Raw genomic sequence first — 136,646 nt, forward strand, 5'->3', positions numbered from 1 at the left:
GGTCTTTTCATATAAGGTCGTAGGTCTTCTCATATAAAACTTCTACGTCTTCTCTCTTTAATGGAATACTATGAGATATTATTATAGAAGACCTTCAAGTTTTCTCATTGGTGACTTGAAGGGCTTCCCTTAGAAGACCTGAAGGCCTTCTTATAGAAGACTTTTTCAAGATCTTCTCGTAGAAGACTTGAAGCTCTCCTGTAGTGACATTAAGGTTTTCTTATAGAAGACTTTAAAGTCTTTACGTAGAAGACTTTAAGGTCATCTCATAGAAGACTTTAAGGTCTTCTCATAGAAGACTTGAATGACCTCTCACATATGACATTAAGGTCTTCTCATAGTAGGCTTTAAGGACTTCTCACAGAAGATTTTAAAATCTTCTCAAAGAAGACTAAGGTCTTCTAATATATGACTTTAAGGTCTTCTAATAGATGACTTTAAGGTCTTCTCAAAGAAAACTCTAAAGGACTTCTCATAGAAACTTTATTTAGGGTCATATCATTGAAGACTTTAAGGTCTTCCATTGAAGACTTTAAGGTCTTCTCATAGAAGCCTTCAAGCCTATTAACACTAAAGGAGTGAAAGAATATCAATATCTTACACTTATTTATTTTTCCCACTTTAAAAAAATGTTCAAACTTTTCAAATTTTTCTTTCTTTCACTTTACAGGAGGACCGCAAGGAAGGTATGACCGCCTTCGTTGAAAAACGCCCAGCCAAATTCAACAACAACTAAATTTACATTTAATCGCCTTAAAAAAACTAAATATTGCTGAGCAAATTTAAGAATCAAAGTCCAACAACAATTTACCAGTAATGCATTTATATCTATTTTTGATATTGAAAACTAAGTTTTCACATTTTTTTGTAACTGTGTTAATTCTTAAAAAAGATCACGAAAATATATACACTGAAGCCATATAAAATAAGAAAAAAGGGTATTTTAAATTTCTTTTACAACTAAAAACAAATCTTATGATAAGTATTTATCACATTTATCTTATCGTACAATAGGTGTACATAAACTTAGATAAACTGTCATTGGTGATAATTTTAAACATGTGCAAATAAGTTATGGAAGGAGCCGGACGAATGAATGAAGAATTATATTAGGTTAGGTTCAAGAAGGTGCGACATATTAGTCACTTCAAACGGAGAAAAGGGAAAGAAGAGTTTGGTAAAAATTATCCAAACGACCAGTCCTAACTGGATTTTAGGGCAAATGCCTTAGCGTTTGTGGGGGAGTTACCAAAAAGAATGAACCCAATTGAACAAAAATTAAATAAATATTTTCTAGACATATCAAATTTGCAATTTACAGTATTAGATTGGTCTAGCTTACATTTTTACAACAGAAAAGATTCCACGTACCACTATGTTATACCAAACACAAGTTATCGGCGACGTAGCGTAGCGTGTTTTTTTTTTTTTTTTTTTGATTTGAATTAATGAGGAAAAAATATCAGAACAAGTTGTACACAAAATTTATAGTTGAACTATTTTTTGATAATAGAGAAGAAAATATACAGCCCTATTCTGAACGCATGGGAGTTGGGAATTTTTTCCCATTCCCACATTTTCGTATTCTGAATAAAATTTTGTGGGAGTTTTTTCCCCATTTCCCATCTCCCCTCATTCTGAATGAAGTTCGAATTGGGAATTTGTTCCCATGGGAAAAAAGTATACATTCTCTATCTTGAATTGTGGGAGAATTTTGTGTCTTTTTGTGGGAAAAATCTCCCCAGCAAACAGTGTGGGAATTTGAAAAAAAAAAAATCAAGAAATTTCATATTTTTATGTAATTTCATATTTTAAGACATCTACACGACAAAATTATTACAAATATTTATAATCGTTTGCTTAATAAAAGCATACAAAATGTACTGTAAAATATCGATGCTTTACTTTCTCAACCTCGTATCTTAGAAAAATGTGATTTTGATATTTTCATATCAAACGATTGCTATTTTTTCGTTTTATTAGTGCAACAACTTATTTTCTCAATATGTTGTCGCTATTCTGTGAAAATGGATCAAATATATTCTCGTATCTCATTCACTCCTATTTTCGTAACTACATCAAACTCTTATCTTAATTCCCAGGCGAAACGGCAGAAGCAAGGATACTGAAATTTTGAGTGAGGATTTCTATCGATGATTAGGTGTGTGATAAGACTCGCTTTTTCAAATGCGTACAAGAAATTAAAAAGGTAAAAACAAGTACTTCAAATTGTACAATTTGATTGACTGACTGGTAATCAACACCGAGGAGAGAGCGGCTGAATCTAGAATCTTGAAATTTTGGGTGAGGGTACCTATTAATACGTAGGTGTGTGATAAGACTGTGTACTAAAATTGGAATATTTGAACACTGATAGAGAGCAGGATAGTTGTATAAAAGGGTTTTTGCAAATTCGAACAATAAGACTAGTAGTAAAATTAATATTAAAATATTTTGTAAATAATAACAGTATTATTACACAAAACAATTAATCATATTCTGACACTGCTGCGTAATAGAAGACTAAAAAAGAAGAGATACATGTCTCGGCGTTTGTCGCTATTACATGCATTTTTGTTGTTATGAGGCCCAAACATTTGAGGCCTTGGTATCAAGAGGAATATTTTTTAGGCTCATAGCTTTAAACCAATTAAGAATTTCGATTTACTCTTAAAGGCAAACGTGTAGCTTTTGCCATAAAGAACAAAAATGGTTAACATATAAAATACCTGAAACGTCATTTTGAAGGACAAAATCCCTACTTACTTCTTCTTTTTATTTGGGACGGGGAGGGTGTTTGTCTATAGCTATCAAACTGTTAAAAATTCAATTAAACAACTAACTAAAATGTGCCTAAAATATCAATAAATTTCTTCTACATCTTTGACTCAGAGAGAAAAATGATCGCTTTTGACATCTAGGACCCTAATCCTTGAAAGCCCATAACAGCAAAGTTTATGTGACAGAGACAACGCTGCAGTGTCCGAATATGGTTAATTTGTTCGTGTTGCGTGGTGTTACTATTTAGAAAATACGTTGAAATTAGTCAACATATACTCATTTTTGTTCGCCACTGTATGTGTATGCACAAAACTAAATAGTACTTCCATGTACATACTAACGTATGAATCTAAAGTGCGGTTAACGGAGTAGTTTTTGTTCTCAATTATGAATTCAACAAACTAGTATCTTATTCATCAAGTAACAAAAATTGAAATTATTGTTAATGCAGCAAACTCGTATCTTAATAATTGCGTTTCGTGCTTAAACGGAAAAAGATTAATGGGTCTATCTTCTATTGCCACTAAACTTGAGTTGCGTTGTCAGTTGTCTGCGCGACTGAGACGAAATGTTGTACCATTAATGTCAACTCAACTGGGTGGTCGATAAACATGTTATCGATCAGTGTTTTTTCAAACTTGTGACCTCTATTCGAAAAAAAAAAACATTTTAAAAATAATTGCGCTTTGGATAACTCTTTTGTGTATTCTGGACAATATTTTAATATTTTGGCTGAGTTTTGGAAAACGACCCAAGATTGGAATATAACCATTGAATCTTCGGATCGTCAAGTTTTATTTGCTGTCCCAAAAAATGATAAGTTCGGTGGAATTATTTTTTGATGATGAAGAAAATGTACAGGACATTGCATCTATTAGAAGATATTAGAAGAAATGTGAGGAACAAGTCGAATCCATTGGAATTGCCATCTGCACTGTAAGCTGATGATCATGTGGAAAGATCTGTATAATCAGTAAATTATTTCAGGTTTAAGGCCGTATTTTCGATTGCCAAAGGATGCCGTAGTTTACGTTGTGGAAACGTTAAAGGATGACTTCAAAGTAAGTTACAGATCAACAGCAATACCCCCACTTTTAAAAGTGTGCGCAGCGTTGCGATTCTTGGAGGACGGAAGTTTCCAAAAGTCCCATGGCAATGATTTCAACAATTGCATGGCTCAATCTACATTGTCGAGAGTATTGAAAGAAGTTGTCCACTTGATAGAGGAGAAATTGTGCCAAAATTGGATCGTTTCGAAGTTGACAGAGGAGGAAAAAAGGCAAAATAAAAACCATTTTTATTCAAAAACGAAATTCCCTGGTGTAATTGACTATATAGATGAAGGATGTTCGTCATTTGTACTTAAACTGAACCTACTGTATTTGTCACCAAATTCATTTGCAAAAGATTTGCTGCTGTCCGCTCCAAAGGTGATAAATTCACTTATTGTGATGGACCATCACCAGTGTCGTTGAAGTTTATTTTATTTTGAGGCATTTTCTTTTTCAACTTTGCTTTAAATTGAATCCAGACTCTGTCACTCTTCAGGTGTTCGTGTTGGAGGTTCATGGCTGTTTAAACTGTCCGAAATGGACCTCCACGCTTCATCCGCTGTGGCTTTGGTTTCACCAAAACTCCCGAACTCCTCGGGCTAAGTTTGTATTTTTACTCAGTTTATCAATTAATATTTCAACTGCTGCTTTGTCGTTATTTTCACCATATTGATACACAAAATTAATTAATGGTGCAAAGAATCAATAATTGTTAACAAAATGTTTATTTTTCCTTCTATTTTACTTCTTGTTTCTTCGAAAATGTTCACTGCAACTGAAAACTGGTGGTTGCTGAAAAACAGCCGCTTCGTCAACTGAGATTCGCAACTTCAGTTGAGAGTTGTCATACGTGGATCAATTTTGACAACTGGCAACGCCACTCAACGATAATTGTTATCGATGATCGACCCCTAATATATTATTACTACTAATATGCATAGATGCCCTCAATTCCCTAATAATTGCGTTTTACACTATTACCCGAACACCGATATATCAAGAGATAAATCGTTTTTTGTCTCTCCTGAAAAGTTGTATTTTTTAAGATACGAGGTTGAGAAAGTAAGTTATCGATATGTCATTAGACGACTTCGGATTTGGCATATTCTTATATGATACAAAAACCTGCAAGAATCTAACATGTTTTACACCGATAAAAAATTGTCCTTTATGTTATCGAACAAAACAAAAAAAAAAAAAAAAAAAAAAAAAAAAGTAGTAAACATTAGTAGATTTTTGTAGTTCTGGAACAGACCATATGTATTGAAATACGAGAAAAAGAGTCATGGTTGATTCTATTAACGCAGCACAGCAAGTAAAAACAAATCAATTTCAAAATTTTTGGCAATAATTATTAAAATATATTGGAAAATAACCATAATATATACAATCTTTACAACTTTTATTCATTTTCGTAAAATAACCTTCGGGTTTTTTAAATCAGACGACTAACGTTCTATTGAAAACGTGTTAGTCTCCTCAACGACAACGATCACACAAACGTACATACATATATGCTAAATTTTTGCAATGCTATTCCATTTTCCGAAATGCCTTATCTTGAATAGGATCGTTATTTTTGAACGTAGAAGCTTGAAATTTTGCAAGGGCATGTGTTTTAGTTTTAGATTCAATCACAAACGTATTTTATTATTATTATTATTTTTTTTTTTTTGAGATACGTCTTCGGATATTTATGGTGACGATATGTAATAACAAGCAAAAATATGTAATAATCGAGAAAAATATCCGAACTTATCTTTTTGAATTTTTTTAAAAATATGCAAAATACGAGTTCTAGCGATCATTAGGAATAAGTAAAACTAGCGATATACTCGTTAAACCCCTAACTAAAATTACTCGGTATCAACATACAATTTTTAAATTCGTTACAAACTTAAAAAGTTCCTATTACTTTTTACATAAAAATTATGTTTGCCTACTAATTAAAAAATGCTTACACCAATTCGCACAATCTGAAGAAAATGTGCTTATTAGAACAACACACATCGTTGACTCCATTCACTTAAAAAATCCATAAATCAATGCACGGTTGTTGAATTAAGTAAGTTGTGCTTTTGCTAATCTAATTCAAAAACCGCGAATTCAATGCAAATAGGCATTTTGTATTACAAAACAAAATTACAGCCCCCTAAAAGTATGCTATCATTATTTGGTGTAACTAATTTCGAATTTCGAAAATTCAATTCCCATGATTTGATGTTCCCACGTAGTTGAGAATATGGAAAACGTGGGAATGGGAAATTTCGCTCCCATGGGAAACAGTTCCCATGGGAATGTTCAGAATAGGGCTGATTATTGTTCGGCGTCGTGATGGTGGAACACAAAGAATATCTGAAACTCATCGTTCGTATGACGCTCTTCAGTATCTTATGCTAGGTTTACATTTACGAAATCCAGTCGATTTGAACTGTCAATTCCATTGCTTAAACGTCAAATGAAATCTAATGGATTGCATATGAGATTTCATTTGACGTATGCACAAAGGAATTGACAGTTGAAATCGTGTGGATTTCGTAAATGTAAACATAGTACTATATTATTTCCATACGGCGAGGATTGATACAATTTTCAACTCAGGCAAACAAATCATGAAACTGGTAAGTCATTTCAAAGACATAAAGTAATAAAGACCTGACAAAATGCATGCAACAAAAAAATGTTTACGAAACTATGTATAGAAACATTACCCTTAACAGGTTGCAGTTAATTCAAAATCGCAACCAAGGAGGAACATTTCATGTAATGGTATCAGAAACGAAACTTATGAATTCAAGGATCTATTCAAGAATAATTCCATGTCAATTGGATCGGTAAATTCGGTTAAATACGTAAAAATGTATAAAGAGAAAAATGTTATATCACCATATCGTAACATAACATTATGTTAAATTCAAAAGCCATTCACTGAAGAATGATAGCAAAAGAAATGTCTTATCTTGTTGTATTTATGTCTTTGGTCATTTTGAAATTAATGTTATATTTAAAAAAATACTAAAGGGGTGAGTACATAAGCTGCCTTGCCTGCTTACCTTGCTTGCTTCTGATAAAAGAATAAAAAAGAAAAGGGCAACCCAGTTCGAAATTTGCTCGGCCTTCTTTATTCTTTTATTTTTATTATGTCAGAAATGAAGCAGGAAAGCAAGGCAATCAGGCAAGGCAGCTTATGTACGCAGGCCTTAACTACCTTTCATTTTTACAGGTCTATTAACAAACAAAAAAGTTCCATTGATTTTTATGCTTACAGGATAATGATTAGAGAAAATAGCGACAATCATTTGTTAAGGTGTAGAGAGTTATTTCATCAATTCATTGTTGATATGTATGCTAAAATCGAAATGGAACGCCTGCAATACATTAGATATCACCAAGCCAAGTTGAGAGTAGACGAATACATACATCTTCGCGATGCCATCAATAATGATATCGACAGAAATCCAAATGATCTCGGGCAGCCTATAATTTTACCGTCATCATACACTGGAAGTCCTAGAAATATGCATGAGTCATTAATAGACTTCATAATTAAATTAAAAGTCTTTGGCGAAATCCGATGTTGGATGTATACCGTGGAATGGCAAAAACGTGTCCATATTTTGATTTGTTTGACACATAAAATTAATGCAAACCTCATCGATGATAACATATGTGCGGAAATTCCTGATCGTGGTTTAGATCCTGAACTCCATTCCCTCGTGGTTAAACACATGATTCATGGTCCGCGTGGAACCTACAATCCTCAATCCCAATGCATGGTTGATGGAAAATGCACAAAAGAAATATCCACGACAGTTATTTGGGGATACAATAACGGGAATTGATGGATATCTTCTATACGGCAGAAGATCCACTACTAATGGTGGCCAATCAATTTCAATAAAAGTTCGGAACATCGAAATTCCAGTTGACAACAGATGGGTCGCGCCATATTGTCCTCTACTTTCGAAAACGTTTAAAGCACACATAAATGTAGAGTTCTGTAATTCGGTACAATCTATAAAATATATTTGGAAATATGTCACCAAGGGATCAGTAGTGCGATTCTCTAACACATTTTTGAAGTTACCGACAAAAATCGTTAAAACTAAAATGCTTTTGATTTCGGTAATTAACGATATTATTCGGCAAGTTAACGACCATTAAAAAGTAGTCGAAAAGTTCTACCGATAGCAACAGTGTTGTCAACTTTTATTTGAACGTTTCATTCATAATTTTGCGTTTTAAAGTTACCGATTTTTGTCGTTAACTCAAAAAATGAGTTTGAGAATCCCACTACAGATGTGGCTGTGTTTTCGGTAGAAAATCCTAGAGACGAAATTACTCAGTATCAGTTGGCACGGTATATAAGTAGCAATGAAACAGTGTGGCGAATCTTTGGTTTCCCCATACACGAAAGACATCCAACAGTTGTGCATTTATCAGTTCACCGCGAAAACGGCCAGCGTATATATTTTACCGAAGCTAATGCACGACAGAGGGCAAACAACCCTCCAGCTACAACATTGACTGCTTTCTTCGATCTCTGTCGGGAGGATGTTTTTGCTAGAACACTTCTATATGCGGAAGTGCCCACATACTACACATGGAATGCAACAGAAAAAAATTCCAACGTCGAAAACAAGGAAAACGCGTTGGGGGATATCCAAATTTATTTTCCACTAACGCACTTGGCAGGATTTATGCAGTTCATCCTTCGAACGCGGAATGTTTTTCTTCGTCTACTTCTTATTAATGTTCGAGGGCCAATATCATTTCAACATCTTCGTACTGTTAATGGAATTGTATGCCAAAATTACCGTGAAGCATGTGAAAAATTGAAATTGCTTGAAAATGATTTACACTGGGAAACAACATTGTCAGAAGCTTCAACAACTGCGAATTCATCTCAAATAAGGGCTCTATTTGCAATATTGACAACATGCTTCCCAGCAAACCCAACTAACCTTTGGAATAAATTCAAATACTACATGACTGAGGATATCTTACACCGAGTACGCGAAGAAGAAGACAACCCAGAAAGGGACATATCAGATGTTATGTATAATGAAGCTATGGTCTTATTAGAAAATAAGTGTTTAGACATCAGCAACAAGACACTGCAACAAGTAGGAATGCCATGTGCTGTAAGATCCGACAACAACGCTCATAATCGAGATGTTCATAATGAAAAAACTACAACCGGAATGATTTGCGAGAGTATGTATCTACAAATGCAACCCTTTTAAATACTGAACAGCTACTTGTATGCAACACAATAACAACCGCCATAAACAACGATTCTGGAGGATTCCTTTTCTTGGACGCTCTAGGAGGTACTGGAAAAACGTTTTTGATCTCACTAATTTTGGCACAAATCAGGTCAAAAGGCAATATTGCGGCAGCTACAGCTTCAACAGGTATAGTAGCTACATTATTAGAAGGTAGAAAGACCGCGCATTCGGCTCTTAAGTTGCCACTGAACATTCATTTGAATGCAGGGCACACATGCAACATAAAGAAAATTATAATTTGGGACGAATGTACGATGGCACATAAAAATTCTCTAGAAGCTTTAGATCGGACGTTGAGAGATTTGAGAAGCAATTCACGTTTATTTGGCGGAGCGCTCTTATTATTAGCTGGAGATTTTAGACAAACACTTGCAGTTTTCCACGTTCAACTCCAGCAGATGAAATAAATGCATGCCTTAAGTCATCAGTTCTTTTGCGCGTACAACTTCAAAATGACATATCGGCACCATGGTAGAACAAGAAAAGGTAGCAGTAATACCCAGCTGACTGAACTGGGTTGTAGTGTTAGTGTCAAATTTCATATGACATTTTATACATTTATTTCTATTTCGATGTACATTAGGGACATATATTTTTTGAGAAAAAAAAATATATCATTCGGAAAAAACCATTTCCCAGAAAGACTTCTTCATATCAATGATATGTAACCTCCTCCAAGCTCGAACGATAAGCCGCGCAGTAAATCACCGCTTGTAGAGGCGATACAACGTTTGTTAATATGTGAGGTATTTTGTTAAAATTTAAAAAATTAAGCCCTAATAAACAAGTGCTTCTTTGATTTCTAAAACAAAACATTGAAACAGCTTCTCCTTTTCTATGAATTTCCAGCGACCCCAAACTTTTCTGCAAGAATTCTACTTTCTGCGAGAATTTATGCATTTAGTGGAATGATGTGGAACCATAAAAATTGAAAATGTAACGAATTTTCATTCATGTTTTCCAAAATATTCAACCAAATGTGAAAAATTATAAGTTTTTTAAATTCCAATAATTTATAGACATTTCCTTGTTTAGTTTACAAATACAACTGGCAGTAACGTTACAAACAAAAACAAATTCCTTTGTGGTTGTTGTTCGAGTTGTATTTGTTGTAGTATTAACTTTACCTTATATTTGTTCTACCATGTATCGGCACCAATATTTTCAAATGATTTATTCGAATTGGGAAACGGAAAACTACGTTGTGATCCTACAACAAATCCGATATCTTTTCCACCAGGGTTTTGTACAGTTACGGAAGCATGCAATGACTTAATCAAACGTGTATTTCCAAATAATAACTCCAACATTAAAAACCATAAGTGTCTGTAAGAACGTGCCTTACTGACAGCAAAATATTGTGATGTGAATTCAATTAACAAAATCATGTTAAATATGGTAGATGGAAATTGTCCAGTGTATTCATCAATCGATACAGTTGTGCGAGATGAAGATTGCGTAAATTATGGTAAGCAAAACGATAAAAAAGAACATTGGAATTATATTGGATGCCTCCTGCAGATCAATTCGGCATGAAGACAAATATCGATCATCATCAAGTAATCTCAAAACACTCAGCTAGTCCCGGTCCATACTAGAGTGATTTCATTGAAAAAATTGTATGAAATTATGCGTCTCTAGATCGACTTCCATAGTAAAGTAAAATCATAAAATTGCTGTAGTGCGGAATTCGATTTAAGAACGCCCAATTTCATGAAATTTTTTAGTGAAATTCACGTTAGTGTGGACCGGGACTTACGTCTGAACTCGCGAAACTCTTCGATCCTCTTGGTCTACTGGCTCCGGTTGTTGTGAAAGCAAAGATATTTATTCAGCAGCTGTGGCAGCTTACATTAGATTGGGATGAGCTATATAATAATAATTGTTCCACAAACATCCCATAAGGGACAATGGAGACTTCTCTCATTGGGATTGGGATGAGCTATTGTGCTACTTGGAAGATATTTCGAAGTGAATTGGAAGGTCTCAACAACTTCAAAATACCACGACATGTATTTTGTGGGGAAATTCCGACAAAAACACAATTGCATGTGTTTGCCGATGCATCTGAAAGAGCTTTTGGCGCAGCTGTATACAACCGATCTCTTACAAAGGATGACGCGTAGCTGTGCGTCTGATCTGTGCTAAATTTAGGGTGGCTCCTTTGAAACAACAAACATTGCCTCGACTGGAACTATGTGCCGCAGTAGTAGCAGCTTAGCTAGCTAACAGAGTAAATATCGATTTAAGGCTTCAAGAACATCCTATGTTTCTATAGACCGATTCTGAAATTGTACCGGCCTGGATAAAGTCACAGTCAACTTTATATAAATCTTTTGTGGCTAATAGTACGTTTATATAAATATATCCAGATTTAACAAACCCACTGGTTTCAAATGTCAATTCCTTTGCTTATACGTCAAATAAATCTTCATTAAGAAGTCTGCAAAAGTCTATAATATAAACATGGTCTAATGGGGTATCAATTATCCAAACATTAACAGAACAATGGAAACACATACCATCAAAAGAAAATCCTGCCGACATTCTTTCCCAAGGACTTCAACCAGCAGACCTGTCTAAATGTCGATTATGGTTCCATGGACCAGTTTTTCTTCATGGAAAATAGGAACTCTGGCCGGCTAAACTCTCTTCTCAAAATGATATATCCAATAACATGGAGTTAAAGGGAGCAGCTACTACAGCAATAGTAACTGCTGACATCCATTTCATATATGGAATCGAACATAGAAATTCCTTCAGGAAATTGCAAAGAATTGTCGAATACGTGCTTAGATTTACAAGAAACTCACGAATACAAAGAACAGACCGGCCTGAGAACATGGCACTTAATTCCAAAGAGTTAGATCAATCTCTTCGCTTAATTACTTAATGTTCACGGAAGAACATATTAATTTTCTAATAAAGATAGTGAATGTCTTGGTGAGGGTTGCGTGTTTAGATTATAGATCATTTTGTTAAGTAGGGATCTAGTTTAAATACAGTCCACTTGAAAAGAGTAAGCATGTGGCAAACAGACCTCCTTATCGTGGGAGGTCGTTAGAAGAAAGGAGATAGGAATTTCCATTGCCACATGTGGTATGTCTGAAATAGATTGATTGAGGCAATCTATGAGCAGTCTAATAATCATGTGGTTGCTTGCTAACATGTATGCGCATGTAAGATAAGAGTATTTTACGACCTCTCCATAAGATTGTATGGCTGATGCGTTCGTACACATAAGTGCACTCTCCATTTCTCTTTTCTACACATTAGCTAAGTAGGTTAAATAATATTTTACTATTTAGTTCTTAAGAATAATTTTACTTTTAATAAACAGTGCATATAACGCATTCAAAAAGAAAGACCTGTGTTTCTATCCTAACATCGGATCCCTGTTTACATTGGTCCTTCGAGCCGGATCATTGGCCGACACCAAAGATCTGGAAAGCTGACAATTTGCTTCACAGTGAGGAAATTGGGTCAGCAAGTGGCAATAGGTGAAGTCTTAATATCCAAGGGGGGATATTGTCCGTAGAGGAAGGGACATTTACCATGCTGCGGCAAAACGAGAAGACGGCAAAAAATAAGGAAGAAGTGGAGAGGCTTCATGGTCTCCTCATCTGGGCTATTGAATAGATCAATGAAACCCAGTCTGAAGACTACCACGAAAAGATTTGTTAGTACGTCGAGACTCATCAGGCTGCAGCATCGAACCTGGCAGTTCAAAACAAAATGGTAAAGGAGAAAATGCTCCAACTGTTTACCAAGACGGATGAGCTGGTGAGACAGGTTGTAAAAGATATGGTCGGAAGGATGAAATTTCCCATAATACCCCTGTCATTGGAGGAAGAAGAACCAGGTGATATGGAAGTTTGAGCGTAAAACGACGAAATCGAGAGCCATGAATAGGATTCTTGAAATGGATCTGAAAAAAGCTGAAGAGGCTAAAGTAAGCCTTGAAGCCAGACTGAGCGCTCAGTGTGAGGTTATTCGAGACCTACACACTAAAGATGAAGAGGCCAAAAAGGAAGTCCACGGCCTAAAAATGCAAGTAGATGAGCTTGCATCAGAAATGGATGAAGAGCGAAAGGAACCCAAGGCAGCTGTGGCGACCATGAAGAAAATGGAAGCTAAGATTATGGCCATGGAGGAAGCCATGAAATCGTACAAAGACGAAACGGAATACGCAGTGAAGCTTGTCAAGACTCTTAATGAGCAAGCCAAGAATGCTTTGCGTGAGGCTGAGGAATCTAAGGAAGCTAAGGAAGAATTAATAGCGGCAAACCTGGAGGCAGAACGCGTAGTCAAGGCTTCGAGAGCAGAAAGGCTGAATTTAAAAGAAGAGTTGGATGCCTCTGAGAGAGCACGTAGTAGAGCTGAAACGGAGCGCGATGAGTTGGTAGCAAAGTGTGTGGCCAATGAGGATGCAGCGATTGACGGTCAATAAATAAATCCGCAAGACGAAAATGGACTACTGTTGAGTGAATAGCAGAAAAATGGTGTACTGAAGGTGCGGAAACCTCGAGAAGTATGGAATCAGGGCACACTGCTGTCATGATAGCCAAGGCAACTAAAGGGACAAAGAAGCATGACTGTCTTAAAAGCCGCAGGAAGACTATGCTAAAGGCTAGAGAAATGAAGCTGCCAAAGAACGAGTTACGGGCTCCTAGAATTAAGGTGCAGCTAAATGAAAATGGTTTAGCCTGGAAGATAAAGCCAGCAGACAAAGGTGGAACGTACAAGAGAGACTGGATGGAAAGATGGAGAAGCATCCTGGGTGTTGTTACTTAGATTGCTGCTACAATAACATTGATTTTTTATATTTCTGTATTTAGAATTTTAGTTGATATTTCTAATTTTGATATTATAAAATAATTTTGATTATATTTCATAAGCATTTTTGGGCCCCCAAGATGTTCACGGAAGAACATATTAATTTTCTAATAAAGATAGTGAATGTCTTGGTGAGGGTTGCGTGTGTAGATTAGAGATCATTTTGTTAAGTAGGGATCTAGTTTAAATACAGTCCACTTGAAAAGGGTAAGCATTATCGTGTATTTTACGACCTCTCCATAAGATTGTATGGCAGATGAGTTCGTACACATAAGTGCGCTCTCCATTTCTCTTTTCTACACACTAGATAAGTGGGGTTAAATAATATTTTACTATATAGTTCTTCAGAATAATTTTACTTTTAATAAACAGTGCATATAACGCATTCAAAACGGAAAGACCTGTGTTTATATCATAACATCGGATCCCTGTTTACACACGCTATACAATCTTCCGAATTCGCAGCTGAAATACAGAATTGAGAGCTGAAAAGCAGCCAATCATACTTCTAGGTATCCTTCGCGGCGGAGGGAGATTGGAACATTCCATGCTACTACCAGATGCAAAACATCCGATGATATTGCCATATAACGATCCTTTGGTGAAATTGCTATTCACGATGACTCATGAAGAGAACAAACACTGTAGGCCTCAAGCACTGTTAAACACAATAAGGCAGCGATTTTGGCCAATCAAAGGCAAAATAACAGCAAGATCAACTGTTCAAAAATGCGTATGATGCACTAGAGCTACTAGAGCCACAACTATATCAGCAAATAATGGGTAATCTGCCAGCAACAAGGATAGTTCCTGCTCGACCGTTCATAAACTTTGGAGTAGGCTATTGTGGACCATTTTGGGTACATTACAAGGTGAGGGGCAAAAGACCAACTAAGGCATATGTAGCTGTGTTCTGCTGCTTTGCAACAAAAGCAGTTCATTTAGAACTAGTATACGACTTATCCACTGAAGCATTCATTGGTGCCCTAAAGCGGTTTATTGCTCGTCGTGGACACTGCCAGAATATATATTGTGACAATGCGACAAACTTTGTCGGAGCTAAAAATAGTTTAGCGGAATTATCTGAAAGCATATATGCTACTAAGGCAAAAGAAGTATAATGTCAGCTTCCAGTGCTAAGGGCAATTTGATTCTATCCCACTAAGAGCTCCTCATTTCGATGGATTGTGCCATGGAAGCGCCTAATGCTTTTTTTACATTTACGAAATCCACTCGATTTCAACTGTCATTTCCATTGATTAAAAGTCAAACGAAATCCAATGGATTTCAGATTAGTTTTCATTTGACGTATACGCAAAGGAATTGACAGATGAAATCGAGTGGATTTCGTAATGTAAACCAAGCATAATTTCAAATACTTGGGATTATTATCTGTATTTTCCGCCTAAATTGTTCGAATTTGACCCGGTCGAAGTTAACGTTTTTTTACTTGGTTTTATTTAAATTTCTTTTCAAATCTAACGTCTTTCTTTATAACGAGTGTAAATAATGCCATTAGACCTTTTCCTTTTGTTACCTTTTCCCAAATCTCTTTTTAGGGGTAGTTTTTCTTTTAAAGCTTTTCTTCTTATTTATGATTGCTTTACATAAAAGCTCTCTTGCCTCCCACATCCGATGTAAGCTAAAGAAAAAATTGAACAAAAATTCAATTCAGTTCGATTTGGTATTTGTTACGAAAACAAAGGCGCGCTTTGTAAACGAAAAGAAATTTCAGTTATTCTGCAAAAATTTAGAGAGAAAAAATATTTATGAATTAAAATAAAGAGAAGATTATAACATAAAGAGAGTAATTAAAAAAATTGTGATTTAAATATATATAAAAAATAATAATAAAATAAATACAAATAATACGTATACGCCACCCTGGCCAGACACAGTTACTTGTGAGATTTATGTGTTGAAACTCGCTTACAACCCTCTCTTGATTCTTTTAAGAAAAAAAAATCTAAAAAACGACTATCAAAAGGGGAGTCTCGTGTGTAGTATACACACAACCGCAACCCATACATGTCAAAGTCATCAACAATACTCGATACCGTGTTCGTTTCTCTTTAGCAGCAGCTTCTAAGAAGACCACACAAAAGTCATTAGACAGTCAGTATACGAGGTTTCCAGAGCAAGAGATATAAAGCAACGAGTAAAGGATACAAAGGAAGGAAGATATTCTCTCTGCCTCCTGTTCCTTTTCGGGTCCTTAAATATTAAAAAAATAATAATCCAACAAGAAAAGAAATCTAAGAAAACTAGACGCAAAACGTTACTTGTTTTGAAAAAAGAGTGAAAAAAAGAAACTACGGGACTTTTTATTGTTTTATCCTTTTTGTGTGTGTGTATGTGTGCACGTGAAAAAACATAAAAACGTCTAAATTTGAAGGCAATTATTTACACTAGAACCTGAAAGGAAACAAATTACATAAAGTGTAGAGAATCAAAGAAAAAAGAAACGGAATTGAAAAAAAAACATAAAAACGGTTTAAAAAGGGAATTTAGACCCAAAGGAGCGCTAAGTTATTGCTCCTCGCGTTTAAATAATATTCTTTTAAGGAAAATTCGTGTTCCGTTTTTTTGTTGCTGTAACCAAAAATGGATATGCTAAATCAAATATTGAATATGAACGCTGGCGGAGCCTATGGTGGTGGCAAGGCGGGTGGCGCCTTCGACCCACTCTCATTTGCCATGAAACCTCAAGTTGTGATACGAGCCTTGTGTTGGGTAAGCATTAAGGCCTGCGTACATAAGCTGCCTTGCCTGCTTACCTTGCTTACTTCTGATAAAAGAATAAAAAAGAAAAGGGCAACCCAGTTCGAAATTTCCTCGGCCTTCTTTATTCTTTTATTTTTATTATGTCAAAAATGAAGCAGGAAAGCAAGGCAATCAGGCAGAGCAGCTTATGTACGCAGGCCTTTAGAACCAAAAAATTAAACATGAATGATGATTTGAAAATAAAAAAAAAATTGTAATTAATGGAAGACAAACAAATAATGGAATCTAATACCCAAATTTATTGTCAACAAAAACTGTATTTCATTTGGTGCAGAGTATCTACAGATATCCTTGTTTTAAGTAACTAGTAATGGAATTTATGATTTTTTTTTCAAAACCACCCCCAAAAACCCTTCAAATTCCTTTAGTTTTATGTTGACGTTCTTTTGTCACTGTTTTGTTATGGCCATGTTTTCGTTTTTTTTCTCCTAGTATATACTCTAAGGACATGGCTATATACTACACAGCATGTATGTACATACATACATATGTACAAAAAAACTAATATATAAACAGCAACAACAACTAGAACAGCGATGTATGTAGGGTACATACATTATGCAAATTTGTTTTATTGATTTTGGCGTTGTTTTTTGTTTTTGTGTTTCTCTTCAATTTCATTAGATTAGATACAAGGTTTGCATTAACAAGGAACTCGTGAAGGAAGGTATCCTTCAGAAATTATTTAACAATTCCTTTTTTATTTGACAGCTCTTTGAAAGCTCACAAATATACACCCGCACACACTCACATGTCTTGTCATTTTATGAAATCATAATCCTGCAATTTATTTTCTTTTATCCCCTGGGATAACAAATCTCCCCCCTTCACCAAATCCACACTTACTCATTTAAGTGCTGACTGACATACCCTCAAATTATAGACTAGCAAACAAACGAATAAACACAAATCGCCTCTAGCAACCACTCAAAGAAGTCCTTAAGAAGTCGTAACGTTAAAAGTTGAGCACTTGCTTTAAACAAGAAGAAGATGTAAAAAAATAACATTTTCATCCAACAAGGACTTCCATCATATCAAAGACATTCTCAATGGTGTTTTATAACACATTATGTTGTTGTTGTTGCTGCAATTTGTGTTCTATTACAAAATATAAACATATCTCACAAGTTATTCCAATGGGAACGCAAACATTTATATAAACATTGTTTTTGTAGTAAATGTTCTCAGGGAATTGTCGTGAGGATATTTGGGACACTAATATCAAAGGATATGTGGCGTGTGTGTAATGTGTTCTCCCAAAGGTTTTAAATTTAATTTCTAATAAACACACTTATTTTCAAATTAAATCTCATTTTGAAAGAGCGGGATTTGGGGGTAAACACCTACATAACATCAAACAAAAAAGTTAGGATAGGTAAAAAAGTAATAATATAAAATAATAAAATAAAAGTCCGCTTTCTTTCAGAAAGCGTCAATACAGGCCAGCCAGCAATAATCTATAGAAGCAGAGGGAGAGAGCATCCTTTCTTTTAGAAAGGGTCCATAGAAGCAGCCTTTATTTCCGAAAGTGTCTATATAGGAGCATCCTTTAATAAATATAGGGGCTATAGAAACGCTCTTTAATAAATATAGGGGCTATAGAAGCACCCTTTAATAAATATAGGGGCTATAGACGCACCCTTTAATAAATATAGGGGCTATAGAAGCACCCATTAATAAATATAGCGGCTATAGAAGCACCCTTTAATAAATATAGGGGCTATAGAAGCACCCTTTAATAAATATAGGGACTATAGAAGCAACCTTTAATAAATATAGGGGCTATAGAAGCACACTTTAATAATTATAGGGGCTATAGAAGCACCCTTTAATAAATATAGGGGCTATAGACGCACCCTTTAATAAATATAGGGGCTATAGAAGCACCCTTTAATAAATATAGGGGCTATAGAAGCACCCTTTAATAAATATAGGGTCTATAGAAGCAACCTTTAATAAATATAGGGGCTATAGAAGCACCCTTTCGTAAATACAGAGGCTACAGAAGTACTCTTTGTTTCAGAAAGAGTCTATACAAGCACCCTTTGTTTCAGAAAGGGTCTATAGAAGCACCCTTTGTTTCAGAATAAGTCTATAGAAGCACCCTTTGTTCCAGAATAAGTCTATAGAAGCACCCTTTGTTTCAGAAAGGGTCTATGGAAGCACCATCTGTTACAGAATGGGTCTATAGAAGCACCATCTGTTACAGAATGGGTCTATAGAAGCACCCTTTGTTTCAGAAAGGGTCTATGGAAGCACCCTCTGTTACAGAATGGGTCTATAGAAGCACCCTTTGTTACAGAAAGGGTCTATAGAAGCACCCTTTGTTTCAGAAAGGGTCTCAAGAAGCACCATTTGTTTCAGAAAGGGTATATAGAAGCACCCTTTTTTCAGAAAGGGTCTATAGAAGCGCCCTTTGTCTCTGAAAGGGTCTATAGAAGCTCCCTTTATTTTAGAAAGGGTCTGTAGAAGCACCCCTTGTTTCGCAAAGGGTCTTTAGGAGCACCCTTTCGTTCCGAAATGGTATATAGGATCACACTTGCTTTCAGAAACGTTTTTTGGAACACCTTTTTCTTAAAAAAGGGTCTTTAGGAGCACCGTTTGCTTAAAAAGGGCCCATAGGAGCTCTCTTTATTTTAGAAAGGACCTATATGAGCACCCTTTCTTTAAGAAAGGCTACGGAAGCACCTTTCTTAATGATGGGGGCTAAGGAAGCACATTTCTTAAAGGAGACAGCGGAAGCACCTTTCTTCAAGAAGGGGCTACGGAAGCTCCCTTTCTACGGCTACGGAAGCAGGAAGAAGGAAATATAGGAGCACCCTTTTGTTAAAAAAGGGACTATAGTAGCACCCTTTTGTTGAAAAAGGGACTATAGTAGCACCCTTTCTTAAGGAAGGGGCTATGGTAGCACCCTTTTGTTGAAAAAGGGACTATAGTAGCACCCTTTTGTTGAAAAAGGGACTATAGTAGCACCCTTTCTTAAGGAAGGGGCTATGGTAGCACCCTTTTGTTGAAAAAGGGACTATAGTAGCACCCTTTCTTAAGGAAGGGGCTATAGAAGCACCCTTTCTTAAAGAAGGGGCTATAGAAACACTCTTTCTTAAAGTAGAGGGCTAAGACGCACCCTTTCTGAAGAAAGGGTCTACGGGAGCACCGTTTCCTTCAGGAAGGATCTAAAGAAGCACCGATTCCAAAGAAGCATCCTTTCTTTCAGAAAGGGTATAAAGAAACACACTTTCTTTCATAATGGGTCTGAAGAGGGTGTTTCTTTTTCAGAAAATATCCATAGAAGCAATCTCTCTTTCACAAATGGTCTATAGAAACCCCTTACTTTCATAAAAGGTTCATAGCAGCAGCCTTTCTTACAGAAAGGTTCAATAGAAGCACCCTTTTTTGGGAAAGGGTCCATAGAAGCAGTCTTTCTTTCAGAAAGGGTCCATAGATGCAGCCTTTCTTTCAGAAAGAGTCCAGAGAAGCAACCTTTCTTTCAGAAAGGGGCTATAGAAGCACCCTATCTTTCATAAAGTGTCTTTGGAAGTACCCTTTCTTTCACAAAGTGTCTTTAGAAGCATCCTTTCTTGTTCTGTTTCAATACTCGACTGATATGTGGGGATGCGGCGTGTAATGTTGTTGTGGTACTGTGCATGTTGCGAAATCCGTGCTGATGTTGGGCAACTGAGAAACAGCTTCTCATCACGGAGAGGAGTAGTGTCTCCAATAGCTCATTTAGACACAAATCTCATTGCATTTAGATATACATTTTGGAGGATTTAAATGGCAGTCAGCTGATTTTTGTTCATAGCAGAATTACCAAGGTAGATGCATCAGCCAATCTGATCGAATTTGAAACGTCAAAAGAATTTTTTGTAAATTGAATTCGTCTCAAAAAAATACGACAAATTACAAATTTATTGTTTAATACTGAAAATGTTAGCACATTATGCTACTAATGCTAACAACTTTGTGCATCAAAACAAATTTATTTTTTCCGCCTTGTTTACAAATTTTTACATTTTAATTTATTTTTAGTGTAGCAATTCACCAATGCATCTACCTTGTTTCTTGTGCCAGCTTGCAACTGTTTGTATTTTCTAGCAACATGTTGCAAAAAACAGAGTTGTATACGAGGATTTATGCCAGATTTAAAACAAATCCACTCAATACGAGGATTTATTTTTGTATGGGAAATCTGGTAGATTTTGGCTGGATTTAGCAAATAAAACCTGATAATGTGCTAAATCCGGCTGATGAAGTCATATCTAAATGGGCTATAAAAACTTCGCTGTTAACGACAGGAGAGAAATCGGCCTATACTATTCGTGTCTGCTTGTCTGGCTTCCCAGCCTTCTGTCACAGTATGAGTGGCTAACTATAAATTGATGACAGACACTTTTCAAACTTTCGACTCCGGTTTATCCAATCGCTTAAGCATTACCATTAAGATTCCGTGTGGGCCAAACGCTTGCTATCTCCTTGACTGAGATGGCTCTTATAAGGCGTAGCGCACTCCTCTTGGACCTATCACTCTCGCGGTACTCTATAAATCACACACGCACCCCTTCGGAACTGTTACTGTCACTACACCATTTTCAGATGTAATTCAAAACATTTTAGTTGTAATTCGTAAACTTTCATTTTCTAATTCGAGAATTCCATTTGTTATTCGAATTATTCCATTTCTTATTCGAGGTATACTATTTGTAATTCGTATTTGTAATGCTGATTATTCCATTTGTAATGCGAATTATTTTATTTGTAATTCGAATTATTCCATTTGTAATTCGAATCATTTTATTTGCAATACGAAACAAAAAAAATTACAAAATACTTTTTGGATTGATTTTATATTTGGCTTTTTCGAATTACAAATAAAATGATTCGAATTACAAATGGAATAATTCGAATTATAAATGGAAAAATTCAAATAACAAATGATATAATTCGAATTACAAATAGAATAATTTGAATAACAAATTGAATATTTCGAATGTCAAATGGAATAATTTGAATTACAAGTGGAATAATTCGAATTACAAATGGAATTCTCGAATTACAATTAAAGTCATTCGAATTACATCTGAAAAAGGTGTAGCAAGGCTGTTGTCTTCAACAGTAAAGGCCTGGGTACATAAGCTGCCTCGCCTGCTTACCTTGCTTACTTCTGATAAAACAATAAAAAAGAAAAGAGCAACCCAGTTCGAAATTTGCTCGGCCTTCTTTATTCTTTTATTTTTATTATGTCGGAAATGAACCAGGAAAGCAAGGCAACCAGGCGAGATAGCTTATGTACTCAGGCCTTTAGTTCCCTATTTCCGTCGTCTCTGTTAGGAAATTTGATCTGATTTCGGGTATTCGACCAGCAGGTACGTAGCGAGCAGCTGCAGCTGTTATGATGTTCTGGAAAATTCTTTGTCTACCCGAAGATCTGAGAGAATGGGCCAGCTGTCAAAAGCGACTAATTCTGGTGGTAGGTTAACAGATAAAGAGTTCCATCATCCCCGCTCTCTCCCAAAAACTCAATTAACTTTATCCAGAATAGGTAGAATAGGTGTGTTCGTTTACTCAATAATTTGTACAAGTCCAGTAACTTCTTGTAAACGGCTAAGGAATTTTGCATTCAACTGAAGAGTAAACGAACAACATCCAAATTTTGAGTAAACGAACATATGCCTTTCTCTTCTACCACAGGCTACCAGACAAATTTCTGCAGGTAAAAAATATGTTTTTATGTTTCTTGTTAACATTGCTACCAGATCTACCATTGTTCCGTTCCTTTACTTTTCTGGTAAAAATGTTCATGAGAGAACAATTATGAGCAATTTTGACACTTTTCTCTTTTACCACTTTTACCATTAAAAGGTAAAGGAACAAACCTATAATGTGTAATCCTGCGTTTACACATGACAGGACAGTTGAGTACATGTATTGATTGTCAAAAACCCAAAACTTGCCTGTGTGACATAGGCGTCCAGACAACTGCAAATGCAGTTGTAAAATTATGAATGAAAATCATCGATTTCTTTTTATTTTCCGATCACATATTTTGTTCTTGTTCACGTTATTTTGTTTTCAACACATTTCAATTTCATTTCTCAATTCTTTTTTACAAAAATGTAAAAAATTTTTTAACCCGACTGTCTGTTAAAAAATGATAGACAGCTGGGAGACAGCCGACACATGTATGTATGTGTTAGTAATTCAGAGTTGTATTTGCAGACAGTCTGTCTTGTGTAAACACCTAGTAAGGAACATGGCAAGAAGCTCTAATGCAAACGGCCTTGTTTGCCATGTTTACATTAGGTGTAACCTCCTTTATGAGGATTTCATTGGCGTATACTGAATGGACTTGTCAATTGAAACCCACTGTATAAACTAAATACCGTTATGCTGTGTTTACATTTACGAAATCCACTCGATTTCATCTGTCAATTCTTTTGTGTATACGTCAATGGAAAACTCATCTGAAATCGATTGAATTTCATTTGACGTTTGAGCAATGGAATTGACAGTTGAAATCGAGTGGATTTCGTAAATGTGAACATAGTATAATAGTCTAAATGTGGTGTTATGTACCGTGGCCTTTACTAACATTTTGCCAAATATAAACTACAAGAGAGTCTCTTGAATGAAACAACTATTCGATGCATTTACTCCTAGTTGAACATACATACATACGTACGTACACACACCCCAGTCACACCCACACCCATCCATGAGCTCACAAAACAAACAAAATGCATAGATTTCTGTTATAGTTGCAATTTCTATTTTTCTATTTATTCTTGGTAATTGTGTTTGTTTAACACATAAAAATAATAAACAAAAAAAAGCAATGGAGAAGGAAACAAAAACAAAACAAACAAGGCAAGAAGCATTATACCAACGAACATTGACAACAGCAACAATGCAAACAGGTGCGAAATAAACTTGAAGGTCATCGATGAACTTGCTCTGCTAATGAAAAATTTATGATATGACCCATTTTAGAATAAAACGTCGTGTTAGTTGGTGGGAGAGATGTTGTCGGGCACGATATTTCACAAATATGTTGAGGTTATACATAAAATAAATATGTAGTTATGTCCTTTCAATAAAAAGTATGTGGGACAAAGTTGTAAAATAAATTTCAAGGTTGGGACTTTTTATGGATCACACTCACACATACGTGTAAAGATTTATGGCTTTTACATGCTCTTTCGTTTTTTATTTTATTTTGAGGTTAGACAAGGGGCAAAGTTATTAGAAAGTTGTTATACCGTTAAGTAGAACACATGTAGTTTCTTAGTTTGGTAAGTACTGGCACCAACTAAAAGTTGCTTTAAAGGTCAACAATGCGTATAAGTTATAATTAAAATTTATTACACATACTCGTATTTGGAAGAGGGGGAATGTGTGAACAAAATAATTGCTTAAATTATTAAATATTGAAACTAATAATAAAAAATGGAATAAAAGAAAAGGCATGAAGAAGGTAGAAATAATTATAAAGTCTGCAGTTTCGAACCCATTCTGCCGTCATACTTTCATACTTTATTTGACGTATGTATAAGCAATGGAATTGACATTTGAAACCCAGTGGGTTTACTAAATCTGCTTAAATGCAAACGGGATATAAAACGGCGTTTGCACTAAAGCTTTTTGTCGGGTTAACCTTCTATATGAGGATTTTTTGACGTTTACGCTATGGAATTGACATTTGAAACCCAAACCTACTGGGTTAATCCGGTTAAGTGCAAACGGGGTATTATGTCCTAATTGTATCATTTGGTCTCAACAAATCAACAAAGTTGTCTATTTCATTTGTTCTGGACTTCGAATACAGAAATCACACCACCACCTCACACCCCAAAACGTCACATTTATTGCCAACCACTTGGCCAACTCATTTCTAATTACAACAACAGAAACTGAATGTGCGAATGAAAGAAATGCAAAAAATTCACACAATGCCATTGTTCCCACATAACTTTTATTTGTGGTTATTGTCCGTTTTGTTGTTGTTGTTGTTGCTGCTGTCTGCCAAAGGAAATTTAATATGAATCCATGAATGGTTTCAGATGAGACATGAGTGTTTAAGATGACGTACTACAAATGTCATTTGTTCTACACATTTTCATTTCCCTTTTCTCCCTATTACTTTACATCTTACCATTGTTTTTGATTCTTACCTTTTTTTGTAAAATAAATGGACTTTCCCATTGTTATTGACAGATTCCAAAAGCATTTTTGTTCTCAACCACCTTCCTTTTTTACACTGTAAAGTGAAAAATTACAATAACAAAAAGACATTTGACCATGGCCGACCATTGTAGTCATGGACATGACTAGTAGTAAATCGTGATTATTTAGCTAATAGTATGGGTTTGAAGAAAGAAGAATATAAAAAAAAAACAAAACAACCTTCCAATGCCACTGAGCATTGAAGGCAAAAGAAATCTGAAATTACGACATTTTGCGATTTATGGACATGACATTTGTGACACAGTGGAATGGAAGTGTTAAAAAACGTCTTTGGGCATTCTCATAGTCCCGGTCCACACTAGAGCGATTTGAATGCAATAATATCATAAAATTAGGCGTTCTTAGATCGAGTTCCCCACTACAGCAATTGAAACAAATTACTTTAGTATGGAACTCGATCTATGAAAGCATAATTTCTTGAAATTTCTTCAACGAAACCACTCTAGTGTGGACCGGGACATATGTACATAGAAGAAAACGTCTACGATTATTTATCGAATGGAAAGATGGTTGGATTAAATGGATGCAGGTTTTTTTACTTATTCTTGCATAGATCTCGATATACGACTCGGTCCAAACTAGAATGACTTTAATGAAATAATTTCATGAAATTATGCGTTCTTATGTTTGGTTTACATTCGGCGTCTTTTCGTGATTTCGAAGGCATTTCGTGATTTCGCGCGGAATCAAGCAAAAATTATCATGATTTCGCATACAAAAATGAAATCATCTCATTTCGTGATTTCAGCGAAATCAACATCGAAATCACAGTACACATGATATACAACCCTGTTTGTGACTGAAAAAGTACCAAAAGTTGCAACACTTTTCACTTATCACAATAAACAAGGTAGATTGTTAATTGCTGCAACAAAAAATTTTAGAATCAACATTTTTAAACAAAATAAAAAATATTGGATTACTTTGTTACAATGCTGTTTTTCATTGCGTTCTCGTACTTTTTTAATGGTAATGTTAGAAAAAAGAGCGAAATGTCTAAAATTGCTTCCCCATACAAATTTCTTAAAAAATAAGGGAACGAAAAAATGACCGAAATTGCAAAAACTGCAGCAAATCAACGTATTAGCTATCGTATTTAGATGATAATGAACATATTGCTAGTTTCTACTATGCCAAAATTGTATGGCAGAAAACAGGAGAATAGGGTGTTATTCGGCGCTATTTTTGTTTAAAGAGAAGTGTAAGTCTTGCTAGACTTCGGAGTACGGGAACGGGTTCTATACACAATTAATACGATAATTTTCGAAATAAAGTTGTAAAGTTCTATATTGTCGTATATTTTTGATGACTAATTCAATTTGCAACAACTTGTTTTGAAAATTCATGTTCGATCAGCTGCGCGTATGCATCTACCTTTATCATTGTGATATGTATGAAATCAACAAAAAAATAAGTGTAAACACCGGGATGTATTTCAGGATTTCGTGAAATCCAGTGGATTTTAGAGCGCAAGTGTAAACTTGGCATTAGTCTCGGTCCACACTAGCGTGATTTCATTGATAAATTTTCATGAAATTTGGCGTTCTTAGGTTGTCATTTCTATACAATATACATATGTCAAATAAATCGAAATAATATACTTTATCATCATATAAGTGAGTAGTCTAAACCAAGTTTATGGGTTTATTTACACTAATGTATATATGTATAAAGGGACAGCACATGTGTAATGCGTGGTTTACATTTACGAAATCCACTCGATTTCAAGTGTCAAATCCATAAGTTAAACGTCAAATGAAATCCAATGGATTTCAGATGAGATTTCATTTGACGTTTGAGCTATGGAATTGACAGTTGAAATCGAGTGGATTTCGCAAATGTAAATTTAGCATAAAATTACTTATTGTGTGAACAACCCCTAAGTAATAGCCTGTTTACATTCAAAGCGTTCCTTAACCCCAAAAAAATGTTAAACTGGAAGCATTTTTTAAGATAGTGATAGAGGAGAGATAGCAGAAATGCCTTTCTTTTCTACCACAGACTACCCGACAAATTTCTTCAGGTAAAAAATGGTAGAACTGATTTTTCGACATTTGTTTGACGATTATTTGGCAGCTATTATAATTTTTTCCGAGTTGACCTTCATTATGAGAATTTATTTGAGGTATACACAATGGAATTGACATTTCAAACCCAGTTGTTTTATTAAAACCGGTTACATGTAAACGTACTATAATAGTCTGTTTATTGTTTATGTTTATTTCCCAGGTTAACGTTTTTCATGATGATTTGTTTGAAGTATACACAATGGAATTGACATTTGAAAGCAATGCCAGGTTTACATTTACGAAATCCACTCGATTTCAACTGTCTTTTTATTCCATTGCATAAACGTCAAATAAAACCCGGCAGAAAGACCGGGTTCATTAAAGCCGGTTATATGTTACTTACGTACTTAGCTGGCCCATTACAGAACATTTGTTCCATAGAGCGAACTAAGAAAAGATCTCCAATTCTCTCTGTTTAGTGCTTCTCTTTCTGAAATACCGCGCCTTGTCATCTCTTCATCCACTTGTTTGCGCCATCTATTCTTTGGCCTGCGAATTCTGCGTGCACCGCCATGTGGCTCAAATTTATACGCCTTTTTAGGGGGTTCATCATCGCTCATTCTTATTATATGGCCTAGCCAACGCAATCGCTGCATCTCGTTACGTTTAACTATACTGATGTCGCTGTATAGCATAGCGATACGCACTGAATTGCAATAATCGGTTTTTCGATTATTCGATTTTCGTGATAAACTTAAAACTCGATTTTCGGTTAGTCGATTATTTGAGAGTGTTCTAAAAGTCGACTTTCGATTAATCGTTAACCGCCGAAAACCGATTATAATCGAATATAATCGAGCATTTTCATTGATGCGATCCGTGATGGTTATATGTATAAAAAAAGTACCGTCAATTATACGGTTTTAGCACACCCAATAGTCAACTTCGACTAATAGTCGACCACGATTAATAGCCGACTACGAATAATAATAGATTACGACTAATGATTGACTACGAATAATAGTTGACTCCGTCTTCCGAAAGTCGACTAAGAATAATCGATTATTCGGTTTTCGCACAGTCAATAGTCGACTACGACTTTTGGAAATTTTACGGTTAATAATCGATTAATCGATTAACCGAAATCGATTTTACGTATCCCTAGTATAGCAGATACAGCTCGTGGTTCATGCGTCGTCGATATTGACCGTCAACGCAGATTGGTCCGTAGATCTTTCGAAGAATTTTTCTCTCAAACACGCCAAGCACTGTTTTATCTGATTACGCAATTACCCAGGCTTCGGAACCATACATCCGCATGGGTAATATCAGTGTTTTGTAAAGCGTTATTTTTGTTTGACGAGTTGTGGCTTTGTTTTTAAAGTGCTTACTTAAGCCAAAGTAGCATCTGTTGGCCAATACAATTCTTCTTTTTATTTCACAACTGATGACGTTTGTTGTGTTTGCGGCGGTGCCGAGGTATACGAACTCTTTTACTACCTCAAAATTATAAGAATCAACTTCAACAGTTGGTCACAATGGACGCATTGCGCGTCGACACCATCAACTTGGTCTTCTCGCCGTTTACCGCCAGACCAACTTTAGCAGATTCTCCTTCGACCTTCATAAAGGTATCGGTTACTTCTTTTACTGATCGTGCCATGATGTCTATATCATCAGCATATGCAAGTAACATGTGGCTATTGGTGTAGATTGTGCCACTTCTTTTGATGTTTGCCTCTCGTATAACATTTTCTAGCAGGATGTTGAAAAGATCACACGAAAGGCTGTCTCCTTGCCTGAAACCTCTTTTGGTACAAAACTCTTCGGAGAGGTTCTTTCCTATTTTAACTGAAGATCTTGTGTCAGTTAGAGTGATTTAACAAAGCCGAATGAGCTTTGCGGGGATACCAAATTCAGACATGGCTTGGAATACTTTTGAACGCAGCGGGCTGTCGAAGGCTGCTTTATAATCGACAAAAAGGTGGTAGGTGTCGATCTGCATCTCTTGGGTCTTCTCCAGGATTTGCCGCAGCGTAAATATCTGGTCAGTGGTGGACTTGCCAGGTCTAAAGCCGCATTGGTATGGTCCAATTATTTCGTTGACCATGGGCTTTAGTCGTTCGCACAATACCCCTGACACTATCTTGTAGGCGATAGGGAGAAGACTTATGCCCCTATAGTTGGAGCATAAAGTCTTATCTCCTTACTTATGGACGGGACACAGGATGCTCAGGTTCCAATCGTCGGGTACTCGTTCTTCCTGCCAGATGGTGCTAACTAGTTGATGAATACACCTTATCAGCGTGTCGCCTCCGGTTTTAAACAGCTCGGCTGGTAGGCCATCAGCTCCTGCTGCCTTATTATTCTTCAGCCGGTTTATTGCTGTTTTTACCTCATCTTGGCCGGGTGGTATACATTCAATACCATCTTCTGGGATTAGATTTGTGGTATCTTCGTCGACTTCGCAACTATTGGATACCAACAGTTTGGAAAAATGCTCTTTCCATATCCTTAGCACACTATCTGTATCAGTTACCATATTACCTTGCTGGTCTCTACAGGAGGATGTGCCAGTTCCAAAGCCATCAGTTTGATGTCTCACTCTTTGGTAGAATTTTCGGACTTCATTCTGGCTCCTGTACATCTCGATTTTTTCACACTCCCGCCATTCCATTTCTCTTCTGGGATTGGATCTGTGGTATCTTCGTCGACTTCGCTACTATTGGATACCAACAGTTTGGAAACATCAGTTTGATGTTTCACTCATTGGTAGAAATTTCGGACTTCATTCTGTCTCCTGTACATCTCGATTTGTTCACACTCCCGCTTTTCCATCCCTCTCTTTTTCCTGCGGAAAAGACGTTTCTCCTCCTCCTTTTCTCCCGATACCTCCCTCGTGCGCTACGCGTTGCTACTGATTGTAAAGTAGCCCTATATGCCGCATTTTTCTCTTCGGTAGCAGCACGACACTCCTGATCATACAATGGATTCCTTGGTATAGGTCTCTGGTATCCAAGTATGGATTTTGCGGCTGTTTGCATGGAGTGGGCAATACTTTGCCATTACGCTGATATCTTATAGGGTTGAGAAGTGCTTTGATTAAGCAATTGGGCTAGTTGAGTGGAATATGCTGTGGCTATCTGTTGTGATTGCAGCTTACCGATGTCTAACTTTCGTGTTGTGTCTGTTCGCACTTTGTTTGCTACGTTTAATCTGGTACGTACCCTTGCTGCAACAAGGTAGTGGTCCGAGTCTATGTTTGCACCTCGGAACGATCGTACATCCAACACGTTTGATGGGACTGCAAACTACCATGTTTCTTGCAGCTGCAAAGTCTATCAGCCTCATACCATTGTCAGATGTTTCACTGTGGAGACTGAATTTCCCAACTGTTGTGCCAAAGATATTCTCCTTTCCAATTTTGGCATTAAAATCGCCTAGTATAATTTTAATGTCATGGGCAGGGCAACGGTCATAAAGTTCTTCTAAGCGCTCGTAAAATATATCTTTGGTCTGTTTGTCCTTGTCTTCAGTGGGAGCATGAGCGCAAATAAAGCTGATGTTGAAGAATTTAACTTTTATTCGAATTGTAGCAAGTCTTTCATTCACTGGGGTGAAGCTGGAGACCAGATTTTTTAACCTCTGACCAACTACAAATCCGCAACCAAACTCATGCTTTGTGTCATGGCAGCTATAATACAGTGCGTCACCTTTAGGCCTTTCCCGTTCCATCGTATTTCCTGTATGGCAGTAATGTCGGCCTTGTCCTTCAAGTACATCTACCAATGCGTAAACTGCACCTTGTCTATAAAGAGTGCGAACATTCCAGGTGCAGATCATCCTTATTCTTAAAACGTTTGCGGGGTTCGTTAACTTTAGAGGGGCTGTTTTTTCTAGGGGAGAGTTACTAACCCTACGCCCAAACCCAAGTTTTTAACGTTCTTATGGGTGAACGTGCCGCACATGTTAGCTCACTACCTTTAAGACGGCCATCAGACCATCTGCTTTTTCACATGTATGTTGCCACTTTGGGTATACTTACGGTGACCAACCGTACTCTATTATAGAGTACAGTACTCTATTTTAGGTGTCCGTCCTCTATTTTTTTAACGTACTCTATTTGTACTCTATTTTCATTGGACGTGCTCTATGTCCTCTTTTTTGTTTTTCCGAAAATGTATGTTACACCGCGAAATAATCGTTGTATGCATTCCTTAAAAATTCATATATGTATATAGACGTCCATTAACAATTGTAGTCAAACTCCAGGCCTCAATTATGGACCGATCGTCACTAAATTTTATATGGAGGTCGGATTCCTACCAGAATAGGAACGATTATTTTTTGGTAGGAATAGTGACATATTTAGGTGGAGAAGTGGAACAAAAAAAAATTATCCGATATTGTAAAGGCAGTGTAGGTCGCAATGATGATTTGATTTACACAAAATTTTAAGTAAGATTTTGGTTTATGACAAAGAAAAAGCTTGCAAATTAACACGATGATCACATAATATTTAGCGGCCGAAATAGACCAAAACTTTTGTACGAATATTGGTGAAATTTTTAGTATAATGATTACATCTTAATTCCTGGAGATATGTTCCACCACTGTAAGTTATATTTAGAAGAGGAACTCTTGGCCTTTTCATTGATGTCAATTGTGATAATGTACGTGGTCAGATAACATAATTACAGTTTTAATTGTGTGTCGTGTAACCGTGATCACAGTCTTATTTAATAGTATAAGATCAATAAAAGTCTTCTTTATATTCCAACAATCCAAAATAGAATGAATATTTTATTTTTATTTTTTCAAATGTCATATTATATTTCTAAGGCTTCTATACCAATATATTTTATATTCCCCATGTACGTTAATGCAGTGCTTACAGCTCGGCCACGCTCCCTTGCACACGTCCTCGTGGGCATCTCCAATTCCAGTTTTAATTTGACAGACATCTGCACAGGTTTTCTAAAGCAGCCTAGATTCTTTCCTTTTTAAAATATTGATATAAATATTGATGATGTTATATTCACTTGCAAATCAAGCCCAGTGAATATTTTATTTTTGACTTATTATTCATTACTAACATCGGTATCGCTTTAATATTTTTATTCCCTGTAATTCTACCTTTTAACAAAATGATTATACAAGTCTGTGTCCTCCCATATTATTCGTTTCAACTTAATTAAGGGATATTATAAATGTTCGTAAAATGCATTAATAAAGTTACATAACCTCATTCATAACAACTACTTGCACTGGCAAAAATTACCTGCAAAGATAAACTTATGAATAAATCAAGGACAATAAATTTTGACGATTATTACATTCTCCAACAGAATTCTGAACGTATGTCCCTCCTCTTTTACCATCTGCCGAAAATGACAATGCGTACAGCAATCCCCCTTAAATGACCTAATATACTTGTATTACTAATTAAAGCATTGAACTGAACAGTTGTACATATTTTCTGATTCAGAATTATCCTCCCTGGTTCTTTGCTATATGTAGATAGTATCATCTACAGCATAACTTTTACCAATGTATTAAAATCTTTCCCCTAGTCATAAAAAATACCCTTCTCCCGCAAGTAAAAAATTTAAGATGTGTATTTTTTTAACACATAAACCGGCCATTAACTGGTAACTAATCTCCCTCGAAATCCAATTAAATACATTTATTCTGATATCTTCAACATCCGTCGTGATTTGGTAGGTATTCAGTTGCGCAACTGGACAAGTGAAAATATTTGGCCTTTTCATCTAACAATCCCATTTCCCCATCTATCAATCCCATTTCCTCATCTTCCCTTTCAAATCTCTGAAATCTATGCCATTCTGTATTCGGCATTCCTCTTTTAACTAAAAGATAATGACTGGAATACCAGGATAATGAATCTTGAACAAGGCAGATTTCCAAAACACTCCTTACCATTTCACGAAGAACTTATCTTTCCTTCCAAGACAGTTGACTGCACTCAAAACAGTGAAAACCATTTTCCCAAAAGCTAACATGGACTCCCATTCAAACTTATAATTGATTTTTCAGCATTGCCAGAACAATGATATGTGTACTTTAATCTTCGGATGGTTAATACTTGGTATTCCCATAAATACTTCTTTTTGACTCAGGAAAACATATATAAATGCAATTCTATTAGGAAAGTAATCATGATCTAACCAAAAATAATACCATTCACCTGCGCAACTGGACCAGTGAATGTCGCTGCAACCATTTAATATATCAATTTCATTTCAGCATCTCGCCATTGAAAGTAGTTGTCATTCTCTAAAATTTGGTAATATTCACTTGCGCAACTGGACCAGTGAACATCTTTGCCCTTTTTATCTATCAATTTCATCTTCCCATCTCGGCATTGGAATATCTTTCCTTTTCAGATCTCTGAAATCTATGCCATTCTGTATTCGCAATCCTTCTTTTAACTAAAAGATTATGACTGGAATACGAGGATGATGAGTCTTGAATAAGGCAATCCTTCATAAACTATTTTACCATTCTGAGAACAACCTATCCTCCGTCTAAAACATTTGACATAGCTTGTACAACTCTGGTACTTCATTTATGATCCCCAACTGTGGGATATCATTAGCAAAAAATATTTAGCTACGGGTATTAATTAGATTATCGTGTCCAAAGCAGAAGATATTTGTGTACTCGAAATCAATTCAGACGAATATAAATAAATAAAAAACCCATCTTTTCAGCAATAAGCCACTAAATGTAGCAATGAATATCATGACTGTGGGCATTTTATTAACATCTTGAATATTATCAACACAATAAATGTAATTTATACCAATAGCCTTGTTCGTTTGATTGTTTACAAAGGCTTCTAACTTCGACAACATGTGAATAAAGAACACTCACGAATATTTTGACTATGCAGTCAAAACTTCACCTGATTCAAAAGGGAGTTTATACAAGTAATAGCAGGTGCATCTGACCCACCACATATTACTCACAACACAAGAACCAACGTATGGAAGATAAAGTCACAACTTTACGATCTTATACCAAGAGTCAAATTTCTAGACCTTAAGTTTCCAACAACATTCAATTTGTATGACATATATACATACCTAATGCATTTGAATATTCTTGGGTCAGAGATACCCATCACAAATATATGACAAATACCTTTGCGGTACCTCTATTGTGTCCTGGAACTTATTCTTGAGTTTGTAAGATTCAAAATCCTTTTCTCACGTATTTGAAATGTTTAACCAATTTCATCATCATATTGATTCAATTCATCTTGATTTGATACATTGAGTTGATCCAGTCTGTGTTCAGCATGATTTGAGCTTACAGATGTGAGGCTTCTCACAATATTGATTTTCCGGAAAGCTATTGATCACAGCAATTCCAAAGTTTACTAAAATTCACGACATTCAATTCTTTCAACTAATCAATTTAATCCCAAATTTTCCGTTTTTGTTAGCTGATCCACATCAGGGTTACAAATAGAAAGGGATTCCACAAATTTAAATATATTTGCTTCTATTTATTTATAATCTCTTCTTTTATTGTATTGGTTTTTGTGGATCCCACCGCTGCTTTATAAGATCAATAAAAGTCTTCTTTATATTCCAACAATCCAAAATAGAATGAATATTTTATTTTTATTTTTTCAAATGTCATATTATATTTCTAAGGCTTCTATACCAATATATTTTATATTCCCCATGTACGTTAATGCAGTGCTTACAATAGTGACAAATTTTTGCACGATGTAAGAGGTTTGGACAAGGAAAATGCCAATAATTTTGAAAAATGATTGGTTTGGATTTTGATTGATGATTTGGCGGGTGAAATTGACCATCATTGACCACTGTGGGAAAAATATCCAAATTTGATTTTGACCCAAATTTTAAATTTTGGGGGAATATTCCGACAAATTACTAACACGAAACTTGAAAACCAACTCTTGACCTTCATTTGATGCAAATTATATCATAAATAAATGGAGAACCCTAGGCAGAAATTAAACAAAATATTGTCTTGGCTTAAACAATATCACTGGTTTTTCCGTTGATTTTAAAACTTTGGAAGGTAAGTTTTTATTAACAAAGGCATTTTAGTTAGTTGAATATTTTGTTAAAGTATTACAAAATACCCGTCCTCCTTTTTAGCCTTTAACTTTTCATCAATCAGTATATGTACTCTATTTTCATCCGGAAACATTGGTCACCGTAGGTATACTAATATACAGCTGATGTCATACATGTGAAAAAGCAGATGGTCTGATGGCGGCCTAAACGGGTGTTAAAGGCAGTTCCCCAGGTGACACCACGGGGAGGTCTGTGCCCACTTGAGATGAAAGACGGACCAATATAAATCCTAGGCTTTGCCATGTTAAAGCCGGTCAGGACCGTTCCTTGGTATCTTCCATCCCCTACGTCACCCGCCGGTTATATGTAAACATACTATTACTATGCGTTTACACATGACAGGACAGTTGATTTCATGTATTGATTGTCAAAATCCCAAAAACATGCCTGTGTGACGTAGGCGTCCAGACAACTGCAAAAACAGTTGTAAAATTAAATGAAAATCATCGATTTCTTTTTGTCTCCGTTCATTATTTAGTTTTTGTTCATGTTTTTTTATTTTCATTATTTATCTCACACATCTTTACAAAAAAAGTCAAAAAATGGTTACCCCTATTATCTGTGAAAAAATGAAAACTGACAGCTGGGAGACAGCCGTCAAATGTATGTATGTGTTAATAAATCAGGGTTGTATTTTAAGGCAAATTGCTTTGTGTAAACGAGTAGTAATGCATTACAATGACATCTCTCGACAAAATTTTCCATTAAAATTCAAATGCATGACCTTCTTTTAAATTAACGCAGTAAACCCATATAATACAGAATTACTGCAGAGCCTACGTGCCTTAGAATAAATGAGTGTTGAGCTAACAACGCAGTCAAGCCTTAATAGAAACATATGTACATACACAAGTCATCTGTTACTATTCCTCCAATGCATCATGTATTTATCATACGATAGCAAAATAATATGTATTTACTTTGCATTGTTAAATAATTTGAATGTAAAAAAATTCTCTTTAGCATCCTTTTTCCTGTTTTTCATGCCTCATGAAGTTTTTTTTTTTTTGTTTAATGATTTATTTTTATTTTTGTTTGATGATTTTAGGCAAACAATCCAAATTGCCATCATCAAATAAAGCTTGTTTTAACAGTTGTTACTTTGTGTACATTTGTCTGATGCAATACAAAAGCTTTTTTGTGCATTGTCCTTTTTCCATACACTTCCGTTGGTTGTGTGCGTGTTTGTTTAAAGCAATATGCAACTCGACCAGTCAGTCAGCCCTTCCACATACATATGTACATAGTATGCATGTACATTACTCACACCCCACTATTATTCACTCTCCTTTTCATTTTTTCTCTTAATGGTATTTCGGAAAAAAGTTTTTCTTTTTTTAACAATAATTCCAACAATTATTTTACACATGTTTGAGTAAGTAGCGGAGGCTGCAGAAACATAAATGGAAACTACATTAACAACAAACAACTAGAACTCGTCCCAAAGTTTTGCCCTAGTTTTTTCTCTATGGGTTTTATTTTGGGTTGACATTTGTCAAAATGATGACAAATGTTGAAAGAAGGGAGATTTCAAGAGCTTTTCCCATTCAAATGTTAGTTGGAATTGTTTTTATGAGGATTTTGTGTCATGTAAATGTGGACGATAGATGCGAATGTGAATTTTATACCAAAGTGTTTCGGCTTCAAACTTCAAGGAAACACATGGAACATTTTTGGTCTGTTCCAGTACTGCAAGAATCTACTAATTTTTACTATTTTTTTCGATAACATAAAGGAAAAAATGTTATCGTAGTAAAAAGTAGTAGCTTCTTGCAGGTTCTGAAACAGAGCATTTATTAGTGGTAAAATATATTAAAACATGCATATATTAAACCTAATTTAAAATTGCATATAAAACCTGAATTTGGGGGCAAATACGTTATTTAGTTGAAAGATATTCAATGGAATTGACAATTTAAATGGCACATGTTTTATAAAACGTGTTAGAAGTAAATTAGGATTTAAAGAAATCAAGTTGATCCATTATCGTGATAATAAACACTAGTGTAAAAGGTGTCTAAAACTCTCTTTAAAACCCAATTTACACTGTCATTTAAGTAAATGCTTTAAACCATTTTTACATTTATGAATTCCAGTGGATTTCAATTGTCAATTGCATTATATACAGTGGATTTAATTTGACGTATGCACGATAGGGTTATACCCTTTTTGCAAGTTTTAAAAATATCAAAAATACCACCGCATAGCCGTGTAGCATGAAAACCGAGCATGAAATTCCGTGTCATTTTTTTATATCGCGAAAAAAGTTTCCGCACCAAATGCATTGAAGTTCAGTATTGCATTATTTATTGTTATATTAGCTCATTTAGACTAGCCATAAACCCTCAACTGGATTTAATAAATCCAGTACAAATCTCATTGCATTTAGATAACCATTTGGAGGATTTAAATGGCAGTCAGCTGATTTTTGTTCATAGCACAATTAATAATAAGGTAGATGCATCAGCCTGATCGAATTTGAAACGTCAAAAGAAGTTGTTGTAAATTGAATTCGTCTCAAAACATATACGGCAAATTACAAATTTGTTGTTTAATATTGAAAATGTTAGCACATTATGCTACCAATGCTATAATGAACAAATAAAGAATTATTTTATCGTTTAGATCTCGTAAATGTTAGTCTTGGTTTGTTAAAATCAACTTTTTATATCAAAACAAATTTAAGTTTTTCGCCTTGTTTACATATGTTGACATTTTAAATTATTTTTGTTGTAGCAATTCACCGATGCCTCTACCTTGTTTCTTTTGCCAGCTTGCAACCTTTTGAATTGCCTAGCAACATGTTGCAAAAAATAGAGTTGCATACGAGGATTTATGCCAGATTTAAAACAAATCCACTTATTATGTGTGTTCGTTTACTCAAAATTTGTACAAATTGTTACTGGATGTTGTTCGTTTACTCTACAGTACAATGCAAAAGACCTTAGCAGATTACAAGAAGTTACTGAACTTGTACAAATTTGTACAAATTGTTGAGTAAACGAACACACCTAATACCACCTAATACGAGGATTTATTCCTTATGCAAAATTTTAGCTCATTTAGACTAGCCATAAATCCTCGACTGGATTTAATAAATCCAGTACAAATCTCATTGCATTTAGATATACATTTTGGAGGATTTAGGGTTAACAAAAATCAGCTGACTGCCATTTAAATCCTCCAAATTTATTAAATCCAGTTGAGGATTTACAAATGACAGTATTGGCAAGACAATAGCAAAAATACAAACCTTTTTCACAAATACATTTATAAATTTTTAAATATGTATAGAGACAATTATGAATGGGTTGGTGAAAATGGTTTCTAACCATGGTACAATAATATGCCATTTAGATATGACTTCATTAGCAGGATTTAGAACATTATCAGGTTTTATTTACTAAATCCAGCCAAAATCTACCAGATTTCCCATACACAAATAAATCCTCGTATTGAGTGGATTTGTTTTAAATCTGGCATAAATCCTCGTATACAACTCTGTTTTTTGCAACATGTTGCTAGAAAATACAAAAAGTTGCAAGCTGGCACAAGAAACAAGGTAGATGCATCGGTGAATTGCTACACTAAAAATAATTTAAAATGTAAAAATTTGTAAACAAGGCAGAAAAATTAAATTTGTTTTGATGTACAAAGTTGATTTTAATCAACCAAGACTAATATTTACGATGTCCAAACGATAAAATAATTCGTTTATTTATTTTAGATGGGCAAACTGCGATAAAATAATTCTTTATTTGCTCTTTAGTCAGCATTAGTAGCATAATGTGCTAACATTTTCAGTATTTAACAATAAATTTGTAATTTGACGTATGTTTTTTGAGACGAATTCAATTTACAAAAAATTCTTTTGACGTTTCAAATTCGATCAGATGGACTGATGCATCTACCTTGGTAATTGTGCTATGAACAAAAATCAGCTGACTGCCATTTAAATCCTCCAAAATGTATATCTAAATGCAATGAGATTTGTACTGGATTTATTAAATCCAGTCGAGGATTTATGACTAGTCTAAATGAGCTATAAGGAAGGTATAAGGCTATGAAAATGTGAAATCAAAACTTTTAAGTCTTTACCTAATTAACTGCGTGTTGCGTGTGCGTTTAAAAATACAAAAACAAAATACATGTATTTCAAATTGAAAACAACAACAAATACATGTATTTTGTTTTTGTTTTTTTGAACGCACACGCAACACGCAGTTAATTAGGTAAAGGCTATATAAAGGAAAAAAGTGTCAAATGAAAAAAATTATAAAGGAAATATTTTTCATTTCAAATTTTCATAGAACAAGAATCCAGCCCCAGATTCGAAAAAACTATGGAAAATCTACCCTACACCTATGCCCGCCTCCTTTCAAAATTGTCTATAGTGACAAACGTCAAGTTTTGTTTTTGTTTTTGTTAATGTTTGTTTTGTTTCATATTTTATTAAATTTTTAAAATTAATGAAATGTGCTAAACATTAATGGTACGATATATTCAGTTTTTGAAATTGCATTTAAAATTTCATAAAGATTTATTTACAGGACAAGACAGTAACTTTTATGCGGATCGACTAGAAATGTCCTTGCTACAGATCGTAACTGTTGGCTAATACGAAGATAAGAAAAAGTATCTATAAAGTCAGCAGAAGTCCTCGTTTTATTAAGTGAAAGATTGGATTCTGTTAATTATCAATCTGTAAATTTGAGTCCTTGTAAGAATACAGAACATTAGCAAGAAAAATGTCAGGAAAAACAGCTTTCATATTTCCACAACCTACATATGCGCACATGTTATGTATGTATATTTACCACAGAAACTCCGGAAGTGACAAGGAGACTTCTCTCACATCTTTTTTTATCGACGAGTCTTAATGGCTGTCTAGTGACCCCACTTCGCTGAAATACTCGGAAATGTAGCCTACAGGCGTGCTTAACATTTTGCGGCGGCAAGGACTACTTAAATCCTCAAAATACGCCAGAGAATGGAGGAAGTGAAATTCTTCTTATTGGAGGTTAAGATCACATTGTAATAATAAATCCGAACAAAAATATATTGGGAATATAGGGAAAGATTCACATTTTTTCTTTATTTTATATTCAATAAGAAGTTACATTGTTAAATAGAAGTTAATACCGTGACATAACTTTGTTTACTTCGGAGACCAGCGGAGACTTGCCCATATCAATCAATTTCCCCCTGAATGTACGTAATGTTTCCGTTACATCTTCATGTTCCATAGTATCTGCAATGTTCAATCTGATTATTACTGTATTTCGCTTTATTGTGTGTCCTTTGGTCTGTTCCTTTACTTCTGAAAATGGTAAAACCGGCAAAAGTGGTAAAAGTTGTAAAGTTCTCCCATATGAATTGTATTGTGCCTGAAGTAAAGGAACGCTTTTCGAGTAAAAAGTGGTAAAACTTGAAGATTCTTGAACGTAAAGGAACAGAGCTCTTGTAAACACTGGACTTCACATTTGGAGTAGAGTTGTGTAGTTCGCGAACGAACTAGTTCAATTGAACGATTCACATAAAAGAACGACTGAACTAGATCACTCGAAGTCGTTCTTTATAGTTCAGTAGTTCAGTAAAATAACGAAAAAAATTTCAGCTGTTTCAACCACTTCATACAAAACGCTGATCTAGTTCAATGTGTCATCATTATATTGAACTTGGATTTGTGTTAATTAAATCAGTGAAGCATCCTCCGAATGTTGTATCTCTTCAAACCTTCAAATGGGTTATATGTAGTTTGAATTTCTTTTTGAATGTACCAGTAGACCCAAAAGCTGCCAATGTTTGCTTCGCAAACTTGCAAATATCAAATGTGTACAATCTGAAAAACAAAATTGTTCATTTATAAATTAAAACAAGCGAGCCAAGGCTATAGTCGGGTCGACTATGAGGTACCCTACACCTCTACCCCTGTGCATAAGCTTTTGACTGGCAAAATTAAAAATATTAAAATTGGGATAGCTTAGCGCCTTTTGCTCTGAATGTCTTAATTAAAACAGGTCAATTTTGTTGAAACGCATTTAAGTGCATCATCAGTACAACTCAAATAAAACATGGAAAAGTGGGATGTGTGCCAACCATCAAAAGGGTTCCTTCTCTGTGAGACCCCCATTAACCCCCAAAATTTCGTGAGGATCCGATAAAAATTTCGGGATGGGATGCATTACCGACTATTGCGATATCTTTGTTGTTTGACCACTTATGACAACCTACTTCACATCGTTGTAAATGTGATATTTTCTACTTTTCTTGCCAAGTTTTGCTTTCGATGTCCCTCTTACTTCTTCTTCTTTATTTGCATATCCGTTGTTCGGATGTTAAGCGATCATACATTTTGTTACATTCTTATTGGAAATATTTATTTTATGTGGAAAGCGATAGTTGTCTGTTTTTAGCTGCTGTAAGAAGACTGAGTTCATCACGATATTCGGTCCAGTCTTGAATATTTTTTAGCCAGGACAGTTCTCTTCGACCTCTACAACGTCCCTCTTACAGAATAGAGATATTCACTTTGAAATAAAACGTTGGCATTTTCTCCAAATAAGTTTGTTTTACAAGTTTTTAATGTTTACAATATCCACACACAGAATACAAATGAATGATTGGTATTCTGCGACCTACTGAACGAATGTTCGAACAAGAAGACAGCTGATATGCAGAGCTGAATGACGAACTGAACTACTGAACTAAAAGAACGACCTAGTTCAATCAAAAGACCTGAACTAAAACGATCGATCAGCTAAACGAACTAGATAGCACAACCCTAATTTGGAGCCATTGAATTTAAATTTAATATCACATCCAGCAGACCACCCAGAGCTACAGTTGTAGTCCCCAGGAATTAAAAAAAGTATCCTTTTGATACGTCGCATCTTCTCATTGTTATTGTTTATGTGTTTATTACGACTACAATCCTTTTTTTCAATTAATATTCAGTTATGTGTATATGTATTTTTTGGAATTTGTCAAAATTGGAATATTCAAAACAAAATGACGTTAACACAAGTTGGTCACCAAAAGCAAAAAATTATAATCAGCTGTGAGCTCTGCCATACCTTTCTTATTATACCATGTTTGCAACTTTGCTATTGTCTTGCCAATACTATCTGTGTGTAAACCCCTAGTTAAGGCGGCCATCAGACCATCTGCTTTTTCACATGTATGTTGTCACTTTGGGTACACTAATATAAGCTGTGTCTGGTTACCCTAAAATTTGTAACAATTTGTACCAATTGCTGCTGGAAGTCGTCTTTTAACACAAAAAATCAGCAAAAGAGAGCGATTCGAGAGAGACATTTTGACAGTTCTCTCACTGAGAGCTTCCAAATTTTTGCTGGACAAATTTCTTCTAGCAAGCTCTTCTTCTTCCTGAAAACAATCAGCCGTTTTTAGTTTTTTGTTGATTTATGTTTGTGAACATTAAAAACAATTTTATTGTGGAAATAACATAGTCCAATTGTATTGTTTTATGGAGAACAAATTTGTAAAGTGGAAAAATACTTTTTTGTTTCATTTTCTTTTTTATTTTTAATAAAATACAACGTGTTTACTTCCTTTGTTGGCGGACAAATTGTTCTGTTTTGGCAAGTCAGCTGATTGCTTGCTGGTTTTTGCTGGGAAGGTGTCTGTTTACTTTTTACAATTTTCTAGCAAAAGAGAATAAAAACCCCTTACTCTCTGAGAAAGTTCTTGCTGGGAAAGTAACCAGACAGACTTATACAGAACAACTGATGTCATACATGTGAAAAAGCAGATGGTCTGATGGCGACCTAAATGAGCTATTACATGTAATAAGTGCATTCTTCAATATCGAAGTGTGGCAAATCGAACAAATAACCCTGCGTTTACACATAACAGGACAGTTAACTTCATGTATTGATTGTCAAAATCCCAAAACTTGCCTGACATAGGCATCCCGACAACTGCAAAAGCAGTTGTAAAATTATGAATGAAAACCAGCCGACACATGTATATGTTAGTAAATGAGAGTTGCATTTGAAGACAAACTATCTGGTGTAAACGCTAAGTTAACCAGCGATGATGTTTGAACGGAAACTGTTGTCATTTTAAAACTATGCATTTTAAAAGATAAGTTAAAACCACATCTTACTTATTTTTTCATAGAAATGTTCATGAGAGATGACTTTTCATATAGAGATTGCTATTTTAGAAGAGTTTTTCGGAGATTACATTTCTTCCAGAAAAGTCTATTGGAGATGGCTTTCCTTCTAGTTCATTGGAAATTACTTTTCTTATAGAAAAGTAGATTGGACCTGTTTTTTTCTAAAGAAAAGTTAGAAAAGTAATACCCCGTTTGTACTTAACCGGATTAAATAAACCCACTGTCAATTCCATAGTGCAAACGGCAAAGTGCTGTCATGTTTGAATTTTTCTTGTTTCTTATACCAGAAATGACGCAAAACTTTTCTCAAACGTTGAATATGTTTCCATCTTAAGGGGCCAAACACATTCGTTCCGTTGATTGTCGTTTTACGCGTCGCAAATAACAACCACATGAAAAAGTGTAAGTGATGCCAAGTGTTTTCTTGAAGTTTTCATGAGGTCGTTGTTACGCGACACTCAACGGAGCCATTGTGCTGAGGCCTTTATTCATTCGGAGATGACTTTTCCTGTAGAAAAGTTCATCTGAGATAACTTTTCCTACAGATAAGTTGATGGGATATAACGTTTCCTATAGAGAAGTTCATCGGAGATGACACTTCCTAATTTTTCAAAAAAAAAAATCTTGCCATATGAACTTTTCTAAAATATTTTTTTATTTAAAATATATGTATATTCTAAAATAAACAATCATGGGAACAATAAGAAAAGTCCTTATAAAAGAATTAACGTGGATGACTTTTCTTACAGAAAGATCACACGAGATAATTTTTCTAAATAAAAAATAATAATTTTGTTTTTTTTTTTTCAAAATAGTCTGGCTTAGTCCCATTGTTTGTTGTTTTAATATTTTAAAAAACTAATTTATTAGTGGAAGACTAGTTTCGATCCTCGCCACAGGATCTCATCAGTTGCTTTGTTTTAAAATATTAAAACAACAACAATGGGATTAAGCCAGACTATTTTGAAAAAAATGTATCAGCTATCCCAATAAAAAAGCCACCAATGTTCTAAAAAAATATTTTACCTCTTTCTCTCTTCCATTTCAGCTCTTCTCAACTGTCGTCTTTGGTTGTATAACATCGGAAGGTTATCGCGAAGAAGATGGCAAAGAGGTGTGTCTGTTCAACAAAGATAATATGGCTTGTAAATATGGCAATACGGTGGGCGTGTTTGGATTTATTGCTTCAATTGCATTTATTGTTGGTGAATATCTGTTCGAACGTATGTCATCGGTGAAAAGTCGAAAACGTTTCGTTATGGCTGATATGGGTTTCTCAGGTGAGCAAAACCGCTACCAATGATATTACAGACAGATTTATATAATCAATTTACAATTACAGCATTTTGGGCATTCATGTATTTTGTTGCCTTTATTTATTTGTGGTCACAATGGAGTTCAGCTGAAGTGCCACCTGGCGGTATTGGTGCGGGTAACATGCAGGCGGCTATTGTATTTTCATTATTCTCCGTATTTACATGGGTAAGTAGAAGAAGGAAAAATCTATGATACATATTTAATGCTTGGTTTACATTTACGAAATCCACTCGATTTCAACTGTCAAATCCATAGGTTAAACGTCAAATGAAATCCAGATGAGATTTCATTTGACGTTTGAGCTATGGAATTGACAGTTGAAATCGAGTGGATTTCGTAAATGTAAACTTAGCATAAGGGAGAGAAACATAAGTAACGTGATATTTTTGCGTAAGTTCAAGAATAAAAAAATGAATTACTAGATGGTCCTTTTCTTTTAGTCTTTTACCAGAAATAGATAAAGCAAGAAAGCCAGCCACTTAAGGCCTGCGTACATAAGCTGCCTCGCCTGCTTACCTTGCTTGCTTCTGATAAAAGAATAAAAAAGAAAAGGGCAACCCAGTCCGAAATTTTCTCGGCTTTCTTTATTCTTTTATTTTTATTATGTCAGAAATGAAGTAGGAAAGCAAGCCATCCAGGCGAGGCAGCTTATGTACGCAGGCCTTTATAGACCAAGACCTTTATGCTAGGTTTACATTTACGAAATTCACACGATTTAACGGTCAATTCCATTGCTTATTAGGCGGCCATCAGACCATCTGCTTTTTCACATGTATGTTGTCACTTTGGGTATACTAATTAATATACAGAACAGCTGATGTCATACATGTGAAAAAGCAGATGGTCTGATGGCGGCCCTAAACAGAACATGTATGACTTACAGCAAATTCACATTACATTAGCTGTGTTCCTTTACTTACCTGATGTTGCCATTTTTACCATTTGTTACCATTTTTAACCTGCAAAGCGTTCCTTAACCCCAAAATGTGGTAAAACTGGCAGCAATTTTTATGAGAGTGAGAGAGGAGAGAGCACATATGCCTTTCTCTTCTACCACTGGCTACCAGACAAATTTCTGCAGGTAAAAATTGTAGAACTGATTTTTCGCCGATTATTTCACAATGAAGAAAAAATGAACGAAAAACAGAAGAACAACTCTGACAAAACAAATTTAAAAACTGTGAAAAAAAGAAGAAATTTGATTTTTATGTTTCTTTTTGACATTGCTACCAGATCTACCATTTTTCTGTTCCTTTAGTTTTCTGAAAAAATGTTCATGAGAGAGCAAGTTTGAGCAATTTTAACACTTTTCTCTTTTACCACTTTTAAAAAAGTAAAGGAACAAAGCTATTATTTGATGTATATGGAACTAGATTCAATGAACTTAATTAAACCAGTACAATGTAAACGTACTATTAGTCTTATTTTGATGTGTGGCCAGGCAGCAAAAGTATTGTTAGCATGTAAAGCTACTACTATGTTTACATTTACGAAATCCACTCGATTTCAACTGTCAATTCGTTTGCGTATACGTCAAACGTTTTACATGGCTGAAATTCTCAGGAAATATCGCCAACATTACTGAGGGGTATTTTGCCATCGTTGAAATTTTTGATGCTGCCTGGCTTGGGAAATAAGAACTCCAAACGGTGTATCAGAACGCCAATAATAGGTAAAGATTTAGTGCAAGTTTCAGCGTGCCGCATAAGATTTAATTTTAAAAATGGAAACTTCAAATCGTAAATGGAAACTTGTTTCAATGTAAACATGGCTTGACCGATCATTTTATATAGGTATACTATGTTAACATTTACGAAATCCTCTCTATTTCAACTGTCATCCTTTGCTCAAACGTCAAATAAAATCCAATCGATTTCCACTGTCAATTCATTTGCGAATACGTCCATGTATGACATCAGCTGGTCTGTATAATAGTATACCCAAAGTGACAACCATGGCACAATAATACCTGTATTAAAAACAGCTGATCTTCATACCAGTTGTCAAAATGCATTATTGTGAATAAAATCACATACAAAATGTAAACAAGCAATTCACAGCAATATATTAGCTCTGTTCCTTTACGTACCTGAGGTTACCATTTTTAACCTGCAAAGCGTTCCTTTACTTCAACAAGCATACAATTTATATGAGACCAGTTCACCACTTTTACCATTTTTTGCCACTGTTACCATTTTTTAAAGTAAAGGAACAGACCAATTATTGTAAGCAAATCTGACGTTTTGCATGATTTGATGTAACACCTTCTTATTCCACCATTGTGGCCCCGGCACATACGGTACGTTGTGCGTTGCGTCACGCGTTAAAAACAATATCCACATGAAAAAAATGTAAGTGATGCCAAGTTTGTTCTTGAAGTTTTCATGTGGTTGTTGTAACGCGACGCACAACGTACCGTATGTGCCGGGGCCATTGCGGCAACATACATACATGCAAAAAAGCATTTGGTGTGACTTAGCCATAAGAGCGCATAATTTCTTGGAATTGAAAATAAAATATTTAATTGCGTGTTTTATAAAACATAACCCTATTTTTCTTCTTTTAAATATTTTTCAGGCACTATGTGCTTTCTTAGCCTACAAACGTTTCCTAATTGGTGCTGGTGATGAATTTACATCGGCCTTTGAAAATGATCCCGCCAATGTGGTGCATCAGCAGGCCTACACAAGTTATTCCATGGACAATGATAATGACCAATATAGTGCTTCACCATTTTCAGGCCAGCAAACGGGTAAGTAATGGTAACCCAACCAAGAATTTTCAATTGCAAACTAAATTATTTATCTTTTATAGGAGGCATGGAACAACAAAATATGGAATACCAGCAACCCACCTATTAGATATCAAATTCCAAACAAAATAGACAACATTAAATAATTTAACTTAAATTATAACAATACGTTTAGACTAGCGATTATTGTGGTGATAATGGCTCTCCTTCTAGTCTTGTTTGACAGGTATTTTCATACATATTACGGCAAATAAAACGAGATGAGGGCATTATGATATAAAGGTTATAGTCTAAATGTACCTTAAAGAGATTCTTGTTTTTTGTAGACGATTAAATAACAACAAAACCTAGTAATAATGCCCAACAAGTAATAATTCATGATATACACTGAGAAAAATATGTAACTAAATAGAATTTAAATATCTAAAGAAAAACGAACAAATTGGCTACCAACAACAAATATCAAGCGAAAAAAAATTCACAAAAAATCACAACAACAACTAAACTCTGTAAACTTGAACAATACAAAAATACACCGAATAATAAATGTTAAAATTTGTAAGAAAACAAAGAAGATTAAATGAATAAAACAAGATAGAGGAAAAAAGAGAAGAACAAAACGTGAACACAATAAAACTGTAATAAACAATACATATTATATAAATAATATTAAATAATTATTATATATATATACATTTGCATAAAATAACTTATATAGATTATATATACACTGAAAGAAACAAAAAATTAAAAAAAAAAAACTAACTTAAAACTAAGTTTTGGAAAAACCACACGCCCAGAAATAAGTAAATAAAACAGCAAACAAATGGTTTATGGCCCCGGCACATAAGGTACGTTGTGAGTCGCGTCATGCTTCAAAAACAACAACCACATGAGAAATGTGTAAGTGATGCCAAGTTTGTTCTTGAAGTCTTCATGTGGTTATTGTAGCGCAACGCTCAACGGACCGTATGTGCCGGGGCCATTAATGTTTTTCTTACATTATGTGTGTTCGTTTACTCAAAATTTGTACGAATTGTTACTGGATGCTGTTCGTTTACTCTTAAGTACAATACAAAAACCTTAGTTGTTTGCAGGTAGTTACTGGACTTGTACAAATTAGTCCTGGGCCACACTCGAGTAATTTCACTGACATTTTGACATGAAATTATGCGTCTCTAGATCGAGTTCCATAGTAGAGTAAAATCATGAAATTGCTGTAGTGGGGAATTCGACCTAAGGACACCTAATTTCATGAAATTTTTTAATGAAATTCACTCTAGTGTGGACCGGGACTTATTGAGTAAACGAACATACCTATTAAAAGAAGAAACTACACTAAAATGCTTCAGCTTTAGATTGAAAACAAGAAGAAACAAGCAACAATAACCAAAATTTTGTATTTTAATATAAACAAATATTATATAGTATGTATTATTAATTATGAGGAGAAAAATATCCATATACATTTGAATCCAGGGAATTTTAACTGTCAATTCCATTGCGTATAAGTGAAATCCAAATACACAATGGAATTACCAGTTAAAATCTACTGAATTTTTGGTAATGTAAACTTATGGGCACTTTACACGATATGTTTTTTTTACATATGGGTTGTCACTTTTTATGTACAATATGTATATGCAAAGTGACAACACATATGTAAAATAACATATCGTGTAAAGTACCTATTACTTAAACATTCATTTATTAAACCAAATTAAGAGTTGGGTCTCATGGTCGTGTTTGTTGGAATTTTGAAATTGAACTTACAAACATTTTGCAAAATCCCAGTGAAAACTGTCAAAATTATTATTATTTCAGCTCAATTCCGTTGCGTACAACCGTGGTAGATTAATTACGGGGTTTACATATTTGGTTGTTGTTGACATTATGCAATAACAAACTCCTGCTGCAACGGTATATCTTAAAATTAAAACAAGTTCAAACGATTTTATTCACGCGGCGAAATTAAATTGTTAATTTTTTAATTGTAACACTTGCGAAAGAACGATTCGTCAAATATTGATATTAATCGAAATTGGTTCCAAAAGTAGGGGAAAGTAAAAATTACAATTTTTGTAAAAATTCTAGCTGAAATGTATCTGCAAATTGGATGCCAGCAATCACGATGATAGAGCAGTCAAAATTGTCAAGTAGAAAATAAATTGCTTCAAAAGAAGTAATAGTACGTTTAGACTTATAAATCCACTCGATTTCAAATGTCAATTCCATAGTATATACGTCAAATAAATCGTAGTTCTAAATCCACTGGATTTTATTTGACGTTTATTGTATGGGATTGACAGTTTAAATCATAGTAGAATTTCATAGTCTAACAGACGTTAAAGTTTCAATGTGTTGGCAAGTCAGAGTTTTTACAATTTGTTTTGTGTAAATATAACGTTTAAGATAATAGGGATCCATAGGCTCACATTTGATAATCTTTTATACCAATTATTTGCAGAAAAATGTTTGGTGAAATGAATTTAACAATTTGTTTTTGGTTTTTATAAAACTTTCTAAAGACAATTTTGGAAAAAATCATAACTACATAAATAATTTTTGTTACATGATTGTATTTGTATGTAAATGGCTTTGAATAGTTATTTGTTAAATGGATATTTGTATATTGTAGGCAACAAAAATAAAAGCAAACCAATCCCTATACTACAAAAAAAAAACAAATATAAAAGTAAAACACTAAAAAAACTTAATAACTCAGGTTATAATAAATGAAATTGTAGAATTGATTTAAACAACAACAAAAAAATACTTTATTTCGTTATCTCGAATTGTTTAATATAATTTTAAGAATTTTATATAATTTCAAGAATTTCTGTAACTGTTTTAACTTTCAAGCAAATAGGCAAAAAAACTTATAAAAACAGCAGTTAAAACTTGGTTTAGACCATGGTACAATAATTTGGAAGGTAGGTCAGGTTCGAAAAAGTTGTGAAAAACAAGGCCTGGGTGTATTTGCTTATTCTGTCAGAATTACCATAACTGAATATGTAACAGGTTGTACTGTTTATTTGATATTTTGGATCACTAACTAAAAACGCGAAAAATGAATGGGAGACTAAGTTTTCTTTACAGAGTCCGCTTCTGCATATGTTCAAAAGTTTGTTTCATCACAATGTTGTAATAAATACAAATAATAAATGTTGTAATAATAATTTTCATTTCGACTGAATTATAATATGTATAAAATATTTTGTCATATTTTTCAAAACCATACACATTCATACACAATTTGTTTATACTGATTTGAAAGAATAAGCAAACCAATAGAAAAAAATTGTAATCAGCTGTTTGCTATGCCCTACCTTGTAATAATTATACCATGGTTTAGACTATGCACTTATACATACGATGATTAAGTGCATTATCTCGATTTATTTGCCATATATTGTATGAAATTGACAACTTAAATCGAGTTGATTTGCTAAGCCAAGCATAGTCTAAACGGGGTATTATGTTTACTTTGTACTCCATTAGGCCACGTTTACACATAATACTTTATTATAAATGCTCTATGTTCACATTTGATAGATATTTCAGGAAATTATATGAAATCGATATTGAATTTGTGATACATATGTATGTATTTGTTATATCGACATAATATTAAACTAATGCTTGGTTTACATTACGAAATCCACTCGATTTCAACTGTCAATTCCTTTGCGTATACGTCAAATGAAAACCCATCTGAAATCCATTGGACTTCTGCATGGTTTACATTTACGAAATCCACTCGATTTCAACTGTCAATTCCATAGGTTAAACGTCAAATGAAACCCAGATGTGATTTCATTTGACGTTTGAGCTATGGAATTGACATTTGAAATCGAGTGGATTTCGTAAATGTAAACATAGCATTCGTTTGACGTTTAATCAATGGAATTGACAGTTAAAATCGAGTGGATTTCGTAAATGTAAACCAATCATAAGGTGTTGATTTTTCCGTTCATCAGAAGTAAAATTCAGACACTGGCAATTTGAGAAACATCATATATTTGGTTCACATTCAACGGAATTGTCAACTCAAATTATAACCCGTTTGCACTTAACCGGGTTTAATAAGTCCATTGGGTTTCAAATGTCGATTCCATAGGGCAAACGTCAAATAAATCCTCATAAAGAAGTTTAACCCGACAAAAAGCTCTAATTCAAACACTGTTTTAAACATTTTAAACATATGTAAGCATGACTTCATCCCTATTTTGAAGCATATTGTTTTCTAAACAAACTTCGATTTAGAAGGGGCGGGTAATGGACTTTCTCCATAAGAGCTCGGGTATTATTTATGTTTTGAGTACGGGAACGTTTTCTCTGCAAAAATTCGAAAAACTGACAAAAAATAGCATATTATTGAATGTTCTGAAACAAAAGGTCTATACGATAACCCATGGTTTAATAAGAAAGGTTAGCTAAAGCTCTGTGTCAATTTAATTTTTTTCTTTCGAGTGTTCCTAAAACTTCAAAACAATGTACCCATTTTGTGTATGTGTGTGTTCTGTTTGAATAATATGCCAACAATTTTAAAAACAATCGAATTAAATGATTTTTAAAATTGTTTTTAGAACATTTGTATGGAAGAAATCCGTCAGCTTTGCATTGAAACAATCATTTTATCATATCCGCAACTCGATTATGTGGGGAAACCACGACACTTCATTCACTTTTCGCGTTTTTTATAAAATGCTCAAAAAAGGTATTGTAAACAAACCCACATGGTAGAATAAAGTAAAGGTAGGCCACAGCTAACAGGTGATAACAATTTTTTTCTTTTTATGGCCTAATCTGTCAAAAGCAGGGTTGACATTTTGTACTGTTTTTGACATTATGCAATCATAAAGGTAGATGTATCGCTCAATTGTTCCAACAAAAAACTTCTGCTGTAATACTATTGGCCTGTTCCCGTACTTTATGAAGTGGTAAAAGTCGTAAAAGTTGTAATAGTCGTAAACGATTTTCATATAAACTTTGTGTACGATAACGAAAAATGTGTAAAAGTGGTAAAAATTGTAAAAACTTTTTAGTTCTGGAACAGAGCTTATATCTTAAAATTGAAAACAAGGACAAAAAATGTGTATTCGCGTGCCATAGTAAAATTGTTAATTTTTTGTTAGCAAAACTTACGAATGAACAATTTATCAAATATTGACATTAATTTAAATTTGTTCCAAAAGTACGGGAATGTAAAAACTACAGTTTTTGTAAAAATTCTGCTGACATTTATCTGCAAATCGGATACCAGCAATCACGATGTCAGATTGGCCAAACTTGTCAAGTAGAAAATAAGTGAATGACATTTTTTCACTGTCATAAGTTTGGGAAGAACTTTTGCTATTTTTGGAACACTTTTCCAACAAGAATATTCTGGAGACTAGCTAAAGAAATGTTTTTACACTATATGGCACTTTTAACATATAAAAAGTGAAGCTCTAAGTTCCATATGTTTTTAATGCGGGATGGCTATGCAGGTACATCTACCATTATTATTGTACCATGCCATTTGACGTTTTAAGCCATGGCTGCAGGCTGGCATTTCTCAGTGATTTTCATACCTGGCCTACCTCCACTTCATTGTAGAGCTGGCAAAAAATCGATAGCACTATCGATAATATCGATTATTATTTAAAAATTCAATATCGATAGATAGTTTTGCCTATCGATATTATCGGAATAAAAACCCCTAACCTGAAATCCATTGAAATAAATAGAAATTTCGCTGCTTTTCAAGAAAATCATTGACATTTCCGCCATTTTCATCTCCAAATTAATGGCGATGACAACTTAACGTTAATATCGATAGCAATCGATATTTTAAAACATTATATCGAAAATATCTAATGTTGGGAATATCGATGGTTTGTCAGCTCTACTTCATTGTACCATGCAAACCCACTTGTTGCTTTTGTATTTACTAATTTTGAAGTTTTAGGAATTCAGGAAAAACAAGGGTTCTATAGATTGTTTCCATTTAAACCTACCTCTTTACTTATACCATGCGATAACCCATAAATTTGTACTGAATGCTGTTCGATAACAAAATTGTCCAGTAAAAGAGAGCGAGTTGAGAGAGATTTTTTGACAGTTCTGTGACTGAGAACTTGCAAATTTTTGCTGAGAAAATTTGTCCCATTAAATCTGTGAGTTTGGTCAGCTGACGTTTAATCAGCTGTTCAATGTAAACAAATTGAAATGTTAAAATTTTTGACCAAGAAAATTTCATGTTTTCAGATTCTAAAGCATAGTACACACGGTTCAACAAAACTGACAGTCATCGAGGTCTATTTCGTTAATATCAAAGTCTAGCTGAATAATTACTTTCCTAATCACTAAAATATACCTTAAATGTGGTATTTCAATCATTTTTAGCTAAAGCTTTGTGGATAGGATTACTGTTTAATAAACTGCAATTTAAAAATTTTATATAAAAAAAAAAATAGTAGCTTCTTGCAGGTTCTGGAACAGACCAGTTATATCAAAAGAAACAACAACAATTTTCATATATTTTCGGAAACAGCTGACTTTCTTGCAAGTTCTTGCAAAATGTTGTTCGATAACTTCCTGCAATTTTTTTTTGCTTGAGAGAGAAAAATTCACTGAGAGAAGTTGCTGGAACTTGCTGAGTAATTATTGCTGGAAAGTTATCGTAAAACAGTTATCGTAATCCGACTACGATTAGTGGAGCTTCTAACTCAATAAATCGACAAATCAAAAATCGATCTATTACCCCGGTTACACTATTGAAGGTTAACCCACTGGGTTTAATAGATCCAGTGGGTTAATCTTTGCTGGTTACACTTAGCTTTTCGAGGATATAAACTGCCAGCTGATGTTTGTTTACGTATACATACAAAATAAGTAATAAAGTCGTGTTTTACACTTTTACAATTTCTCGTGTGAGATATCGTCACTCTTTGTTCATATTGGTATATTTTACACACAGGGATACATTTTTGTATCATGGTATCAAGCGTACTTGTTGTTAAAAAAGTGTCCAATGTAAAAAAATAAATAATTTTATGATTTTCAAGTAACTTTGGATTTATTAACTCCATAAAATCTCATGCGACCAATCGTAAACGTGTAAAACACGACAAACTCTGTTACAAAAACAGTTGCAACTTTTGGTACTTTTTGAGTAGAGTTGGATTTTTTTGCACAAATGCCGAATACAACACTGTATTTTTGGTGGATTTGTGCCGGATTTAAAATAAACCCAGTCGTAAGAGGATTTAATTTTTGTATGGCAAATCTGGTGAAATTTGACCAGATTAAGCAATAAATCCTCATAAAGTGGGTTAACCCGGCAAAAAACTGTAGTGTAACCGCACTATATGTCCCCCTAATACAAAAGTTAACCACAAATTTGGATGTAAATGCGAGATAAACCTAGTACTTTGTTTACATTTGCGAAATCCACTCGATTTCAACTGTCAATTCCATTGGTTAAACGTCAAATGAAATCCAATGAATTTCAGATAAGATTTCATTTGACGTTTGAGCAATGGAATTGACACTTGAAATCGAGTGGATTTCGTAAACGTAAAACTAGCATAGGACAAAAAATATACGTATACGTACATGAATCAATTATTTTCAAATTGTTACGGGATTGGACATGCTGTTTTTATAAGTCACTTTAAACGCATTTTACACTTGCACTTAAAACAGGTGTTTCTCGCAGTTTACGTCATTTATTTGAAAGATATTGTGGATGGAATTGACATCTTAACTGATGCGTGTTTTATAAAACATATTAAATGTAAAATGCGCTTTAAGCTCAATAGTTTAAAAATTTATTTTAATTCTTTAATCTTCTGTTTGTTAAAACAAAGCAAACAAAAAATTTGAATTAACCGGCATTTTGAACAAGGCTTTAAATAAAATCACATATAGGAATTTATTATAAATATATATTTAAATTAATTAAATACATAAACAAGTAGTATTATTTAATGATTTTATAAAAAAACAATAATTTAAATCAAAATTTATAGAAGTGAACATTTATGAATTGTTCCCGTACTTTATAAAGTGGTAAAAGTCGTAAAAGTTGTAAAAGTCGTAAACGATTTTCATATAAATTTTATGTACGGGAACGCAAAATGTGTAAATGTGGTAAAAATTGTAAAAACTTTTTAGTTCTGGAACAGAGCTTTTTGTAAAAACTTTTTAGTTCTGGAACAGAGCTTTATACATGTGCTTACTATCATGATAACGGCTCTATTTTGTATAATTTGACAATTGTTTTCTTATAGTACGTTTACATTGTACTCGGTTTTACTGTCAATAAAACCTTATTAAACAGGTAACCGTGGCAAAAAGCTTTAATGTAAACATGCTATTAAATTTTTATGTCAAATAAATCCAAATATATTATGTTATCACGCTAATAAGAGCTGGTTTAAACGTACACCAATACTGCGTTTACATTTACGAAATCCACTCGATTTCAGCTGTCAGTTCCATAGCTTAAACGTCAAATCTAATGGATTTCAGATGAGTTTTCATTTGATGTATACGCAAAGGAATTGACAGTGGATATCGAATGGATTTTGTAAATGTAAACGCACTATAACACGAATAACAAAAACACTACACCATCCATATCCATGATCCCCATCTACATAAATAAAATAATGAGAAAAAACAAATTAAAATATATTTAGTTCCACATACATATATCAATTTTTTATTTCTAAACATAACAACAATTGCCAAACAATAACATGTTCATAAGTTTATCTATAAAAAAATTCAAAAAAAAAGAAAATCCTGCAAATACAAACAAACAAAAAATCAAATTGTTGCTAAATCACTGTTACATACATTTATAAATGTATTTCACTTAAAAAAACTAATTATAAATATGATCATTAAATATATTTATATATAGACAAGTAACTATAAATACATTAACTCAAAAAACCACACACACATACATATATTATAAATATTTATATATCTGTCTATTTAAGTAGTAAATGTGCGCGTTTTTTAGAGAAAATAAAATACACAAAAAACAATAATAATAAAATATATATGAAGAAAACAAAATTAAATTCAATAACTAAAAATGTAATGTTATTCATAAAAAATACAAATTCAAGTGGAAAAACCCCCAAATGAACGAAGAACCAAAACAAAAAAGCATACCTACAAATAAAATAAGAACAAGTAAAACTTTTAAGAAAAAAACAAAATGCATAATAGAGGACAAATACATACATACATATGTTTGGTTGATTGATTAATTTAAAACAAAATGATAAATAAATAAAATGAAAATACATTAAAACAAACAAATAAAAAAATATACAAATTGTAGTTTTATTTTTATAATAGTGTTACGGAATTAGGTTTAACTAATCCCCGTGTAGACGTTGTTTTATTACCCGATACGATTTGTACCAAATAAAAAGGGGTTCCTTTTAGATTACGTTTCTACAATGCTTTATTTACGTTACTTCAATTCAATAGCTTCTGGTTGCTGATTCCTCTAGAAAATCTGGCAATATCTAGAAACCAACCCTGCAACAAACACACAGACGCACACACACATAGCGGTTAGAGGGCGACAAACACAAGAGCTGTGTTCCTTTACTTAAGCTAAGGTCACATTAGGCAAATATTTGCTCTAGCGACCGGCAGTGTGCGCTTACTGAGAGCAAATTAGCGTAAATAATGCATTGAAATTTATTCTCAATTGCTCTCAGTAAACACACACTCCCTGTCGCTGGAGCAAATATTTGCCTAGTGTGACCATAGCATTACCTGAGGTTACCATTTTTACCATTTGTTACCAATTTCTAACCTGCGTCAAAGACATAAATACTACTAAGACTAGACCATGGCATGTTGCATGCAACAAAAAAATGTTTACGAAACTTTGTATAGAAACATTACATTTAACAGGTTGCAGTTAATTCAAAATCGCAACCAAGGAGGAACATTTCATGTAATGGTATCAGAAACGAAATTTATGAATTCAAGGATCTATTCAAGAATAATTCTATGTCAATTGGATCGGTAAATTCGGTTAAATACGTAAAAATGTATAAAAGAAAAAAATGTTATATCACCATATCGTGATATAACATTATGTTAAATTCAAAAGCCATTCACTGAAGAATGATAGCAAAAAATGTCTTATCTTGTTGTATTTATGTCTTTGCCTGCGTTCCTTAACCCCAAAAAGTGGCAAAACTGGAAGCAATTTTTAAGAGAGTAAGAGTGGAGAGAGAGCGAAAATGGCTTTCTCTTCTACCACAGGCTACCAGCAAAATTTCTGCAGGTAAAAAATGGCAAAACTGATTTTTCGACTTTTGTTTGACGATTATTTCACAATAAAAAATAATGGACGAAAAACAGAAGAAAAAGTCGAACGCTGACAAAACTAAATTAAAAACTGTGAAATAAAAGACGAGAGAGCAATTTTGACACTTTTCTCTTTTACCACCCTTACCATTAAAAAAGTAAAGGAACAAAGCTATGAATTATATGCTATCTGATATCCCGTTTGCACTTAACCGGATTTTCTAATGTCAATTCCATAGCGCAAATGTCAAATAAATCCTCATAAAGAAGGGTTATGCTATGTTTACATTTACGAAATCCACTCGATTTCATCTGTCAAATCCATAGGTCAAACGTTAAATGAAATCCAATGGATTTCAGATGAGATTTCATTTGATGTTTGAGCTATGGAATTGACAGATGAAATCGAGTGGATGTTTACATTTACGAAATCCACTCGATTTCAACTGTCAATTCCATTGCTAAAATGTCAAATGAAATCCAATCGATTTCAGATGAGTTTTCATTTGACGTATACACAAAGGAATTGACAGATGAAATCGTGTGGATTTTGTAAATGTAAACATAGTATTAGCATAACCCGGCTAAAAGTTCTAATACAACGCCGTTTGAAGTAAGGGAACGCCTTTCGACTAATGCTTGGATTACATTTACGAAATCCACTCGATTTCACCTGTCAATTCTATTGGTTAAACGTCAAATGAAACTCAATGGATTTCGGATGAGTTTTCATTTGACGTATACGCAAAGGAATTGACAATTGAAATCGAGTGGATTTCGTAAATGTAAACAAAGCATACAAATTGGTATAATTTGAAGATCCTTGCACGTTAAGGAACAAAGCTTATATTTATTACAAAATAAGCCTCTTCGCTACGTGAATACCTTTTATAAGAATACCTAGGCCCTAAAGCTGCTATGCTATTCGCGAAATGCCTCTAATTATTTGAAAGAAACGCGAAAATTGCTTATTGTTTTCCTCTTTTAGGCTTGGTTTACATTTACGAAATCCACTCGATTTGATCTGTCAATTCCTTTGCGTATACGTCAAATGAAAACTCATCCGAAATCCATTGCATTTCATTTGAATTTTAATCAATGGAATTGACAGTTGAAATCGAGTGGATTTCGTAAATGTAAACCTAGCATTATATTCATAATCATGGAAATTTGACAAAAGACAATTAATTTTCAACAGCATTGCCATATTGAAATTGCTAAATTCGGTATAAATTCAATTTGATTTTGTGCATTAAAAGTAAGACTGCAGTCTGTCTAGGCTATTAAAAGAAATCAAACACATTTACTTTATATAAAAATTGTATATTTTAAGTCCCAATTTACATTGGGCGAGTTTACTTGCGGCAATTGTCAGTTTGATGAAGAGAGAGGTGAGGCATATGGTAACCCTTTGCCTCTCAGCCCCCTCTCTCACCTACAAACTGACAATTGCCGCAAGTAAACTCGCCTAATGTAAATTGGGACTAAACTTTATTTGGATGAAAAATATTTATGTTTACCACTCTTGGTGTGCATTTGAGTATATCTAAAACAATTTTAAAAAAATTAACTAATACTAATAACATAAAGCGTTCTAAAAAGTATTAAAAGTAATCCATATTACAACAACCAGCTGATTAGTGTTTGTTATGATAACAAATCTCAGTACACAGCTGATTTCTTGTAAAAAATTCCTGCAATCAGCTGATACTTGTTTACAATTTACAAAATGGGGAAACTGCATTCATTGGCAATACCACAAAAACTATTCTCATTACGTGGCAGCCTTATGAAACCATTTTCTCCCCAATTGGCGGAATAGGAATTCTTGACAATCCAATAATCACGACCATTCTCCGTGCCATAACCAACAACAACAACAGAATGATTCAGTTCTCCTTGATTACACTGATCATCATCATAAATACCACCATTGTATTGTTCAAACGAAAGCACATCGGCATTTATGGAGCACGCCAAGGGTCCCAAAGTGGCAATGACTTCTTTCATTTTTCCCTCATCTCCTGGTTTGATGCGGGCATAATCGCGAATATAGACACCCTTATCATAGGTTTCATTGCGACCACATTGGGCATTTTCCATTTGTGTATAGGGATATTTACTGGCCACAGAGACACCATGATCGCGTATATACTCAAAGGCATATTCCTGGAAACCACCATCACAGCCCATGGTACCATAATCTTCGGCACAATCTACTAGATTCTGAGTGGACAGGGGTACTAGGAGGCCGGTGCGGCGATATAGATGACCCTCCAAGGCACCAATTGTTGCAAAAGACCAGCAGGATCCACAATCAAAACCCTGGAAATCTGGTGGAGTAACACCACCCAATTCACGCCAATCGAAGTGATCAGGTAAGCCATCATCTTTTGTTTTTGCTGTTACAAAATTTGTGTGTTGTGAAGTGATGTTTCTGGAAAAAAGTGAAATAATATTTAAAAAAGAAATTTAAACTAAGGTTTTTCAAAAAAACTTACTCTCCCGCATAGGATATTTTGGAACCAAAGAGGCGTGAAACCTCGGCATGTGTCAAATCGGCCAGGGCATTAATAGCCATATTAAAGGATGACAAACCTTGGGCGGCAAATTTATTGCCCATATCTACGACACTCTTTTTAGCCAAGAATATCGACTCACGAAATTGATACTCCTTGGGGTCATTGTAAACTTTGCCGGTCTGGGCCAAATAATCTTGGAAATCTTGAACATTACACAGCTTAGGAAAAGATTGTAAACTGCAACCTAAAGTCACTAAACTGGTTAGAATTAAAACCCCAAATAGTTTTGTTGTTAACATTTTGTTGTTGTATCGTTTATTTTTCACTTTGGCTTGTTAGAGGGAAGCTTGCCGCTAAGACCGTAGACTTTGCTGTGAAAGAAAAGAATGCTAGATTTAAATAAGAGATGCTAATTTTTGTGTAAATTTATATTTAAAAATTAAAAAGACGTCTTCAAATGAAATCAATAAACGTCACGACTGACTAATAGCGGAGATCGTAAACACTGTCATTTAGGTGATAACAATTCATGAATTAATATGAAATTTTATTGAATGATTCTACGCAAGTTATGATATCCGGTTTTTTTGGCAACAAGGGGTTCTTTCCCCAGCTGGATGTTTTGCTAATAGACATTACGAATTTGTTTTTAGCGTAAAATGAAATTAATTCCATAGAATTGAACGTAGTAAGTTAGCGATCGATCGATTCTAGCAAACCGGAGTTAGTGTAGGCTGTTATTGTTGTGAGAGATTTACGATATGCTATTCTAGGTTGTATGAAGTTTAATCAGTTGCAATAAATCATTCTTTTCTATTTAGAATTTGTGTAAAAGAATAAATTAGTTTTTGGGTTTCTAACAATAAAGTCCATAAATCAAGTTTAATGTAAAACCCGTGAACCGTTTTAAACGCTTAGAGAAAGGCCTATGAATGATATATATATACAATGTAAATATGAAGATCCCGCCTGTCGAAAAGGTTCCTTTGTCACAATTAAACAAATAGTACATATACGAGATCGAGTGAAATTCAACTGTCAATTCCTTTGTATATACGTCAAATGAAATCTCATCTGATTTAATTTCAGTTGACATTTAAGCAACGCAATTGACAGTTGAAATCGAGTGGATTTCGTAAATATAAACCAAGCATAAAGGCCTGGTCACATAACAGGATTTCTGACTTAATTCATTAAGTTGCATGTTCTTCCGGCTTTAAGTCAAAAGTCAAGGCATACGAAAATCATGTTTCAGCACACATTCAGCCGCGTAGAGTTGCGGCAACTCTATTGATGTATTTTCTAAGAAGTGTCAAAGTTGTGTTCCGAACTAAAAAAGTTTTTACAATTTTAAGCACTTTTGTATATTTTCCCATACTCCAGAAAGCTACAAAAGGTTCACGCCTTTTTAAACAAAAATGACGCTGAATAGCGTTCTCTTCAGAAACACTTTGCCATGGCACAATAATACAGATACAGCGGCAAAAACAGCTGGTTATCACACTAGTTGTCAAAATTCATTATTGTGAATAAAAACACATACAAAATATAAACAAGCAATTCACAATAATACGTTGTTGTGACCAAATTTGACGTTTGGTATGATTTGATGTAACATCTTATTCCACCATGCTCTTTACCATGGCACAATAATACAGGTACAACGGCAAAAACAGCTGATTATCACACTAGTTGTCAAAATGTATTATTGTGAATAAAATTATATACAAAAGGTAAACAAGCAATTCACAGTAATGAACAAATTTCGACGTTTGGTGTGGTAAATGACCCGATTAATGTTATCGATGTAAAGGCTTGCGTACATAAGCTGCCTTGCCTGCTTACCTTGCTTACTTCTGATAAAAGAATAAAAAAGAAAAGGGCAACCCAGTTCGAAATTTCCTCGGCCTTCTTTATTCTTTTATTTTTATTATGTCAAAAATGAAGCAGGAAAGCAAGGCAATCGGGCAGAGCAGCTTATGTACGCAGGCCTTAACACCTTCTTATTCCACCATGCTCTTTACCACACCAATTTGGCCGAGGAAAAGTTGTAACGTGTTTGCCGGCTTCTGATTGGCTGGTATTTGTTTACGTTATTTTAACTTTTCTGCAATTTTTTCAAGCTGTCGAGCCCCCGGTAGTTAAGACGTCTGTTGGGCCGACTGAAAAAAAAACATAATCTTCTGAGAAGACAAACCAAGCTACGCAGCAAAAAACTGTGAAACGTGTTCGCCCAAGAAGAGGACGGTTTCTCAGGCAGTCAATCCATCGGCGTTATATACAGTTGTTTTGACCAAGGCACTGAAAAAGTAACTACTTCCTCGGGGAAAGGTTAGCTCCAAATTTAATGGACAAGGACTTAATACCCCGGATACACTTAACAGAACTAACCCAGTGGGTTTGGATTTAAAATGTCAATTCCATAGTGCAAACGTCAAATAAATCCTCTCGAAGTGGGTTAACCCGGCAAAAAACTCTAGTGTAAGCCGAAAATACAATCAACGTTTAATTAAAGTGTTGTGCAATTTCTTTCAGAAGAATAAAAGAAAAAGGACAACCAAGTTTGAATTTTTCTTTATTCTTTTACCAGGAATGAAGCAAAAGTTTACTCAAACGTTGATTGTGTTCCCGCCTTCATACCAGACCGATGCAAGGATGCCCGCTGACGGCCTTCGATTGGTAATCATTGATAAAGCCGACTCCGACGAAAGAATCAGCAACAGTCACTGGTTACTAGTCGAAACCAGTATTCGGATTGTCGTTGTTTTTGGTAAAGTAAAGCCGAAAACACATCCAACGTTTCCGTAACGTTGGGCGCTATTTCTAACAGAAGAATAAAAGAGATAGAATTTTTCTTTATTCTTCTATTAGTAATGAGGTCCAACTTTACTGAAACGTTGGATGTGTTTACGGCTTTTATCAGGTTGTCATAACAAGAAATCGCTAGATTTCTTTGTTCAAGCTTTTACGAACTTTAGTAAGCGGCTAATCTTACGATATCCGTATATGTGATACCCTCTTGGAAAGTGTTACCACCTACCGTGGATAGTGAACTCATATGGCCCCGGCACATACGGTACGTTGTGCGTCGCGTTACAACAACCACATGAAAATTTTAAGAACAAAGTTGGCATCACTTACATTTTTTTATGTGGTTCTTGTTCTTAACGCGTGACGCAACGCACAACGTACCGTATGTGCCGGGGCCAATACTGAAAAGGCTGGATCTGACTGGATTATGACTAATCTACCATTACAAAGTCGCTGCCGCTGAACTACAATTGTTCCTTGCAAAGTCCCACCAACATCAACCGCACACGTAGGACTTAGCAACGGTCGTTGCTGTACCAACTCATGAAAATACATCCTTTTTGCATATTACTTACAATTGACTCCGAGGTAAGATCGAGTAAATAGTGGGTGTCGTTTAGTCCAGGTCCACACTAGCGTGAATTTCATTAAAAAGTTTCGTGAAATTAGGCGTTTCTAGATCGAGTTCCATAGTAGGGTAAAATCATGAAATTGCTGTAGTGGGGAATTCGACCTAAGAACGCCTAATTTAATGAAATTCTCGCTAGTGTGGACCGGGAGTTAGGAAACCAAACTCAATAAAAACTGCAGCTTACAGCGTCATTATGGTTACAACGTACTGAGGAAGGATCGCACCAGAAGTACAAACCTCTAATAGCCCGTGAGTGTATGGGGGTAGCAGTCAGGTGTGGAACTGCAGATGTAGAGTTCAGATACCTTCAACACATATTCCATGTTATAGGCCCAACATTAGTCCGCTTTTCGGAGAGAAAACCCCGTCTGGTGTTAGGTGACTTTAATACACATCATAAGTTGTTGCATTCGGTCCAAGGTAATGGCCATAGAAGTATAGCGGTAGCAGACCGCACGATTTCATCACTTCATGGGTCTTACCATCTACCTATAAATGTCTCTACCAGCAAATCGCCCGATTGCTACGATTGATTGCTCCACATTTTTCAAATTCAAATTTCTCAACAGAGGCGACGGGATTAGCAAATGGGCGTAATGAACTTCGTCATGCCAACCCTAGTAAACCCAGAGTCAGGAAGTTAACACTTGATATGTGTTGCATTCCGCCTGCAGTGGCGCTATGGTGGGGTTCACCTAGCTCAGTCAGTGGCTACCTTCAGGGGGTTCTCAACCCTGCCACCACTAGCACAAAGGGGAAGAACAATCAGAAGTGAAGGACAAGATGAAATAACACAAAACAAAACGATCACAAACACACCACACACCTATGACACGGGAGCTTGATAGAAGCTACTCCCACACTGTGCCCGCCCAACCATGTCCCTTTAATTCCACTTATCATCATTTCATTTTCAAAGGGCCCCGTATTCCACACACACTTACCTCCCTATAACATACCCCTAATTTCCTCTCTCATAAACAATTTAGAACAACATATTAATTTCTAATCAAACATTCAAACATAAAAATATTTATTTAGCATAGTCATCTTTCTTAATCCTAACATACGACAAAACTGACTTAATGATTTTTTTTTTCCTAACTGGAAATATTAACGCCGAACAACAAATTATAGGGGAGTCATTAACTCAGGTTACCTGTTTTCTTACCAATAGTTATGAGGCCCACTTTGGCCAATTTACTCAATCATAAGCCTGCCTAATAGAGCTCTGTTAGTAGGATTAGGGCATTCCAATTTAGCCCACGGATTTACAAAATTATCAACAAAAAAACTATCTGTAATTTAGGGTAACCCTACACTCCTAAGTGATACCAAACTGGCATTAATAAACCATGACAAAATTTTTAGAACTTAAACACTATTGTCGTTAACTACTACTAAGACTACTTAAGCATACACATATTATTAATTAGGGGATTTTTTTTTTTTTAGGTTATCATTTAGATTTTAGGATGTAAGGTGATTTTTAAATTCTTGTTTTCAAATAGTGATTAATATTATTTTTTTAATGTTTTTTTTCTTTCTTTTTTTATATTCAAATGGTAATTAATTAATTTTTACATTTTTTTTCTCTTTTCAGGAGACTTCTTGTGGCGAAGCCGAAGGCACTTATTAGACGTTTGTGCAATCAAATACTATATTGGTGATTCGGAGTTACCTGTTTTCCAGCTTAATAAAATTTGCTGTTTTTCTATTTGTAAATTACTGCAATTTGGATGTTTTTCTTTTCATTCCTCTGGCTTCAGAACGTCACAAGCAAATATCATCTCACGTTCAATCAAGGTTATTATGGCTTTTGGCTGCCCATGTCACTCCAATATATCACCAGGAATTTTTATTTGTCTCGATTTAAAAACAAGCAGACCTCCTCTCATGTACTTCTTGAGGAGGCCTACAGATATCTCGTTGTGATGCCTGGTGTTTTCTTTAAATAAACAAAACAGACTACTTGTACAACATTGCCACAACACATTACCAAAGCAAAAAAAAATATTACCTTTGTTATTTAAACACACCCACATAAATCACAACAAAATTATACTGTCTTTAAGGCAAAGACTCAATAAAAATAATAAACTGTATTTATTTTGCAAAACTTGGTTTACTTAAAATTTGTTTTCTTTCTTGGGAGGAATTTAATGATACACACAGGTTATCCTTTCTTGATTAATCACCATTACAATCTGCTCGAAATTTTCCCGTTGCAGCCTTTTATACGGCGGGGAATAGAAGCCGACATCAATTTCCCCTCCTTGCAAATTTTCCCTCGATTTTCCATAATTTATTAATTTTTCTTTTTGCCAATCTCCGTACTAAATGTCATGATCCTGCAGGGTTGTATTTCACTTTTCACGTTACGTTATACGTACCCAATAACCCACCAGAGTTAAAAACAAAAATGGCAACACCCTTAACAACTCAGTTGTCAGGCCATTCATCATTTCCGTTTTTTGTTCTGGTCGTAGGTCGCGTCGGTCGCAATTTTTTATAAACGGATGATTTGCTGCATTTATTTAACTTAATGTTAAATAAAGAACGCACGCAACAAAACTTCACAATTTGCAAGGAATTCGCAGAAAATTGTGATGTGCGTGAACTTTATTATTTATTAGTGTTTCGCGAACGGGCCTAAAAGATATTAATAAAAATTTGAGGAATTTGATTGCAGAGCAGAACATGTGATTTTGGTGCCCACCAACTTTGGCCATAGTTCCAATACGATTCATACAAGAACAGGTAAATTGGTAACATTCTACTAAGTAATTATTTTATTAATCTTTTAATTTTATTCATAAACCTTTTTCTTCTCTTCCACAGAAAACCTCATTGATAATTTTGTAATGTGCAAATTTGGCGGTGTCTCATTTACAAGCACCGTTACTGCGTGATAGTATGTACCCACGCTTCCAAAAATGCAGTCGCTGTCAGTAATGCGTAACTGAAATGTGTCTCATCTTTTTGCACACAAGCTTGTATACACCAACGCATTAATGACGTCGCAGTCGCGCTGCCTACCAGAATTCTGTCTCGACTTGTGTGTGTGTGTATGTTTGCGATACCATTTACCTACCAACCCCCCTACCACTGTTGTCTCATTCACACACATACCTGAATGCAGTTGCTCTACGCACATTAGAATGTTCGAACAGACACCACTCATCATTGTATGGAAAATTCCATTGACGTAATGGTAAGTATTTTTTCTAAGCCTTTTGAAGATTTTTGATAATCAAAAATATTTTTCCTTTTTTTTTCTAGAATTGCCGGCTGTGATTGCCTATTAATTTTTCCCCGCTCATATGGATTATATTACCTGCTGTTCCCGGTCGCAACTGTTGTGCCTATATTGCCGCCTGCTACTTTGCAATTTCATTAAGCAACAGGATGACATGGTTATGTAAAAAGGTATTTATTTTATTTTCTTTCTTCATTTATTCTTAAACATTTTATAACATATTTTCTTTTCTTCCTTGTAGGTAATAATCTAGCCGTGACGCAGATTGGTTTCCACCACTTGGTTGAGTTATCCCGACCAAAATAAACACAACGCACCACCATGTACCTGACGGTTCACATTGGAATTCGTTCTTGTTTACGTTGGTCTTCCGAAAGATGAGGATAACCATAACCCGAAAGAAGGTTACATTTATAATGGAAAAACTTTACTGTGTGTCCGTTTAACACCACAGAGTTTAGTATGCTGATTGGAACAACACACATTGGTGAGAAACAGGTAAGCATTTATGGTTTTTGAGTGACCAATTTATTACATTTATTTGCCAGTGGATGTGTGTTTATTATGTGAATGTTAATTTTTCCAACTTGTGAAAATTTCAAAATCAAATACTCCTGTGCCTTTTATAGCCTCCATAGTGTTTTTTTCTCTGCCAGCAAATGTGTTTTTGTGATTCAAAGTAAATGAAAGAAAAACAACAACAAAAGTAAATGATATTCAGTAATCTACATAGTGAACATTCCATGGAGTTATCTTGTGCTTTAGTGTCCCAATAATGTTGGCATTAGTTGATAGTGATGATGTGCTTCCAAGCTGTTTATGTTTACCTGGCATGTCTACCAGAACAAACTGCACGCACAGCTGTGGGATAGAACGATAATGTACCTGCTTTTTTCAAGTGTTTACAATTGAATCTTATGTTTCCCAACAGAAAATTGACCTATTTTATTGCGTAGCAAAAAAAAACATCAACTATATGAAGTGTACTTAACTCAAATTTTTTTGTTTTTATTTTTCATTTCAGGTCATTTACTGCGGACAAACGCATCAACCGGACAATCATAGACATCCACAAAGAGATGAATATTCGGAACAGTGAAATAATCTGGTCGTTGCTAAATAAATCATTGATGTTGCTGATTTGGAGGGTTGTTCCGGAACTTTAGTGAAATACAGTGACTACAGTAGGATGGGTGAGTCTAAAAAAATATTTGTTTATGATGGCCATATGGGGTTGAAAGTGAAAGTGTGTGTGCGCGTGTGTGTGTTTCGAATTAATCGTGTGTAAGCAAATTGTTACTGTTTATCTGCTTGTGGAAAGTGGGCATTGTGCCTCATCGTATGACCTACCGAGAATGCGACATTTTTATAGCATGCGATAAAAATTATATTATAAAATTTGGGGTGAAAGAATTTTAACGTTTGCATGTGGTATAATAATGGAATACTGATTGAATATGTGCATTGGTTATGCGATACCGTGTTTGGTTTATTATGAATTGATGCGATGCAGATTTTAGACATCGTCGCTCATTAAGTGGTTATAATGGATCAAACAAAATTGAAGCAAATAAAAGAAAATTATTCAACTTTATTTCGTGCTAGAATAATTTAGATAATATATTTCTAATATTTTAAGAAATTTCAAGTGCAAAAAAAATATTGGGAAGCCGAATAAATTAAAGCTTCTAAATTAAACCCTCTCCGAAATGAACGAGTACGTTCAGCAAATTGTACATCTTTATTAACTTTTAACGAATTATTTCGTCAGATTGGATTGGTAATAAACCATTTGAATCCCTTTTTTTATTTAATGATGTTTTATTCTACAATGCTACACTTTCATTTTCAACCATGCATACTGACTCATTAGTATATGAACATTTATAAATTATGATTTAGTTATATTTTTTTAACTTTTACATATATAGTTTATATTAATTTAAGTTTTGTGTATTTTTATTATATCTATTACTATTTTTTTATTTTAAATATATTTCATCATAGTGATATTGATTTAAAAAACTGGAAATTGGTTTGAATTAAGAAGGATTATATAAAGAAACGGGTTGGAAAAAAATAGCTACATGATTTTAAATTATTTTGGGGGTTGTGCAATTGTGCAAATGTGCAAAAAAAAAATTAATGCCTAGGTTATGGAAAATTTAGCGGCATGTATTCTGATAGGTGATTAATTAAAGTGATTATTATTCTATGACACATCTTCAACTATTCATCCGTTATATGTAGGGGCTTACTTGGGTTTTTTGGATTGTTTTGGATTTATGATTCAAAATATTGACAGCTGTTAGGACTTTTCGGTATTTGGTGATAATCCATACGTGATCGCGGATCAAATTTCTTATTTCTCTCAGCCTGCTTAATGCATTTTCGTATCGGGCAAAAAAAAACATTACATTACAACATTATGGAAACATATAAAGTATTATCTTTCTGTTCCCAAGGGATCGTTTTGTTTTGTCATAAAGGTTCTTCGTAGGTCACGTTACTATAATATCCCAACGTGGGGAACTCCCACACCCTGAGATGTTCTTAGCCGGGCCATAATAAAATTTGGTAGTTAAACTAGGTAGTGTATAATTGCAAATAATAATCTCGTGGTATAATAAAAACAATTACAACATAGATTAAAAAGTGGACAACACGACACACATTTCTTAATCTATATTGCACTTTAATTACTATATCACAGATTTTATTGCACATTATTCAGGCTTTAATATCCTTGGTGTGAAAATGGCCGAGAGGTTTGCCTTGAAGAGTTTCCAACTCGTACATGTTGTTTCCTACTGCCCTTACGATTCTGCATTTTAAGAATTTTTTGCAAAATTTTGAATTTATATTATTTTTGAAATTCGACAATATATGATTCCTCCTATAAACTTCTTGTCCCGGACGGAAGGTGACATTTCGGGATCTGCTATTGTATCGCTTAGCACTAGATTGATAGGCTTCGTGCAAATTGTTCTTAACTTTTTCCCTCATCAACTCTAATCGGTCGAACTTATTTAGTTGAGCTATTTCGTGGTCGGTCAATGACTGAAGCTTCCTAGCTAATTTGTAGTCAGTCCCATTCGTGAACATATTAAAGCCAAAGAGGGCAAAGAATGGATTGACTCCTGTCGCGGAGTGTACCGATGTTCGTAGTGCCTGTTCAACTTCTGCTAGGTACAAATCCCAATCGCGGTGGTCCTTTTCAACGTAGGTCCTTATCGCTGCCAGCACCGACTGATTGACTCGCTCTGACGCGTTCGATTGTGGAGAGTAGAAAGCAGTTTTGAGGTGGATTATTTTATATGACTTAATCATTTCCTCGAACAACACCGACACAAATTGCTTTCCGTTATCACTATGTATTATCTGTGGTACCCCGAATATGCGGAATACCTGATTTTCTAGAAATTTTACTACATTTTTGGCGGTAGCTTCCTTCATAGCATGAAGGAACGTAAATTTGGTAAAATGGTCTACCACTACAAATATATACGCGTTCCCTTGTTTCGACCTTGGGTATTTTCCAAGAAAATCGATATATAGTTTCTGAAACGGTCTTTCAGTAACTACTTCGTTTCCGATACTAGGGCGCATAATTTGATTAGATGGTTTAGTCTCCTTGCAAATTTGACAGTTGCTTATGTACTGCCTAACTTGAGTGACCATTTTAGGCCAGTAAAAAAATGTTCTCAGTCGATTTAAAGTCTTGTTTATTCCGTCATGGACGGACTCGACGTAATTATGAGCTTTCTCAATGAGGACGTGGGTGATTTCTTGGGGTACCCATAGCTTCCACTCAAATTCTGTTGTATCAGGGTCGAAATGTTTTTGCCTTATAAATACTTTCTCCATATCCACTTTCAAATCTGGGAGTTGCTGTTGGTTTTCAAGTATAGTACTTCGCAATTCAACGTATTCCTCGCTTTCAAACGCAGTGGTTTCAAAGTCGAGTAGTTCGTTGTCTGCATTATCTGTTATTTCTTCCACTGTTACTTCGGAGTCTATTGGCATACGGGATAGAGTGTCGGCCACAATATTTTCTGAGCCTTTGCGGTGCTCTATTGAAAAATCAAAGGCTTGCAATTGTAGGGACCATCTGGCCAGCCTTCCGCTCAAGTCCTTAAGTGACATCAGCCACTTAAGGCTCGCGTGGTCAGTTATTATCGTGAATTTCATTAGTTCCACGTAGGGACGGAATCTTTTCACGGCTAACACCGCAGCCAAACACTCTTTTTCCGTCACCGAATAATTACGCTGACATGCGTTCAGCTTCTGCGAATAGAAGGCGATGGGATTTTCGCCTCCCTCATCGTCCTTCTGAAACAAGACTGCCCCGAGTCCATACTCGGAAGCATCGCACTGAATGTAGAATTCTCGTTGAAAATCGGGATGTTTGAGTACAGGTGCAGAGGTTAGGGCTTTTTTCAGATTATTGAAGGCTTCCATTGCTTGAGGTGTGATCGCAAACTTCTGTCCCTTTTTTAAAGTATCGGTCAGTGCCGCCGATTTGGAAGCGAAGTCCCTGATGAACCGCCGATACCAACCGGCTGTTCCTAGGAAACTTCTAACTTCCCTTGGAGACTTTGGTATCGGTATTTTCAAAATGGCACTAACCTTTTCTGGGTCTGTTTTTAAGCAACCATTGCCAATTATAAACCCGAGATATTTTAATTCTCGGAAACAAAATAAAGATTTTTTTAAGCCGATTGTTAAATTGGCTTTCTTAAGACAGTCGGCTACCTCATTAAGCAACCGTAGGTGGGTGTCGAAATCCTCGGATATAATAAGGAGATCATCTAGATAAATGAATACGTTAGCTTTTAGTCTTCCTGGGATTACACGGTCCATCAACCGACAGAGTCTCTGCGCAGCGTTGCATAGACCAAACGGCATTACTCGGAACTGGTACAGCGGTCGACCTGGCACCGTGAAGGCGGTGTATGGTTTGGCCTCATCTTCCAGTTCAATTTGCCAAAACGCATACTTCAGGTCGACACTGCTGATGTAATGCGTTTGGTCTATCCTACTCAATATCCCGTCAATATTTTGCAAGGGATATGCATCCTTGACAGTTACCGCGTTGAGTTTTCGCGCATCTAAACAGAACCTGTTTTTCCCCGGTTTTCTGACTACAGTTGTTCTATTGCTCCACGGGGAGTCGCTTTCCTCGATCACGTTCAGAGCGAGCATGTTATCTATTTCATGGTAGACAATGTCCTGTACGGCAGGCGATAGGGGGTAGTGCTTGTCCTTGACTGGATTTGCACCTTCTATAAGTTTTATGGCATGTTTTTCATAGGTCGTGCACCCTAACCCATTCTTCTCAAAAGTAATAAACTTTCCCACTACTTCCGAAAGTTTCTTTTGTTGGTCTTCACTCAATACGTGCATATTACTATTTTCATTCTTAGAATCACCTTGGATTTTCTGTTGCAATTCGATATTTAGCTCATCTACTGGAAAGATTTCTGGGGCAATTTTAAATAATTTCCAGAAGTCTGCTCCGAGATACAGATCCTGCTCTAGGTCAGGACATAAAAAGAGAGAAATTTTTGCAACTTCCTCTTGATATTCCACTTCCACTTCGATTCTTCCCAGTATACGATGGCTTTGCCCAGAGGCTGTACAAACATTAGAGGTGTAGGGGCTTATATCGATTCCTATTTCTTCTACTATCTCCCTACAATTCTTACCCAATAAGCTCACCGTCGCGCCTGAATCAAGTAGCCCTTTAATTTCCTTGCCTTGTATTTTAATAGTGGCATAAGGCCTTGGATCTTTTCTCAGTTTACTTCTAAAAATGGCTTCAGATACCGATCTCTTCAATAACTTGTATTGTTTCTGTTTTTGTCTTAATTTTTCGATTTTTATTCTGTTTTTAGTTAATTTATATGTGTTTTTGTTTTGATAGGGGTTTTCATTAGGGTTATCTTGGAAAATTCTGGCTTTCACTTTTCTGTAATTTTGTTCCCTCACCTCTACTGGCAAATAATGTCGGATTTGGGAATAGTTGGCCTGATTGGTTTTTGATTTTATTGATCTGTCTGGGGGTTCTGGACTGCGGGTTGTTCGGATGAACGCTGATTCCCCGCTGCAATCACGTTCTTCCTCCCGTTTCCCGCTCTGCAATTTGAGCATTTTGGTGTTATGGTGTTTTGCTTTCCGCATTTGAAACAAAAATAGCCTCTCTGGGAGGAAGGACAATCCCTAAACCCGTGACCTAGTTTCTGGCAATTCCAACATGCTAATTGGGTACTAATGGCGGAAACTTCACCTAATCCTTCATCATCCTCCAGAATCGGAAAATTACTTTCCTCCTCTACTTCGATTGAACTAACGCGCATAGGCCTATTATTATTGTTTGGGGGTAGTATTGGTGTAGAGTCCTTGCGGAAGAAGGTCCTTTCCACCTCTAGACATTCTACTCTCAACTGTTCTAATGATGACACATTCATTGCGTACACAATGCTTGACAGATTCTTGCGTAGGTTTTTCTTTACCAGTGCGATCAATTCGTATTCCGGTACCGACTTTTCCAATCTTGATCTCATCAAATTTATATCCTGGAAAAACGCATCTATCGATTCCCCTGGCATTTGCTTCCGTTCTAACATATCCCGCATTGCCTCGAAACATGTTCTCCTGATTTTAAATCTTTCCAATAGAGAGTGTTTTAATGAATCCCATGAGGAAATATTACCGTTTCTGACTTGAAGCCAGTACCATTCGTGAGCGGTTCCCGACACTAATACATGGAACTCGCTCAAAATATCTTCCCATTCTAATCGATATTGTCTTTGGAAGTGTTCTAATCGATATATGAAATCTTCTATTGACAAAGTACCAGGTCTACCAGAGAAATTTATTGCCAATCGCTCGAGTCTTATACCTTGGTTGCTCATCATGGACGGTGTAATGTTGCTACTGCGAAATATACTTGGGATAGTGCCCCTGTATTGCGATGGAGATCGAGATCTAGTATTATCTATTTGGTTAGTTGGTGGTATTGGATTTTGTTGGTTGTTTTGTGCCCCAATCGACAAGTTGGATACGGCACTATTTAATTTATTAATTACCGCGTGAATTTTTTCTAATTCTTTCGAAACACTAGCCTGTACCATTGATTGTAAATTAGCTTGAGCATGATTTAAACTATCTTGCACAAGGCTTCTTACTAGCTGGTCAACTTCAGGTGGGTTAGTGGGTTGAAAGTTTGGTGGGGTGTTATTTTGTATTAAACCTGCCGCAGCACTAGTGCTGGGGTTGGGATTATTTATTGTCTGAGACATATCTCGAAAACTGGGATCGTTATTGGCATCTGAGTTTTGCATTTTTGTATTAGTTACTTTTTTGTTAGTCTTTTTCTTTTTGGGTGATTGGACCTGAGTCCTATTTAAATCGAATGATATAGATCGGTTTCTTTTACTGCGTGTGTTGCTTGCCACACTTCTGCCCATTAGACCGTGATACAGATTAAATTATCTTTTCAGATCAGTGATTTATATGGGTAAAAAAATTAATAAAAATCAAATAAACTCTTACTATCAACACTTAAGGTAATGTAGGATGCTAATATTACGTTTCTAAAATCAAATAAATATAAATAAGTTAGACAAAGTTAAATGATAAAAATAAAAACAAAACAATTAGATTTTCTATACGACACAAATACATAAAAAGAGAGGTCCTCAGAGGTTTTCATTTCAGTTATTAGGGGTAAAGTGTGTGGTTGTGCGCTTTTTAAGAAACAAGCAAAATTTTTTTGTAATACAGTGTCCTAATTTGGTTGTCATAGGGTATTGATTAGACTGGACTTACACATAACAAACATGAATAAGAATTTAAGGTAGCTTCAAGACATTTTCCTAAACATTTTTGAATGGAAAAAGATCTCGTGAATCGAGAAAGGCACAATACAGATTATGACGCACATCGTCATATCAGCTATTGTGACTTTTCTCTATACTATCCTTAGTCTACTATGGATTTTATACTAACACAAATAAAAAAAAAAGAACATATAACTAAAGGTCAAACAAACAATACATTCATTGTTACACATTACGAACAAGAGTTATTGACATTGACACTATTACATGGAACGAATTATCCTAATTTCCTAACTCTCTAAACTAAATATTGCACATTATATCACAGTTGTGATTACAAAAAAGTGGAAGCAATATTTGTTAGCTCGTATAGAAAATGCGATAATCGTTTAAATCTATTTTTCCCTATGGGCTATTGCACAGTGCTTCGCTGTTATTGCACTGAATTATTTGCATTATCGCCAAATTGTGGCACGCCATTTTATTGTTTTGGCGCCTTGAATTTGCGCTCAGAAGTTGGCTGATGGAATTTTAATTTTAAGATTTTGGCGATAAGGTATTTCGATTGGGCGCCATATTGTTGCATTCCGCCTGCAGTGGCGCTATGGTGGGGTTCACCTAGCTCAGTCAGTGGCTACCTTCAGGGGGTTCTCAACCCTGCCACCACTAGCACAAAGGGGAAGAACAATCAGAAGTGAAGGACAAGATGAAATAACACAAAACAAAACGATCACAAACACACCACACACCTATGACACGGGAGCTTGATAGAAGCTACTCCCACACTGTGCCCGCCCAACCATGTCCCTTTAATTCCACTTATCATCATTTCATTTTCAAAGGGCCCCGTATTCCACACACACTTACCTCCCTATAACATACCCCTAATTTCCTCTCTCATAAACAATTTAGAACAACATATTAATTTCTAATCAAACATTCAAACATAAAAATATTTATTTAGCATAGTCATCTTTCTTAATCCTAACATACGACAAAACTGACTTAATGATTTTTTTTTTCCTAACTGGAAATATTAACGCCGAACAACAAATTATAGGGGAGTCATTAACTCAGGTTACCTGTTTTCTTACCAATAGTTATGAGGCCCACTTTGGCCAATTTACTCAATCATAAGCCTGCCTAATAGAGCTCTGTTAGTAGGATTAGGGCATTCCAATTTAGCCCACGGATTTACAAAATTATCAACAAAAAAACTATCTGTAATTTAGGGTAACCCTACACTCCTAAGTGATACCAAACTGGCATTAATAAACCATGACGAAATTTTTAGAACTTAAACACTATTGTCGTTAACTACTACTAAGACTACTTAAGCATACACATATTATTAATTAGGGGATTTTTTTTTTTTTAGGTTATCATTTAGATTTTAGGATGTAAGGTGATTTTTAAATTCTTGTTTTCAAATAGTGATTAATATTATTTTTTTAATGTTTTTTTTCTTTCTTTTTTTATATTCAAATGGTAATTAATTAATTTTTACATTTTTTTTCTCTTTTCAGGAGACTTCTTGTGGCGAAGCCGAAGGCACTTATTAGACGTTTGTGCAATCAAATACTATATTGGTGATTCGGAGTTACCTGTTTTCCAGCTTAATAAAATTTGCTGTTTTTCTATTTGTAAATTACTGCAATTTGGATGTTTTTCTTTTCATTCCTCTGGCTTCAGAACGTCACAAGCAAATATCATCTCACGTTCAATCAAGGTTATTATGGCTTTTGGCTGCCCATGTCACTCCAATATATCACCAGGAATTTTTATTTGTCTCGATTTAAAAACAAGCAGACCTCCTCTCATGTACTTCTTGAGGAGGCCTACAGATATCTCGTTGTGATGCCTGGTGTTTTCTTTAAATAAACAAAACAGACTACTTGTACAACATTGCCACAACACATTACCAAAGCAAAAAAAAATATTACCTTTGTTATTTAAACACACCCACATAAATCACAACAAAATTATACTGTCTTTAAGGCAAAGACTCAATAAAAATAATAAACTGTATTTATTTTGCAAAACTTGGTTTACTTAAAATTTGTTTTCTTTCTTGGGAGGAATTTAATGATACACACAGGTTATCCTTTCTTGATTAATCACCATTACAATCTGCTCGAAATTTTCCCGTTGCAGCCTTTTATACGGCGGGGAATAGAAGCCGACATCAATTTCCCCTCCTTGCAAATTTTCCCTCGATTTTCCATAATTTATTAATTTTTCTTTTTGCCAATCTCCGTACTAAATGTCATGATCCTGCAGGGTTGTATTTCACTTTTCACGTTACGTTATACGTACCCAATAACCCACCAGAGTTAAAAACAAAAATGGCAACACCCTTAACAACTCAGTTGTCAGGCCATTCATCATTTCCGTTTTTTGTTCTGGTCGTAGGTCGCGTCGGTCGCAATTTTTTATAAACGGATGATTTGCTGCATTTATTTAACTTAATGTTAAATAAAGAACGCACGCAACATATGTTCCTTTACTTTTAAAAGTGGTAACAATGGCAAAAAATGGTAAAGGCCCCCACTCATTTATCAGTCTGTGACGTCAGTCCGATGAACCCTTTCTGTATGTGTGACTGACAAGTGTGTAGCACCAGCCATCAGTCAAGTCTAAAAATCTTGAATTTCCCCTCCACAAATGGATAATTTCTTCGTTTTTTTGTGTTCCTACACGAGCATTATTTTCTGGTTTTCAAAATAGTTTATTGACAATTTGAAAATAAACACAATTCACCCAGACTGATGGGGGTTCATTTTGAAATCAAAACTATTTTGATTTTCATCAGTCTTCAAAAAGTCACACATACATTCTCAAAATTTCAAAAATTTACACATACTACCATAAAGCTGGCAGTCAGACTGACTAATGAGTGGGGGCCTTAAAAGTGATGAACTGTTCTCATATAAGCTTTGTTCCTTTACTTTTAAAAATGGTAAAACTGGCAAAAGTAGCAAAAGTTGTAATCTACTTCCATATGAATTGTATGGTGTCTGAAGTAAAGGAACACTTTTCGAGTAAAAAGTTGTAAAACTTGAAGATTCTTGCACGCAAAGGAACAGAGCTGTAAAAAGTGGTAAAAGGAACGTAAAGGAACACGACTACTGGAAGTTAAACAAGTAAGAACGGCGTTAAGTTCGGCCGGGCCGAACTTGTTATACCCTCCACCACAAGTTGTATTGAAGTAAAATGGAATAATTAGTTTCCTTTCGTGTATGAAGAATACCTAATACTAAATTTCAGCAATTTCGGTAAAACAATGTGAGGCACCATTCTATGGGGGCTATTTCAAAACGTAGATCTATACCGACAAATTTCTGACGGAAAGTTTTTAGGCTCAAAGAAGACTAAATACCAAATGTGGGAATGTGGCTAAAACTAAAAAATACCGAAAATCAAGAAGTAAGCTTCTATGGGGATATAGGAAGAGGTGGACCTATACTGATAATACTCTTCTGGAATATTTTATAACTCTTGGAAGATGAAATAACGAATTTCAGCCATTTCGGTTGGATATTGACGTCACAATCTTCAGTATTACGAAAATCCGGAGGTACCGTTCTATGGGGGCTATATCGAAACGTGGATTTATACCGACGAATTTTAGTCAGAAATGGGGCAATATGAAAGCGTGGACCTGTACAGACATATTTCTGGCGAACAGTTTTATATCACATTGAAGACTAAATACTAAATTTCAGCCATTTTGGTGGAATGTTGAAGACACAACCTTCAAAATACGAAAAATCGCGAGGTACTTTTCCATGGGGGCTATATGAAGGCGTGGACCTATACCGACAAATTTAAAGGGGAAGTTTGAGTACCCCCAACGAAGTCTAAATACCAAATTTCAGATATTTCGGTGGAATATTGAGGTCGTTCTAACGTTCAAAATACCGAAAATCGGGAGGTACCGTTCTATGGGGGCTATATGAAGGCATGGACCGATACCGACAAAGTTCTGGGGGAAAGTTTTATACCACCAACGTAGACTAAGTACCAAATTTCAGCCATTTCGGTGTGATAATGAAGCAAAACCCTTCAAAATACCGAAAATCGGGAGGTACCGTTCTATGGCGGCTATATGAAAGTGGGGACCGATACCGACAAAATTCTGGGGAAAAGTTTTATACCCCTAAAGAAGACTACGTACCAATTTTCAGCCATTTTGGTAGGATATTGAAGCTAAAACCTTCAAAATACCGAAAATCGGGAGGTACCGTTCTATGGGGGCTATATGAAGGTGTGGACCCTAAAGAAGACTACGTACCAAATTTCAGCCATTTTGGTAGGATAATGAAGCTAAAACCTTAAAAATACCGAAAATCGGGAGGTACCGTTCTATGGGGGCTATATGAAGGTGTTCACCGATACCGACAAAATTCTGGGGGAAAGTTTTATACCCCTAAAGAAGACTACGTACCAAATTTCAGCCATTTTGGTATGATAATGAAGCTAAAACCTTAAAAATACCGAAAATCGGGAGGTACCGTTCTATGGGGGCTATATCAAAACGTGGACCGATATATCCCATTTTCAATACCAACCATCCTGCAAGTAATAAAAACTTCTGTACCAAATTTTGACTCTCTATCTTTAAAATTGCGAGCTGTATCTTGATTTCAACAGACAGACAGACGGACGGACGGACGGACGGACAGACGGACATGGTCAAATCGACATAGAATTTTATGCTGATCAATAATATATATACTTTATAGGGTCTCCGACCAATATTTCGATGTGTTACAAACGGAATGACAAATTTAATTATACCCTCCATATGGTGGAGGGTATAAAAATGGGTCGGTGAGCATTAGCGGAACAAGTACCTAAATTATCTGAAGAGTTGCAGCATTGAATGCTGAATAAGTAAATTGTGGGACAAGATTAAGTCATTCTCGAAACCTGGGGAAAAGGAAGTTAGGACCTCCGTCACGTTTGGCAAAGTTACGATGACTGAACAGTAGAGGCGCCCAAGTTATTTTAATCGACCATTTGTCGAGTATCTCAAGACTGACATGGAGAAGTGACAAATACCATGCCGTATTAGATCTCTACCTACCGAGGAGGAACCACCACAATTTACAAGGGGTGAGGTTGCATTAGAAACACTAGATCAGCCAAAACGTTGGGCCCAGATGAAATCGGAGATACTGAAACAGTCGGCAATTGAGTGAGTATCTCACTAAAATTCCCAATCTCTTGCCACATACATCGCACAATGTCGCGAGTTCATATTAACTGTGGCCAAAAATAGAAAGAGTTGTCGTAGGTGCATCAATTTTGGTACACGTACCTATTATTGACTTACAATCTTCAGGACAAAAAATTGGGTTGGTCGGTCCACGTTTTGATATAGCCCCGATAGAACCGTCCCTCCCGATTTTCGGTATTTTGAATGTTTTAGACACAATGACTAACCGAAAGTATTCAAATGTTGTGGTTAGTCTTCGGCAGAGATATCAAACATTCCAACAGAGAATTGTAGGCTTAGGTCCACGTTTTGATATAGCCCCCATACAACGATACCTCCCGATTATCGGTGTTTTGAAGATTTTAGCCTCATTATTACACCGAAATTGCTGAAACTTGGTATTTAGTCTTCGTAGGGGGCATTATATCTTCACCTTGAAATTTGTCTGCATAGGTCCACGCCTTCATATAGCCCACATAGGACGGTACCTCCCTATTTTCGGTATTTTGGAAGTTTTAGCCTGATTATCACACTGAAATGGCTGAAAATTGGTATTAAGTCTCCGTTGGGGGACTTATAACCTTCCACCAGAAATATGTCGGTATAGGTCCTCGTCTTCCTATAGCCCCCATAGAACCGTACCTCCTCATTTTCGGTATTTTGAGTGTTGTGGCCTCAGTATCCACCCGATATGACTGAAATTTGGTGTTTAGTCTTCATATTGTTTGTGAGAATATTGAATATATCAAACTCTTGCCTTTATATATGAGAAATTTCCTTTAAAAATTTTTTTGACCGGTAAGTGGTCAAAAATCCGTAAATTTTTTGTAAAAAATCGAATTTTGACTTTCGCTGTTCACATTTTTTTAAAAATGTATATTTTTAAAATTCTCTCGTTTTAAAGCAAGATTATTAGGTACTTAATAAGCCCACAAAAATATATGATGATCGGTTCATTCGTTTTCGCGCTATAGCCAACACCGCAAAACGATTTGTTAAAAAAGGGGGTATCCTCTCAGTGGGGTGGTCGCTGAAAAAGAGAAATGACATATTCGTCTGCAAACCTCTGCAGCTGGGACCTTTATATATTTGAAGTACTCACTTTTTACTACTCATACAGCAAAAAATATCGATATATTCTTTTATACAATTTTTTCCCACTCCACTCAATTTAAAATTTTCTTTAGAAAATTAAAAAACTTAGTAATACATGTTTGGGTAAATGTAAACACCATATGATTAATATTTACATGCAAACAAAAGTGTAGCCAAGTTTATTACATCCCAAGAGAATTTAGGAACCATTTTTACAGCGACCGTTACTATTAAATTTTAAATATTAAGGCATAATATAATTTATTAATTTTAGAAAGAAAAAAACACAAAAATACGTATTAACTAAAATTGTCGGATTTAAATCCTCATATAGCAAAAACTACTTCACGTATCAGTACCAAAATTCAGATTCTTCTTAATTAATATGTTTTCTATCACTCCCCATCAATAAATTTGTTCAACGAAGTATTTAGTTTTTACCATTTTTGGCCACGGTCGTGACACTGTGCATCGTAACCGCAGACTGAACAAGAATGCAAGATCGTACAATAAGATTTCTCTTTTGTTGTCCGTAGTAAAGACTCTTGAGGCTACAAAGGCCTCGGTACGTAAGCAGCCCATACTTGCTTAAGTCAAAGAATAAAGAACGGCCAATCCAAATTAGAACTAGGTCAACCTTTCATTTAAAGTGTTTTACCAGTAGCCGACCATGAGCATCAGTTCCATAAACAGCACAGCACTACACGCCAGAATAGAATCAGGCATTATCCTCCGGTGCACTAAATTATCTACAAAACCTTCACACTATAGCGCACTTATGTCCGTAATTTCTACGCGTAGTTATTTATGAGTTCATAGATATATGCCGTGTAAGCAAAATTTTATAATTTCAACCCATAGGTTACGTTATCGAGTCGAAAACGGCTTCCCAATTTGTTATTGGGAAGTGATCTACCCGGTTACCTAGGTATTATTCTCCCACCCAGTGAGGTACACAAATTTTCGCCCTCTGGCGAAGACCAATGGAAGTTATCCGTTTTTTTAGCCTCCACAAACAACAATATCCTTTAATATACACATATGGTCTGTTCCAAGGCGAATTTCTTCTTTCTGTTCTATTTGTTTCTAATAGCTCATTTAGACTAGCCATAAATCCTCAAATGGATTTAATAAATCCTGTACAAATCTCATTGCATTTAGATATACCTTTGGAGGATTTAAATTGCAGTCAGCTGATTTTTGTTTATAGCAGAATTACCAAGGAAAATTCATCAGCCCATCTGATCAAATTCGAAACGTCAAAAAAATTAATTGTAAATTGAATTCGTCTCAAAAAACATACGCCAAATTACAAATTTATTGTTTAATATTGAAAATGTTAGCACATTATTCTGCTAATGCAAAATTATGAGCAAATCAAGAATTATTTTTATCGTTTAGACCATGAGCCAAGAAAAAAGGTGATACAATAATACCAACTCATGTCTTTGCTGTCAAAAATATTTTTAATCAAATAACAAATATTTTGCTCTGTAAAGAATATCTGTGTACAACATCTTTCTTTAAGCTTCGCAAAGAATATTTCAGTTGGTATTATTGTATCACCTTCTTTCTTGCACCATGATTAAAATCAACTTTGTATATCAAAGCAAATTTAATTTTTCCGCCTTGTTCATAAATGTTGACATTTTAAATTATTTTTATTGTAGCAATTCACCGATGCATCTAACTTGTTTCTTGTGCCAGCTTGCAACTTTTTGTTTCTTCTAGTAACATGTTGCAAAAAACAATTAAAATCAACTTTTTACATCAAAATAAATTTAATTATTCCGCCTTGTTTACAATTTTTTTCATTTTAACTTATTTTTAGTGTAACAATTCGCCGATGCATCTACCTTGTTTCTTGTGCCAGCTTGCAACTTTTTGTATTTTCTAGCAACATTTTGCAAAAAAGAGAGTTGTATACGAGGATTTATGCCAGATTTAAAACAAATCCACTCAATAGGAAGATTTATTTTTGTATGGGAAATCTGGTAGATTTTGGCTGGATTTAGCAAATAAAACCTGATAATGTGCTAAATCCGGCTAATGAAGTCATATCTAAATGGGCTATTATTTTTGTATGGTACATCTGGTGGATTATGGACGGGTTTAGCAAATAAAACCTGATAATGCGTTAAATCCGGCTAATGAAGTCATATCTAAATGGCCTATAAAATGGTAGATCCCACATCAGTTTTTTAAGTAATATCCCGGATTACACTTAAACGCTTGTTAGACTATACACTTATAACATGTTTAACGGCATTATCACGATTTATTTGACGTACGTATATTGTATGAAAATGACAAATTAAATCGACTGGATTTGCTAAATCCAGCATAGTTTAAATGGCCTATTAATCGGATTAACCCAGTGTGATTGGGTTTCAAATGTCAATTCCATAGCGCAAACGTCAAATAAATCATCATGAAGTGGGTTAACCCGGCAAAAAACTCTAATGTAACCGTACTATAATGGCTTTTTGAGTAAAAGTGGTAATAGCACGGTTACACTACAGCTTTTTGCCGGGTTAACCCACTTCATGAGGATTTATTGCTTAATCTGGTCAAATCTGACCAGATTTGCCATACAAAAATTAAATCCACTCACGACTGGGTTTATTTTAAATCCGGCACAAATCCACCAAAAATACAGTGTTGTATTCGGTATTTGTGCAAAAAAATCCAACTCTACTCAAAAAGTACCAAAAGTTGCAACTGTTTTTGCAACAGAGTTAGTCGTGTTTTACACGTTTACGATTGGTCGCATGAGATTTTATGGAGTTAATAAATCTAAAGTTATTTGAAAATCATAAAATTATTTATTTTTTTACTTTAGACACTTTTTTAAACAAAAAGTACGCTTGATACCATGATACAAAAATGTATCCCTGTGTGTAAAATATACCAATATGAGAAATTGTCATACGAGAAATTGCAAAAGTGTAAAACACGACTTTATTAGTTATTTTGTATGTATACGTAAACAAATATCAGCTGACAGTTTATATCCTCGAAAAGCTAAGTGTAACCAGCAAAGATTAACCCACTGGATCTATTAAACCCAGTGGGTTAACCTTCAATAGTGTAACCGGGGTATAAAACTTAATGATTCCACTAGAGTTGGTCAATTGAACGATCTAGTTCACTGTCCTAGTTCAAAAGGGTATGAGTAACGTTATACAAACTAATAGTACGTTTATATATAACCGGATTTAACAAATCCACTGGGTTTCAAATTTTAATTCCTTTGCGTATACGCCAAATAAATCCTCATTAAGAAGGTAAACCCTGCAAATGGCTATAATATAAACATGGCCTAACGTTTGATGTTACGACCGGCCAAACGACCGGTGTCCATTGAACTAGATAGTGAACTAGGTCAGTCGATACAGTCAATTGCCACAATTCTAGATTCAACTACCTGGTGAAGTGACCTATGAACTTTTGTAACAGAAAGGAAACTCATTAAGCCGCATTAACATCTAACAGGTTTAAAAAGAAATGAGTCATTTAAGTTGTCAATTCCATAATATATCTGTTAAATAAATGACGGATTTGCCTCAACTACTTGTTTTAGGTAAAGGTGTAAATTAAGTTTTATTCCAGTTCAGTTCAAAGTACATATTTACATCATGCAATTTTCCGTAAGACAATTATCTGTTTGTCGGTGAGAGAGGCTGTTGGGGGATAAAGAGTTCCCATGTATCTCATCTATCTCCTACAAATTGTTGGATGGATTTTTTTTTAAACTTGGGTTAGACTATACACTTATACGATGATTGAGTGTATTATCTCGATTTTGTTAAAATACATTGTGTGAAAATGACAAATTAAATCCACTTGATTTGCTAAACCAAGCATAATCTAAACGGTGTATAATGTAAATGAGTACGAAAACCGTTTTTGCATTAGAGCTTTTGCCTTTATGAGGATTTATTTAACTTTTCCGCTATGGAATTGACATTTGAAACCCAGTGGGTTTAAGATGTCAATTCCATTGAATATCTGTCAAATAAATGAAGTATCTGTCCCATATACTCGTTTTAGATTCAAGTGTAAATTAGGTTTAAAGCATTTGCACATGTTTTATATTATGTGTGTTCGTTTACTCAAAATTTGTACTAATTGTTACTGGATGTTATTCGTTTACTCCGCAGTACAATGTAAGAGACCTTGGCCGCTTACAAGAAGTTATTGGATTTGTACAAATTTGTGCAAATTATTGAGTAAACGAATACACCTATTGTTATGGTATTTGTAACACATTTACATCAAAAGGATTTTAAATTTTAAATATTTTTTTTAATAAAACTCGCGTTTCAATGTGGCAGAGTAAATACGCTTTTTTATATAAAATTTGCATTTCATTAAATAATTTGTTTCACACACACACATATTTAAGCCATTATATTTGCTTTTAATTGATAAATTATGGTTTATTGACATTGTGGTCAATTATTTGTTATTCAGTGGCATCATTTTCTTAATGAATGGATTTATGTTGCGTTTTTAGTTTTGTTTGTTTTTTTATGATAATCTTTCACAACACACACCTTTTTAAAAAATTGAACTTCGCGTTAGCAATAAAAAATTTGCAATATCCGTTTGACACTAATAACCTCAAAAGTTTTAAAACTTTGAGTAGAGCGCTTCGAACTTCACACAAACCGAACGATAAAAAAGCTTACAAACGACTGAAATTTGTTAAACTAACAAATAGAGATTTTTATACAAAATCATTATGTTTCTTTTTTACTTTGGATTGAGAATGAAACAAAAATGTTTTGAAAATGAAACATTATTAAATCATATGTAAACACAGATTTTACCCTTTGCCCTGTCTTCCAAGCACCTATTAGCCACTTGGAAGAGGGGCTTTAAAACTGAGTTATCACCATTGATCTGTTTGATAATTAATGTAAATTTATTTGTTTCTTTTTCATCGGCTTTTGTTAATGCTTGTTGTTGTGTCAGTTACTCCACGAGTTATGTTTTTTTTTTAATTTTGCCTTTTCGCATGTTTCATCTAGCGTCATCATATATGGTTACGTCTCCACGGTCTGGAAAACCATGACCATGGTTATATTGTATTGTTGTGCCTTTCTAGACACTCTTTTGAAGAGTTCATCGTCTCTTGTACATATGTGTGTATAATTATGTTAATTATTTTATCATCTTTAAATTAGAAGAAGATTTCTTGCAGAGCCACTAACAATAGCCTGGCCCAATGAAACATAAATCATGCTTTTGCGAAAATAGTTTATTATCAAAACAGCATATCGAACATAAAATCAATAAATTTTAACACTACATTTTAAAATATTGGAATAAGGGTTAAGTGAAAGGTGGGTGATTAACAATGGACATAAGCCATTTGTTTCCAAAAAATAAACGGAAAAGTATTAAGTATGCCCGTGTACTCGATATTTACTAAATGTTAATGGATGTTGTCTTTTTATTCACATTTTGACAGGTATGCCAGATTTAGACTACATATTCATAAATCCTCCACTGGATTTAATTCAATACAATACTATTGTAGTACGTTTAAACTATGGTGGATTTAGCAAATCCGTATACTCCGGTTATACTTATAGCCCATTTAGATATGACTTCATTAGCCGGATTTAGCACATATCAGGTTTTATTTGCTAAATCCAGCCAAAATCTACCAGATTTCCCATACAAAAATAAATCCTCCTATTGAGTGGATTTGTTTTAAATCTGGCATAAATCCTCGTATACAACTCTGTTTTTTGCAACATGTTGCTACTCGCAGAAAAATTTATGTTAGAAATATGTTTGGATCCAAACAAATATATGTTTGGGACCGGTTGCAAACAAATATATGTTTGGATTTAAACATAATATGTTTGGGTCCAAACAAATATATGGTTGCAACATTTTGCAACATATCTCAATTTGATATGTTTGGGTAAAACATATTTTTTATGTTAGACCATTTTTTATGGGTGGAGAGAGGATGTTTGTCAACGAGAGTAATAAGAGTGCTCTCGCGGTTGTGGAATGCTGTTTTATAATAAAGAGTTGTGTGTATTGTAGAAGAAGCGAAGAAGGGGGCTTTGGTGGCATGTATGCGTCAAACTCGTGTGTTTCTTGTTTTGTTGTTGTTAACCAACTTAACTGGCGAAGAAGAAAAGAAGAAATGATATGAATTATATTTTTTTCTTTAGTGTTTTAGTTGCCTTTGTAGAGTCAAGACGGTAAAGTGAGTGAATAAATCAGTGTTTTGTGTTTTCTTAAAGAAATTGTGCTTTTTAGTAAATCAAATTCCCAATACATTTTATAATCAAAGACATAAAGTAATAAAGACCTGACAAAATGCATGCAACAAAAAAATGTTTACGAAACTTTGTATAGAAACATTACCCTTAACAGGTTGCAGTTAATTCAAAATCGCAACCAAGGAGGCACATTTCATGTAATGGTATCAGAAACGAAATTTATGAATTCAAGGATCTATTCAAGAATAATTCCATGTCAATTGGATCGGTAAATTCGGTTAAATACGTAAAAATGTATAAAAGAAAAAAATGTTATATCACCATATCGTAACATAACATTATGTTAAATTCAAAAGCCATTCACTGAAGAATGATAGCAAAAGAAATGTCTTATCTTGTTGTATTTATGTCTTTGTTATAATTGAATGGGAAAGTTGAATGGAATTATTTTATTGGACAAGGAGGAAATCGCATTTAATACTATGTTTACATTTACGAAATCCACTCGATTTCATCTGTCAATTCCTTTGTGTATACGTCAAATGAAAACTCATCTGAAATCGATTGGATTTCATTTGACGTTTTAGCAATGGAATTGACAGTTGAAATCGAGTGGATTTCGTAGATGTAAACATGATATTATATTGGTAATTACATACATACTTATGTATATTTGAAATATGGCATATCCATATTTATTTATTACATTACATAATCATATGATTCTAGATGCCGATTCCCCGCTGATGATTTCAACTATGAGGACAATTTGTTTTATTTCACAACTAAGGAGAAGCGTTCAACTACGTTTCTATATATTTTTCCTTTTTAAAAGTGTGACTATTTACAAATTCAAAGACATAAATACAACAAGATAAGACATTTCTTTTGCTATCATTCTTCAGTGAATGGCTTTTGAATTTAACATAAGCTTTGTTCCTTTACGTGCAAGAATCTTCAAGTTTTACCACTTTTTACTCGAAAAGCGTTCCTTTACTTCAGACACCATACAATTCATATGGGAGCAGTTTTCAACTTTTGCTACTTTTGCCGGTTTTACCACTTTCAAAAGTAAAGGAACAGACCAATAATGTTATGTTACGATATGGTGATATAACATTTTTTTCTTTTATACATTTTTACGTATTTAACCGAATTTACCGATCCAATTGACATGGAATTATTCTTGAATAGATCCTTGAATTCATAAATTTCGTTTCTGATACCATTACATGAAATGTGCCTCCTTGGTTGCGATTTTGAATTAACTGCAACCTGTTAAGGGTAATGTTTCTATACAAAGTTTCGTAAACATTTTTTTGTTGCATGCATTTTGTCAGGTCTTTATTACTTTATGTCTTTGACAAATTATTTCAATCAGTTTTTCTTTTATTAAAGTGTGTTATGTATTTCTTTGGAATTTTGTATGTACCTATGTGTTTGTTGTTCTTTTGCCTTTCAATAAAAAACCACAACATTTGTGTGTATACTATAGATATAGCCAGTGAGTTCTTACTGAGAGCAAGTGAGCACACATTTTAAAGTGTGCATGTGTTTGTTTTTTTTTTTTTGTGCCTTTTGGGTTTGTATTTTTTTGCACCCAAACATATAAAATGTTTGCACCCAAACATAAAATTGTTTCCACCCAAACATAACTCTGTTTGCACCCAAACATATATATCTTTGCACCCAAACATAAATATCTTTGCACCCAAACACATATTTGTTTCCACCCCAACATATATTTGTTTGCAGACCCAAACATATATTATGTTTGGGACTGTTGCAAACATATATATATGTTTGCTGCAAAATATGTTTGGGACATATGTTAGAGAGGCCGTTTTTTTGCGTGTAGAAAATACAAAAAGTTGCAAGCTGGCACAAGAAACAAGGTAGATGCATCATTGAATTGCTACACTAAAAATAATTTAAAATGTAAAATTTTGTAAACAAGGCGGACAAATTAAATTTATTTTGATGTACAAAGTTGATTTTAATCAACCAAGACTAATATTTATGATAGCTGTGTTGCTTTACTTACCTGAGGTTACCATTTTAACCATTTGTTATCATTTTTAACCTGCAAAGCGTTCCTTAACCCCGAAAAGTGGCAAAACTGGAAGGAATTTTTAAGAGAGTGAGAGGGTAGAGAGAGCGAAAATGGCTTTCTCTTCAACCACAGGCTACCAGCAAAATTTCTGCAGGTAGAAAATGGCAGAACTGATTTTTCGACTTTTGTTTGACGATTGACCGAAGAATAAGTCGAACACTGACAACACTAAATTAAAAACTGTGAAATAAAAGACGAAAATTTATTTTTTTATGTTTTTCTTTCTGAAATTGCTGCCGGATCTACATTTTTCCGTTCCTTTACTTTTCTGGTAAAAATGTTCATGAGAGAGCAATTTTGAACAATTTTGACACTTTTCTCTTTTACCACTCTTACCATTAAAAAAGTAAAGGAACAAAGCTGATGTCTAAACGATAAAATAATTCGTTTATTTATTTTAGATGGGCAAACTGCAATAAAATAATTCTTTATTTGCTCTTTAGTTAGCATTAGTAGCCTGAGGTTACCTGAGGTTACCATTTTTAACCTGCAAAGCGCTCCTTAACCCCGAAAAGTGGCAAAGCTGGAAGCAATTTTTAAGAGAGTGAGAGTGGAGAGAGAACGAAAATGGCTTTCTCTTCTACCACAGGCTACCAGCAAAATTTCTGCAGGTAAAAAATGGCAGAACTGATTTTTCGACTTTTGTTTGACGATTATTTCACAATGAAAAAGAAAATGGACGAAAAACAGAAGAAAAAGTCGATCGCTGACAAAACTAAATTAAAAACTGTGACATAAAAGACGAATATTGATTTTTTATGTTTCTTTTTGACATTGCTGCCAGATCTACCATTTTTCCGTTCCTTTACTTTTCTGGTAAAAATGTTCATGAGAGAGCAATTTTGACACTTTTCTCTTTTACCACCCTTACCATTAAAAAAGTAAAGGGACAAAGCTATAATGTGGTAACATTTTCAATATATATTAAACAACAAATTTGTAATTTGACGTATGTTTTTTGAGACGAATTCAATTTACAAAAAATTCTTTTGACGTTTCAAATTCGATAAGATGGGCTGATGCATCTACCTTGGCAATTGTGCTATGAACAAAAATCAGCTGATTGCCATTTAAATCCTCCAAAATGTATATCTAAATGCAATGAGAATTGTATTGGATTTATCAAATCCAGGCGAGGATTTATGGCTAGTCTAATAGGTCATTTAGATATGACATCATTAGCCGGATTTAGCGCATTATCAGGTTTTATTTGCTAAATCCAGCCAAAATCTACCAAATTTCCCATACAAAAATAAATCCTCGTATTGAGTGGATTTGTTTAAATCTAGCATAAATCCTCGTATACAACACTGTTTTTTGCAACATGTTGTTAGAATATACAAAAAGTTGCAAGCTGGCACAAGAAACAAGGTAGATGCATCGGTGAATTGCTACACTAAAAATAATTTAAAATGTAAAAATTTGTAAACAAGGCGGAAAAATTAAATTTGTTTTGATGTACAAAGTTTATTTTAATCAACCAAGACTAATATTTATGATGTCTTAACGATAAAATAATTCGTTTATTTATTTTAGATGGGCAAACTGCGATAAAATAATTTTTTATTTGCTCTTTAGTTAGCACTAGTAGCATAATGTGCTAACGTTTTCAGTATTAAACAATAAATGTTTAATTTGACGTATGTTTTTTGAGTCGAATTCAATTTACAAAAAATTCTTTTGATGTTTCAAATTCGATCAGATGGGGTGATGCATCTACCTTCGTAATTGTGCTATGAACAAAAATCAGCTGACTGCCATTTAAATCCTTCAAAATGTATATCTAAATGCAATGATATTTGTACTGGATTTATGGCTAGTCTAAATGAGTTATTACCTTTGGAGGATTTAAATGACAATCAGCTGGTTTATGTATACATACACAACAGCACACAAAAAAGTGCATGCATTATTTTCCATCGCCACTGTAAACGTTTGCGGAATAAATAGAACAAATTAAAACAAATGTTAAAGAACTTTCTATTCAATTATTTTCGATTTTCTTAGTTTGAACACAAACAAAAAAACATTGTTCCACAACATCCCATACGGGACAATGGAGACTTCTCTCATATCAATGAGTGCACTCCGATTCATATTCAAGCTCAATGATAGGGGACCTACTGTTTATTGCCGAGTCCGAACGGCGTGTCTTAAGACACCACTTGTGGAGAAGTTTTTCAAGGCTGAAATACTCAGGAAATGTCGCCAACATTACTGAGGGGTATTTCTTAGTTTGACATTTCGCAAAATGGAAACAAAAAGCACATAAGAATACTTGCAACATTTGGTATTTTCCTAGCAATCTGTTGCAAAAGTGTGGTATACGGGGATTTAAAGCGGATTAAAATCAAATCCACTCAATACGAGGATTGATTTTTAGATTATGGCCGGATTTAGCAAATAAATGCTGATAAGGCGCTAAATCCGGCTAATGAACTCATATCTAAATGGGCTATATAACAGGAATTAATAAAGCCACTGGGTTTTAAATGCCAATTCCATTATGTAGTTTCAACCGACAAAAAGCTATAGCATTAATACACTGTTTGCATTTAACCGAATTTAATAAACCTACGTCAAACGTCAGCTAAATCCTCATAAAGAAGTTTAACCCGGTAAAAAGCTCTAGTGCAAACGCCGTTTAAGAGTCCATAACAATTTAAATCCCAAACTTTACTAAATCCTTTTGTCGTAAAGTTGTCATAACGATACAAAATCTGTTTTTAAAACTCGTTTTTGTTAAAATAACAACATCCAATTTTTTGTAAAAACTTTTCTTAATTTTATTCATCCTCTTGCTCAGGCGGTGGATTATCCAGCATCTGGATATCACTACGTAAATCTCTCAGCTCATTAATTATACTCTTAACCAATTGACCCTCGGGAGTTTCTGGTGGTTCATAAAGCAGCAAACGCATTGATTCCTTATACATGGCTTCACATTTCCGCAAATATTCTTGCAACTCTTCCGCTGTAATTTCATCTTCACCAAATCTCAGGCGATACAACTCTGCCGATGCTATGGCCATTTCATATAGAGCAACTGCTTTCAATCGCGATATACCCGGTTGTATAATATGCAGTAGTACAACTAATTCTTGACACAAACGTATTTTTCTTTCATACAGTTGTCGTCCTGGCCTCTGCAAACTATTGCGTATAATGGTACGTAAGATATTTGCAACACTTTGCTTAACATCGACAATGATGTAATGATTCTTATGCAGCAGGGTAGTTAATTTTGTGAGCAAATATTCCAAATGTCTTATGTCTTCTTGAGCGTGAAAAACTTCCTCTTTAACTTTTTCCAAGATGGTTTCAACCTGTTCGTGCTTTAGACAATGATGACAATTCGTACATTTCCATGTTTTTGAATCGATTCGTAGAATGAAGCCTTCCTCCTTGTTCGTGGCACACTTATTACAAATCAAAGTGCTCATATGGGATTCCAGTTCGGTGGGATCTTCGCAGCGGGCACAAACACAGTGGAAATATTTGCCCTCTTGAAGGAAATTCCGGCGATCATCGGTGCCCTGTAAGGAAGGAAAAGGAAAACTGGTTTAAAGTTTGTTCATCATAAAGAAATTTTTTAGCTTCAATGTCTTCTTTTGTCTATCATATTTTCACATATAGAGATGTAATTCTCATTTACCCCACATTGGCATATAAAAAGTATTCCATTTACTCTATAGAAAGCTAATGGTAGGTCCATATTGGTCACATAATGTGAATACCAAAAATAATAAAATTCAAAAAAAAAATACTTTTTTATATTGGGGCAGGTTTGAAGAGAAGAAATCCCTCATGGACTACAGGAATCCCTGTTATTGTGTTGAAGAATGATGGTGCAGATTGGAAACACATTGCGATTATCTTCAACCACTGAATAAACTTGGGCTATTTTCCGGGTTCATGAAAAGGATCCGGCATTACATGCATACATATGTCCATATTGACTTAATTATATCGGACATACTTTTTAGGGCCGAGTTCGAACGGCCATAGAGAAGTTGGCTGTAGAGAAGTTTTTCATGGCTGTTAAGGTATGGAACCGCTGTTAAGGTATTGAACCGCAGATCTTCTGAGTGCAAGGCGGACGTACTTACCATCGTGGCGCCCGACATTACGCCCTAGATATAGTCCAATGAAAACGAGGCAGCATAGCAATCTTCCTTAAGTAATTTCTAATAGAAGAATAAAGAATGGCAGAGCCGAATTCGAACTAGGTTGGGTGTTTCCTTTTACTGTTTAACCAGAAATAACTTTCACTACGTTTTCATATAACTGGAGTTAATCCAGCGGAAGAGGTTAACCCGATAAAAAGGTATAATATAAACATGGCGCTAAGGAAGAATGTGACTGCGCCTGTTTCCAAACCAGTGCGAACTTGGTCGGTTGTGTTAAACCAAGGCAGAAGGGACCCTCTGGGAAGGATGTTCTGAAGAAAGTCATGAAAGAGGTTAGCTCGGCATTGAAGATAAGAGCGCATGATATTAAGCCCATCAAGGATAGTTGTGCCGTCATACGCAAGCAATTTTCGCCGAAAGTGTGAAAATTGCTGCCAATGAGACGTTGGCTGAAATGGGACTAGAAGCGTGAATGAAAAGAAGGATGTGTGAAGCCTTTACTGACGAGGGATGTGACTCTGCAATAGTTGGTATGCATAGTAACATTGACTGTAATTTTATTTTAAGTAGACAATGAGTTGTCGTCTGTCCGTTAAAAGGGACGGAGGAAAAGGTGTTATTGGCTAGCATCTATTGTAGATTTGGCTTACAGTTGAAGCCTTAAAGGCCTGCGTACATAAGCTGCTCTGCCTGATTGCCTTGCTTTCCTGCTTCATTTTTGACATAATAAAAATAAAAGAATAAAGAACGCCGAGGAAATTTCGAACTGGGTTGCCCTTTTCTTTTTTATTCTTTTATCAGAAGTAAGCAAGGTAAGCAGGCAAGGCAGCTTATGTACGCAGACCTTAAGTCCTGGGTACATAAGCTGCCTCGCCTGGTTACCTTTCTTTCCTGCTTCATTTCTGACATAACAGAAATAAAAGAATAAAGAAGAAAAGGGCAACCTAGTTCGAAATTGGCTTGGCCTTCTTTACTCTTTTATTTTATGTTATGTCAGAAATAAAGCAGGAAAGCAAGGCAACCAGGCGACGCAGCTTATGTATCCAGGCCTTTATGTTGGTTATATGGATGCGGTACTACCCTTTGCGTGTAGTTATCCGCTTATTTTAGGTTTAGATGCAAATGCAATCTCTTCTTTGTGGTTGCCCAAGATGACCAGCCACACACCTGACCATAGGAACCGCACAGTTGCTAAGCGAGTGGTTTGGAGGTTTTGATTGAAACTTCGGATATGTATACCTTTGATAGTCCTTCTGTTGCTAGCGACATTGACCCGACAATGCAAATGGGGCAGCAATAAAGGCCTCGGTACATAAGAAGCCTCGCGGGCTTTCTTCCTTTGCATCATTTCTGACATAATAAAAATAAAAGAATAAAGAAAGACAAGCCCATTTCGAACTAGCTTGTCCTTTTCTTCCTTATACTTGTATTTTTAGTATGTCAGAAATCAGGGAGATGAGGCCTTAAAGGCCAGAACAGAATCAATCGTCGCTTGCTTTGCTTGCTTCCAAAAATGTCAAATTATACAGGAATGCCAGAGCCTCCCATAGGAGAACGCAGACGGATTTGCAAAGACGCTCTGGCATTCCTTTATAATTTGACATTTGGGGAAGCAAGCGACGATTGATTCTGTTCTGGCCTTAACGGCCTGGGTACATAAGCTGCCTTGCCTGCTTCATTTCTGACACAATAAAAATAAAAGAGTAAAGAAGGCCTTAAAGGCATAGGTATATAAGCTGCCTCGCCTGCTTACCTTGCTTGCTTCTGATAAAAGAATAAAAAAGAAAAGGGCAACCCAGTTCGAAATTTGCTCGGCCTTCTTTATTCTTTTATTTTTATTATGTCAGAAATGAAGCAGGAAAGCAAGGAAATCAGGCAAGGCAGCATATGTACGCAGGCCTTTAGTGCCAAACCTATAGCACTGCGTGTTGCGTGTGCGTTCAAAAAGACAAAAAAACAAAATACATGTATTTCATGGTATAAGTAAAGAGGTAGATTTAAATGAAAAAAATCTATAGAACCCTTGTTTTTCTTGAATTCCTAAAACTTCAAAATAAAAGCAACAAGTGGGTTTGTTTACAATGCATTTTTTGAGCATTTTATTAAAAACGCGAAAAATGAATGAAGAGTTAAGTTTTCTCCACATAATCGAGTTGTGAATATGATCAACTGATTGTTTCAATGCAAATCTCATCAATTTCTTCCATACAAATGGTGTAAAAACAATTTTAAAAATCATTGAATTCGATTGTTTTTAAAATTGTTTGGCATATTATTCGAACACCACACACACATACACTGTTTGTTTATATTGTTTTGAAGTTTTAGGCATACTCGAATGAAAAAATTTAAATTGACATAAAGCTTTGGCTAACCTTTCTTATTAAACCATGATGTATTTCAAATTGAAATACGTGTATTTTGTCTTCGTATTTTTGAACGCACACGCAACACGCAGAGCTATAGGTTTGGTCCTTACTCATTGTTTATTTTAGAACAATTTCACTTCTTTGTGTTTTGGTTGTTCAAAAACAAAAGAAATTTTAACAACTTTTCAATCGATAAAAGTTACAGTATAGGCCTGCAGGTCAGAATGCGTTCAAGGTTTCCTTCGCAAAGCTTTAGGGACTCACATACATATAAAATGAGAGGCTAGGCTTCCACTATATTCTGCTTAGTGTCTAGAAGATCAAGAGGTCTTTTTAAAGAGCAAGGCGAATATGCTTACCACTAGGTCAGCGTGTTAGGAGTCATGTGATCAGATTCATGGAACAATAAAACGACTATTCTTAGAATTTTTTAAAAAGGCAATGTCTACATCTCTTGGGGAGGTCTACTATGACCATTTTTTTAAGTAACTCTTTGGGAAATTATTTCCACCAATTGTTGCTGTTTGTGTTTTCAAATTAAAAAAATGACTTTCGATCTCATACAAAGTTCATTCCCCTAAATTTAGTTTTTGCAACAACAAACACCAACAACACAAATAAAATACTTATTTTTTTTTTTTGTTTTATCTTGTCACTCACCATCAATACATTCGTATACGATATTGTGACCATTTCGTCTTTGTCAATATCACGATTGGCATAGATTTTAATGCGGTATTGTTCATCGATTGCCTGATTTGCATTCGGGATGCAATTGTGTGCCAACATTGAGGCATTTAAATATAAAGCACGCATAGCATCAGAATCGGGTGCTCTAATTTCATACGAATTAACATCCCAAATGCCACAGATGTGTTGAAGAAATTCCTCTGTGATACGTTCGGCAATTTGTAATGCCGGCACGATATTCGATTTCATTAAAGGTTGTATAATGGCCTTACTGTGTTGCTTCCAAATGTCCGAATTGCGACGCTTTTCCATGTGGGATTCCATTTGTAACATTTTCTCAAAATATTCTCTCGATTCAGGATTTTCATAGAGCAGCAGGCATTTTAAAAGGTTATATGTTCCATAAAATTTCTTTAAAGTTTCCACTTTTATTTCTTCCTTTTTGGTGGTGATTATCTCACTTATGGTATTGCAATCGAAATCATTGTGGCGTTCACATTCCAAACACAAGGGAGATATTTGACATTTACTGGAAGAAAACAAACTCAATTTAATTAACTTCCTTCTAAATTCCCAGCACCCTTTATCCTTGACCTACCCACAATACTGCTGGGCATAACGAAAACAGTTACTGCATCTTTTATCTCCACTGGCTGGGAGTATAAGCAAAGGTTTTTCCAATAACAGGGTTTCTCCAGCCTCTATGGCCTCAACTGACTTCACATATCTGCAACAAAATCCTTCAATCACTTTCAATTTTCACAGAACTCGTTCTCATGTTTTTAATGAAATCCTTCTGTCGCATTATTACCTTCCTAGAGTAGCATTTTTACACACCGTACAGTTTTCCACAAATTGATCAGCCATCTTCACCTGTGGCTTTTTTTGGCGAATTATCTGTGATTGCTGCTTTGCGTGTTTTCTTCAGCGCGTTGTCCGATCACAATGAATTGTTTTATCGTACTTACCACTCGTTGATTTCATCTGAAAGCAGGTGGCTGCTGTATACACTTAAATGCATTCGAGAACATATAAGCTATGTCCAAAAAATAGAAAAAAACATATTGAAGACAAAGAACATTTATAAATCACAGACGCCAAACAAAATGTTGATGAACCCCATTTGCGGAATTGTAATTTTTATTGGCGGACTTTATACGATTACATTTATGAACTTCAAGAAAAGCCTTGATGTACAAGTTCATGGTCTTCTGGATCTTGGGCATTTTGCAATGTGCCATTATGGATGTGTGAACTGTTTTCCAAAATAAGTAAAGAATGCATAATATTCGTTAAGATAACGAACTTGTAAAAGTTCTTTAAAAATCGGCACAAAATTTTATAGAAAAGGTTTTTTTATGGAGGCCAACACTTTATTTGTGATTCTTCTAAAGTGTGGTCTTCTGGTTTCCTATAAGAATTCTTGAGGGGTATATACGATCAGTTTTGACTGTCAGTTTTGCTCAAGTAATCGGTGGCTTGCCAGTGTGGCGGTTCATTTTTGTTGGTCATCAGGCAACCACAAAATATTTTGTGGTTGCTGGACAGTTTGACACCCTGTAGGAAATGTCAATAGTGATTTTATACTGACTTACTACTGACATCGTCAACAGTACTACTGACAAACTGTAGACAACTCATGTAATTTCCTATAGACATTTTGTATGAACGTGTCATTCGAAAGTCAGTAGTGACATTGGAACTAGTATGTCAATAGTAAGTCAGTAGTTCCTGAGGAACCATGTGTTGACATTGGAGGTAGTGAGTCAGTATAGACATTGGAGGTAGTAAGTCAGTATAGACAATGGAGGTAGTGAGTCAGTATAGACATTGGAGGTAGTGAGTCAATAGTACCAGATTTTCAATACTAAATTTTTTAGCTTATTTGGAACTTTTCTGCTATATAGTACGTTTAATAAGAAGATGACGCTACACATTTATTTAAATACTATATTTCATTAAAGAATAAAACAAATAATATTGAAAATGCTAAAAATGTACAAATTGCGTATTACAGTATTTTTATCTTTTTAAATAGCTAAGCCAATATTAGTAGACAAAGTGGCGACATGTCAACACATGACCCCACACTTCCTATAGGGCATTTATCGATATTTCCGAAAAATCGACAGTCAAAACTGATCTTGTGTACCCCTCAAGAATTCTTATAGGAAACCAGAAGACCTCACTATAGGACCAGGAAGACTTATTACAGAAGATCAGAAGGACAGAGGACCAGAATATCTTCTTATGAAAGACCAGAGGTCTGCATCATAATAGCCAATCGCCTTTTATTTAATGAACACATTGAGACAAAAATACATAAGAAGAAAGTTACAACAAGATTTATTAACAGTAATATGATTCATGTAGCACCACCACGACTTCTGGTTTAGTAGTAGTCTAATGCTTGGCTTACATTTACGAAATCCACTCGATTTCAACTGTAAATTCCATTGATTCAACGTCAAATGAAATCCAATGGATTTCAGATGAGATTTCATTTGACGTTTGAGCAATGGTATTGACAGTTGAACTCGAGTGGATTTCGTAAATGTAAACCTAGCATAAGATTCTTATTGACTGGCCATGGTTCTCTGAATGAATTTTTGCGTGGTTTGGGATAATTGAGGACTAGAGGCATAAATTGACGGAATGTCCTTGCTATGATTACAAATATGGATATATCTTATGGAGGGGCGGAGTGGGATTCATTAGGACAGATCCTCAGTTATTTAAGTAGTTTTGCACGTGGAAACGCTGATTGATTGTTGAAGATTCAAGAGTACCGAACTGTTTCGGGTCCAACTGGTAGTAGTCTTCGGCTACAAAGCTTGGTCGGAAGCTATAGTCAAGATCTCTGGAACTAGTAGGCCTACTTGTGGGAGATTTAAGGTCTTCGCATAGAAGGACTTCTGAAATAAAACCAAAAGATTTTACTACATAGGAGCAGGAAGTCTTCTTATACCAGACCGTTAGGGTTCCATAGAAGACCATCAGATCGTCGCGGTCTTCTGTAGGAAGATAGATTGATTTTCTATCGGTAGGTCTTCTTATAGAAGGCTGGTAGGTCTTCTTATAGAAGGCCGGTAGGTCTTCTTATAGAAGGCCGGTAAGTCTTCTTATAGAAGGCTGGTAAGTCTTCTTATAGAAGGTCGTTAGGTCTTCTGATAGAAGGCCGTTAGGTCTTCTTATAGAAGGCATGTAAGTCTTCTTATAGAAGGCCGATAGGTCTAATCTGTTTTTATTTAAAAATATTTTCCATAAGAACTACATAAACCAATCTAACTTAACCTACCCTGTAGGAAATGTCAATAGTGAATCTATACTGACACTGTCAACAGTACTACTGACAAACTGTAGACAACTAATGTAATTTCCTATAGACATTTTGTATGAACGTGTCATTCGAAAGTCAGGACTGAACTTGGAACTAGTACGTCAGTAGTAAGTCAGTAGTTTTTGAGGAACCATGTGTTGACATTGGAGGTAGTGAGTCAGTTTTTAAGCCTACTTGATACTTTTTATAGTGTGTTTTATAAGACGATGAACTTATACTTTTGTTTAAGTAGTATATTTTATTAAAGAAAAACATATAATTATGAAAATACTAAAAAGTAAAAATTGCGTATTAAAGGCCGTTTACATATAACCGGGTTAACCCAGTGGGTCTGGGTTTCAAATGTCATTTCCATTGTGTATACTTCAAATAAATCCTCATAAAGAAGGTTAACCCTGCAAAAAACTATAATATAAACGCCGTATTACAGTTTTTTATCTTTATAAAGGGCTAATCCCAAGATTCCACATAAGCACAAAATTAGTAAATAAAGCCAATTTTTTCAAGGCTGGCTAACCAATAATAAAAAATCGTTTTCGTTGTCAGAAATATCATCGCGTTTTTATTGTCTTGACAATATGAATTGGTGTGATTTATCTGCTTAAAATTGGTCTGTTCCTTTACTTTTAAAAATGGTAACAGTGGCAAAAAATGGTAAAAGTGGTGAACTGGTCTCATATAAATTGTATGCTTTTTAAAGTAAAGGAACACTTTGCAGGTAAAAAATGGTAAGAAATGGTAACCTCAGGCGCGTAAAGGAACAGAGCTAATATTTCTTCTTCTGTTGCACTTAACGTTTTAACAGGCGTTTCGCTGAATATTGATATAACATCTAGGAACTGAAAAGAATAAACATGTATAAATATGCATAAATAAACAAAATGTCCTTAAATTTGCTTAACTATTACAGTTGTCCAAATAACAGATGTAAGTTGCATTCATAATTTCAAGCGAGACGGGACAATATATTTGTCAGGCTCCACAATATTCTCTAAAGATTCCATAAAATATCTAATTGTCGAAGTTTCACCACAAATGTTGTCAGCCGCCTCAGAACTTGTATTTTGATATAGAATTGTCTATTTTTTCACTTGTCTGTTATTTACCTTTCCTAATTTCCTTTGCTCATACTTGTTGTTATTAAAATTATACATATATTTTATTGATTTTTCACAAAAACACATTTGGCCTGTTCCAGTACTTTATAAAGTGGTAAAAGTTGTAAAAGTCGTAAACCATTTTTAAAAATGTTGTGTACGGGAACGCAAAATGTGTAAAAGTGGTAAAAATTGTAAAAACATTTTAGTTCTGGAACAGAGCTATTATTTTATGCCAAACAATTAAGAAAATGAAGAAAAAAATAAGAAGATGCTTCGTTGAGTTATCAGTTTTCAATATAAACTATGCTTCTTCTTATTAAGGTAAAAGTATCAATTGCTAACAACCTGTTGACAAAGTGTTGACTTAGCAAGTGAAAAGTACTTGCAAGTACTCAGCAAGTTCTCAGTAACCTCTCTCCACTAATTTTATTCTCTCGAAGCTAAAAATTTTCAGATTGTTATCGAACAGCAATTTGCCAACACTGGCAGGAAGTCAGCTGATTTGATAAACAAGAAGAAGAAGTTGGCGGTAAAAATTAAATAAAATAAATAATAAAATAAAAGAATAGTCACCACAAACTACAAAATAAGTTATTTTACTTATATTATAGTTTTCCATATTTATTTAATATTTTTTCCCTTTTTTATTACTATTTATTTTAATAACCTAGCATTCGAATTAAAATCAGCTGATCAAACTTGCAAATTCTTACAAAAAAATTTCCTTGCAAAAACTTGTAAACAAAACTCTCCAAAATTCTCTCACAATTGTCTCCAAATTCGCGCTATTTTACTTTACAAGTTTGTTATCGAACAGCATTTTGTAAAAGTTTGTACAAATTTGTACAAACTTTTGGGTTATCGTACAGACCTTTTATCGTCATAATAGTAGACAAAGTGGTGACAAGTCGACACATGTCCCCATGCTTGGTTTACATTTACGAAATCCACTCGATTTCAACTGTCACTTCCTTTGCGTATACGTCAAATAAAAACTCATCCGAAATCCATTCGATTTCATTTGACGTTTAAGCAATCCCAGCAAAAAAGTTTGGAAGTAGTGCAATGCAGAGTTATGATTTCAATACATCTTTCGATGCAGTCCACACGGAGTTATGAAAATGCACTGCGCTTGATACATTTTGGAATCACTCGCTTAAAGATCCCTAGCCATGCAAGCCAATTTTTTGATCCCTACAGTCGCAGTCTTCTTTTTCTGAACACAAGAAAGAGTGTTAAAATTCTAAGAATTTTTTTTATAAAAAATAAAGAAATACAAACTAAAGTTTTGAACATTGCTGTAATTCACGAGACGCAAATTATTTTTGAAGTGGAGTTCGAGTTTTTTGGAAATCTGAACTGAAGTAGGAGGAAAAATGAAAAACCATTGGATGATGACGCAATATCAATTTCGATGTCATAAAAAGCAGACTCGAGGAAGTAAACCTAGTTACGATCAAATTTAATGGAGAGTTTTTATAGCTGTGTTCCAGAACTAAAAAGTTTTTACAATTTATACGACTTTTACACATTTTACTCCAAAAACCGTTCCCGTACACAAAAAAGTTGTAAAATGTTCACTTCTCTTTAAACAAAAATGGCGCTGAATGACGCTCTCTTTAAAAACTTTTTACACTACAAATTTGGGCGAGTAAAAAAATAGTAACATGGTTGCCGGCGTCTGATTGGCTGATACGCCGACTTTGACATTTGTTCCAGTTTTTTTGACGTATTTTCCATTTTTCCGTTCCCGAACTATTTCAAAAAACTTGTGTGTGACAACAAATTGTTTGCAGTTCTCTCTTTTACGAGTTTTACTATTAAAAAGTACGGGAACGAAGCTTATAATTTGTTTTAATGTAATAAAGTTAATATTCTTGTTTTACACGAATAAGCAATGTATTTTATTTATTTGGGATATTTGCAATGGCTTGCATTTTATAACATCTTTAGACTGCATTTAAATTCAATCCAAAGCACTACATAAAAGGCTGTGATTTGGATCGATAATGGAGTGCATCCTAGCTGTGCGCTCTCTTATAAAATTCATAGATGAATTCATAGGAAAAGATGTACGCCAGCGGCAATTGTTCTAGTGATTTAACTGCATCCGCGGATGCAGATCCAGCTCGGATTTTATGGCCCCATATAAACATATTTAAATATTGAGTTTTTAAGGAAATTCGGGGCTATATCTCTGAAACCAATGCGAATCTTCTTCTGACCTCAGAAGCAAATTTGTAGATAAGGACAAGAATAAAATATTTGGAAAAATAATGAACTCGAAAAATTAAATTTATTGCCTCAAATTTCAAAATATATGCAAAAAATTCCACAATTTTTATACTTTTCGCACCGTACCTCCAAAACCGTTAATTTTTTCTGAATATTTTTGGAAAAATATTCCCTGGATGTAATACACAACTCTTCAGAACATGTCGTTGTTGTACAATGCATCTATGCCGTTGTTTTCAGTACATTTTTCAACGACGATTTAATAAAAATGTCAATAATGTAGTGAAATTCGAAATGCGAGAACAAACTCTTGGTGTGAACTGTGTTTGAAATACGTGTTTTAAAAGATATGATGCAAAATACCGCTGAAACAAAATGAAGTAAGCATTTTAGAGTTTCAGAATGTTCTAAAGAATTGTTGAGAATTTATTTGGAAGGTTTTTGCAGAAGGTTACTTGGTTCAACTCCCAATAGTTTAGCCGATACTGACCAGAATTTCAGAAATTATAGCTCTGTTCCAGAACTAAAAAGTTTTTACAATTGTTACCACTTTTACACATTTTGCGTTCCCGTACACAAAATTTATATGAAAATCGTTTACGACTTTTACGACTTTTACCACTTTATAAAGTACGGGAACGGGCCACATATAAAATTTTCCATATTTTACAGATTTTGATACCCTAAATGGAGTTTTTCTTATGTGGTTTTTTCAAAAGATAAGTTCTACTAGTTTAGGGCTACAATATTGCTAAATACAGCAAGGCCAAATTCCTTTTCGTTCCTGAGATAAAGGCCTGATAAACGCCAAAAAGTGTAGATTTAGCCCGGTTTAGATGAGGCCATAAAATCCGAACTGGATCTGACAGGACAAAACCCTACTAGGGTTTTTGTAGTCTAAATATGTACTTTCAAAAAATGCATACTAGAAGTTGTTTGCATTTTCAGTGTTGCATAGTGTTATTCTATCAGCTTATCACATCCTCTTCTGTTGACAAGAATTTTTCAACTTATTTTTCTTTATTTGGAGATAATCCATTTTAATACCACATCGATTGTCTCTCTTGTTATTCATCACTTCTTCTGCAGTTTCTAGACATGCTTTCCTGTCTAATTAATTTGACTACTAGGTTTCACATAGATTTGTTTTGTAGAATTTTCTGCAGAGAATAGGGGTGTCTTTTTACTTACTAAATGTTGCTGAAACATTTTTTTCAGCAACTTTTCCTTTATACAACTGTCAAAATCTGCAACATTAGTAATAATTATTACTAATTATCACGTAAAAAGACACAGCTATTATTGTCTTCCTCACACGTCTCATAGAGACTGACAGCCCACCAGCAGTAGCAACAACAAGAACATTGCAGTTGTGAATGAATTTGTTGGAATTGTTTTGTACAGACAATTTGCAATCAACAACTGGTAGCGTTGATGGTTAATCAGTTGTTTTTTGTCTGTTTGCGATTTTGGCCATCTCTTATTTCAGTATTTTTCTCTTGAATATTCTGTCTAAAGAACATTCTGTGTGTTTACACAATATATATGCGTTGGTATAATTTGTTTTATTTTGATGGATATTTCGGAAGATGATCGGTGGGTGGATGGATTCTCAATTGTTTGGAAATGTAATTGAAACTTAATTTACTGTGTGACAGTGAAAGATTTTAGAGACTTTGAAGAAAATGTGTGCAAACGAGGGTGGTTTTAGAAATTGGGATATTATATGCAACATGGTATAAGTAAAGAGAAGAGAAAACAATCTATAGAACCCTTGTTTTTCCTGAATTCCTAAAACGTCAAAATTAGTAAACACAAAAGCAACAAGTGGGTTTGTTTACAATACCATTTTTGAGCATTTTATAAAAAACGCGTAAAATGAATGAAGTGTCAAAGTTGTTCAATATAATCGAGTTGTGGATATGATAAAATGTTTGTTTCAATGCGAAGCTGACGAATTTCTTCCATACAAATGTTCTAAAATCAATTTTAAAAATCATTGAATTCGATTGTTTTTAAAATTGTTTGGCATATTATTCAAACAGCACACACACATACACATATTTGGTGTGTCTTTTTACGTACTGAACTTTACTGAACATTTTTTCTTCAGTAAAGTTTTGACAATTGTATAATTGAAATGTTGCTAAACATTACTGAAGAAACAATGTTCAGTAAAGTTCAGTACGTAAAAGGACAAACCTATTTGGTGTGTCTTTTTACTTACTAAATGTTGCTGCAACATTTTTTTCAGCAACTTTTCCTTTATACAACTGTCAAAATCTGCAACATTAGTAATAATTATTACAAATTATCACGTAAAAAGACACAGCTATTGTGTATATTGTTTTGACGTTTCAGGAACAGTCGAAAGAAAAAATTTAAATTGACAGAAAGCTTTAGCTGACCTTTCTTACTCTTATGTTACACGCTAAAACTTTCATACGAAACTTTCCCATTATTTTGGCGTTCATAGATCGAGTTCCATACAAAAGTAATTTTATGAAATTACTGTAATAGGGAACTCGACCTAAGAACGCCAAAATAATGGGAAAGTTTTAGCGTGTAACATAACAGTTATTAAAACATGATATGCAATTATTTCAAAATGTATAATAGGAGTGTCTTTTTACTTACTAAATGTTGCTGAAACATTTTTTCAGCAACTTTTCCTGCAACAACAAAATCTTCAACATTAGTAATTATTTGGTGTGTCGTTTTACTTACTAAATGTTGCTGAAACAAATTTTTCAGCAACTTTTCCTTTATACAACTGTCAAAATTTGAAACATTTGTAATAATTGAATTTGAATTTCCGTTAATTTGAATTGCAACGTAAAGTTTTATTACGCAACTATGTACTTTATTTAAGCAACAACTACCATGTAGAATTTTTTAATCATTCCAGTTCTTGCTATACATTTTATTGGTGTGCTTTTGTTTTCATTTGTTTTGCCATAATCATGCAATGATTGCTATATTTTGTATTTGTTTCCATTTGTTGTGCTTTCTTTATGTTTGTTTTGTAATTACGCCCATGTATGTGAGTATGCACAGATTCTGGGTGTTGCAGATGTGTTTTCTGGAGAATTCCGGAACAAGGAGGGATTGGGATAAATACAGGTGGATTCAGCAACGAAGAACGGTTAAAGAAGAAATACAGGAAAGCTCTGTGTTTAAAACAAAGTCTACACGTAGATTAGTTAAATCTAATTCCGTAACAATATATTTGACAGATATTCTTCTGAATTGATAACCTATTTGATAGTTTCACACAAGACTTTCAGAGGTAAAAATACGTTTGACAGATATTCAATTGAATTAACAACTTATAGCTCATTTAGACTAGCCATAAATCCTTAACTGGATTTAATAAATCCAGTACAAATCTCATTGCATTTAGATCATGGTGGAATAAGAAGGTGTTACATGACATCATACTAAACGTGAAATTTGTTTACATTTTGTATGTGATTTTATTCACAATAAAGCATTTTGACAACTAATATGATGATCAGCTGTTTTTGGCGTTGTACCTTTATTATTGTGCCATGATTTAGATATACATTTGGAGGACTTCATGGTACAAATACACAGGTAGCCGCATCGGCAATTGTTGGCAATATAAGATGTCAAAATTTGACATCAATTCAATGCAATTGACACATTATGTTACCATCAGCTGGCATGATAATGCTACCTGTATTATTATACCATGGACGACTTATAGCACGGTTACACTACAGTTTTTTGTCGGGTTAACCCACTTCAAGAGGATTTATTGCTTAATCTGGTCAAATCTGACCAGATTTGCCATACAAAAATTAAATCCTCTCACGACTGGGTTTATTTTAAATCCGGCACAAATCCACCAAAAATATAGTGTTGTATTCGGTATTTGTGCAAAAAATCCAACTCTACGCAAAAAGTACCAAAAGTTGCAACTGTTTTTGCAACAGGGTTTGTCGTGTTTTACACGTTTACGATTGGTCGCATGAGATTTTATGGAGTTAATAAATCTAAAGTTAATTGAAAATCATCAAATTATTTTTTTTTTTTGACATAAGACACTTTTTTAATAAAAAGTACGCTTGATACCATGATACAAAAATGTATCCCTGTGTGTAAAATAAACCAATATGAGCAAAGAGGGGATGATATCTCATACGAGAAATTGTAAAAGTGTAAAACACGACTTTATTAGTTATTTTGTTTGTATACGTAAACAAACATCAGCTGTCAGTTTATATCCTCGAAAAGCTAAGTGTTACCAGCAAAGATTAACCCACTGGATCTATTAAACCCAGTGGGTTAACCTTCAATAGTGTAACCGGGGTATTAAATGACAGTCAGCTGATTTGTGTTCATAGCACAATTACAAAGGTAGATGCATCAGCCCATCTGATCGAATTTGAAACGTCAAAAGAAGTTGTTGTAAATTGAAATTCTCAAAAAACATACGGCAAAGTACAAATTTATTCTTTAATATTGAAAATGTTAACACATTATGCTAATAATGCTAACTAATGAACAATTAATGAATTATTTTATCATTTAGACATCGTGAATATTATACTATGTTTACATTTACGAAATCCACTCGATTTCAACTGTCAATTCCATTGCTGAAACGTCAAATGAAATCCAATCGATTTTAGATGAGTTTTTATTTGACATATGCACAAAGGAATTGACAGATGGAATCGAGTAGATTTCGTAAATGTAAACATGGTATTAGTCTTGGTTGATGAAAATAAACTTTATCAATCCAATTAAATGTTTTCGCCTTGTTTACAAATGTTGACATTTTAAATTATTTTTGTTGTAGCAATTCACCGATGTATCTACCTTGTTACTTGTGCCAGCTTGCAACTTTTTGTATTTTCTAGCAACATGTTGGAAAAACAAGTAAAGAAGTATCAGTAGGCTTTGCCGACAGAGATATACCCTCCAAAGACATAAATACAACTAAGACTAGACAAAATGCATGCAACAAACAAATGTTTACGAAACTTTGTATAGAAACATTACGAAACTTTGTATAGAAACATTACCCTTAACATGTTGCAGTTAATTCAAAATCGCAACCAAGGAGGAACATTTCATGTAATGGTATCAGAAACGAAATTTATGAATTCAAGGATCTATTCAAGAATAATTCTATGTCAATTGGATCGGTAAATTCGGTTAAATACGTAAAAATGCATAAAAGAAAAAAATGTTATATCACCATATCGTGATATAACATTATGTTAAATTCAAAAGCCATTCACTGAAGAATGATTGCAAAAAAAATGTCTTATCTTGTTGTATTTATGTATTTGTACCCTCAGCCTGTGCAAATTGAAACACTTTTTTTCACAAAAAAAAAAACTTATGTATTTAGGGGGTTTCAAAATTTTGGTCGTATGAACCGACAAAAATGTTGATTAGGATTAAAGTTCAAACATTTTGCGGAAAAGTTCCTTAAAGGAATGGACCGACATAGACCATGGGAGTGCCATAAGGGGGTTTTACTCCCTTCGGGCTGTTTTCTCAAGAAGTATGGACTTGCCCCTGAAACAAATTTTACCATCATAATTGAGGCAGCGAATGTAAGTTGCTTCAACAAAAATCAAAGTGATTCAATAGAAGGTCTTATAGTGAACTTATCCAAAATTTTGTGTGGGAGGTACGGGATGGAGTGTACAAATATATTCCATATTCGAACCTGATCTATATCTGGTAGATATTATGAGAATGTGTAAAGTATGGACCAAATCGGTCACTCCTATTAAGAGTTACCGTGCGCACAATTGTTCCGAACATTTCCGAACTTTTGTGGGGGAGGTACCGAAAGGAGTGGACCGATATAATCCATCTTTGAACTTGAACTAAGTTTGGACAAAATATTACGAAAGCCAAATTTTGGACCGAATCGGCAGATCCGTTCGAGAGTTATCTTGCGCTCCAACCACTACACACGGTGTGATAGGGTTTTTTGTAACTTTCAGGCTATTGTCTCAGGAAGTATGGACTTGCCCCTAATGAAACTTACAGCGTCGTATAGAGGACAGCGAATACAACTTGCGTAAACAAAAATCAAAGCGATTCGAGACCAGTTCCTAAACTGAACTTTTCCGAAATTATGTGTGGGAGGTACCCGAAGGAGTGGACCGATTGAGTCCATATGGAACCTCATCTAAGTTTGGTAGAAGCTACACGATGTGCAAAGTATGGACCAAATCGGTTATTCCCTACAAGAGTTATCGTGCGCACAAGTTTTGCGACAATTTTTGAACATTTGTGGGGGAGGTACCTGAAGGAGTGGACCTATATGGCACATCTTCGAACTTAAATCGAATCTGGACAAAATATTTCGATACCCAAAATTTGAACCGAATCGATTGATCCGTTCGAGAGTTATCGTGCGCACCAGCCTGCCAGACAGACGGACATTGCTAGATCTACTCAAAATTGTCTGAAACGGATATCGTACCAACATACTTGGGGTCTAAAACCATTATTTCGATGAGGCACATTTTTGGTCGTATCAAAGTGTAAATACCCTCTTTAGCCTAAAGGCTGAGGGTATAAACAGAGTTGTATACGAGGATTTATGCTGGATTTAAAACAAATCCACTCAAAATGAGGATTTATTTGTTTATGGGAAATCTGGTAGATGTTGGCCTGATTTAGCAAATAAATCTTGATAATGCGCTAAATCCGGCTAATGAGGCCATATCTAAATGACCTATTATGCGATGCCACGGTTACACTTAACTGGATTAACCCAGTGGGTTTGGGTTTCAAATGTTAATTCCATAGCGCAAACGTCAAATAAATCCTCATGACGTGCAAAAAAACTCTAATATAACCATACTATAAATTCGGCATGAAAGGTAATAGTACGTTCACATTTACGAATTCCAGTCTACACGTCAAATAAACCCCATTTTATTTATGATGCATATTTATTAGATGTATGTATATGCAATGGAACTGACAATTGAATTATAAGCTTTGTTCCAGAACTAAAAAGTTTTTAAAATTTTTACGACTTTTACACATTTTATTGTAAAATGTTCACTTCTCTTTAGCAAAAACAAAATTGGCGCGGAATTACGCTCTCTTTAAAAACTTTTAACTCGACAAATTTGATCTGATTGGTTGGTACGCCGACTTTGACATTTGTTCCAGACTTTTTTTACGTATTTTCCCTTTTTTCGTTCCCGAACTATTTCAAAAAACTTTTGTGTGAGAACATTTTTTTTACAGTTCTCTCTTTTACGAGTTTTACTATTAAAAAGTAAGGGAACGAAGCTATACTTGATTTCGTAAATATAAACTGTAAAATTTAACTGTTCAAGATTCATAATTGTTGTCAATTCAATCAAATAACTGACATATCTACCCAAAACACTTGTTTTAGATGCCAGTATAAATTAGGTTTCAATTTAGGATTCAAGATGCAGAATTAAATTTCCACAACCGAATACCCCTGGCTTCGATGTTAATACGACTTTCATTACATTTAAAGAAAATTGCATATCATTTTTTTTTGTAATTTCACTTTTAAAATAATTACCGCACAATTAAAATTGTTGTATTACACGCATTGTTAATAAGACATCTGTTGTGTCTTTGCAATTTGTTGTAATTTTAATTTACAAAACGTTGCATGTGTCAAATGGCGGACGATGTTTAAGCAGTTGCAAGTGTTTGACTGCCAGCCAGCCAGCTTTTGTGCGCCAACTTTCATGATGCATTAATGCGTCTAATACAATACGCTAGAATTTTTTTGAATTATGAGAATTTTATTTGTAACCTGTTGAATAGGTTTATAATAATAAATCATTATTATAAACAAAGGGATGGCTGGTTATTCATAGACCGGCATTTCGATAGGGTAAGTGCACCAGTAGTCGGCACTTTAAGGATTCTCGTATCTTCAGCCGTATGTCATTCCGAGTCTAAATATCCAATCAAATTAAATTTAAGTTGTTATGATTCGTTATTTTGTGTAGTTTTAGATTACATAAACAATTTTTTTGATTATTTCTGTTCAACATGCAAAAAATACAATTTTAGTGAAATACTGCTTTTTCACCAGTAGTCGGCACCATTCCCCAATAGTCGGCATAATATGATCCAGTAGTCGGCATGTTATATTTAAATAAAGAAAAAAATGCATACTTTACATTTTTTCTTAAATATTTGAAAGAACTATAGCTTAAGCATTAGTTATTTATACATTTCTAGTTTATTACATACGTTTCTATTGATTTTACTTCAACAAATAAGGAAATTTAAACATATTGTTTAAATAAATTAGTTCGTACCAGTAGTCGGCATCTATTACCCAGTTATCGGCACCCCACAACGTACGTACATCAAATCATGGCTAATATTGCTTAAAATCGCTAAAGTTCCTTTCAAATTTAAACTATTTTTTTATTAATTAGCCTTTAAAGTATTTCTTTAGTATTTTTTTTTATCATTTTTAGCTAAAAGTAATCGATAAAAATCAATGTTTATAACCCCATGCCGACTTCAGGCAAATTTTAAATTTTTTTGTCCCTAAAGTCGGCATCAGCAAAAATTGCACAATTATAAATATTTTTTAAAAATTTATTTTTCTGAAGTGTTCTTTTAACTGTTCTCTACCTATATAAAAAAAATTTTGTGGAAAATTTCTTCATTTTGAAATAATTACAGAGCTTATAAGGTTAACATCTCCACAATTTTTTTCTTAAGAAACATGCATTTTCTGTTGTGGTGAAAAACCCTCACTGACAAAAACTTAAATTTCGATATAATAATTGGTCCTAGCTCAATGAAATTTTATATAAAGTTAGCTGACAATATTGTTGAAGAATTTTTAAGATTATTTTCCTATTTTGTTTTCTTAATTTTTAGTTATTTGAGTTCAAATTCAAAAGGTGCCGACTACTGGTACATGCCGACATTAGGTGCACTTACCCTATATAATTGAGTTGTATACCATTTCTTTAGAAGACCCTTTAAATGCATTTTACACTTGCATTAAAAATATGTGTTTTGGGATTTTATCTCATTTATTTGACAGATATCGTATAGAATTGATAACTTAAATGACGTGTGTTTTATAAAACACGTTAGATGTAAAAACCGCTTTAAATTCTTCTTCTCCTTTCTTTAGAAAATCATTAAAAGGTTTTCTGTCTATAGAAAACATCCCATTAGTTAATAGTTAGGGAAAATTTTCCCTCTTTTGTCAAACGTACATATTTTCTACAAATTTATAGAATCACAACAAAATAGTTATTAATGGTAGACCACAAACTTTTCCCACTCCCTTGCCAGTTTCTCCACAAAATCTACATCGTAGTTAAACATGAGGTATTTATAATCTCAAATATTTACCTTGAAAATCACACCTTTCCTTTCAATGACTTTGCTTTATCGACTACGAATAGAATTTCCATCTCTTGTTCAATGCTCAAAAAGAAAGTATTAGAAGTTGAAACTGTTATACAAATATTGATCAAAGTAATGTGGGCCAGATGCTAATGCAATCTTGTTAACTAGTTAGCAAAACACATGCACAAATAGCAGCGGGTTGGCAAAGATATTTAGTGAAGTGTTAGCAGAGACGAAACCCTTGACACGCTATAATAAGTTCATACAAATAGTACGTTTACATATAACTGAATGTAATAAATCGGGTGTATTTAAAATTTTAGTTCTATTGCGAATATGTATGTCAAATAAATCCTCATAACCCTACGTTTACAAATGACATGACAGTTGACTTCATGTATTGATTGTCAAAATCCCACAACTTGCCTGTGTGACGTAGGCGTCCCGACAACTGCAAAAACAGTTGTAAAATTTTGAATAAAAATCATCGACATCTTTTTGTTTTCCGTTCACATATTTTGTTTTTGTTCATGTTCTTTTGTTTTCAACACATTTCAATTATTATCTCACTTATTTTTACAAAAATGCCAAAAATTTGTCTTCCTTACTGTCTGTGAAAAATGATGGACAGCTGGGAGACAAACGACAAATGTATGTATGTGTTAGTAAATCAGAGTTGTATTTGAAGACAAACTGTCTGGTGTAAACGCCTAGTAAAGAAGGCCAAGCCAACAAAAAGCTCTGTAAACATGACATTAGATGTGTTCCAAAGCCTGCACAATATTATTATGTCGAAGGTCACACTAGAGTGGGTTCATTGAAATTTAGTAATTCATTGTCCCGGTCCACACTACAGCGATTTCAATGAAGTGATAGGTATTTTTGTTTACTCCATTATTTGTACAAATATGCACAACAAGTCCTGTATCTTCTTGCAAACGGCTAAAGGCCTAGGTACATAAGCTGCCTTACCTGATTGCCTTGCTTTCCTGCTGTTTTTATTTCTGACATTATTATTAATATCCAGGTTTTTCCAATTATTTCTATTTAAATCTAAAATTTTAATTTCATTCCATGATTTATTCGACTTCCTCAGTTCTTCTAAAACTTGCCGTCTCCACGTTAGCAAAGGTCTACCTCTACGGCGGCTACCTTGCGGGTTCCACTCAAGGGCTTCTTTGGCAATATTTCCTTCTTGTTTCCTCAGTGTATGACCGATTCATCTCCATTTTCTTAGTTTGATTTCCTTGACTATTGGATTTTGGTTGCACCTTTCATAAAGAGATTGGTTTGTAATCACATTAGGCCAATGTATTCTCAAAATTCTTCTGAAGCATCTATTGACGAATGCCTGGAGTGAGTTCGCTATTCTTGAGGACATGTTCCATGTTTCGCATCCGTACAATAGGACAGATTTTACATTTGTGTTGAATAGTCGTATTTTTGTACTACGTATGATTTGCGATGATCTCCATATATTGTTGAGTGCTCCGAATGCTTGTTTTGCCTTTCGCATGCGGCTATTTATATCTACTTCTGAGCCTCGTGTCGACGTTAACATACTGCCGAGATAGATAAATTCTTCTACTTCTTCCAAAGGGGTGTTGTCCAAGGTTAATGGTGTTGCGTTTCCAGCATTGATGCGCATGCATTTAGTCTTGGATACATTTATATGAAGGCCAGCTCTCTGCGCATACTCCTGAACTTGGTTGATTTGATGTTGCATGTTTGAGTTCTGATGCGACAAAAGGCATATATCATCAGCATAGTCTAAATCAGTCAATCTGCCGTTTAAACCCCAAATGATGCCGCGAAGCTCCCGCGTCGCAGCAGCAATCACCGTATCTAGAACAATGTTAAAAAGGAGCGGCGATAATACGCATCCTTGTCTTACTCCTGCACATATTTTAATTCTCTGGCTAGTTAAGCCGTCGTGCAAAATTCTGCATCATAGAGAGCTTTAATAAGGTCGATTGTTTTTGTTGGAACACCCTTGCATACTAGGGACGCCCATATGGCATTGTGGGATATAGTGTCGAATGCTTTTTGAAAGTCTATGAACGTTAGATACAATGATGATCTTAGTTCTATAGATTGCTCTATGATGATTCTTAGAGTATTTATGTGATCCACACAGGAATAGTTTTGTCGAAAGCCAGCTTGCTGCTTTCTTAGTTCGGGTACAATTGCTGATGAAATTCGGTCGTTTAAAATATATGTAATTGCTTTATTTGCCATGCTCAAAAGAGTTATGCCCCTATAGTTTGAGCATTGAGAAAGATTGCCTTTTTTTGGCACATTTATTACCAGTCCTTCCTTTAGGTCGGATGGCAATTCCCCAGTACTCCAAAATTTGTTGACGACTGGATGAAAGATCAATGCACTTGTGAATGAGAGTTGAGATTGGCTGTTTGTGTGTGATGTTCCATCTGGGCCAACTAAAGGTTTACCTTTTGAAAATTTTGTCTTTTTTCAACTGAGCTTCTTTATTGTTTAGTACATTTCTTTTGTTTCGTTGGATGATGCTGCAGTTTCTGCTTGTACTGCCATATTTTCTGCCCAATGTCTTTTGTCGTTTCTGGCACTTTTTTTAACTTTGCTATCCAACTCATTGTAGTGTCTGTTTAAGGTAAGTTTTATCGATCTTGTTCTGGCTGCATTTAGTTGAGACTTTATGTTTTTCCGCTGTTCGATAAGCATCCACGTATCGTCTGATATCCAGCATTTCCTGGGTGCTCTCGTGGCAGTTAGATATTCGGCGGCTGTTTCTAAAATTGTGGACTTAGCCTTTTCCCAGTAATCATTTACGTTAGAACTTTCGACGGCTTGTAATTCGGCATATTTTGCATCGAGTTTCCTTGAGTATCTGTTTCGCACGGTCTCCTCTTGTAGTTTGGCAACATCATATCGTGGTCTAGGTTTTTTTGTTCTTTCTGTTCTAATTTGCAGCTACCTTAAACCTGAGTGTTCCTATCAGTAGATGGTGGTCGCTACCTACATCTGTTCCTCTTTTTACACACACATCCAGAAGTGATCATCTCCATGTTTTACTGATGGGGATGTGGTCTATCTGATTTTCCGTTAAACAATTTGGAGATATCCATGTGGCTTTGTGAAATCTCTTGTGAGGGAATAGTGTACCACCTATCACAAGAGCGTTTCTGGCGCATGTTTCTGCCAAAAGTATACCATTTTCGTTCATTCTTCCTATGCCGCGTTTGCCCATTACACATTCAAAATTTCCATTATCTGGTCCTACTTGGGCGTTGAAATCGCCCGTTAAGATCTTTATATCTCCTCTGTGGGTTGCATCTAAAACATTTGTGAGCTGGCTGTAAAAAGCACTCTTGTCGGAATCTTCAGCGTTCTCAGTTGGGGCATAGCACTGTATCACGATAAGGTATCTAGCGCGCGTACGAAGTCTTGCTGATATTATACGATCCGTATGGAGTTTCCACTCAGCAAGTGCTTCCTTGGCATTTTTGGAAAGGAGAAGCCCAACTCCACTAGATCTTGGCTGTCCAGCTGGTTTACCCGAGTATAAAAAGGTTACATTATCAGTTGCTGAAAATTCTCCATTGTCCGGCCATCTTGTTTCGCAGAGGCCAAGGAGTGTTAGATTATATCTGCAGAACTCTTTTGTTATCTGGGCAAGTTTTGAGGGTTCAAGCATTGTGCGAATATTCCAAGTTCTAAATCGTTCGCTCCAAATTGCCAACTCTTGTTGCCGATGCCATGGTATACCGGGAAATATAATTTCAACGTATTTATAAGACTCTTCGTGGTACTCTTCAGACTGGGTTTCATTAATCTCTTCAATTGTGCTGTTGATGAGACCGAGTGGTCTCCCTATTTTTATTCTTAATTTTGCTGCCCTCTGCGTGGTTGAATATTCTTTACCTTAAGGAGAATCTCCATACTGGGGTGATAGTTTGTACAACTCCATCACTGCGTCTCTTGCTAATCAAATTGGGGGATATTCAATCAACAAGAGACGCAGTTTTTGTGGCAAATATTCAGCGTGCCTGATTTCGTCTCAATTTTGTAGCCGTACCTCTTGACGTATACCAAGGCTTTAGTCAGGTGAGGGATTTCGTCCTTTCTCGTCTACTTCAATTTACGATTCAAGGAGTTGCTATCAGGGGTGCCAACTTGGTGGTTTTCCCGCTACATGTGGTGATTTTTGACGTACAAAAACCACTGTTTAAGCAGGAATGTCAACTGTTTTAAGGTAAAAATCGCTACAGACCTATGGTGCGTAAGTGGCTGTAGCGATTTTTAGCTCGGAACAGTTGCTATGCTGCTGACTACTTCCACTAGAGCTGCAAAGTTTGCGTGTGGACCCAAGTGGTACATTACAGACCGCGCATGTGAAGGATGTGATCCAACCGCCTTTTTCAATGTCTGCCTTATGATCCGCGTCGGTTTTTATGAGGTTTACTCGGGTCATTTAGAGGTGGGAAGGTCTTTTTCTTCTTACAATGTTAACGTTTCCCGTTTTGTTTACATTCTTTGGGACTGTTTCTTCTTACCCTTTTTGTTGTGAGTTTTCCAATACTCTCGTTTACCACATCGACCATCTTATGCACATCCTCTTTATTTGGAGTGTTCACAACGGTGGTGTTTATCTTGCTGTCGGTGTCAGGTTCCCTCCCAGTCACTGATGGTTGGTTCAAGCTTCCCTGTCTCTCCCTCCAGTTTTCCTTTAAGCGTGGTACACACGATCAGTTTTGACTGTCGATTTTTTGGAATTATCGATAATTGTCAAACAGTCCATCAACCACAAAATATTTTGTGGTTGCCTGATGACTGACAGAAGTGAACGGCCACACTGGCAAGCAACCGATTATTTGAGCAAAAATGACAGTCAAAACTGATCGTGTGTACCCCACTTTAGGTTTATACTATGCTTGTTCCAGAACCTGCAAGAATCTACACATTTTTACTATGATAACATTTTTTCCCGTTATGTTATCGAAATAAATAGTAAAAAGGTGTAGATACTTGGAGTTCTGGAACAGACCAACTATTGCCTACTGTAGAGTACCTATCACCATGGCTATGTGTGAATCTACGAAAATGTGTAAGTGTTAAAAATCTCAATGATGTTCAAGTACTTGTGAATGGTCAACCAAACTCTCATTGAACAAATAATCTTTAACTTCTCCTCTATGTCCAGCAAAATACCACACCAATCTAAAATGGGTTAGTTTATTAAATAAATAATGAAAGAATAGTGAAAATTATTAAACAATTTGGTTGGGTATAAAAGTTCTTTGATACCACACACAATTGGTTAGTTGTAATTACAGCAATTGAGGAAAATGAACTGTGTTTTGTGTTTGGCGGTAATAATTTTAACAGTGGCCAGCTTAAATGGTACCTGGGCCATTAATCATGTGCCGGCACAGGAATGGAGTGACTTTAAGGTAAGAAAAAAAAACATCTGTTCTCATTAAAAACGAATTAATAACTTCAATTTTTCTTTGCAGGACATGTATCAAAAGCAATATCCCACTGCAGCTGCTGAAGCCTTGGCTCAATACTATTATGCCTATAACAAGCGAATGATTGAGAACCACAATAATTTGTATGAACGTGGTCAGAGAACATTTAAATTGAAAACAAATCAATTTTCCGATATGCGTTTGGTGCAATTCAATGCCCTGTTCCCCAGTGTTACACCACCCACAGTGTCCCACGCCACGCCGGGACCAGATACATTAGACGCCGCCCCATCTTATAATCCATCGAAAAATTTCGGTTATATGTTTAATGTTGAAAATCAAGGAACGAAATGTAACAGCGGCTGGGCATATGCTGCCGTCAAGGCTGTAGAAATTCTTCAGGCTCAACAGGATGGTGATATTAATCCCCAACCTTTGTCGGCACAAAATATCATCGATTGTGCTGGTGGTGCCAGGGCTTGTAAGAGTCAAGTACCCCAAACAGCATTTGATTATTTGACACAATACGGTATGGATTTACTCACCGAGGGAGAGTATGGAAATAATAATACTCAAAATGAACCGGGTATGTGTGTACCCCGCGGTACACTGTTTACAAATTTGGCACAATATTCAACAATTCCGAATGGCGATGATGAAGCATTGAAACGCTTCTTGTCTGCCGGTTTCCCCGTTGTGGTGGAATTTAATCCCGCCTCATTTGAATTTATGCATTACTCTGAGGGTATCTTTCAACCACCGAATAATCGCAATTCAGCTTCACATTTTATGGTTGTCATTGGTTATGACAGCGATGAGAAAACCGGCACAGATTATTGGCTAATCCAAAACTCGTTCGATACGACATGGGGTGAACAGGGTATACTGCGTTTACGTCGTGATGCCACAATTAAATTGGCCAAGAATGCCATATTTCCATCACAATTGGGTCGTAGTGGTGGACAATATTAAACTATCCTGATGGACATGGTAATAAGTTAAGTCAGCCGAATATTTATTTAATGTTTTTAAATTATTTATTTATTTACCTTATTTATAGAAAATATTTTGATATAAAAAAAATTAATAAAAAAATAAAATTTATTTTATATATAATAAAATTTATTTTATAAGCGCACAATCCCGTCGAACACCGAACACACCGATGCTGTCGCAAGAAACTCATTCGGTAGCGGTGCAATGTTAGCGCTAGGTATGATGTCGACATCGGTGAGGAATACACATTTCGTTTGACAAAAGATCCACGACCTTCTATAAAAAGATCCTTGATCTTCTTTTCGAAGATGGACGATCTTCCAGGAAACGACCCACGATCATCATGGAGAAGTTCCACGATCTTCTAGGGGTGAACCTACGATCGCCCTTAAATTTTTTTAAAATTTTGTGTTTTATACAAATTCATCGTCTGGCCAACAGGCACTGAGCACACAATATCCACAGAACAACTCCCGTAAAGAAACAAACAAATGTTCGAAAGGCTAAGTAAAGAACAGACCAATACATTTTTTACTCGGATGGGTTAATAACCCAAATCCTAAACACCTCTTCCTTTCTCATCCGGGCTTGGGACCCGCAATGGCGGAATTCTAAACATTTAAAACATATTTTATTTATTTTTTAATTAATTTCTCGTTGGAAATCGAGCTTTATGATCAATAATGCATCTGAAAGACTCGAACCCACACACTCACCACCATGTGACATGACATGTTTCGCCTTTGTTAATGAAGGCTCCTCAGACATATCGGATGTGGGACGGCTTCGCTATCATCTAACTTTTTATCTTTCAAAGGCAGTTTGTTTTTTTACAATGCTGAATGTTTTTTTCAGTCATTGTTTGGCTTTCATGACATACGCTTGTTACCGTAGTCTTTGAAAGTTTTGAGTTTTAGCTCTGAACACTAACACGCCGTGACAACACTTTTTTCATTGTGTTTTCAAGGACGTGGGTTCAAACCCCAGGCTGGCTTAGCTGATTTGTTTATTTATTTAAAAATTTTGCCTCTTTTAGGTGAAGATCATTTTTAGTGTTAATTTTTACAGCCTGTTTCTGTATTTCGAAAGAAGAATGTGTGCGAAAGAAACACGTCCAAACTCTTGTGTGTTTTTTTAATTTGTTTTTTGTTTTGAAACAAAAGCAAAGGTAAAATTATTACGAAAACTAAAGTTCGGGCGTGTTTCATTCGCACACATTCTTCTTTCGACATACAGAAACTGGCTGTTAATTTCTCCTTGGAAATCGAGCTTTATGATCAATAATGCATCTGAAAAAGGAAAGCCGACGACTCGAACCCACACACCCAGCACTATGTGACATGACATGTTTCGCCATTGTTAATGAAAGCTCCTCAGACATATCGGATGTGGGACGGCTTCGCCATCATCTAACTTTTACTCTTTCAAATGCAATTTATTTATGTTTGTTGGTCATTTGGTTTTGTTTGTTTGTTTTGTAATGACAATTACAGTTTTTAATGTAATGAACTAAAAATTTCATTACAACTTAATTTTTTTAAATAAATAAAATTTAATATTAATAAACTAAATTTAATAAATAATATTAATTAATATTAAAATAAACTACAATATTTCTTGTTCGAAATCCTTTTCTACACAATATAATTCGATATCTATATTCTTTTTATTTTGTACTATAAGATCCTGTCTTATGTAGAGCAAATTTCCTAACGTTGGAGTAGTATGGACGCTTTGTTTCCATTGGGCAAAAATGTGTTGACATATTCGATATAGAAATATTACCATTATCTTGCAAATAATCAACTACACTCTTCAGAGATTTATGAAGGCAAGGGTTATTTATTGGTGGGCCGTTATATGTAATGGTTTGAATAAATGCAATAGCATTGTTAAGAACAGTTATTTTATCGTGTAGATTATAAATTGATTCGTTTGCAAACAATTCTACAAGAGGCTTTATATTTTGACGAATTGGTTTTGTTGCATTAAATTGCGCATCAACAATCGTCTCAGTCTATTTATAGTGGCATTACTATAAATAGCTAAGAAATGCTCAAATTTGAATCTTTCATAAGAATACCGATAAGTGTATTTACTCAAACGTTTTTTAACAAACTTACCAGTATTTGTATCAAGCTGTACCAATTCGAAGTTGGCGGGAGTACGATCCACTTTGATATTACCTAGAAAGCATGACTTTGTCAATGTGTGTTTTAGTTAATCTCCTATAAGGCTTGTGATTCTGACACATAGATAAATGCCTACGACCGGCATCTAGTGCAACTATATCTATGTTTGTATTTATTGTATTTGCAATAAGAAAAATTTCTTTTAATTTGTTTTGAATGAATGGGTAATAATGTGGTTTCTTTGGTGTTACTTCATCTGCAATACCAATAATGATAGGTGGATCATTTGTAAAGATCGTTTTTAATAGGAAAACATGTGCTTTAAGCTTCCCTCGTGTTCTACATAAACTTCATCTAGATATAATACACACCGTTGACGAAGTGGGTTATTGGAGAAAAGTCCTCATGAATGGTTTCTACTTCAGGGTCGAAACCGATATGGCGTTTTGAAGTTGAACTAAGCAGTTCAGATGCGGTTGCCAATTGAACTTTCGGTTCGAAAGGTCAAATAAGAAAAGAACCAAGCATTACTTGAAATTGTTCCTCCAGAGTTTGTGGAGTTTGAGCACATTAGCTTCAACTAAAGCTACAGGTTGTGGAGAATTTATTATTGAGGGGGTAGAATATTCAATAATTTCTTTTTCACCTTCATCTTGTATTGAAGATATAAGAAAAGGTGATGAAGTTGCTTCCATTGAAGCAGAATCTAAACTATTTACAGGCTCTGCTGCAGCTTCTTCTTATTCCACATTAGCTCCAACTGAAGCTACAGTTTGTGGAGAATTTATTATTGAGGGGGTTGGATTTTCAATAACTTCAATACTAATAGCCACAGTTTATACAGTTGGACACTAAACCCACCTGATTGTTATGTTCGTTGCCAAAAACATTATTGTGATTTAAAATACAAAGAAACTCAAATTACAATAATATAAAATCTTTTATGTTTGTTGTCAAAAGTTGTTAACAGAACTCTGAATGGCCGATCTTCTATAGGCCTAGCAAATATCAATAATTTCTTCTTCACCTTCATATTGTAATGAAGATGTGAGTAAAGGTGATGAAGTTGCTTCCATTGAAACATAATCTTCTTCAACTAATGAATCTGAACTGTGCACAGGCTCTGCTGCAGCTTCTTCAACTACTGAAGCTGCAGCTTGCATTATATGCAAACTTAAAATGTTTTCTGCTGCTTCCATTGAATCAGAATCTAAACTATTTAAGTATCCTCCTACTACATCTCAGCGAATATTGGCATTATATTCCTAGGTAATGTAGCACGGTGTCCTGTATTTTTAACCGAATTCGGGGGAAAATGCTTTGAGCAAATACATATGTACATAAGTTGGGTCATTTATGCCATATTTATACCATCAGCATTTATGCTAACGAGGGTATATACACTTTCATACGGGTAAAATGTGCCTCATAGAAATAATGGTTTTAGACCCCAAGTATGTTTGGACAAAATGTGTTTCAGACAATTTGGAGTCGATTTAGCAACGTCCGTCCGTCTGTCTGGCTGGATGGTGCGCACGATAACTCTTTAACGGATGAACCGATTTGGTCCAAAAGTTGGCTATCGAAATAAGTTGGGCCATTTATGCCATATTTATACCCTCAGCTTTTATGCTAACGACGGTATTTACACTTTCATACGGGCAAATTGCGCCTCATCGAAATAATGGTTTTAGACCCGAAGTATGTTTGGACAAAATGTGTTTCAGACAATTTGGAGTCGATTTAGCAATGTCCGTCCGTCTGTCTGGCTGGATGGTGCGCACGATAACTCTTTAACGGATGAACCGATTTGGTCCAAAAGTTGGCTATCGAAATATTTTGCCCAAACTTAGTTTAAGTTTGAAGATGGGTTATATCGGTCCACTCCTTCCAGTACCTCCCCCACAAAAGTTCGAAAATGATTGGAAAATTTTTGCGCACGATAACTCTTGAAGGGAGTAACCGACGTGGTCCATACTTTGCACATCGTGAAATTTCTACCAAACTTAGATGAGGTTCTAATATGGACTGATTCGGTCCACGCCTTCGGGTACCTCCCACACAACATTTCGGAAAAATTCAGTTTAGGACCTGCTCTCGAATCGTTTTGATTTTTGTTGTAGCAACTTGTATTCACGGGGTGACGTAGGGGATGGAAGATACCAAGCAACGGTCCTGACCGGTTTTAACATGGCAAAGCCCAGGATTTATCTAGGTCCCCCTTTCATCCCAAGTGGACACTGACCTCCCCGCGCGTTCACCCATAAAAACGTTAAAAACTTGGGTTTGGGCGTCGGGTTAGTAACCCTCCCCTAGAAAAAACAGCCCACTATGAAAAAACGAAAGAAAAGAAAAACAAAACCCTCCAAAGTTGACGAACCCCGCAAACGTTTTAAGGACCATGATCTGCGAATCTGCACCTGGAATGTTCGCACTCTTTATAGAGAAGGTGCAGTCTTCGCATTGGCAGACGTACTTGAAAAGTACAAGGCCGATATTACTGCCATACAGGAAATACGATGGATTGGGAAAGGCGTCACAACAACACCTAAAGGTGACGCACTGTATTATAGCTGCCATGACGTAAAGCATGAGTTTGGTTGCGGATTCGTAGTTAAACGGAGGCATCTGGTATCAAGCTTCACCCCAGTGAATGAAAGACTTGCCGCAATTCGAATAAAAGCTAAATTCTTCAACATCAGCTTTATTTGCGCTCATGCTCCCACTGAAGAAAAGGACGAACAGACCAAAGATATATTTTACGAGCGCTTAGAAGAAACATATGACCGTTGCCCTGCCCATGACATTAAAATCATTTTAGGCGATTTTAATGCCAATATTGGAATGGAGAATATCTTTGGCCCAACAGTCGGGAAATTCAGTCTCCACAGTGAAATATCTGATAATGATATGAGGCTGATAGACTTTGCAGCTGCAAAAAACATGATAGTTAGCAGTATCAGATTTAATCATCTCGATATTCATAAGGGCACCTGGCTGTCTCCAGATCAGAAAACAAGAAATGAAATTGATCATGTTGTGATAGATGGAAGACGTTCATCGAGCGTGTTGAATGTACGATCGTTCCGAGGCGCAAACATTGATTCGGACCACTACCTTGTTGCAGCAAAGGTACGCACTCGCTTAAACGTAGCAAACAAAGTACGAACAGACACAACACGAAAGATAGACATCGGTAAGCTGCAATTACAATAGATAGCCACATCATATTCCACTCAACTAGCCCAATTGCTTAATCAAAGCACTCCTCATCCCGATAACATATCAGCGCAATGGCAAAGCATTGCCAACTCTATGCAAACAGCCGCAAAATCCATACTTGGATACCAGAGACCTCCACCAAGGTATCCATGGTATGATCAGGAGTGTCGTGCTGCCACCGAAGAGAAAAATGCGGCATATAGGGCTACTTTACAATCAGTAGCAACGCGTAGCGCACGAGAGAGATACAGGGAGAAAAGGAGAGAGGAGAAACGTCTTTTCCGCAGGAAAAAGAGAGAGATGGAAAAGCGGGAGTGTGAAAAAAATCGAGATGTACAGGAGCCAGAATGAAGTCCGAAAATTCTACAAAAAAATCAAGCATCAAACTGATGGCTTTAGTAGAGGCACATCCTCCTGTAGAGACCAGCAAAGTAATTTGGTAACTGATACAGATCTCAGGATATGGAAAGAACATTTTTCAAATCTGTTGGTATCCAATAGCAGCGAAGACGACGAAGATACCACAGTCCCAATCCCAATAGTATTGAATGTATACAGCCCAGCCATGATGAGGTAAGGACAGCAATAAATCGGCTGAAGAATAATAAGGCAGCAGGGGCCGATGGCTTACCAGCCGAGCTGTTCAAAACCGGAGGAGACACGCTGATAAGGTGTATTCATCAGCTAGTTAGCACCATCTGGCAGGAGGAACGAGTACCCGACGATTGGAACCTGAGTATCCTGTGCGCCGTCCACAAGAAGGGAGATAAGACTTTATGCTCTAACTATAGGGGCATACGTCTACTCCCTATTGCCTACAAGATCGTGTCAGGGATATTGTGCGAACGACTAAAGCATATGGTCAACGAGATAATTGGACCATACCAATGCGGCTTTAGACCTGGCAAGTCCTCCATTGACCAGATATTTACCCTGCGCCAAATCCTGGAGAAGACCCAAGAGATGCAGATCGACACCTACCACCTTTTTGTCGATTATAAAGCAGCCTTCGACAGCCTGCTGCGTTCAAAGGTATTCCAAGCCATGTCTGAATTTGGTATCCCCGCAAAGCTCATCCGGCTTTGTAAAACGACTTTAATTGACACGAGGTCCTCAGTTAAAATAGGAAAGAACCTCTCCGAAGAGTTTGGTACTAAAAGAGGTTTCAGACAAGGAGACAGCCTTTCGTGTGATCTCTTCATCATCCTGCTGAAAAAGGTTATACGAGAGGCAAACGTCAAAAGAAGTGGCACAATCTACACAATAGTCAAATGTTACTTGCTTATGCTGATGATATAGACATCATGGGCCGATCAGTAAAAGAAGTAACTGATACCTTTATAAAGGTCGAAGGAGAATCTGCTAAAGTCTGGCGGTAAACGGTGAGAAGACCAAGTTGATGGTGTCGACGCGTAATGCGTCCATTGAGCTCGGACCGACTGTGGAAGTTGGTTCCTATAATATTGAGGTAGTAAAAGACTTTGTCTACCTCGGCACCTCCGTAAACACAACAAACGACATCAGTTGTGAAATAAAAAGAAGAATTGTATTGGCCAACAGATGCTACTTTGGTTTAAGTAAGTAGTTTAAAAACAAAGCCACATCTCGTCAAACAAAAATAACGCTCTACAAAACACTGATACTACCCGTGCTTATGTATGGCTCCGAAGCCTGAGTACTTGCGCAAGTAGTGGTGGTGGCAGTGCTTGGTGTGTTGGAGAGAAAAATTCTTCGAAAGATCTACGGACCAATGTGCGTTGACGGTGAATATCGACGTCGCATGAACCACGAGCTGTATCTGCTATACAACGACATCAATATTGTTAAACGTATCGAGATGCAGCGATTGCGTTGGCTAGGCCATATCATAAGAATGAGCTATGATGAACCCGCTAAAAAGGCGTATAAATACGGACCGCTTGGCGGTGCACGCAGAATTAGATGGCGCAAACAAGTGGATGATGAGACGAAAAGGCGCGGTATTCCAGAGTGCGAAGCAATAAATAGAGAGGAATGGAGATCTTGTCTTAGTTCGGCCTATGGAACAAATGTTCTGTAATGGGCCAGCTAAGTAAGTAAGTTCCATTTGAAGTATATGCAAAGGAATTGACAGTTGAAATCGAGTCGGTTTCGTAAAGTGAGAACTTTTACTAAGAGTTTGCAAATTCTTGCAGAACAAATTTCTGCTAGCAAGCACTTGCAACTCTTCTTCTTTCTGAAAACAATCAATCGTCTGTTTTTAAATATTCGGTTATTTATCTTTGTGGAAATAAAAACAATTTTATTGTGGAATTGTAACGTTTTTTTTTTTTTTTTTTTTTTTTTGAGAACAAAGTTGCAAAGTTACCTTTTGGGTCATTTTCTTTTCTATTTTTGTTGGTACCCACTGAACACATCTCATCTAAACACTTGTTGAAAGACTATTGAACACAGCCATCAGTTTTTGAATCAGTTAAAGAAAATGCCACATTCATCCTTACCCGTTATCAATTTGCAAAATAAAACAACATTTGAGTTTTTTTGTTGTTTTTTGTGTGTTGTTTTTGTGAAAGTTTAACCTTTTTTAGTATTTTTCCTTTATTTGATCAATTATTGAGTTCTTCTACAAGCAGAGCTTTACAGACTTACATACTAATACATAAACAAACTGAATGAAAAGTAAAATATGCTGCTTTTCCGGGTTTCTTTGTTCTTCTTGTTTTTATCATTTTTTTTTTCATTGTTGAAATAATGGTTTTGTTTGTCTGTTGGGTTGCTTAGTGTCAGAGTTGTATTTACTGTGTGTGTGTGTGGTAATTGTGGTTTCCGGTTTCAAAAAGTTTGTCTATTTTGGTGATGAACTTATACGACTTTTCAAAAGCATTTCCTTTGTATTTTCGTTTTTCTTTCTTTTGTTTTTAATTTAGTGAAGTTGTTGTTGTTGTGGAATACATTTGTTAAAAACTTATTTAAACATTGTTTATTTTTAAATTAAAAAACGAAGAAATTTGTTGGGTTTTGTAGCAGTGTTGTTGTTGTATTTTTGTATGTTTGTTTTTTAAATTTTTTGGTTGGGGAAAGGTTTTTAAAAATAACATTTTTTGGTTTAGCAATTTTTTTTTGATTATTGCGTTTTTTTTTTGTATTTTTTTTTTTAATTTTTTTCGACCAAAAAGTTGATTTTTAAGCAAAGCTCATGATATGGTTTTACGCATTATGTTTTCTGGGATTTTCATATTTTTTCTATTTTAAACATTATGCGTAAATAGTTTAAATAATGTGTTTCATTTTGTTTTCAAGAAGGGGCGGAGTGTATGAAATGATGATTTTAAGCGTGTCCAGTTACACGTAAATATATTTTTTTGTAATGATTTTTTTATTTTTTGGGGGAATTTGCGTTTAATATAATCAATAGTTTTTAATTTTTTTCTTTAACTCATTGCTTTGTTTTAATATTTTTTTCTTATATTTTCAATATTATCTAGTTAAAGAGTTTGTTTTTTATCAATTTATTAAATTTTTATTAATTAGTTTGTATGTATTATTATTATGATTTTATTAAAGAACCCTTTTGTTGGTAAATTTTTTACTATCGTTTTAACTTTTGTTTTTTATTTTTCTTACTTATTATTATTTATAAATATGAGATTTTTTTGTTGTTCGGCTAGTGTTTAAATTTATTTGTTTTTTTTAACATAATTACTCAGTTTTTTTTATATTTATGTACTAAAAATTAAATAGATTATCTACAAGTTAATGAAGTTTTTTTGTTATACATATTTAGTTTTTTATTTTTGTTTTGTTTTATTCATATATTTTCTTCTTCTAGACTTGAAATATTATTTTATAATATTAGTATTTTTTGTTTTTGTAAGACAGACCATTAACAAACAATACATATCCTTTGTTTTCCAATGAATGTTTTTTATGGCGTGAAATGTGTTTAGTATTTTTTATTATTATTTTAAATTATTAAAAAAAACAAACATTAACAAATCTTGACAATCTAATAACAAAATGCAAGTCTTTAACAGATGTTTAAAGTGCAAGAAATCTGGCTATGATTGATGCAGTAGAACAAACATTTCTTAATTTTGCGAAACTTTTAGGGTATGTGAACCCCCCTTAACGGAACCTGGTGTGCACTGAACACAACTACCATGATCAGTTGTAATTCAGAGAACAAATACTGGGAGTTTTGTTGATGCAAACAAAGAAAGTGAAATTAGTAGACCTGTAAACCTCCAGTGGATTACTTTCACATTCTTAATTAAATAAAATTTTAAATAAAAAAACAGTTGCAAAATATGAAATAACATGTGAACTTCTCTACTAGAACTAGTTCACTTAGGCCGCCATCAGACCATATGCTCTTTCACATGTATGACATCAACTGTTCTGCATATTAGTATACCCAAAGTGACAACATACATGTGAAAAAGCAGATGGTCTGATGGCCGCCTTATGGACTTTTCTATACGAAAAAGTTCACCTGCGAACCTTTTCTATACGAAAAAGTTCACCTGGGAAACCTTTCTATACGAAATAGTACACCTGGGAACCTTTTCTATACGAAAAAGTCCACCTGTGAAGCTTTTCTACACGAAAAAGTTCACCTGTGAAGCTTTTCTATACGAAAAAGTTCACCTGTGAAGCTTTTCTATACGAAAAAGTTCACCTGTGATTTTTTCTACACAAATAAGTTCACTTGTGAACCTTTTCTAAATGAAAAAAGTTCACTTGTGAAACTTTTCTATACGAAAAAGTTTACTTGTGAACATTTTCTATACGAAGAAGTTCACTTGTGAAACTTTTCTATACGAAAAAGTTCACTTGTGAAACTTTTCTATACGAAAAAGTTCACTTGTGAAACTTTTCCATACGAAAAAGTTCACTTGTGAAACTTTTCTATACGAAAAAGTTCACCTGTGAACGTTTTCTATACGAAATAAGTTCACATGGGAACCTTTTCAATATGAAAAAGTTCACTTGTGAAACTTTTCTATACGAAAAAGTTCACCAGTGAACATTTTCTATACGAAAAAGTTCACCAGTGAACATTTTCTATACGAAAAAGTTCACCTGTGAACATTTTCTATACGAAAAAGTTCACCTGTGAACATTTTCTATACGAAAAAGTTCACCTGTGATTTTTTTTACATAAATAAGTTCACCTGTGGACCTTTTCTATACGAAAAAGTTCACCTGTGAACCTTTTCTATACGAAAAAGTTCACCTGTGAACCTCTTCTATACGAAAAAGTTCACCTGTGAACCTTTTCTACACGAAAAAGTTCACCTGTGAACCTTTTCTATACGAAAAAGTTCACCTGTGAACATTTTCTATACGAAAAAGTTCAGCTGTGAACCTTTTCTATACGAAAAAGTTCAGCTGTGAACCTTTTTTATACGAAAAAGTTCACCTGTGTTTTTTTACATAAATAAGTTCACCTGTGAACCTTTTCTATACGAAAAAGTTCCCTTGTGAACCTTTTCTATACGAAAAAGTTCCCTTGTGAACCTTTTCTATACGAAAAAGTTCACTTGTGAACCTTTTCTATACGAAAAAGTTCACTTGTGACCCTTTTCTATACGAAAAAGTTCACTTGTGACCCTTTTCTATACGAAAAAGTTCACTTGTGACCCTTTTCTATACGAAAAAGTTCACTTGTGAACCTTTTCTATACGAAAAAGTTCACTTGTGAACCTTTTCTATACGAAAAAGTTCACTTGTGAACCTTTTCTATACGAAAAAGTTCACTTGTGAACCTTTTCTATACGAAAAAGTTCACTTGTGAACCTTTTCTATACGAAAAAGTTCACTTGTGAACCTTTTCTATACGAAAAAGTTCACTTGTGAACCTTTTCTATACGAAAAAGTTCACTTGTGAACCTTTTCTATACGAAAAAGTTCACTTGTGAACCTTTTCTATACGAAAAAGTTCACTTGTGAACCTTTTCTATACGAAAAAGTTCACTTGTGAACCTTTTCTATACGAAAAAGTTCACTTGTGAACCTTTTCTATACGAAAAAGTTCACTTGTGAACCTTTTCTATACGAAAAAGTTCACTTGTGAACCTTTTCTATACGAAAAAGTTCACTTGTGAACCTTTTCTATACGAAAAAGTTCACTTGTGAACCTTTTCTATACGAAAAAGTTCACTTGTGAACCTTTTCTATACGAAAAAGTTCACTTGTGAACCTTTTCTATACGAAAAAGTTCACTTGTGAACCTTTTCTATACGAAAAAGTTCACTTGTGAACCTTTTCTATACGAAAAAGTTCACTTGTGAACCTTTTCTATACGAAAAAGTTCACTTGTGAACCTTTTCTATACGAAAAAGTTCACTTGTGAACCTTTTCTATACGAAAAAGTTCACTTGTGAACCTTTTCTATACGAAAAAGTTCACTTGTGAACCTTTTCTATACGAAAAAGTTCACTTGTGAACCTTTTCTATACGAAAAAGTTCACTTGTGAACCTTTTCTATACGAAAAAGTTCACTTGTGAACCTTTTCTATACGAAAAAGTTCACTTGTGAACCTTTTCTATACGAAAAAGTTCACTTGTGAACCTTTTCTATACGAAAAAGTTCACTTGTGAACCTTTTCTATACGAAAAAGTTCACTTGTGAACCTTTTCTATACGAAAAAGTTCACTTGTGAACCTTTTCTATACGAAAAAGTTCACTTGTGAACCTTTTCTATACGAAAAAGTTCACTTGTGAACCTTTTCTATACGAAAAAGTTCACTTGTGAACCTTTTCTATACGAAAAAGTTCACTTGTGAACCTTTTCTATACGAAAAAGTTCACTTGTGAACCTTTTCTATACGAAAAAGTTCACTTGTGAACCTTTTCTATACGAAAAAGTTCACTTGTGAACCTTTTCTATACGAAAAAGTTCACTTGTGAACCTTTTCTATACGAAAAAGTTCACTTGTGAACCTTTTCTATACGAAAAAGTTCACTTGTGAACCTTTTCTATACGAAAAAGTTCACTTGTGAACCTTTTCTATACGAAAAAGTTCACTTGTGAACCTTTTCTATACGAAAAAGTTCACTTGTGAACCTTTTCTATACGAAAAAGTTCACTTGTGAACCTTTTCTATACGAAAAAGCCTTTTCTATACGAAAAAGTTCACTTGTGAACCTTTTCTATACGAAAAAGTTCACTTGTGAACCTTTTCTATACGAAAAAGTTCACTTGTGAACCTTATCTATACGAAAAAGTTCACTTGTGAACCTTTTCTATACGAAAAAGTTCACTTGTGAACCTTTTCTATACGAAAAAGTTCACTTGTGAACCTTTTCTATACGAAAAAGTTCACTTGTGAACCTTTTCTATACGAAAAAGTTCACTTGTGAACCTTTTCTATACGAAAAAGTTCACTTGTGAACCTTTTCTATACGAAAAAGTTCACTTGTGAACCTTTTCTATACGAAAAAGTTCACTTGTGAACCTTTTCTATACGAAAAAGTTCACTTGTGAACCTTTTCTATACGAAAAAGTTCACTTGTAAACCTTTTCTATACGAAAAAGTTCACTTGTGAACCTTTTCTATACGAAAAAGTTCACTTGTGAACCTTTTCTATACGAAAAAGTTCACTTGTGAACCTTTTCTATACGAAAAAGTTCACTTGTGAACCTTTTCTATACGAAAAAGTTCACTTGTGAACCTTTTCTATACGAAAAAGTTCACTTGTGAACCTTTTCTATACGAAAAAGTTCACTTGTGAACCTTTTCTATACGAAAAAGTTCACTTGTGAACCTTTTCTATACGAAAAAGTTCACTTGTGAACCTTTTCTATACGAAAAAGTTCACTTGTGAACCTCTTATATACGAAAAAGCTCACTTGTGAACCTCTTATATACGAAAAAGTTCACTTGTAGAACTTTTTTATACTAAAAAGTTAACTTGTGAGTCCTCTTGTGGAAATCCTCTCTGCTTAGTTTTATGAGAAAATATCCTTTAGCACGTTTCCAGTCCCCACTGTCTTCGATTTGAAGTCAATTAACATAAATTTCTCAATTTTATACTTTTTCCTTTTTCAGACACAACTTTAAATACCCTCCCCCCTTTTCGTTTTGTAGTCGTCGTAAAATCTATTAACTTCGTTACCATGGCACGACACCCATCAAATTTGTAAATTACCCATTATTAAAGTTTGTTTTGATGAAAAACATAACATTTTATGGCAATAATTGGTAATTAAGGTCGTGGGGAAACGTCTTCACAACAATAAAAATTGTTTTAGTCATGCAATATTTTCGAAAGGCTAAGATAATTATGTCATTTGCTATCTAAAAAGACATGTGCTTGACCTTTAAAGCCTAAAGAGGCGGGCATATTCAATAAATATTAAATTTGTTGACTGAAGAAAATGAAAAACAATCGAAAAAGGCTTACACTGGGATTTCCTGTATATTTGAATGGGATCACTATGTGTGAACCCTCCTAATTTGTTTATTGAACACAGTCTTTGTAGGACAAATCAACTAAACACAGCTGACAAAATTCAAATGTGGGGATCACACACTGCACACATATGCAAAGACTAAGTGGCCTGGCCACACATTAAACAGAGTTTTTAATTTTTATCGTAAATTTCATGTACAATTAATGCCAGTATTACCTTGCCTTGCAAAATCATATAAACAAACGAAATAATTTGTTTCATTTTTTTTTAGTTTTCTAGCAATTATAATTACATTTAAGTAGAATACTGATCAACTTTGCTTACTTGTTTTCTTTTTCTTCTCAATTATAACAATAACCTTGCCTTAACTTATAACCAAATACCAAATTATTAAATAATTTTAATAAATAAATACTACTTTTTGTTAAACTTAAATTTAAAAATACTTCATTTTTCTCATATATATAATTGCACTTATAAATTTTTGAAAATATTTATCTATATCATTTGTTACTTGTATCATCATTTTTCTTTTCTTTAGGCTTTCTCCATTTGTTTTTTTTATGTGGCTATAGGCATGTGGTTGGGGTTATGACATGAATTATGTGTGTAAATAAATTTTGGAAAAGAAAAAAAGAAACAAATTGTTTTGGTAGTAGTTTGTTTTTAGATTTTTATTGAAATAAGTATTTTTTTTCTTCTGCTCTAATAATAAATATAATCTATGACATTTAACATGTATCCTTTTTTTATTTTGGTATGGTATTTTAGGTGTTTATGGGTTTGTCATAGGAAGATATTCTTTTATTATTAATATTTTTTTAATAAATTTATTTATATTTTTTCGTATGTCACGTATGTTTGTCTGCATTTTATTTTTATGTTTTTTGTATGTATATGTACGTTTGTTTTTTTCTTTTTTCCCCTATATATTTCTTTTGTTGTTTTTGTTAAGATTTCATAGAAATTTAAGTTCGATGAATTAGATAATAAGAGATAGAGTGTGTTAAAAAGTGTCCGACAGAAACTGTTTGCATATTATATTGAAATAGAATGTGTTACTATTTTGTTTATTAAAACGAAAACAATAAAACAGATTAAAGTAAAACAGTTGTTGTTGTGGTTTAAAGTTAAGATTATTGAAAAATGTGGCTTGGTTTCCTTTTTTTGGTTGTGTTGTACTTTTTGTGATTTAGAAAACTGAAAAGAAAGTGTAATGCTGCATGTCCTTTATGTGTTGATTTGCATTTTAGAGATTTTTGTTTGGAGTACTGCTAAAAATACACAGTTTTTCGTTTTTTTACAAATTAAATGTAATTTTGTTGTTTTTCTTGTTTTGGTATGTATTACGAGTATTATAACGGGTACATTCTACTCCCAAATCGAATGTTGGAGTTCCTGCAATATCTGCTTGTTTAGTTTTATTATTCAAAATTTGTCTATTTTTTCGGATTTATTACAAAAAAAATATTTACCTAATCTTAGGCTTATTAATCCCCCATTTGTTTATGTTTTTATCCCCTTTGTATGTATATGGCATTGTGGGGAATCCTAATTGGAACTTTCGTTTATAATTATTACTAGTTCTTCTTGCTTTTCTAGAGCGGTCAAAACTGAAAGTCGCTCATAGTTTTATTTGATAATGGCATAAAAGTGTCAAATTTAAATGAAAAACTTTAAACCTTTTCCTCTACAAAATCCAATTCTGAACTTTTTACTATAGCTTTCCATAAGAATCAGCCTATTGGAACCATAAAATGTCAATTGTTGAACTTTTTTCTATTAGGGGACATTGATTCCGTACCAAAAAGTCAATTGGTAAACATTTTGTATGAGAAAACATTTCATTTTGGAGGATTTTTTCTCCTTAACATATATTTACATTACAAAAAAACCGGATTTCGTAAATGTAAACGTACGCTTAAAATTCAAAAGATATGTGTTAACTAAACACAGCTTAGTCTTTCTAACTTAATGCCACCTGGTCACATATCAACTTGTTTGGTCAACTATTAATAGTAGCTTTGTTCCTTTACTTTTTTAATGGTAAAAGTGGTAAAAGAGAAAACTGTCAAAATTGCTCTCTCATGAACATAAAGGAACGAAAAATGGTAGATCTGGTATCAATGTCAAAAAGAAAGATAAATCAATTTTCTTCTTTAATTTCAGAGTTTTTAATTTTGTTTTGTCAGCGTTCGCCTTTTTCTTCTGTTTTTCGTTCATTTTTATCTTCATTGTGAAACAATCGTCAAGCAAATGTCGAAAAATCTACCATTCTACCATTTTTTACCTGCAGAAATTTGTCTGGTAGCCTGTGGTAGAAGAGAAAGGCATATGTGCTCTCTCTCCTCCCTCACTCTCTTAAAAATTGCTGCCAGTTTTACCGCTTTTTGGGGTCAAGGAACGCTTTTCAGGTTAAAATGGTAACAAATGGTAAAAATGGTAACCACAGGTAAGTAAAGGAACACAGCTAGTGTTGGAACACCAAACAACTGCATCATCAATGAAAATCAACATTGAATAATGCTAATGCTTTGTTTACATTTACGAAATCCACTCGATTTCATCTGTCAATTTCTTTGTGTATACGTCAAATGAAAACTCATCTGAAATCAATTGGATTTCGCTTGACGTTTGAGCTATGGGATTGACAGTTGAAATTGAGTGGATTTCGTAAATGTAAACATAGCATTAGTTTACATTTACGAAATCCACTCGATTTCATCTGTCAATTCCATAGCTCAAACGTCAAATGAAATCTCATCTGAAATTCATTGGATTTCATTTGACGTTTAACCTATGGATTTGACAGATGAAACCGAGTGGATTTCGTAAATGTAAACACAGCATAACGTTTTGAGATGAAAATGTAGATCTGTTCCTTTACGTGCCTGAGGTTACCATTTCTTACCATTTTTAACCTGCAAAGTGTTCCTTTACTTTAAAAAGCATACAATTTATATGAGACCAGTTCACCACTTTTACCATTTTTGCCACTGTTACCATTTTTAAAAGTAAAGGAACAGACCAAATGTGCTTTCAAGGTAGCTGTGTTTAGTTAACACAAATGTTTCGAAGTTGTGTTTACTAAACACAGCTGAATCGTTTTGGTGATGATCATTATGCTTGGTTTACATTTACGAAATCCACTCGATTTCAACTGTCAATTCCATAGGTTAAACGTCAAATGAAATCCAGGTGTGATTTCATTTGACGTTTGAGCTATGGTATTGACATTTGAAATCGAGTGGATTTCGTAAATGTAAACATAGCATTAAGCTACCTGGTCACACATCCAATTAGCTACCTTACTATAGGGTGTGAACCGCCTTAAAACTCTGTTAACTAAACACAGCTAAATAGACATTCATTAAGCTACATGTCCACACGCCAAACGCGATTGATAAACCCTTCATTTTGTTTAATATTAATGGAAACACTTACAATTTAATGGATTTTCTGCAAAAAGAAAAAGGATTCCATACATTCTATGTACGAATAAACAATAAGCGACTTTCAGTTACCTACATTAGGAAACACTCCAGAAATAATATTGTGTTTTCTAGAAATTATTTGTTTTACATATGTATTTTTTCACAAAATGTGGTTGTGTTGAAAGGAAAACAATATTCTCTGACTTGGTAATTCTTAAATATTTCAAGGGGACCCATTTACAATGTTTTATTTTCCTCGAGGAGGGAGAGAGAGAGAGTAGATAAATTTAAAGCTTACAACCACATTTTCCACGTTATTAGATTTTTTCTCTTAAGGTT

At 34.8% G+C, this 136,646-nt stretch overlaps 5 protein-coding genes and 5 long non-coding RNA genes across 12 annotated transcripts in view; 5 read left to right on the forward strand and 5 right to left on the reverse strand.

The window, feature by feature from the left end:
- Positions 1-938, forward strand: part of Echs1 (Enoyl-CoA hydratase, short chain 1) — a 2,550-nt gene extending 1,612 nt beyond the window's left edge. The window contains exon 3 of the mRNA XM_073990759.1: positions 671-938. Within this exon, the coding sequence (XP_073846860.1) occupies positions 671-736 (66 nt within the window). The 3' untranslated portion in view covers positions 737-938. The remainder of the gene's footprint in view (positions 1-670) is intronic.
- A 2,347-nt stretch (positions 939-3,285) lies between these two features.
- On the forward strand, positions 3,286-4,094 carry LOC141404739 (uncharacterized). The gene is made up of 2 exons (XR_012413073.1): positions 3,286-3,717; positions 3,769-4,094. It is a non-coding gene; the product is annotated as an uncharacterized lncRNA (long non-coding RNA).
- Positions 4,095-15,633: 11,539 nt separating this feature from the next.
- On the forward strand, positions 15,634-47,918 carry Syngr (synaptogyrin). The gene is made up of 6 exons (XM_073989649.1): positions 15,634-15,767; positions 16,040-16,693; positions 44,327-44,558; positions 44,621-44,760; positions 47,173-47,347; positions 47,410-47,918. The coding sequence occupies exons 2-6, from the start codon at positions 16,565-16,567 to the stop codon at positions 47,454-47,456; spliced, it is 723 nt and encodes a 240-aa protein (XP_073845750.1). The 5' UTR covers positions 15,634-15,767; positions 16,040-16,564; the 3' UTR covers positions 47,457-47,918.
- Positions 47,919-59,286: 11,368 nt separating this feature from the next.
- On the reverse strand, positions 59,287-60,871 carry CtsL2 (Cathepsin L2). Its single transcript, XM_073991200.1, has 2 exons — positions 60,187-60,871; positions 59,287-60,122 (listed from the first exon to the last, which is right to left on the reverse strand). The coding sequence occupies exons 1-2, from the start codon at positions 60,504-60,506 to the stop codon at positions 59,408-59,410; spliced, it is 1,035 nt and encodes a 344-aa protein (XP_073847301.1). The 5' UTR covers positions 60,507-60,871; the 3' UTR covers positions 59,287-59,407.
- Positions 60,872-64,651: 3,780 nt separating this feature from the next.
- On the reverse strand, positions 64,652-65,858 carry LOC141387175 (uncharacterized). Its single transcript, XR_012408496.1, has 2 exons — positions 65,670-65,858; positions 64,652-65,597 (listed from the first exon to the last, which is right to left on the reverse strand). It is a non-coding gene; the product is annotated as an uncharacterized lncRNA (long non-coding RNA).
- A 235-nt stretch (positions 65,859-66,093) lies between these two features.
- On the forward strand, positions 66,094-76,803 carry LOC141387173 (uncharacterized). Its single transcript, XR_012408494.1, has 6 exons — positions 66,094-66,409; positions 66,491-66,863; positions 66,932-67,078; positions 67,150-67,406; positions 67,933-68,101; positions 76,279-76,803. It is a non-coding gene; the product is annotated as an uncharacterized lncRNA (long non-coding RNA).
- LOC141387174 (uncharacterized) lies at positions 75,678-77,250 on the reverse strand. Its single transcript, XR_012408495.1, has 2 exons — positions 76,696-77,250; positions 75,678-76,623 (listed from the first exon to the last, which is right to left on the reverse strand). It is a non-coding gene; the product is annotated as an uncharacterized lncRNA (long non-coding RNA).
- Positions 77,251-92,193: 14,943 nt separating this feature from the next.
- LOC141405853 (SET domain-containing protein SmydA-8-like) lies at positions 92,194-98,086 on the reverse strand. The gene is made up of 4 exons (XM_073990638.1): positions 97,433-98,086; positions 97,220-97,348; positions 96,592-97,150; positions 92,194-92,968 (listed from the first exon to the last, which is right to left on the reverse strand). Exons 1-4 carry the CDS (start codon positions 97,486-97,488, stop codon positions 92,219-92,221), a joined length of 1,494 nt encoding a protein of 497 aa, XP_073846739.1. The 5' UTR covers positions 97,489-98,086; the 3' UTR covers positions 92,194-92,218.
- A 19,906-nt stretch (positions 98,087-117,992) lies between these two features.
- Positions 117,993-119,119, forward strand: LOC141406595 (cathepsin L-like peptidase). The gene is made up of 2 exons (XM_073992334.1): positions 117,993-118,106; positions 118,170-119,119. Exons 1-2 carry the CDS (start codon positions 118,002-118,004, stop codon positions 119,094-119,096), a joined length of 1,032 nt encoding a protein of 343 aa, XP_073848435.1. The 5' UTR covers positions 117,993-118,001; the 3' UTR covers positions 119,097-119,119.
- Positions 119,120-127,740: 8,621 nt separating this feature from the next.
- On the reverse strand, positions 127,741-132,377 carry LOC141406569 (uncharacterized). Of its 3 annotated transcripts, XR_012413434.1 has the most exons (3): positions 131,938-132,377; positions 129,721-129,875; positions 127,741-129,379 (listed from the first exon to the last, which is right to left on the reverse strand). It is a non-coding gene; the product is annotated as an uncharacterized lncRNA (long non-coding RNA). The 3 variants fall into 3 exon arrangements; XR_012413433.1 differs by lacking the exon at positions 131,938-132,377 and having other exon boundaries at positions 129,721-130,064; XR_012413435.1 differs by lacking the exon at positions 131,938-132,377 and having other exon boundaries at positions 129,783-130,052.
- Between the last annotated feature and the right edge of the window lie 4,269 nt (positions 132,378-136,646).

This window comes from Musca autumnalis, unplaced genomic scaffold, assembly GCF_047663935.1.
Source record: "Musca autumnalis isolate F117 unplaced genomic scaffold, ASM4766393v1 scaffold_5, whole genome shotgun sequence".
NCBI classification, from domain to species: domain Eukaryota; kingdom Metazoa; phylum Arthropoda; class Insecta; order Diptera; family Muscidae; genus Musca; species Musca autumnalis.

Bases quoted from the DNA above. Each gene is read 5' to 3' on its own strand.
- Syngr (XM_073989649.1), top strand. From the start codon at position 16,565: ATGGATATGCTAAATCAAATATTGAATATGAACGCTGGCGGAGCCTAT. The intron at 44,761-47,172 runs GTAAGTAGAAGA...AATATTTTTCAG, and splicing joins TATTCTCCGTATTTACATGG to GCACTATGTGCTTTCTTAGC. The intron at 47,348-47,409 runs GTAAGTAATGGT...TATCTTTTATAG, and splicing joins ATTTTCAGGCCAGCAAACGG to GAGGCATGGAACAACAAAAT.
- CtsL2 (XM_073991200.1), bottom strand. From the start codon at position 60,506: ATGTTAACAACAAAACTATTTGGGGTTTTAATTCTAACCAGTTTAGTG. The intron at 60,123-60,186 runs GTAAGTTTTTTT...ACTTTTTTCCAG, and splicing joins AAAATATCCTATGCGGGAGA to AAACATCACTTCACAACACA.
- LOC141405853 (XM_073990638.1), bottom strand. From the start codon at position 97,488: ATGGCTGATCAATTTGTGGAAAACTGTACGGTGTGTAAAAATGCTACT. The intron at 97,349-97,432 runs GTAATAATGCGA...ATTTTGTTGCAG, and splicing joins AAAAATGCTACTCTAGGAAG to ATATGTGAAGTCAGTTGAGG. The intron at 92,969-96,591 runs GTGAGTGACAAG...CCTTCCTTACAG, and splicing joins CGTATACGAATGTATTGATG to GGCACCGATGATCGCCGGAA.
- LOC141406595 (XM_073992334.1), top strand. From the start codon at position 118,002: ATGAACTGTGTTTTGTGTTTGGCGGTAATAATTTTAACAGTGGCCAGC. The intron at 118,107-118,169 runs GTAAGAAAAAAA...TTTTCTTTGCAG, and splicing joins AGGAATGGAGTGACTTTAAG to GACATGTATCAAAAGCAATA.